The sequence below is a fragment of the Rhinolophus ferrumequinum genome, chromosome 19, assembly GCF_004115265.2.
Source record: "Rhinolophus ferrumequinum isolate MPI-CBG mRhiFer1 chromosome 19, mRhiFer1_v1.p, whole genome shotgun sequence".
NCBI lineage: Eukaryota > Metazoa > Chordata > Mammalia > Chiroptera > Rhinolophidae > Rhinolophus > Rhinolophus ferrumequinum.
Window position 1 is genome coordinate 3,359,969 of NC_046302.1, and position 144,179 is coordinate 3,504,147.

A 144,179-nucleotide genomic window follows, 5' to 3' on the forward strand; every position below is an offset into this window, starting at 1 on the left:
GCTCTATAGGGCTGAGTGAGCATTAAATGAGTTAATACTGGCTAAGCACTTGGAAAAGAGCCTAACCTGGGATAAGCTCTTGGTCGTGCTGTGGATCCTGTTAAGGATTCACCGGCAGCTGCTCTTCTGCCTCAGCCACCCTCACCCAGATTACTGACAGTCTGCAACTGGTCTCTTGGCTTCTACCTTAGCCATCCCTACCCTGTCCTTAGACTCTCCCTATGCTGCTGCAGCCACCCGGGCCTCCTTGATTTCTCAAATCCACCAGGCTAGCTGCCTCAGGACCCTTGCATTGCCCTTTTCCTCTTCCCTTCACCTTCAAACGGCTGTCACCTTCTTGATGAGGCCTGCTCCATGTCTCTAGCCTGGCACTCCTGAGCACCATTGCCCTGCTCCATTTCCTATTTCTCCACAACGTACATCCTTTCTGACCTTCCCTATCATTTACTGTCTGATGTTTTCCATCTTCCCTTGATAGAATACAAGCCCTTGAGGGCATATGTCTTTGCCTATATATTCTCTGTGGGGACCCAAATGCCCAAATGCTATTTAACATGTAGCAGTGACTCTGAATAATGCTGACTGAACTGTGGACTTCATAATCAGCTAGGTGCATCCTGAAAATTCAGATTCCTGGGTCTCCAAATCAGCCTCTTTGGAGGTGGGGCTCCAGACTGTGCTGGTCACCTCCCCTGCCCCCCAGGTTGGATCTGATACAGGCACATATTGGAGAGTCACTGCATGGAAGTGGGAGGCCTGCACCCCAGACCCTGTGCTGGCTGACTGCGACATGCCCCAGTGCCCAGACTACAGACCACACCTCACTCCCGAGACCCTAGTTGCTCAAGCCCCTGAATTGTCCTGACCTCTCAGAAGTGGCAACAGGCCCAATGCTATATGAGAAACATTTGCTTTTGCAAGAAGTGGCCAGAGGCATGGAAAAATGTCCCAGCTAAGACCCGGACCAGATAAAGGCACATTTCCAGGCCATTGAAGAGGTCTTGGCCTTGAGGAAGGAGGATGGCCTGAGGCTGGGTGGGGGAAGCCTAGAGAAGAAGATGCAGGAAGATTCACAGAATTGGGCAGGCCCACAGAATGGGTGGGTGGAGTCTGGCCCCTGGGAAGGCCTCCAGTTGCCCCAAGCAGAGAGGGGGGCCTGCAGGGGTGAAACAGTAACCCTCTCCCCACTCTCTGCAAGAAGAAAGTGGGGGAGGGCAGTGATGGGGCAGGGCCGTGGGTGTGTGTCCAGCACTAGGGGGCAAAGAGGCTAGGAGTTGGTTACCCAACTTTGCCTCTGTGGTTGTCACATCTAATCCAACTTTAAAAACGTAAATACCCTTGACCTAAGTCCCTCTGCCCACTCCGCCCCTCCCAAGCCTGGCCCCTTATTCTAGAGACACGCTGCCCCTGCAAGCAAAGGCAGTCACAGGGGTCCTCGGCACACTTGTGGCAGTAGAAGGAACACTCTTCCGGAGGGCTGGCCTGGGATTAGTATTCTGCACAATGGAACTACCAGGGTCAGGAAATGTCCCCAGGACCCATATGGCTTTCTCAGAAAGATTGTTAAGTGTGTGTATGCGTTAGAATCCATTTTGTGTTCTAAGAACAATATGGTTTGTTTTGCTTAGCATACCCATGGAAATGGCCACAGCGAAGTAGCACTGCTGGAGGCAGAGGCCAGTGGGAGGGACACTGGCTCTTCATTGAACGCCCTTTTGTACTGTTTGGCTTATTTGCTATGTGCACAAATTATACAGAAAATCTGCTACATTGAAAACAAACCCATGTGACCATTACGGGCCTCTGCACGTGCCCAACTCTTGGCCAGGAATGCTCTCCTGTGACTCTTGGCCTGGCTAGATCCTCTCATCCTTCGGGCCTCCCCACTCAAATGCTCTCCTGAAAGATGCCTGTCTTGACATTCCAATCTAACTATCCCTCCTGCTTCTCCCTCTTATTCTCTGACTGATTTTCTTTATCTCCATTACAGGTAAGCTCCTTCCCTGACAGGCATTTATATAAATAAATGTTGGAAGAGGCACTGTGTTGGTCTTGCTCATTGTCCTCTCCTCAGCACCCAGAACAGAGCCTGCCCTTGGTGTCTCCTTGATGCTCTTCCTCTCCCTTTCACCCTGATTCTCACAGTTCCAGAGCCCCAGGGATTGGATAGGTCCTCTCAAGGCTCTGGTCCACTCTCACTTCCTCAAGAGTATACCTTCCAAAAACTAAAAAAAAAAATGAAAAAGAGTACACCTTCCCTGGAAGCCCTCCCTCCCCAGTGCTTCCCCCTTCCTCCAACTCTGTCCCAGTGAGGCATCCCTGTGGATGGTGCTCGTGTGCACAGGTAGTGAAGAGGGCTTTGGGGCCCTGCTAGGTGGCCCTGGACAGACCATTCTCCATCCCCGGACTTCAGTGTCCTTATCAGTAAAATGGGGACAAAAACAGGCAAGGATGTTGCGTTGAGCCAGGGGAAGGGAAAAGCCAGTGAGAGAGGGAGAGTTTGTACAGGTCCCCAGGGAGCTAGACATCGGGGGTGTGATGTGCAGGCCGAGAAGAGAAGCGAGGACCCTGGCCTGCAAATGCAGTGACTTCCCAATTCTCTTGTCTGTAACCCAAGTTAAGGAATCCATGGTCTAGTGCAAGCCCACAAGGAAGGTTTCAGAGAACAGTACTTACCTTATCATCTGTGATGAACTCTGATAGTTTCTTTCCCTTCCTTTCTGATTTTATCCTTTCTTTGATTCTTGTTCTTAACAATGCTGATTGGGACAGCCAGATGGCTCAGTTGGTTAAAGTGTGAGCTCTCAACAACTACAGATTGAAAACAGCGACTGGACTTGGAGCTGAGCTGCGTCCTCCACAACTAGATTGAAGGACAACTACTTGGAGCTGATGGGCCCTGGAGAAACATACTATCCCCCAATATTCCCCAATAAAAATTAATAAAAAAAAACCCACAAACAAAACAATGCTGATTGCACTTTACTAAATGGATTCCAGGACCCATTACTGGATTATAGCTTGCAGTTGGCAATATCGATCAAGAGACTTGGCAAGTGGCTGGCATGAAGCTCATTGTCCAGGCCTGGCCATGCCCCTGCCCCACACCCATTTGCTGAGCAGGTTGGGGTGGTACAGGTAACAAATGTCACGTCTTCCTCCATCCTACTGGGGTGGGGTGGGGAACCCTAAGCTGAGCCCTGCCTCTGTTTTGTGCTTCTGTTTCCAGAATATTTCAGCATAATCCCCCTTAACCCAAATGACACACCTGGGTGGTGACACACCCAGGATGCCCTGAGAAGGATGGATGAGCTAGGAAAATATTCAACTCTGGGTAAAGAGTGCTACCCCAGCCCCCCAAAATTTCCCTAGTCCCAACCACTCCACTCTCCTAGGCCAGCTCTGAAACCCAGTAACAGAAGGGGGCACCTTACACTGCCAGCTTTGTTCCATTGTTCTGATGAGTGGGGGCCTGCATCCTCCCAGCCAGTAGGTATTTTGAATGTCACCCCTGCCCACATGTCTATGCTGGAGCAGGGCTTGGCTCCAGGCCTGGTTGCCTTGGAACCTCATATTTCCACTCCTCCCTACCCTGTGTCTTTCTCTGCCAGTTTTGCATCTTGTTTTTTTCAAAGAGCCACCACAGAGGAAACAAAACATTTTCCTTACCCATGTCCAAACCACTGGTTAGTTCTGAGGTTCTACTGTCCATTTTCTCGGCCACTTACATCTCCGCTCGCCACCTCCTCCTCTGCTGTCTGCTGTGTCCAGGAGGCTGACCTGCAGGGCTGTACCCTTTGTGCCTCACCTGGGTGTCTTGTGGTTTGACCAATAGGAGACCCTAGGAGGTAGGCAATGGGGGTAGGCGTGGAGAGAGTTCGGGCACTTCGCCACTCCCTCGGGTGGGAGTAACTGAGAGCTACACTGACCGTCACCTGCCCCATCCCTGTCTAATTCATCAGTCCGCCCACTGATGCACTGTCTTGTCCTTCTGGGAATCTGGCTTACTGATATGCCCTCTCACAGCCCTTTTTGCATGCAACAGCAGAACAGTCATCTTAAAACAATCAGTGTCTCCGTTGCCAGAAAACTTCAGTGGACTCCCATTGCTCTGAGAATACAAACAAAAATCTTTATTACCATCTACAATAGTGCTCTTTAAATTACCAGTTGCATTCCCTTAGTGGATCAGGAGGTTAATTGAATGGATTGCATTTTTTTCCTTCGTTTTTCCTCCCTTCTTCCAAGGACACTAGAGCAGAGTAGAAGGGGATGGAATAGAGAACATCAGCGCTTTCTGCCAAAGCCCAAGTTAGGGGGCCATGTGGTTCAGGTAGAAGTGATGTTTTACTGTGGCCCGTGGTGCCAAATGCTGGGAATCCATGGCTACCCCTTGGTCATCTCCACAGCTCCTACCTCACCCCCCACATCCACCTGGCTCCTAGCCTTAGCCTCCTGTCAGTGCCTCAAACATGCTGGCTCTTTCCTGCCCCAGGGCTTTTGCATCTTCTGCTCCCTTGGCCTGGATGGCCTCTCCCTCTCCTCTTCCCAAGACTTCTTCTCACTCCAACATCACCTCCTTAGAGAGGCCCTCACTGGTTAGCCCACCTGATGCAGCTTCCCTCCATCTTTCTGTTCTCTCTCATGGGACATTGTTTTATTAGAATCTCCAGGAACACATAAAGAATGGCTAGACGAGGAGTATTAACTATTCCTAGCACTAATTATCATCAGTGGTTATCACGTCTACTCGTTTCCTTGCTTATCCCCACTGGAGTAAAAGCTCCCAGAAGGTAGGCCCTCACTTTTCTTGTTAGTGGCTATATCCCTAGACCAGTACGTGTCACACAGTGAATGCTCAATAAACACCTGCCAAGTGAATAAGTGGGTGAACTCTGCCTGTTTCTGAGAAAGGATTGAGTTCAGGGAAGAATAGTCCCAGGATACTTTGCATACTTGGTGACTCTGGGTAGGGGCTGGGACTGAGGAGTGGGTGCAGATGGGGACGGCTGAGGGCCCTTGCCTGCCCTGGGCCCTGTGTGTGCCCTCCCCACCTTCCCTGTCCCTGTCAGCCCTGACAGTTTGCAGGGTCCAACTCCACCTGACCTGACAGCTGAAGCTCCCTGCTCCAGGCGACAGGTCTGTTCACTAGCAGAAAGCTCGCAGATGTGCACCAGGAGAGCCTCCTCCAACCTCTGCCAACTGTGGGTTGTGTCAGCAGATGCATCCCTCTTTGCAGCTCAGCCCCTCAGCTGAGAAAGCAAGATTGTAATACCTATTGTGAGGACAGAATGAGGCCATGTGCCGTGCAGTTGACCTGTTGAAAGACTGACATACAGTTGACAATGATAATCAACCATTCCAAATCATGGGCAGAGCAGGTGCACACTGGTTGGCCAGTTGGAGAAGAAGCTCCTTGTCCCATGATGGCTTGTCCGTTATGTGGGATGGTAGCAGTGCCCAAAATGCCATCGTCTGGACTCCTTCACATGGTAGCCTCTCCTGAATCATCTTCTGAACAGCAAATCTTTCAGGGAAAGGCTGTGCAATAGGGCTCAGCCTTCAGAACAGGAGAGTTTTTCTCTTCTTGCAGGTTGGGAGCATGTAAAGGGTCAACATAATATAGAGAAAGTGATGAGGGAGGAAGGGCATGAAGGGAAAAACAGACAGCCAGGGCAGGCTGGGCCTTGAATTTAGACATAGACGAGGTCCTCATCTCAGCACATACCCATCAGAATAAATTCCAACTGGAGTGAAGAAGCTAATGATAACACTGAACCCTGACAGTACAGAGGGTGCGTTGTGACTATGCAACAGGGAGAAAAGCTGACTAATCCATGGATGACCCCGAAAGAGGGGAATTTTCTAAACGTGACATCACAGGTATAACCCATAACTGCGTTTGGCTATATAAATATAGATGAATCTTGTAACTCGAAAAACATGGTTGGCCACATATATGATGCCCAGAGATCAATTCTCCTTCCTCTGCAGGAGTTCATACACCTCAGTAAGGAGAAGATCAGCACCCTAATGCCAGGCAGATGACATAAATAGGCACTCTGCAAAAGAAATGCCTGCCAGTAAACTATAAACAAGCATATGAAAAAACATTCAACTTCACTAATAATCCAAAAAATACAAATTAAAACGATGGCACTTCTTTTTTTTAGCCTGTCACACTGGCAAAAACTGACCCCAAAAGGGTCACTTTTATAAAGTCACAGTCCTCAGTGCTGATGAGGACATGAAATGCGGATAGGGATATATCGATGGCAGGGATCTAGGTTAATATAATTTCTGAAGGATGAGTTGGTTACAAACAACAAATCTAAAACAACGCTTGAATCAGAAATCTCACTTTTCAAATTTATCTTTCAGATATAGTAGGATAGGTATATAAAGATGTATGCACTGGGGAGGTGTATTGTAGTTTTTATATGGTAGTGAAAAACTGGGAAAACATAAATGTCCCTCAAGAATGGATTTGCCAAAGTGATGTACCTCACTCTGTGGAATACTAGGCAACTTTTAAAAACGACTGCTATCAATCTATCACCATTGGCACAGGAAGAAATCCACAATATATTGTTCTGTTTAAAAAAGACTCCAGAAGCACCCCATGTCTATCAATGGATGAATGGATAAACAAAATATGGTCTGTCAATGCAATGGAATACGATTCAGCCTTTAAAAGGAAGGAAATTCTGACTCCTGTTGCAACATGGATGAACCTTGAGAACATGATGTAAGTGAAATAAGCCAGTCACAAGAGGACATGTATTGTATGGTTTCACTTATAAGAGGTCCCTAGAGGAGTCAAAGTCATAGAGACAATAGAATGGTCATTTCCAGAGAATGGGGAATTAGTGTTGAAGGGGTACAAAGTTTCCCCTATACCCCTTGAAAAATTTTGGAAGTAAATAGTGGTGATGGTTGCACAACAATGTGAATGTCCTTTACACTACCAAACTTAAAATGGTTAAGATGGTAAATTTTATGTTTTTAACCACATTTTTGTTTAAAAAAGGCACCAAAACAATATATATAATGTTTCCATTTTTGTAATATAGCAAGAAAATGTTAACTACAATGTAATTTTGAATGAGTTTTTTAAATTCTTTTTTTATACTTGTCTGTATTTTCTGATTTTTGTGCAGTGAGAACATTTACTTTTATACTAACAAAGACTATTTCAAAGTAACGTACTAAGTTGCACAATCGAAACAGACATACAACAAAACCATATTAAGTGTACCAATTTAACCACCTTCCAACAGTGTCAATTGGATGAAAAGTGTATCTTGTTTAAATTTGTGTTTCTTTGATCAGTGGTGAGGTTAGGAATTTCTCTGTGCATGCATTGGCCATTTGTACATTCTGTTCATGTTTTTTCCACTTGGGTCGGTGTTTCCCTTACTGCGTTTTGAAGTGATGAGAAATTCCTTCCTGAATCTGGCAAGTGGCTAGTGTCAAGCTGGGGTGGTGGTGCCAGTTTAGTGATCTTGGTGACTTCATGTAAGTCCAAGACTCCTGCACAGACCCCTGCTTATGTGTGAGGCCTGCCCTGCGTGTGCAATCAGCAGTGACTTCCCATCGCCCTGGTTTCTTGTGGTTTGCTCAGAGCCCAGGCATAGCCAGCAACCCCTAACTCCCAGGACAGGCACCCTGGGGAAAGGGGATGGGAAATTCAGGCTCGAGGTGGGCCTGAGGAACATGTGTTAAACTTTGAGGACTTTACCCAGGCAGGAGTGACTCATTAGCTCACCCATCACCACCTGTCCACCCGAGCTAAGGAGGGGCCAGATTTCACTGGGAGGTGATCTTGGTAAGTCTTCATTTCTGAATGTGAATTCAATTCCTTCCAACATACATTGTTGAGCTTTTCGCATCTGTTCTTTTGATTTGGTCCTTTTGATTTGGTTCTCAGGCGTGTCCATCCTGCTATTCAATCTTGGTTGAATTTTCATGAATACTATTAAGTATTAATTTTTCAAGACTTCTTTTTCTCTGAGTGCTCCTTTTCATAGTGGTTAGTTCTTGTTTTATGGATTCACTATCCCCGTGGTGATCACAATAGTGCCTATATCACAGAGAAGTTGTGTGGTTTGGGGAGGTGAAAGTTATAAAGCACCTAAAACAGTGCCTTGCATATAGTAAACACTCATAAGTGTTAGCCTTTACTTAGCTCCATGCCTGGTATATAATAAGCACTTAATATAGTTACCTACTGTATTAGCCAGCAGTTCACAGAGGCTTTTCTGGGGCTGTGTCAATGTCCTGGGGTGCATTGCTTGTCCTAGCCTCATGGCACAGTTGAGGGAGCCGCACATAGCCTGATTTCACCTTTTCTTCCCTAAGGCTGTGCCTCAACTGCCTCAGAAGACCTGTGGTTCAGAATCCTCTACTCAGGTCCCCTTGGAGGCTGTTTTAGCCAAACTTTTGGTGCAGAGAAGAAAACACACTCATGGAGCGTGGGGACTTGCTCTGATCTCTGCAGCCAATTAGAGATGGGACTGGACTCCAGGTGTCTGGGATGCCCAGAATCACTGTCAGAGAGTCACAAACCGGGCCACGCACCTCATGCCCTAATGCTTGTTTTCTCACGGTAACAGTGGCTCCTGCATGGTGGCCTTGAAGGGTGGGGGCACATCCTCCCCTCCCTCTTTCCCACTGCCATGGGCTGGAGCTCAGATGTGGCCATGAGTCATCAAGTGGAAGAGGGCAGTGGACAGCAGTGGAGGAGCCTGGGTTCCTGACATTGGGACACACCATGCCAGCCTGACAGCAGCTTGGACTGGTGGGCGGGCACTCGACAGACACTGCTATTCTGGGTCTCTGAGCCAGCACAGGCATCTTTGTCCTGACTCCCCAAAGTGGGCTGGCATGCTTGGAACCCCAGGCCTGTGCCCACTCGGGTGTTGGTCACTGCTTGGACCTCTAGAACCATGACAGTTGTTCCTTGATCCCCCAGGCTTGGGTGAAGCAGCCTTTTCCAGAGGTGCAGGTATAAGGACAGTAAAGACCAAGTGACAGAAGACACTGGACAAGTGAATACCAGGAGTCGCTGCCTGAGCTGTTGTGGGGACAGAGCCAGGAGAGCAGTTTCCAGGCTCTTGGCTTCACAAGAAAAGGTACTGGCTCGGTTATTGGATGGCCATCAGCTGTAATCAGATGGCCATCTGCTGTGGCTGGGTGGCCATCAGCTGTTATCGGTTAGCCATTAGCCACTAATGTAACTGCTGTGGCTACGCCAGCAGGTTGGTTGGTTGACAGAGAAGCGGATAGTGGATTGCAGCTAGCAAGTGGTTTGGTTGGCAGAGAAGCGGACGGTGGATTGCGGCCAGCAAGTGCAGTTAGCAAGCAGATTACATTGTGGATCATGTTGATCCTACTTCCTGTGTCTCGCCTGGCCGCCAGCGAGACTGGGGTGCAGGAAGACCCCTCGTTAGGGTAGTGGAAGATGTTTGCTTCCTGTGTCTCCAACCCAGCCACCATCGAGAATATAGTGGTGTGGCTCCCCTTATCTATGGCTCTGTTGGTGTTCCTTTTTGGCCTCGCCATGTCCTGCGTTCTTGTGTGGGGAGCGGAAGCTGAGACCCTGCATTACAGCTGTGCTTCAGCCATTTCTTGCCCAGGGAATTGCTTGGTGTCCCTCTGCCCTAACCCTTTCCTTACAAGCTTCCATCTCCACCTTGTTGGGGGCCTCTTCTAGATCCTTCCTCTAACCTCTTCCAGGATCCCACAGGCTTCTCCAGGAAGCAGCAGACACCACCCAAATTTTCACTACCTTGTTATTTTCTTTGTTGGAACCAGGGCACTGCCTTCTGCCAGCTGCGTGATCCTTCCTGAGTAAGTGACCTTTCTATGCCTCTGTTCCCTCATCTATAAAATGGACCCAGTAGGAGCAGTGTTATGAAGATTAAATAGAATCATCTATTTAAAGAGCTTAACAGAGCTCTGGGCACACTTTCCTGCCCTCCTCTTGTCCACTTAACTTTTGCCCAGGGGGCTCCTGCTCTTTCCAACCATTAAGTTCTTTCTGACATAAAGTTGCAGAATGTTCCCATCTTCTTCTACCAACTTGTGGGGCCAGCAGCTGGTTTTGACAAGGATACCCTCTCCCCCGAACTTTCTGTGACAATTGTGGAAATATTGCACTGATCACCTTGTTGGTCTGATCAGAACTGCAGGTAGAATGAGCTCTGCCTTTGTTTCATCCAGCTGTCCTGGCTCCATCCTGACTCTTTAGGGGGAGGTCATTTGTGGGTAACAGGGGGGCAGGTTGATTGGGAAGAGCCGTGAGGTGGAGCAGGAATGTGTGCTGTGTCTGGAGCTGAGCTCAGCAGCCTGGTGATAAGAAGAAAAAAATGACCTCTGGAGTGAGGAGATCTGAGTTCTGGTTCTGCCTTTGCTACTGCATTTGCTGTGTGACCTCAGGTGAGTTGTTTCACTTCTCTGGCCTCAGTTTTCTTTTCTGTAAAATGGGAAGAGTTGAGGAGTACATGGCTATCTTGTGTGTCACCGTGCTGGGCCCGACACACAATGGGTCCTGCCCTCTCCTTCTGTCTCACGTGGCTGTGAGATGCCCAGCATAGGCCTGGAACACGGTGACTCTAACCTTTCTCTGCCCATCTCTTCAGCAACTGGAGCCTGGGTAAGCTGCTTGAGACCCGTCCAATGAGGCAGATAGGGTCTTCCTCCCTCACTTGTGGTGGTGGGCATCAGCAGGAAGTGATGTTTAAGAAGAGCTGGCCAATGTGATTAGCACTGCTGCACTGTGGCATCATTCCCCAATGTGACCCTCACTGAGGGGGCTTGAAGCCCTCTTCTATGTGGTGGGCTGGCTTTCATGTCAGGGCTGGGGCAAATGTCCACCTGATCTCAGCAGACCACCAATTACGCCATTAGAGGACAGGGTTGCATTGCACTACGTTCTTCTTAAACTTCCTACTAGCTCTGACATGCACTATCCAACATGGGGGCCACTAGCCTCCTGTGTTACCTTATTGGACAACAGCGATATGGAACATTTCTTTCATCACAGGAAGTTCTACTGGACAGTTCTTTAGAACTGGGGATTAGCCAACCCCTCACTCCAAAGGCTGAGTGCTGCAGGAATTACTGAGATGACTAAGAAATGACCCAGCCCTCAAAGAACTCATTCATTCATTTATCACACATTAATCAAAGACCTCCTAGGTGCCAGTAGGATATTGTGATAACCAAGATGGACATGTTCCCTGGCTTCAAAGAACTTCCTGTCCTTCAGGTGGACAGTTGTCTGCTGTAACAGAGACTCGGTAATATTGGCTTAAACATGCTACACTTTTGTTTTTCTGTCCTGGAAAGCCCACACTGGTGAGACAGTTCTGCTCTGGGAGGCTGTGTAGGCCTGTATTCCTTCTACCTTGTTGTGTCCACCTCCTCTCCACCATCCCAATAGCATTGTTCAGTCCAGCCAGTAGAAGAAGGAATGTGGGAGGAGAAATGCCCCTTACCTTCACTGGGAACTCAGCACAGACAGCCAGCATTTCTGCACACATTCTACTGGCCAGCTGTAAGGGAAACATAAGCTTCTTTGGAGCAACTCTGTGTTCTGCTAAAACTGGGAATTCTGGGGAGGGGAGAAAAGATATCTGAGGACGGGCGATCTTTGACACAGAGAGACAAGTATGAAGGAAATGAACACACAACACACACACATGAACCTTGAGGAATGCTTTGAAGCAGAGGTACATGGTGTTGGGAGAGCATAAAAAGGAGGCTGGGAAGGCTTCCCTGAGGAAGTGACATTTGCGATGTGATGTAGAGAACAAGTAGGAGTTGATGGGGAAGAATGGGTGAGGGTGTTCTTTTTTCCTTTTTCCCCTTTCTTCCGCCGCCCCCTCCCACTCTGGTTTAAGCCGCTGTTTCTCAGTCTAGTTGTGTAGGACACAGCTCCCTGGCCCAGGCTGGTATTATGAGCCTTGTGCTCCCTTTGGGCTGAGGCAGTCGGTCGCCAGTCGTGAGTCGACTGCTCTCGGCAGCTCTCGGCAGCTCTCCCCGGCTGCCAGCCGCTCAAGCTGGCCAACAGCCACTCATAGCAGCCCAGCTCCAGGGAGAGCTGTTGTTCACAATCTTAGCTGTAGAGGGCGCAGCTCACTGGCCCATGTGGGAATCGAACTGGTGACCTCGGCATTAGGAACACGGCGCTCCAACCATCTGAGCCACTGGGCCGGCCTGGCTGTTCTCAACAAAGACAGCAGGGGTGCAGTGCTCTGTGGTCAGGCCGAGCATCGAACACTCAGGAAACCCCTGGTCTCTGAGAGGACACACAGAAGTCTCCCTGAGACCAATGGCTGATGTCCCTGAGGATGGCCCCAAAGAAGGGGAGCTCCATGGGGCTTAGAGTCAGAGATGTCAGCTCTTTTCCAGTAACTTGTCCAAAGTTCTGTGTGTATTAATTTGTTTAATCCTTGAACAATCTGTGAGGTAGCTGCCTGTGCCAGTTATTGTCTTCAGAGAAGTAGATGGAATGAGACGTGCAAAAAGCTAATGGGGGAACACCCATTGAGGATGAGAGGAGGAAGTGGGATCAGGAACAGGGCTGACACCTGGGAAAGAAGAAGGTGGAAGGAGGGGGGACTAAGAAGAAGAGCCTCAGACTGCAGTGCTGTCTGGAGACATCTTGTCCATGCTTGAGGGGAGCCCCAGAGCCCAGACTGCATGTGGAGGCCCTGGGTCAGCCAGGAGTGGTGGCTCCAGCCCCTGCTGTACTGTCTTTGGCTTGGATCTAGAGGTGAGGTTGCAGAAGGCTGTCAGCCAGCACTGCTCCCCATAGCAGCACCTTAAGAGAGATTGCGTGGAACACCTCTGTGGCTGAGGCATTACAGCTGTTGTCCCATTTTATAGATGGGAAATAGTGGTAAAGAAGGGAAGACATTTCACCTAGTGTTGATCGGCTGAGATGGGAGGACCAGGCCGCCATACACACAGCCCCATGAAGTTGAGAACCAGGATGCTTCGCAGTCTGGAAATTTTGGCAGGTACCAAAGAGACCAGCATTCATGACAGAGATGAAGAAAAGGGAAGCCAAGGGGGCCTCTGTCCCCCAGAGCTGCACCTGTGTGCATAGCCCCGAAACAGGGAATGCGGGAGCTCTTGCCCCAAATTGAGCCCCACTTCTGTCCCTGGGCCTTTGCCACTAGTAAGGGCTCAGGGGACAGGCTCCTGGAACTCAGGTCCTGTTCTGGTTTCTCCTTGACAGCCATGTTCCCGGGGCCCTGGGCTAATGTCCCTGAGCTATGTGTACCCAGGGCCAGAGGCCTGGGGCCTGGGCATTAGCTATTCTCCCTGGAGTAGGGACAAAACTGGCCTCTTGCCTACACATGAACTCCAGGGACTGGCTTGATGGGGAAAGGGTCCAGGACCCCACCTGTGAACCCCACTGCAGTATATTTTTTACCCAGCCTCTAACCACCTCCATGACCTTCTCCTTGTGCCTGTCCATTCCTAGCTCCTCAAGACCATTTCCTGAGCCTATAACAGATGGGATCTCCTTAGCACCCTAGCCCTTTGTTGATCAGAAGAGATGGACATTGGCCAGAGACCCCTGAGGCTTAGCTGGGGGACATAGGAGCTCAGAGTGGGAGGATCTGTTGCTTCCCATCTGAGAAGGGGAAGGAAAAATCAATTACTGCAGGAGGTCACAGGGCTTGATGGCCTCAGGTGGTCCCTTTGTGCCCAGACCACTGGGCCACTGAATGGGGTCCTTGAACTGCTCCCTGGCTGAGGACAGGCTGAGCTCATATGCTGGGGCAGGTGTGAGTTCGAGGAAAGGCTGGAGGTCATGGTGGGGGGCAGCAGGGAGGGTGTAGGCACGGGATGTGAGGCACAGTGAGGCCGAGGTCACTGACTGTGGTGCTGTGGGACAATGCCAGCCCTCCAGGAACTTTCTCAAACACTCACTATCCGTGTATTAGAAGCTTGAGAAGGAGAGAGCAGAAATGATCTCTTTGTTCAGTTGAAAGATATTTATGGAGTGTCCTAGGTTCTGGGGATATAGCAGTGAAGAAAAAATGCAAGTCCATGTTCTTAAGGAGCTTGTCTGCTAGTGGGAGGCATAGGCAATAAACAAATACGTGAAGAATACTAAACAAGGACCACAAAATAAAATAAACCAAGGCCAGAGAACAGAGAGCAGCGGAAGTGCTCTTTTAGATGGGGTGATCCTGGACGGCATTTATGATAAGCTGGCATTTGAGCAGAGCCCATAATAAGTGAGTGAGCAATCCATGCAGATACCTAGGAGCAAAGAAGAAATGATAGACGGAAATTTGCCTGAACTGAAGAAAGACTTGAGTTTTCAGGTTAAAAGGATACATCAAGCATAAAGCAGGAATAAGAAAGAGACAAGAGTCCAGAGTTAGAAGCATCTTGGTAAAATGTGGGAAATCTAAGAAGAGAGAAAAGATCAACACCCTTCAAAAAATGCCAGACACAAACGGTCTTATAGGCAAGGGCATAAAATATTTAAACAACATAGCTTATATACTTTTAAGGCCCCTTTCTATGCATGATGATGTGGAAGTAGGGAAGGAATTATTAGGTTGGTACAAAAGTAATTGAGGTGTTTGCAATTATTTTTAACCTTTTAAACTGCAATTACTTTTGCACCAACCTAATAATTTGGAGGGAAAGTATATTAGAGGTTTTCACCACTGAAGAGAAATTATTTTTTTCTTTGCCATCTCTGTTTTGAAGAGCACCACCTGGCTTCTTTCTCTTCTTCTCGGCAAGGAATTTCAGTAACAGATTCTCCCCACTATATTGGAGAGTTTTTTCCTCCCTGAATATGGCCTGAGTAAATGCTGTTTCTAGCTGCTCAGGTGGACCTTCAGCTACTTAGGCTGCCAGTGTCCCTATTCACTTATTCATTTATTTACTCAACACAAGTTTATGGAGCCACTACTATATTCCAGGCACTGTGCATGAAGGACAGGCCTGATGTGAGACTTGACCTGTCTAGCCTGGAGGTGGGAGATAAGGTTGGTATGGGACTATGCCCCCAAGAAAGTTAAATGTGAGACATTTTCTGAAGGATGTATGGAGATAACTAGGCCAAGGTGGGTGTTGGAGGGTGGGGGAGAATGAATCAGGTAGGAGGCACCCTGTACAAAGCTTGGAAACTAGCTTGGGGGTATTCTGGTCTCTTTTGGGAAAATTGCTCTTCTAATTTCTCCAGTGACCAACTCCTTTACCTGTTTGGGGTAGGTTCCTCAGCCCTATTTAATTTTTCTCAAGCAGATCCTGTTTGTTTTAAGTCTTTCAGAAATTAATTAATTCACTTACTGTAGGCTTGGTGCTGGAGACAGAAGGGACAAATGGACAGAAATCACTGCTTTGGTGGAGTTTACATTCTATTGGAGGAGAAAAAAGGAAATAAAATAAAGCGTAAAATATATAATACACTAGCACAGAATAAGCACCAAGAAGGAAAGTTAAACAGGATATGGGACTAGGAAATATTAGAGAGGGTGTTAACATTTTAGATTGGGTGGATAAGGCAGGAATCCCTAGACGGTAATGTCCTCTGTGAAACAAAAGTCAACTAGGTATTTTGTCACCAAATGGATTAATTCAGGAAAAAGAAGGGATTGCAATTAAGTCCATGCAGACATGTTGAGCCACAGGTACAAAGATGGAGGATGTACTTCATAGAGGGGAAGAAGAAGTTAAGGGGAGGGGCTTACAACCATAGAGCTCTGTTTTAAACATAGAGCTTCTTCCTGGAGGGCTCTCACAATGACATAGGTGTGATAGCTCCTCCCAAAGGCTCTCCTGATTTCTGTCCAGGTTAAGATCTCTGTTATAATTTTATCATTTTCCCCTTTTTGATCAAGATCTTTTTCTGAAAGCTGATCGATAGTCAGGTCTTGCGATTTCAGCAGCCTTTTGTCCCTCGATGTCCAGAGGGAAGGTACATGAATCAAAAACAGCTCATATCCAGGGTTAAGGAGCAATAGGTACAGAACGTAATAACAAGAAGAATACAACACAAAATTTAAAACAACACAATTAACAGTCTAAATGGTGATTCTAAATCAAGAGCTCAAATTTGTAGGTAGTGAAATAAAGGTCATTATTGTTATGGACAGATCAAAGTTCTTGATGTCAGATCCAATAACTGGAAAAGTCTCCCCTTTCATATTAGATTGAGAACTGTAAACAATGATATTTTCCTTCTAGAAGAGAGAGAAATAAAATAAGAAGCAATACCGTGTTTCCCCGAAAACAAGACCTCGCCGGACAATCAGCTCTAATGCATCTTTTGGAACAAAAATTAATATAAGACCTGGTATTATATTACATTACATTATATTGTAATATAAGACCAGGTATTATATTATAATAAAATAAGGCTGGGTCTTATATTAATTTTTGCTCCAAAAGACGCATTAGAGCTGATTGTCCAGATAGGTCTTGTTTACCGGGAAACATGGTAGTAAGGAAAAGAGTTGTACAGGCCTGATCTTGTCTTGGGGGAAAGCTGTCTACTTCAGAGGCCACCTGCTTCAATTTTGTTTTTAAATTAAAGTTTATTGGGGTGAAATGTTAGTAAAGTTACATAGGCTTCAGGTGTACAATTCTGTGATACATCATCTACATGTCACATTGTGTGTTCACCACCCAGAGTCAGTTCTCCTTCCATCACCATATATTTTGATCCCCTTTACCCTCATCTACCACCCCCTCCCCCCCCAACCCTCTGGTAACCACTAAACTATTGTCTGTGTCTACCAGTTTTTGTTTCTTCATTTGTTTGTCTTGTTCTTTTGTTATTTTCAGTTTTAATACCACATATCAGTGAAATCATACAGTTCTCTACTTTTTCTATCTGACTTATTTGGCTTAGCATTATAATCTCAAGATCCATCCATGTTGTCACAAATGGTACTATTTCATCTTTTCTTACTGCTGAATAGTATTCCATTGTGTATCGAACGACATTTTGGTTGTTTTCATGTCTTGGCCACCGTAAATAAAGCTGCAATGAACACTGAAGCACACATGTCTTTATGGATAAATGTTTTCAGATTTTTTTTTTTTTTTGGTTCAATTGATTTTTTTTTTTTTTTCTTTCTTTCTTTTTTATTAATTTATTTTTAATTTATTGGGGTGACAATTGTTAGTAAAATTACATAGATTTCAGGTGTGCAATTCTGTATCACATCATCCATAAATCACACTGTGTGTTCACCACCCAGAGTCAGCTCCCCTTCTATCACCATACATTTGATCCCCTTCACCCTCATCCCCCACCCCCCAACCCCCTTACGCTCTGGTAACCACCAAATTACGTTCCCCAGATTAATTTTCAAACCCCGTGGCCATCCTGTGGTCACCAACTGCCCTCCAATCCCCTCAGCCTCCCCCCCACCCCCCAATGTTTTCAGATTTTTTGGGTACATACCCAGGAGAGGGATTGCTGGGTCATATGGTAATTCTATTTGTAATTTTTTGAGGAACCACCACACTGCATTCTATAGTGGCTGCACCAATCTGCATTCCCACCAACAGTGTATGAGGGTTCCTTTTTCTCCACACTTGTTACTATTTGTCTTTTTGGTGATAGCCATTCTAACTTTATTTGCATTTCTCTGATGATTAGTGATGTTGAGCATTTTTTCATATGTCTATTTGCAATTTGTAGGTCCTCTTTGGAGAAATGTCTCTTCAGATCTTCTGCCCATTTTTCAATTGGTTTGTTTGTTTCCTTATTGTTGAGTTGCATGAGTTCCTTGTATATTTTGGATATTAGCCCCTTATAAAAGGCACTGTTTGAAAAAATATTCTCCCATTCAGTTGGTTGTGTCTTTATTTTGTCGGTGGTTTCTTTTGCTGTGCAGAAGCTTTTAAGTTTGATATAGTCCCATTCATTTACTTTAGCTTTTACTTCCCTTGGCTTTGGAGACAAATTCATAAAATGCTCTTTGAACCCAAGGTCCATAAGTTTAGTACCTATCTTTTCGTCTATGCAGTTTATTGTTTCATGTCTTATGCTTAGGTCTTTGATCCATTTTGAGTTAATTTTGGTACATGGTGACAGATAGCAGTCCAGTATCATTCTTTTGCATGTGGCTTTCGAATTCTCCCAGCACCATTTTTGAAAGAGGCTGTCTTTACTCCATCGTATGTTTTTAGCTTCTTTGTCAAAAATTATCTGTCCATATTTATGTGGTTTTATTTCTCGGTTTTCAATTCTATTCCATTGGTCTATGTGTCTGTTTTTCTGCCAATACCATGCTGTTTTGATTATTGTTGCCCTGTAGTACAAGCTAACGTCAGGGAGTATGATACCTCCAGCATTGTTCTTTTTTGTTAAGATTGCTTTGGCTATTCGGGGTCTTTTGTGGTTCCATACAAATCTGATGATTTTTTGTTCTATTTCTTCAAAAAATGCCATTGGGATTTTGACGGAGATTGCATTAAATCTATATATTGCTTTGGGTGGCCATTTTAATGTGGCCATTCTAACTATGTTGATTCTTCCAATCCATAAACATGGAATGTCTTTCCATTTCTTTGTGTCTTCTTCAAATTCTTTAAAAAATGTCTTATAGTTTTCAGCATATAGGTCTCTCACATCCTTGGTTAAGTTTATTCGTAAGTATTTTATTCTTTTTGTTGCAATTGCAAAAGGAATTGCTTTTTTTCTAAATTTCTTTTTCTGAGATTTCATTGTTAGTGTATAGTATATATGGACTTTTGTACGTTGATTTTGTAGCTGGCAACTTGACTGTATTCGTTTATTGTTTCTAATAGCTTTTGGTGGAGTCTTTAGGGTTTTCTCTATATAGCATCGTGTCATCTGCAAAGAGTGACAATTTAACTTCTTCATTCCCAATTTGGATGCCTTTGATTTCTTTCTCTTGCCTGATTGCTCTGGTGAGGACTTCCAACACTATGTTGAAAAGCAGAGGTGATAGGGGACAGCCCTGTCGTGTTCCTGAACATAGAGCAAAGGGCTTCAGTTTTTCACCGTTAATTATATTAGCTAAGTGTTTGTCATATATGGCCTTTATTATGTTAAGGTATTTTCCTTCTATACCTATTTTATTAAGTGTTTTAATCATAAATGGATGTTGTATCTTGTCAAGCGATTTTTCTGCATCAATTGATATAATCATATGATTTTTGTCCTTTGTTTTGTTTTTGTGACATATCACATTGATGGATTTGCGTATGTTGAACCATCCTTGTGCCCCTGGAATGAACCCTACTTGGTCATGATGAATAATCTTTTTATTGTATTTTTGCATTTGATTTGCTAGAATTTTGTTTAGGATTTTTGCATCATATTCATCAGACATATTGGTCTGTAGTATTATTTTTTGTGTTATCCTCACCAGGTTTTGGTATCAGGGTAATGTTGGCCTCATAAAATATGTTAGGGAGTATTGTCTCTTTTTCAATTTTTTAGGAAGAGTTTGAGTAAGAAAAGTATTCGATCCTCTTTGAAGGTTTGGTAGAATTCACGAGTGAAGCTCTCTGCTTTTGGGAAGGTTTTGGATGACTGATTCAATTTCATTACTGGATATCGATCTATTTAGATTTTTCAATTCTTCATGATTCAGCCCAGGAAGGCTATATGTTTCTAAGAACTTTTCCATTTCTTCTAGGTTATTGAATTTGGTGGCATATAGTCCTTCCTAGTATTCTTGGATGCTCTTTTATATTTCTGTGGCATCTGTGATAACCTCCCCATTTTTATTTTTGATTTTGTTTATTAGTGTCTTTTCTCTTTTTGTGTTAGTGAGTCTAGCCAAGGGTTTGTCAATTTTATTAATCTTTTCAAAGAACCAGCTCTTTGTCACATTAATTTTTTTCTATTGTCTTTTGTTCTCTATTTCATTTAGTTCTGCTCTGATTTTTATTATTTCCTTTCTTCTGCTGACGTTGGGTTTCATTTGTTCTTCTTTTTCTAGTTCTTCATGGTGTAATGTGAGGTTATTTATTTGGGATTTTTCTTGTTTCTTGAGATAGGCCTGAAATAATATATATTTCCCTCTTAAAACTGCTTTCACTGCCTCCGAAAAATTTTGGTAGGATGTATTTTCATTGTCATTTGTTTCTATGTATCTTTTGACCTCTCCTCTTATTTCTTCTTTGACCCCGTCGTTCTTTAAAAGTATGTTGTTTCTTCTCCACACAGTTGTGCTTTTTCCAGTTGATATCCAATTTTTTGCAGTTGATATCCAATTTCAAAGCTTTATGATTAGAGAATATGCTTAGTATGATTTCAGTCTTCTTAAATTTCCTGAGGGTAGTTTTATGTCCCAATATATGGTCTATCTTTGAGAATGTTCCATGTACACTAGAAAAAAAATGTATAGTCTGATGTTCTAGGATGAAGTGCTCTATGAATATCAATTATGTCCATTTCATCTAATGTGTCATTTAGGGCTGATATTTCTTTATTTTTTGTTTGGATGATCTATCCATAGCTGTCAATGATGTATTTAGGTCCCCTAGTATAATTGTGTTTTGGTCAATTTCTCCCTTAGTTCTGTTATAGTTGCTTGGTATATTTTGGTGCTAATTGGGGACATAAATATCGATGACTGTTATGTCTTCTTGTTGTATAGTCCCCTTTATCATTATGAAATGTCCATCTTTTTCTCTTGTTATCCTTTTCACCCTGAAGTCTGTTTCATCTGATATCACTATCAGTATGACTACACCTGATTTTCTCTAGATACAATTTGCTTGGAGTGTCAGTTGCAACCCTTTCACTTTGAGTCTATGTTTGTCCTTGTAGCTGAGATGTGTCTCTTGGAGGCAGCATATGGATGGGTTTAGGTTTTTGGTCCAATCTGCTACTCTGTGCCTTTTTATTGGTGAGTTCTCTCCATTTACATTTAGGGTGATTATTGATATGTTAGGATTTCCTATCATTCTACCTTTGGTTTTCTGATAAGACTGTGTCCATTGTTTCTTTGCCTTTTTATTGCTGTCTATTATTTCAGTGTGGTAGTATTCTATGATTTTTTCCCTCTGTTTCTTCTTTTATTATATTATATATTTCAGTTCTGGATTTTTTTTGAGTGGTTACCATGAAGTTTATGTTAAAAAAAGTTTCATATTTAGAGTATTCCATTTTCTTCATCACACTTACTTTCTCTATTCCCATATTCCAGTTCAGGCCTTTAATCTCCCCCCTTTTGTATGTTTTTTTTTTTTTGTTCCAAATTATCCCTATTTATGCTGGTCGAATAGTCTCCTTCACTATTTCTTGTAGTGCAGGTAGTGTATGTCTGGAAAGGTCTTTATTCCTCCTTCATAGCTAAAGGATATCTTTGCTGGATATATTATTCTTGGATCATAATTTCTCTCTTTCAGTAGTTTGAATATTTGATTCCACTCTCTCCTTGCTTGAAGAATTTCTGCTGTAAACACTGATGATAATCTAATGGACTTTCCTTTGTATGCTACCGTCTTCTTTTCCCTGGCTGCCTTGAGGATTCTTTCTTTGTCGTTAATTTTTGATAGCTTCAATACAATGTGCCTTGGAGAAGGCCTATTGGGGTTGAGGTAATTAGGTGTTCTATTTGCTTCTTGGATTTGAGGATACAGTTCTTTCCACAAGTTTGGGAATTTCTCACTGACTATTTGTTTGAATATACTCTCTGTTCCCTTCTCCCTTTCATCCCCTTCTGGTATGCCCATTATTCTTATATTACTCTTTCTGATGGAGTCAGAAAGTTCTTATAGAGTTCTTTCATTTCTTTTAAGTCTCAAGTCTTCCTTGTCTTCCATCAGTGTCATTGCCAGATTTCTATCTTTGATGTCACTGATTCTTTCCTCCAGCTGGTCAACTCTACTACCTAAGCCTGCTATTTCATTCTTAATTTCTTTTATTGAGTTCTTAATCTCCAGATATTCTATTTGGTTCTTTTTAAAAATTTCATTCTCTTTGGTAAAATGTTCATTTTGCTCTTTGATTGTGTTTTTGAGTTCATTAAACTGCTTGTCTGTGTTTTCTTGCATCTCGTTGAGTTTTTTCAGAACTGTAATCTTGAATTCTCTGTCATTTAAGTGACATATTTCCATGTCTTTAAGTTCATTTTCTGGAGTCTTTTCACTTTCTTCCTGAGCTGTCTTGTTGCCTTGGTTATTCATGGAAATTAATGATTTATTATTTCTCTTCCTAGACACGTACAGGAGTGGGTTCTGCAACAATTTGATAGAGGTCTTTTTGTGTCTTCCAGTAGGTGTTTGTAGAATGTTTTATTTTCTCTCCAATTGCAACCTTTTATTCTCTCTCACATTGTAGAGTTATATTTTCTCTGTATTATTCTGGCTTCTCACACAATGGGGGGATTCCCTGGAAGGCAGGCTTCTCCTCTGTGAACAGTTTGCCTGGGTCATATGGTGCCGCCACCGTTGGGGTTGTGGAGAGCTTCTGAAGTTCCAAAGCTCCTTCTGCACTAGATTCAGTGCCCGTGTGTTTCAGCAGCTCTGTTTACTCCTGCAGGTGTCTGCCCATATAGTTGGGGATAGGGGCAGGGTGGGTTGTGAGAGGTGGCCCAGAGCAATGGCGACGACCACCACCACAGCCAACCCTGCTTCCATGGCTCCCTACCCTTTGCCAGAACTAGTTGGGCTGCGAGTCCATGTCTGCAGACCACAGTTCTCAGAACTGCAAACATTCTGTTCTTTTGATCTGACATTGCTACTGTTCTTCTTCTAGCACTGGGCAGGTGGGGCAGGTCGAGTTCTGGGAGGGTAATGAGGGAGGGACTAGGCTCAACGCCTAAGGCTTCCATTCTCTGCTTGGCAGTGAGGGCTGAGACCACTCTTTTCAGCCCTTTCCCTCAGTCTTTGCTCCGAGGTCTCTGCCATGAGCGTTGGGTTCAGCCATGTTATATGCTGTCCCCTCAGCCCTGTGGGCCATAAGTGGAGCCCTAGCAGTCTGTGTTCTTCTGTCTCCCACAGCTGCGGTAGTTCTGGAATGCAGCGAGCTCGGAGCACTAGCTAGGTCTGCATCCTACACTTGCAGGGCCCCGTTTCCACACTTCTCACTTCCCTCCCCCCCCAACTCCACTCGCATAATATGCCCACCTTTAGTTGATTTCAGTAGTGCACCTCTTAGTCTTGCCTGTCTGCTGTGCAGGGAGTCTTTCCTGGAGTTACAGTTCAATTTGTTGTAAATTCCAGGGGAGATTTCAAGAGGCTCACCTCACACTGCCATTTTTATGACGTCCTCCCCTGCTACAATTTTTGCCAGGTTTGTTTTCATGTCACTAGACTGTGTTCAGTTCCAATGACTGTTTGGTACCTTCTTTAAATGTGATACGCGTATCCAAGAGTCCACTCCCGGAGTTTAACAGCACAGGAATTAGTCAACAGTACCTGATAGGGGCCCTTCCAGAAAGGCTTTGTTTATTTGTTTGTTTTTTGGTGTTCCTTTCACCCAAAAGGGGTGTATCTGAGATTTAGAAGGATCAACAGCTATGCTTTTGGCAAAGTATTTGGAGGGTCTCTATAAATTTTGCTAATTGAATCTTAATAATGTAGTTAGTGTATTCAACTAAACCTGAAAATTGAGGATCATAAGTGCAATGAAAACGTAAAACTGGCCAAACAACACAGACTTGTTAAAGCACCTGACCAGTAAAATGGGTTCTTCCATCACTATGGAGTTTGAGAAGGGTTCCCCAGGAGGGATGATCTTCTCTAACAGGACTTTAGTCACAGAAGAGGCAGTAACCTGTCTACAAGGGAAAGCTTCAGTCTAGTGAGAAAACATACGGATCACAACTAAAACATATTTATATCCATGAGATGGGGGAAACTGTGTGAACTCTATTTGTTAAACCTCAAATGGTACATTAGACAATTTAAAATGTCCATGAACAGTGTGAACAGGCTTCCCTGGGTTGTACTTTGGACAAGTGGGACAAGTCCCACTTGTGGCCTTATTAATATTCCCCAGCAATATTATTTCATGGCCTTATTAATATTCCCCCAGCAATTTTGATTCATGAATGTGATCATTTTGTCAGTGGACCAATGGTTTAATGCATGTACAGTAGATAGTGCAGACACTTTAGAATCTCAGGTACAACTAGGTTGTTCTTGGATCTGAACCAGAGCTTTCTCTTTTTATCAAACCAACAATTATTGGATTTCCAGTCTTGTTTTTCTTTTCCTGAAGACAAAAAACTGGCTTCTCTGGGCAGTTTTTCTAAGTTATCTGTTAGGGAAATATCCCTTTGGACCATGACAGAGGTTTGACCTGCTGCTGGTTCCTTTAATGGCAGCGTTCCTTGCAAAAGTCTCAGCAAGGTGATTTCCCTTAGCTTCCAGAGAGTCAAGTTTAGAATACCCTGGGGTCTAAATAACAGCTAAAGCAGCAGGTAAAAGTATGGCATCCAATAATTCCTGTACATATTGGCCATTTAAAATTTTATTTCCATTGGAAGTAAGGAAGCCATATTGTTTCCATAACATTTGAAAGTCATGAACCACTTCAAAGGCATATCTACTGTCATTATAAGTGTTGGCAGTTTTGCCCTTGGCTAAAATACAAGCCTGGGTGAGAGCATAATTCAGCCTGCTGGGCTAAATTAGCCAAAGGTAAAGATGCTGACTCTATGACTTCAAAAGGGGTTACAACAGCATAACCAGCACAGTGCTTTCCATTTTTATTTTGAAAATATGAACCACTTGAAAACCATGAGAAATCAACTTAACCCAAAGGAGTCTCTAGTTCACTACAAGGGGTCAGGAGGTGATCTGTCAGTGTCAGTCAGGAGAGTCTTTGTTGGTATCAGAGAGAAGAGTAGCTAGATTAAGGTTATCACAATATGAAAGAGTGATGTGCGGAGCAGTTAACAAAAGGACTTCATAGAAAGTCAAGCAACTAACTGAAATCCTGGGTGTAATGAGACGGGAGAATTTCTACTATTGGGGTACAAAAACGGTTAAAGGGGATCCCACAAAAATTTTCTCTGTGGCCTTAACTAAAGGACAACGGCAGTAATGGCTCTAAGACAAGGAAGGTATCTTTGTGCCACATGCTCCAGTTGCTGACTGTAATACCCCAAGGGCCTATGGTGGTCCCCAAGTTTTTGAGTGACTACCCCATGGCATTCCCTTACTTTTCATATATATATATGTATATATATATATACACATACATATATACATATATATATGTGTATATATGTATGTATATATATAGAAAGGGGGGAGGAATGAATCTGATAATTGAGATACCTCCAAACAGGTGGATTTTTAAACTCTCCTTTAAGACTTTAAAAGCTATATCATCCTGTTCTTCCCATAAAATTGGGTCAGGACTGTCATTCTTTAGTAAAACATACATGTATAATATATATTATATATTATGCATTATATATATATAATATATATATATATGTATTTTATATATATATATATAATATATATATGTATTTTATATATATATATATAATATATATATGTATTTTATATATATATAATATATATATGTATTTTATATATATATATATATATATATATATATATATATATATATATAAGACCTGTCTTATAATATAATATTTGTCAGACTTTTGTGAGCAAGTCTGAATTCTCCAGTCAACAGGCTTTGGTAAAGCTACTGTAGTTGCTTGGTGAAGTTCTCGAGAGAGTCCTCTAGCTTCTTTCCAAAAATTAGAGGTTTGTTTTTCTAAATCCTTCATGGGATGTTCCCACTGGGCAATTCCTGCTGTACATCCGAAAGCCCAGCCTGATGGGTCTGAATAACTAGAACAAACTCCTCAGCAAATGTGTGAGGATTCTCAGTTACCTTAGGGAATTCTTTAACTATGGCTTGTAATTCAACTTTTGTCGAGGGAACATAGGAAACCTGAAGTCTATTGGGATCCTCAGAGGACTTAACTTTAAAGGACAGGTACTGATATATTCAGAGGAGAAGGGAGTGAGAGAAAGTTCAGAGGAAGATGGCACCAGAGGTAAAGCAAGGAAGCCAGATAGTGAAAAGCCAGATGGCTTTGGAGGTAGAGCTTGAAACAAAGGAGTTGAGGGGTAAAGGCAAGACAGCACTGGAGGTGGAGATCATGAGGCTTCAGAGGCCATGTTTTCTCTCTTTAAAAGTTCAGTAGCCTCAATCAATTCTAAAACTTTATTTTGAAAAGGGGCAACTTCAGATTCTTGGTACCATTTGGAAGCCTCAAAATACCACTTAATATAGGCATTCCTTCCAACTTTGGCATTTTTAGTGTTAATATTGTCCAATTAGATTTTAAGAAAAGTAAGTTTGGGAATCTCCAAGATTCCCCATGGTAGCCATTGATACTCTGAATTACTTTTGCTCAGATCTGCCCATTTCGTTCAACATGCCTGTGAAGAGTAACCATGCCTTTTAAACATGATTTCAACTGCAGTCCCTGGAGGATGGACAGTCTTGAATACTTAGATAACCGAGATCCCATTTTTTAGAAACTTTTCTCTAGAGTAAGCACTCAAAACAGCGTAAATATCTCAAGCAACCTGCAGGTTAAATACCAGCCAGTCTCACTCGAGAACAGCCTGATCACAGAGGGATCAGGCCAAAGTTAAAAAGCCAGTTCTAGTAGAACAGCCTGATCTCAACAGAGACAAGTCAAAAGCTGATGAGACACAGCCTCCAATGGAGCAGTCTGGTTCCAGACAGAATCACACCAAAGCCTAGCCTCAGTTTCTGTGGAAAAAACCCAGTTCCAAATGGAATCTATCAGAAAGCTAGTGCAGCTCAGTGAAGCAGCCTGGTGTCTCCGGATAGTCAGGCCAAAGTGTCAACCGAGCTCACAAATGAACAAACGAACAAGCAAGGACCTTTATCAACAACAACAACAACAACAAAAACAACAACAAATCCTCTACACAGTTCCTGAATAAAGCCCGAGAAGCTTCAGAATGCAAAATCAGAATCTGGGTTCCAGAAGACCCAGCTTAAGCCCCCAAGCTAGAGAGCAGTGAGCCCAAGTGACTCTGTGGGGTACAAGCTCCTGGTTGCTCACCTGCCTTAAAGCTGTTGGGGTTACTTCTTTGGAAACCCAAATGGGACCTCAAAATGTCAACCATGAAACAAAAGTCGACTAGGTATTCTGTCACCAAAGGATTTATTTAGGAAAAAGAAAGGATTGCAGTCAGGTACACGCAGACATCATGAGCCAAATTCACAAACTGCTTTTAAAAAGATGGAGGTAGCACTTTATAGAGAAGAGGAAGTTAAGGGGAGGGATTTACAATCACAGAGCTTTGTAAACATAAGAGTTCTTCCCATGGGGCTCTCAGGATGACATACGTGTTATAGCTTCTCCCACAGCCCCTCCTGATTTCTGTCCAGGTTAAGGTCTCTGTCATAAATTGTAACAGTAACATTTAAATAAAACATTTAAATATCACCTCTGAAGGAAGTGATAGAGCCATGTGATTTGTGGAGGGAAGAGATTATACAGGGAGCAGGGATGAGTCCAACGGCCTTGAGGTAGGATTTTGCCTGGTATGTTTGAGGAACCACAACGTGGCCAGTGTGGCTGGAATGATGTGAGCAAGGGGGAAAGGAGTAGAGGGTAAGGTCAGAGAAGTAATGGGGTGTCAGATCCTGTAGGGCATTGCAGGCTGTGGTCAGGTGGGAGCCACTGGAATATACTGAGTCAAGAAGGGACATGATCTGACTTAGGCTGTCACAGAAGCGTCTTGGCTTTTCTTCAGGTTTTTCACCCAGTTTTATTGAGATATAATTGACATACATCATTGTATAATTTTAAGGTATACAATATAATGGTTTGACTTATGTATATTGTGAAATGATTACCACAGTAAGTTTAGTTAGCATCCATCATCTCATGTAGATACAATACAAAGCAAAAAAAGCAAAAAAACTTTCCTTGTGATAAAAACTCTTAGGATTTAACAACTCTTCCATCTACCATACAGCAGTTAGCTGTGGTAATCTGTTGAATGTTACTTCCCTGATACTTACATATCTTATAACTGCAAGTTTGTACCTTTTGACCATCTTCTTCCAATCCCCCGGCCCCTCCTCTCCAGCTTCTGGTAGTCACAAATCTGATTTCTTTTTCTATGAGTTTGTTTGTTGGTTCTTTTTATTTTTTAATTCTACATTTAAGTGAAATCATTCAGTATTTACCTTTCTCTGTTCCTCAGTTTCTGACCAGCTATATGCTGAAGATTCCTTGTGTGCCAAAGCTGCTATGAATGTATCTTTGTTTCCAATCTTCTTCTGACATTTTGGTGTGGTTTTCACTCAGGGGATGGGTAACATTGGGCTGGAGTGTGTGAGGAGTGAAGGACTGATGGTAGGCAGGGCAGATGGAGAAGTGCTATGGATGTGCTGGGCTCCCATCTGCACGGAGACAAGACAGTGAGTCACTGAACCCTTCAGACCTCTGTCTCTTCTATAAAAATGGGTGAATTCCACCTGTTCTGCCAGTGCTGGCCAGGGCTGCCATAAGGGTTCAGGCAATGCAGAGTGCCTCATCACCACCCTCATCCTCAACATGAGTCTCTACCTTCCGCCATGCCTGGGTTTGGCTCTTGGTGCTCCCGGGAGCTATATCCCTGCAACTGACTGCACAAGGAGGGCCCCAGGATCCAGGGGGCAAGAGCTGGCATGGACTTAAGAGCCCAGATCCCCAGCATTCCAGAGAGTTCTAGCTATGACCACTCTAGAGACCACTCTAGCAGTCTCCTCAGAGAAGAGCAGGAGAAAGGCCTCCACTTCGGGGGGGAGGGGGGGCGGGGGTGGGGAGCGAAGGATGTAAGTTCCATAGAAGGAGCTCTCTGCCCTCATGTCTCCGGGTTGTCAGGAAGTTGTCCGCCCTTCCTTACCCTTTCTTTTCTCCTTACCAGCTGTGTGACCTGGGGAGGACACTGTGGCCCCTTAGAATCTGTTTCTTCATCTATAAAATGCCTGGCTGAGGATCCAACAGCAGTATGGGTTAAAGGGCATGAGCAGGGTGACTGGCACCCTAGGCTCATACGTAACTCTTGGGCAAGTCACTCTGAGCCTCGCTCTTCCTATCTCTGAGTGGAATGCGAAGAGGTCCCGAGGTTGCTGCAGACTACAGCAGTCTGTGACGGCCTTTGTGGACTGTAAAGTACTGCTTAATCTTCAGAGAAATGCCCCAGGGTCGGGGTGTCATTGATTTGAGGCAGGGTTCAGCAAACCTCCTCAAACCTCCTTGACAGCCCAGGTGGCAAAGCTCCGAGAGCCCACCTTCCCATGGGTAACTGATTGCTCAGCGGAAAGACTGTACCGTATTTCTCCAGCAATACATTTCCCAAGGCAAATCTCCTCCTTTATCTGGCGCTCAACGGCGAGACACAGCGGCCAGGCCAGTACGGACTGCAGCGGAGAGGGGTTGGTTGGCAGACCTGGCCAGGGCTGCCCCACGCCCCCGTGTGTGTACCGCACTTCCGGGCGATCTCAGGGCTTTTCTCGTCTCGAGGCCTGTCTCACCTTTTCACGTGGGGACCGAGCTTTAGACACGGACCCCTGCAGATGCCGCGAGTCCACGGCTATGGGTGGGGAGCTGGGAGGTGGCTGTGGGCCCGGATCCGGAAGACGACTGGCGAGCTCGCGGAGCGGGTGGCTCAGGAACCTGGAGCGCCCGGGCAGCGCAGCGTCCCAGGCAGCTGGGGGCGGGGCGGGGCGCGTGACGCGCGGCGCGGGCCAATGGGGCGCGCGCCCGGGGCCGAGCCTCCTGCGAGCCTTCGCAGCGCTCGTGGTGTCACGTGAGCCGCCCGGAGAGAGCGCAGAGCGAGCCGCGGCCGGCTATAGCTCCGCCGCAGTGACCCGCCGGCCAGCGGGCGAGTGAGCGAGCGCAGGACCCGCGGCTCGGCCCGCGGCCACCGCCGGACCGGGAGCCAGGCCGCTGCCCCCAGCCCAGACCGCTGGGCCTCAGGATCACCGGTGCCTGGCCGCGGGCCGGGCGTGCGCCAAGTTCAGGTGGGAGAGGCGCGGCGAGGCCGCACGACCGCGTGGACGCGGCCCCGGGCGCCCAGTGGGCTGGCCGGGACTCGGGGTGGGGGGCACTGGCCGGCTTCTGGGCATGCGGCCGGGCGCCCGCGCCGCTGTTCTTGGCTCCGCGCGCGTGTCCAGGGAAATGTCGGAAGAGCGGGGCAGGGTTCGGCCAAGCCCTTGGGAGAGTAACCCCCAGTTGCCCACCCGCATTTTCTCGGCGCAGGTCCGGGCCGCCTCCTCGGCTCCTGGCCCCGCGTGTCCCTGTGCGCTTTGCAGGCCTGCCCTTCCATATGGCGGGCACTCGGCGGGGCCTGGCCAGACGAGCGGGTAGGCGGACGCACCCGCCTGCCCAGGCCGGGGAGGCGGGGGACAGAGGGACCTGTGGCGAAGGGGTTACTGTCGGTCAGCAGCCTCGGCCTCCGGGGGAGGGGGCACAGGCCGAGGACAAGGTGACCAGCGGGCAGCAATCCAGTGCTCTGCCGAAGGGTCTGAGCGGGCTCCCCACGCCTTCCTTTCCTAGTCACGTTCCCACATGCGCGCGGGCACCCACGCTGGCTCCACGCGCGAGTACGTCGCGGACACACTCCCGTACAGCCACTCCGGCTGCCGCGCACCACGCCCCGCACACGCACAGTCACAGGACATGAACTCACACCCCTTTGCGCACACCCGTACCGTTCACACGTCTCGTACTCCGACTCCTCACTCAGAGTCTCCTGGCCCGTTCGACTGAACATTGGCAGAATGATGACGGAGGGGTGGCGGCGGCGGGAACAGTGGAGAGACCACCCTACCCTCCCTGGCTGTCGGATACCTTCATTCCTACCCGCTGTGGTGTTCTATATGGAGCCCTTCCCCACTCTGGGGGGGGGGGAGGGGGCACAGAGGAGCTGTTTTCTCGCCCAATCCCTGGAGCGTGACAAAATCACCAAACGCCTGAACCCCTCAAATCACCACCTCCCAAGGACCGGGTGGTTCCTGAGGCTCCTCAGCCTCCCTATAGGTGCGAGGACGCCGGGCTCGGCGACTTTGGGGCTTGCTGGCGGCAGGGATAGCAGAGACTCTTATTTTGAAGGGCGGCCCCCACCCGCCACCCCCGTGATTTGCACGCTGACCCAATGGCAAGCCCTTGGCCGGCGCTGGGCTTGTTATCAATTACATGTTGTTCCTGCAGCCGCTGTGTCCCCGGGAGAATAAACAGCAGGCTGGGCCTGGCCGGGGGGAGGGGGCGGAGTCCAGTCGCCTGCCGGGGCTGGTGCCCAGAACAGTGCGTCCCCTCCCCCTGCATGCAGCCTGGGCCCCTGGCCGTGCCACGTGCTGCTGTGTTTTAGGGGCTGGAGCCGGCTCCCGCCCTGGTGTGCCCTCTCTCTAACGCCAGCGTCCCTTCTAGGCTTTCAGTGCTGTGTCCAGCCCCAGCCGCTCAGCCCTGCATTAAGACCCTGCTGCCTGATCCTGGCAGTTCTACTCCAGGTCTCATTTTGCCCCCTCCTCCCTCTTGACTCCCCACAGCAGTACCTTTCACGCATTCAATCAGCAAATTCTGCCAGGTCTTGTTTTAGACTCTGGGATATAGCAGCGGACTGCACAGTCAGAACAGCTTATATTGTGGTGGGGAGGTAAACAGAACATAAAGTACAGAAACACATAACTAAGATAGTCATCGCACCCCTCCCCCCCCAGCTGCCCAGAAGAATGCGATGTGGGATAATGAAATAGAGGGTGGTCAGGGAGGCCCCCACTGGGAGTGACTTCTGAGCTAAGATCTAAATAAGGTACTCCCAGGTGGAGTGCTGGGGGAAGAGGGATCCACAGCGAGGGAACATCCAGGGTAGTGGCCTGAGGCCCATGAAGCTGGGAGCTTGGTGCACAGTTAGTGTGGAGTGGAGCAGAGGGAGGTGATGTGGGGGAGAGATGAGCAGGGCACAGGTGCTGGGTGCTGGGAGAAAGCTGGGTTACCTTTCCTTGGGAAGGTATTGGAGGTTTCCTTCCACCCCAACCTATTGTACTTATTTTCCCCACTCTTTACTATCTATCGTTACTTCTGTGTGTATTTCAGTTTATATCTCAAAAAGCCCTTTAAAAAGAATGTACCACCACAATACCATCATCACACTTAAAAATATTAACAGTAATTCCTTGATATCATGGAATAGTCAGTTGGTGATCACATTTCAGGGGAGTTTTAAGTGGGCAGGAACATGGCCTGATTTGCCCCCTTACCACCAGTCACGTCCTCTTCCCAGGTTCCTTAGCATTGCAGCAGAGGGGCAGAAAGACGATGTGTTCCTCCATTTGCAGGCTAATCCTAATGACTAGTATTGACCAGTGCCTGTGTGCTTAGCGTGTGTTAGCTCACTGGACTCTTAAAACAACCTGGGAATTGGGCACTGTTGGCAGCATCCTGACCCAACAGACCAAGACAGACACAGAGACATTGTGTCACCTGCTCAAGGTCACTCAGCTGATAAGTTGTAGAGGCAGGAGCAGAGCCTCCTGCTCAGAGGGTGGGCAACAAGGGTGGGGGCGCTGTAGGACTTGGCCCAGCTTCATTGCCCTTTACATTATCTGGCAGTTTCATTCCTCCTCAGCACCTGATTTGAATGGTGTGTATTTTAAAACTCCCAGTTTTAAGTCCTTAGCTGATTATTTAAACTAAAAGCCAAATGTCCTGGCAAAACTGCCCCAGGGGGTGCAGACTTGCCAAGGGCATTCACCTTGCCTTGTTTCCTGGAGCTCTATGAAGCTTCCCAGATGAGTGGAGAACTGAGGTCAAAGGTCCTGGGCCATTGGGGGCATAGAACAGTTGAGAAAACAGATTTGGGGAGATCCAGGACTTGCCCAAGGTCACAGCTGATGATGACCCTGGCCCTGGGAGTTCTCCGCCTGTCGCTGAGCCTCTTGACCATTGGGCAGTGCTGGGTGCCAGACCCAGGAGTGGTCGTGAGGACAGAGCATCGGGATGGGTGCGGGGGTGATGTCAGGCTGCAGAGAATCTCAGCCTTCAGGTGCACAACATTCCCCTCCCCAACCTTAGTAAACACTCAGCCGCCGTCACTGAGCCGGGACAAAGGTCTTCAGAAGTGGCCCCATCACAGCCTGATACTGTTGACTCTCCTTGGACACCGGACCTAGCATGGCCTTCAGAGGACGCAGATTTCCCCTTTCTGTTGAGATTCTCTAAGGCCCTCCTGGGCAACAGCTGCCACACTGGGAACTGGGGACACAGCGGGTACCCTACAGCCCAGTCTGTCCTCATGGAGAGCATGGTCTAGTGGGGAGACGGGAGTCAGCTGGGCCTTCCCAAGGTGCTCCATGGGTGCAGGCCAAGGGGGTATTCTCTACTGCCCCAGTAGGCTAGGCAGTTGTGAAGTCACGTGAGGTAAGAGCTGTGCCAGCTCTCTGGGTTCTGGGTGTACCTCTGCTCCCATGAATTCTCCCCATGGGCAGGGTCTTGTCCGCCCAGTGGTAGAGCCTCAGTAAAGTGTCCCTTTATTAAGGCCTGTCCTGCCTCTTCCCTTTCACAGAGGAAGCAGCTGAGCCCTGAGGGGTCTGAGAGCTGGAGGGTGGGTGAGCTGCCCCTTTCAGATGGGGAAATAAGGTCCTTGAGGGCAGGTGCGATGGGTCTTTAATTTTCTGCTACAAACTAGACTTACCTGATTAAAATACAGATTATCCAGTTAAATTTGAATCTCAGATAAAATAATTTTTAATATAAGCATGTCCCATCCAGTATTTAGGACATATTTACATTAAAAGTTGTTCATTTTTTAAAATATGAAATTCAAATTTAACTGGGCAGCCTGTATTATTATTTGCTCAATCTGGCAACCCTGCCCAAGGCCCAATACCACAGGGGTCAGAAGGCCAACGGCCATTCACCTTCCCCCTCCAGTGACTCAACAGGAATGAAGCTGAGGTCAGGTGTCCTCAGAAATCTAGCAACACCAATGAATTGCATGGGTTCCCCAACCTTGGCTGTTTCGAGGTGCAGAGAATTTACGTACAATTTTCTCATACACATCCACACTCAATCATTCACAGACACATGTGTGTTCTTTACCAGAATTGTTCTGGAAAATGATTGAAAGCAAAAGTGCCCTGGGTTGTGCAATAGGCTTGGAGAGCACTCTTGCAAACAGGTGGTGCAATTTTGGAAAACACTCTTGCAGACAGCGTTCTCCCAAGGGACAGATGGAGGCAGGATCCAGGCATTTGGCAATGGGGTGCTATTGGCAGGTGGTGGAGGGGGGTGCCACAGACCCATGATGTGGCAGGTGAGTGCGCTGTCCTCCTGACTGGCCCTCCCTTGTTTCTTTCTGCAGCTGCCACTGGCACGGCCAGGCCAGCATGGTGGATCACTTGCTTCCAGTGGACGAGAACTTCTCGTCACCTAAGTGCCCAGTTGGTTATCTGGGCAATAGGCTGGTAGGGCGGGCGTACCACATGCTGCCCTCGCCCCTCTCGGAAGACGACAGTGACGCTTCCAGCCTCTGCTCCTGTGCCAGCCCTGACTCGCAAGCTCTCTGCTCCTGCTACAGCGGTGGCCTGGGTACTGAGGGCCAGGACAACATCTTGGACTTCCTGCTGTCCCAGGCTACACTGGGCAGTAGTGGCAGTGGCAGCATCGGGGCCAGTAGTGGCCCTGTGACCTGGGAGGCCTGGCGAAGGGAGCCAGTCCCTGTGAAAGGAGAGCATTTCTGCTTCCCTGAGTTTGCTGTGAGTGACCTGGATGATGTACCAAGGCCCTTCCAGCCCACCCTGGAGGAGATCGAAGAGTTTCTGGAGGAGAACATGGAGCTGGGGGTCAAGGAGGCCCCAGAGAACAACAGCAAGGAATTGGAGGCCTGTGGTCAGCTCTCAGCCGCACCACATAGGAGCCATGTCCATCCTGGGTCTGGTGGGAGAGAGCGCTGTGCTCCCCCACCTGCTGGTGCCAGTGCAGGTGACACCCAGGGCCCAAGTGGGGGGCCTGCACCTGACGGCCCTGTCCCCTTGCTGCTGCAGATCCAGCCTGTGCAGGTGAAGCAAGAATCAGGCACAGAGCCCGCCTCCCCTGGGCAGGCCCCAGAGAGTGTCAAGGTAGCCCAGCTCCTGGTCAACATCCAGGGGCAGACCTTCGCACTCTTGCCCCAGGTGGTGCCCTCCTCGAACTTGAACCTGCCCTCCAAGTTCGTGCGCATTGCCCCTGTGCCTATTGCCGCCAAGCCCATTGGGTCAGGACCCCTGGGACCCGGCCCTGCTGGCCTCCTTATGGGCCAGAAGTTTCCCAAGAACCCAGCAGCTGAACTCATCAAAATGCACAAATGTACTTTCCCTGGCTGCAGCAAGATGTACACCAAAAGCAGCCATCTCAAGGCCCACCTGCGACGGCACACAGGCGAGAAACCCTTTGCTTGCACCTGGCCAGGCTGTGGCTGGAGGTCAGTATGGCGGGTAACAGGCTGGGTGGTGAGTGTGGCCCTCTCATCTCTGCTCCCCTAGGTATGCAGCCAAGGCTGAGGTCTCCACCATTAGATAAGGCTGATAGGGAAGGGGAGAGGGTGGCCAGATTTCCTGGTCCCTCCTGATCACTAAAGCCAAACCACCTGGTCTCCAGATAAGGCTCGCTCGGTCTTGTGCTGAGGGTGAGGGGCTAAAGCAGGGAAGAAGGGCTGTCAAAGTCATACCAAGGCCAGCTGAGAACCGCTGGGCTTGGGCTCTGTGTGCCAGGCCGGGCTGTGACCGTGTGCATTGCTCCCTCTGTGCCTCGTAGCACCCTACATGGTAAATACCACCCTTACTCCCATCTTACTGTGGAGCAAGCTGAAGCTCAGACTGGCTAAGTAACTTGCCCAAGGTCACAGCACTTTGTAAATTAGATTTGAACCCAGGGGGTCATATCAGAACAGAAAACGCTGTTCCCCAACCAGAGGGGCCAGTTTTGCTTACAGACTTCCCTGGGCCTATGGGCTGGGCCTGGCCCTTGCTTCCCCAGGGGACTTGGAGGTGCGTTGGAGAAGCTGCAAAGGCTTTAACCACAAGGGAGGACCTGGCTCGGGGCGGTGACCCAAAGGTAGAAGACTCCTTCCAGGCTCTACTCTGAGTGGCACAATGGGAGAAACCAACTCTCAAAGGGCAGGGCTCTTGCCCAGCCTGAGCGTGGCGCAGCTGGATGGGACCCTTGTGGATTGCTCTCCACTAGAGGCCCACCTTCTGTGGTCAGGGTGTGCCCACCTTTTCCTGAAAAGCAGACAGCTGGCCAGGAGCGCTAATGCTCAGGGATGCCACACCTGGGCTCTTCCTAGTTTAGGATGCCTACCCCACTGGAATCTCTGGACTGCCTGGGAGGGTGACTTGTACTTCCAGCACATTACCGGGCTTTGCTGCTGTGGCTGCTGGTACATGTGTGAGAGATCAACATGGCATGCTCGTCTGTGTGTAGAACCGGATCTTGCAAGTAGCTGTGTGTGTGCACACGTGTATGCATGTTGCTTTCTTTATGTGTGTCTCCGTGTGCTGCATGACCATAAGTGGTTGTACACCTTATCCATGCGTGTGCGTCCTTGTCGGTGTGGCACATGGGCAGTTTGCAGCTTTTGTTTTTTTGACCAGACTCTCATCTGAAAGCTCATGAGAGCTGGTCCCAAGGTGGAAGCTGCCACTCCTGGAGTACTGGCTGACCCAGGATCGGAGTTGTGACTAGAACTATTTGATGTGATGCTGCCAGCCCCTTTCCATGGTGTGCAGAGCTGGCCATAGAAGGGACTTGTTCCAAATAGTGTCTTGGATTATGGAGGCCCTTCCTGACTGAAGGCATCCCCCACCCCTAATACCCAGAAGATGGCCGTCAGCAGACCCGCTGGGCTTCTGTGAAAGCCCACTCTCCAGCCCCACTGCTCTGAGTGTCAGTACTATTGTTGCGTGCCTCTCTGAGCCTGGTGCTGCAGTCTGCCAAGTGGGCCCTGAAGTAACAGGTACACTTGCAGGACAGCTTGTGAGGCCTGATGTGGTGGCAGGTGTACAGTGTTGAGTGGTCAGAGCTTGGGGCAGGGAGCAGCCCAGAGACATGGGGCCTTAGAGGCAGGTGCTCAACTGCAGAAAGGAGGGGCATTGAGACGCCTTGGGTGGGAGGCAGCTGGCAGCAGTATTTGGAAAGCCCAGTCTTGGCCAGCCTCCAGCTTGTTGGTGCCCTAGGGGTGTTTCCCCTGCCCAAGCCTCAGTTTGCTCATCTGTAGAGTGGAGGGCCAGCTCACTACTTCTCTCTACCGGGGTGTCCCCTTCTCATTGGTAGTACTGTCACTTTCATACCATATCATCGTCTGAGAATGGAAGGTGTTCTGCCCAGTTTTCACATTGGTGGTACCCCTTCTCAGAGGCACCCCCAGACTCACAGGGACTCCTCTTGGATGCATTCTCCTCTTCGTGGGGGGCAGGGCTGGGGAGAAGTTGGGCAGCTGGCTTGACAGAGCGCTGGTCCGACTCTCATGATGAGCTCATCTTCCTGGACACTGTCTCCTGGATGCTGCTGACTGTTGCCAAATGTCCCCTCCAGTTGGGATAGGGCTGGGTGGGGCCACAGAGAGGAAGGGTGTGGTCCTTGGTGAAAGCCACCTACTTGGCTCACTCTACAAGTAGGAGGAACCTGCCTTCTTCCAGGCTGTACCAGAGAACAGACGGGACCCTCAGCTCAGAGTACATCTTAGGCAGATCTCAACCCCGACATGGTGGCCTCAGGAGATAGTGAGTTCCCCATAGCAGGAGGTATGTAAAGAAGAGTGTGATTTGTGGAGGGGATTAAGCTCTGTCATTGTCTAAGCTCTGGCCCTGGTCGTCTTACTCAGGACCCACTTGGCAGGGAAAAGCATGGTGAGTGCCTGGCATGGCATGGTCCCTGTGGAGTCAACCCTAGAGCCATACCTGCCTCTAGGCACTCCCAGGGCTTCAAAGGGTACCCCCAGCTTCTCCCAAGGTCCCTCCAGAGTGGGGTCTGGCCTTGGTGGGGTCCCACGTGGCAGAAGCACTGGGTGCCGAAGGTGCCTAACTCTCAGGAGGGCTGTTTCTCTGAGGATTTGAGAGTCCTCAGTTGGCCTTCAGGGATCCTGAACATGAACACAAGATGTGCATGTCCCTGAAATGTGGCCATAGCCCTCAACTGAGGGTCAAGGGTTGAGGGAGCCCTGGCAGCAGCCGGGCAGAAGTAATGAGGATGACGCTTATTGACTACTTGCTCTATGCTAGGCACTATTCTAAGGTTCTCAGAGCTGGAATCCCTTTCATAAATCCCCATACTTGCTTGTTGTATACTTCCTGCCATGGGGAGCTCATTACCTCCTGAGGCTACTCTGGCCTTTATGTGTACTTTGGTACACTTAAATTCCTAGTCAGACCTCTCATGCTGGCCCACAGGCCTGCACAGTCTGTGCTGGCTGACATCCCCTCCACTGGACAGGCACCTACTCAGGCCTTGGCCCTCTCTGTACTCTCTGTGTCCAATGCTCTCCCCTCATTGGCAGCTGTAGTTGGTCTTATGATGGTCCCTGCTTTGTTCTGCACACGTCACAAGCATTAGCTCACTGAGTCCTCACAATAGCCTTGGAACGTGTAGGCCCCAATCTGCATTTCACAGAGGGGGAAACTGAGGCCCAGAAAGCCTGCATGAACAGAGCTAGTGAGTGTGGCTCTGGGTGCATCCCCAGGCAGTGCCTCAGCCCCACCCTGACCTGCCTGGAGATGCCAGCAGCCACAGGCTGGCTTTCCCCTCATCTTCTCTCCATGTGCCTGGTATTGTAATGGCCAGGTGTCCTCTCTCCCCACAAGGCCATCAGCTCTTTCAGGTGTTATGCCATGGGCTAGGGGCAAAGAGCTAACAGCAGCATAACAGTAGCTCCTGATGTGTGCTAGGCCAAATACAGTAACTCGTGTAAAACTGCAAACAAATGCATGAGGTAGGCCTCAGTTCCAATTTTACAGAAGAGGAACTGAGGCACAGAGCAGTTAAGCCTGTTCTCCATGGTCACACAGCTAGTAAGTGGCAGAGCCAGGAGTTCACCTTGGGCTATCTGCCTCCCCCCCCTGCAGACTCAGGACCTCTCTCCAGCCCCCTCTGCAAGCTTCCCGTGCGGGGTGTCCTGCTGAAGTATTTAGAGGACCTGCACCTGCATCTCGTCTTCAGGGTGGCCTCCCTGCACAGTTGCTTGCTTCCCCATGTTGGGAACTCTTCACTCCAAGGCCGCCTCTCTTCTTCCTGCTGTCCCTGGTGAGCAGTTTCTCTTCCTGCCACCAGGCCAGCTCTGGCACTGTGTCCTGTGCCCCCCCCCCCCATGAATCTTTGTGTGATGAATGCTGTCCCTCCCCGCATCTCCCCCACACCCGTTGTCACTTGTACAGATAACCAGCCCCTACTTCCTTCTGCTCTTGATTCTGAACCCAGTGTTCTCTCTTGTGACGTGGTTCTGGCACCCTTGATGGGGCTGAAACCAGACTTTCCCTATTCCGAGCTAATTGTCTGGGAAGTGGCTATTTGCCTTCCTTCCTAGAAGTTTCCTTGCTTCACTCTCAGATATAGGCCTCCTTTGTTCCCTGCAGCAGAACATCCTGTTCCAGAATAGTCAAGCCATTCTGTCTAGAAAGAATCCCCTCCTGCTACAATTAATATCAATGGTAACTTTCAGCAGCCCTCTGTGGCAGGTACTCTTGTTATCCCCAGTGGACAAAGGAAGCCTAGGAAAGGGGAGTTGCAGGCCTGAGGCCACAAAGCCAGGAGGTGGCAGTGACAGGATTCAAGTCCAGTGGTCCCGCTGCTGGCCTGCTCTCTTGGCCCTTGTCACTGCTACTTCTACTCAATATGGCATTCTCTGACCCCATCTCCACAGTCAGCAGTCCCCAAGTGTGGCTGGGCAGTCTGTGCACTGTACAACTCTAGGGGGTGCCATTCCCATTGCAGTCCTTGAGACTTGACTATTTACAATCATGGCTTTTTGGCTGATGGAAGGGATGCCTTCGCACAAAGGTACTGTGTGTGCCAGTGGTGGTGCTGATGTTACAGGCTGCTCAGGAGAGTCACCTGGATCCCTGTGCTTTCCTGTCCTGAACTTCAGCAGCATGAATCAGAGTAATGACCCCCACACTCCAGGACCTCACCAGGGGCCAGGCCCTATGCTAAGCTCCTTGCAGGTAATAAGAGCTCACAATTGTTGGATGAGTGCCATGTACCAAGCACTGCTGTAAACATTTGCTGCCTTGGGTGGCCGGTTGACTCAGTTGGTTAGAGCGCTGTGCTCATAAGGTCGCCGGTTCGATTCCCACATGGGCCAGTGAGCTGCGCCCTCCACAATTAGATAGAAAACAATGACTTGACTTGGAGCTGAGCTGTGCCCTCCAGAACTAGATTGGGGAAAACAACGACTTGACTTGGAGCTGATGGGTCCTGGAAAAACACACTGTTCCCCCAAATTCCCCAAAAACATTAAAAAAAAAAAAGAAAAAAGATAACAGTATATTAAAAAAAAAAAAACTTAAAAAATAAAACAAAAAAAATCATTTGTTGCCTTTACAGTCCTCTGAGGCAAATCTGTGAATTCCCTGTCTCCAGGTGTGGAAACTGAGCCTCAGAGAACATGGAGACTTACCCAAGTCGCTAGTCAGTACATGGCTGAGCTCACTACCTACAGAGCTACTTGGCCCCTCCCCCCCTGTGGTCCCCAGGCCTCTCCAATGGCTGCTCTTTGAAACCATGTGGATGAGGGTGTGAGGCAAGAACCTCCTGAGGGTTCAGTTCCCTGGGATGGACCCCTTGGGCCATAGGGCCCTGAGGCAGCAGGAAGGGGTCTTGCAGGTGGGGACAGTATCTTCTCAGGCCTGGCTCTCCTTTGGTGTCCCCACGATGGGAGGGCTGCTGTGGCCCTTGTGTTACCGCCTTTGGCCTCTGAAAAAAGTTCTGGAAAGTAGACAGAAATCCCAAGGTTTTCATTGGATGAGTGAGAAAACTGAGGCCTAGGATGGTTTTCAGGTTTGCTCAGGACCACATGGGGCTCCTGGTGGGGTAGGGAGCTGAGTAGATCCTACTGTCCCTTGGCTGTGTGACCCTGGCAAGCCCCTTGTCCGTTTTGAGTCCTTGCTGTGGTACTGTCAGTCTGACAGGGCTGATCCTGGCTCCCTAGAAGGTGCAGGTGCCCCCAGTGCCTGGTGTCCAGAAGGCTCTGGCACTGCTGGTGGCATTTTCTGTAGTTTTCTACTGGCCCCTGCCTTGGGCAGGCCCAAATGCTTAGAAGCTGTGTGTCCAACTCCAGCTGGGGGCAGGTGGCCCTGGCCAGGAAACACAGATCCAGGCTCTGACTGCCAGGGCATGTGTGTGTTCACATAGGGACATGTGCATCCCTGTGTGTGATGTATGTGTGTGCATGCATGTGTGCATGAGTGAAGTGGGTACACGTGTACATGTGCAACTGTGTGCATGTATGTGCAGTACACCCATGTTCATGACCTGTACGTATAAGTGGCATGTGTATACGTGTGTGTGTGCATGTGTGTCTGTGTGTGTGAGTGTGGGGATACATGTGGGTGCATGCATGCACTGGGACTTGAGAGGATTGTTTCTGTGATGGCTCTTTATCCTCTTGTGGGTGCTGGCTATGTCTGTTCTTTCATGTGAAGGCACTTACTGGGCACCTACCATGCACCAGGCAGACATGTCTTTCCTCATGGAGTTGATGGTCTAGTGGCACAGACTGACACTCATCAAAAAGTTGAAAACGAATTTAAAATTACAAGAGCAATAGAGGGGCCAGGAAAAATAGGTGCATTGTGCTGTGGGAGCCTAGAATGGGATGCAGTCCTGGAGGGCTTTCCTGAGGAAGTGACATTTGAGCTGGGCTCTAAGGGTCGGGTGGGAGGAAACACGGAGAGGAGGGGAGGGAAGAACATTCTGGATAGTGGGAACAGTATATGCAAATGTCCTGTGGCAAGAGGGACCAAGGACAGGTCAGTGTAGGTGGAGCACAGAGAGGAGAGTACGCGTATGGAGGCAGTGGGGTCTCATTGCCAGGACCATGGTCATGGGGTGGAGAGAGCCTTAAATCCCTGAAATCAGTGAGAGCTGTCTGAGCCCTGTGGTCCAGTGAGTCCTTACCTCCCTTACTAGCATCTGCTCCTTTCCAGTGGCCTCTGGGCTGTGGGAGCCCTTTCTCTTGGGCAGGCTCAGGCCAAGAGAGGGAGGTGGCAGGGGAACCATTTAAACTCTCAGAAGTACCTCCCAGGGGTGTGGTTTTATTTGGGGAAATCGTGGGGGGCCAGCTTTCAGGAATGTAAAGTCCAGGAGTGGGATGGGGCTCAAGTCTGAGACACCTCTCCTGGGCCTCAGTTTCCCCCTCTTGTTGGGCTTCCATAGAAGCCCATGCAGATTTCCATAGAAGCCCCAAGTTCTGATCTAAGTGGGGAAGCATGAGGCACAACTTCAGTCAGGGCCAGGGTGATCCCACTGCACCTGGGGGTGGGTAGGAGGCAGGGGGGGCAGTAAGTCAGGACTCTAGTAGACTTGCGAACCTGTCCCAATACTTACCAGCTGCTCTCAGCTCTCAGGCTCAGATGCATGAGATCGCCCCCGCTGTGCTAGCAAAGCCTTTTATTTGCAATTCTTGCCATCCCAGAGGGGCGACGGGGACACGGGGGAGGAGGACTTGGGGTAGTGGCTTTTGGGCAGTGGATTCAGAAGTACTTTGACAGTTGAAGCACCGCAGGCCGCCCTGCCAAGCCAGTGGAGTGCGGGGGATCTGCGGCAGGCCTGGGGGTGGGGGTACAGGGTGGGTGGGGTAGGGCCGGTCTCACTGATCGCGGTGTCCTGTAGGTTCTCGCGCTCCGACGAGCTGTCTCGGCACCGGCGCTCACACTCGGGCGTGAAGCCCTACCAGTGCCCTGTGTGCGAGAAGAAGTTCGCACGGAGCGACCACCTGTCCAAGCACATCAAGGTGCACCGTTTCCCCCGCAGCAGCCGCTCAGTGCGCGCCGCCAACTGAGCCCCGCCCCCTCCCGCCCCCCGGCCGGATCGCCCTGATATTTTGTAGCAATAATTTATTTGCCTCCTTCAGAGGGACGTGACAATGTTATCAACCAACCTTCCGAAGCCCAGGACATGTGGGAAGAGGGGATCTGGCCTGGGAGGCAGGAACCCAGAGCCCCCCACCTGCTGCCTTTCCTGGGGAGAGACCCAACCCCCGACCTGGAGGCGGGCTGTCGTGCCTTAACGCCTTGGTGCCTTCCAGCGTGCCCATCTCTGCTGCAGCAGGAGGGGGGGCGCCTGGCCCTTCTCCCACTGGGCTCCCCGCCTGGGCCAGGGCCAGGGCCAGCGCCAGCACTAGTTCTTCATTGCCCAGGAAGATGAAATGTGCAGTTTTGAAATGCCAGTTCCCAGAGGAAGCCACACAGGAAAGAAGGAAGTAGGCCGAAAGTCCTGGGCTGCACTGTGGTGTGAGGGTAGCTTTGTCCATGATGCCTCGCCAAGCCTGACTACCAGAAGGTATGGGCCCCGGGTGCTTAGGGGTACAGGACCTGGCCTCCGTGTAGCTGTGGGGTTGGGGTGAAAAGACCCCTTTCTGGGGGGCTGACAGTGCATGTGCTTGAGTTAAAGGTACAAGACAGGCAGACAGATGCAGGCTAGCTCTGGATCATCTGTGCCCAGTGTGGCTCATCCTTTCATCCTGTTTCCGGACAAATCCAGACACTAGCCTCCAGGGCCACCTTTGGGAGGAGAGGGGAGCAGGCTGCAATGCATGTAGAAGAACCAGATAGAGCCCCCAGTCCTGATTTAGAAATGCATTCCTTATTTTGTCTAGAAATTAATATCAAATGAACTAGCTTGTTTTGACAGGTTTATTTCACATCCTATGAATGTATGTAAATAAACTGTACATAAGTACATCTACATAAAATATCTTTTAATAACATATCAGCATTTGTGTAAATTTGAAATTTTAAAAATCTATAAAGTGGTGTATATATGTTACAATTATGTATATTTTCTTTGGTTCTTCATAAGAATATATTTACTTTGCCAATAAAAAGAAAAAATAACTCTAACTTTATGACATTCATGTGCTGTTTTCCTCAGCTCTGCCAGGAAATAGGGGCTATTTTGGGGGCTGAGTCTCAGGGGAACTTGATTTGTACCTGGAAGTATACAAAGGTGCCTTTGGGATCAAACCTCTGGCCAAGCGGTGCAGGGTTCCCAAACAGCCTCACTTCTAGGCCACCTGCTGTATTTTTGCTCATTCCAATTTCCCGGAGGGCCAGGAGCTTCCTCTCGAATTCTCTGCACAACCCCAAATCCAACCCCTATCCCGGTGTTGCCTAAGGGAAGCCCCAGGCCAGGCCCACAGGGGTCACTACTCCTATGATTTACTGTTGGAGACCCTTACTTGACAGTTTGTACTCTTCCTACCCTCTGTGCAATTCATCAGGCATTTGTACATCCACTGTATACTCTGTGTGAGGGTGGGAGGGCAAATCATTTCTCCTCCTTCACTTCCCTAGGAAATGGCATATTACTTCCCACTTGCACAGCTGATGGTGAATGGATTAGGAGTCCTTGACCAGGCTGAGGCAAGACTCAGGGGGCTGGTGTATGGAGTTCAGCCACTGCCTTCACCCTCCCCAGCTGCTCAGAGCTCTGGGGAGACAAAGCCTCCCAAACTACCCCAGAAGCTTGAGGTCTCTTTGAGCACTTGCACAGTTAGGGTTTGGACCCATCCACATATTCTGGGCAGGCTGGGACCTGGGGACAGTGGGGACCAGAGAGCAAGGAGAGGCCATGAGCTATCAAGATGGGCAGGAAGGCCAGACTTTCAGAGGTGGTTCTCTTCCCAGGAGCCTGACACAAGGCAAGTATTTCTCAGTGACGCCCTTCAGAGACTGGCCCTGGTCCTGGGGAAAGGTCTTGGCCTTGTGACCTCTGCCCTTTGCCCCTGACGGGATGTACCTTCTGTGGCCAAACATGCTCCGGGGAAGTGAGGCATTGGTTTCCAGGTGCATCAATATAACCTTTCTTCATCCAAAAACAAGCAATACATCTCAGATAAGAGGGACACTAGAGGTCAGGACAGTCATTTTGGAGAGGCCTTGTGAGCACATGTGTCCATGGTGCAGGGCACTGACCGGGTTGCCACTCCCCTCATTTCAGTGGATGTCCCCACCAGCCCACTTTCTCTGAGCCTGCTGCCCCAGCTGACCCTATGTCCAGGCCAAGGCTAAGCTGGCCTGTGTGTGGTGGGGTGGTCTAGGTCATCAACCTCAGTCTGGCTCCAGACTCCTCACCTGATGAGTCTGCTTGCACCCTTGTCATGTACTTCCCCTGGGTGGGTAGCACAGCAGAGTGATCAGGGCGTGGAAGGAAGGGCCATGAGTGAAGGGGACTGCCTTTTGATCCTTGCTTCCCCCTCTTTGGGTGGGTTTATTAAACCTCTCTGGATTTGAGCTTCTTCACCCTGCAGAATGGGATTGAAAGTCCCCAGGTTGCAGCTTGGTGATGAAGGGTAAGTGAGAGTGCATGTGTGACTTTGAATAGCAGAAAGGACCCTTTCCAGGGTGTGAGCCTGCCTCCAGGCCAGATGGAGAGCCTGAAAGCAGCGCTTCTGGTCTTCTGCTGTAGCCAGTGCTACCACAGCAGGACCCATGGGAGCATTGGGAGTTCTGTTAAGGTGCTTGGCTTGTCTCTTGCTTCTGGGAGCCCCCCATGCCACCACCTTTGCCACCCTTTGTCACTTCAGAAGAGTGTTTGTCTTGGCTTGCCAGCCAAGAAAGCAGGTGATGTGAGCCAATATGTCCACAATTGTTTGTAATAGGGGAGGAGTCTAGAAGGTTGCTGAACAGAAATCTGGCCTTAATCCCTTAATACCTTGCCTTGCACAATACCCCTTCCCAAAAGCACACAGAGGAGAGGGAAGTACCATTTATTGAGCACTGTATTAGGCAGAGTATCTGTTAGGCTGCCATAACAAAGAAACCCCCAAACACTGGCTTACACGAAGTACAAGTTGTTTTTGTACAAGTACAAGTTGTTTTGTACACAGTGTTTTTTATTGTTTTTTTCTATTTAAACAGTCTAAAAGTAAGCAGTTGAGGCTGATATGGTGGCTCCAGCATGGGGCACCTGGGTATTGGTCCAAGATGGCTCACCAGGATACTGGGCCACCTTGTGGAAAGCTGGTGAGGGGCCATGTATTCCTACCCTCCCTGCAAGGGTATGGGCTGGGATTTGCACAGTCCTGTCTACTCATTCCCATTGGCCAGAACTTAGTCACATGGCCTCATCTAGTGCAAGGAAAGCTGGAAAATGTAGTCTTAATCTGGAAAATGTAGTCGTAATCTGGAAGGTTATGGGCACAGCTAAAATTTGGGAGTTGTATTATAGGAGAGAAGAGGGGAGAGTAGGAGTTGAGTTCACTGCAAGAATACCTGGTGCCATGCACACAGCATGCCGTTCACCTCCCAGAACCTGGCAGATCAGCATCTGTGCAGCATACATAATTCATGGTGGAGCCAGGTGGGTTTAGCTCATATGGCTTTATCCACATTCTCAGAATGGGTGTCACTGGCAGGTATGGGACCAATGGGTAGGCTTCTAGGATCCACAGCAGGGTATCATGAAGGGGAACACTGTGGGAACAGAGGTGCTACAACACTTTGGCTGACAAGCCAAGGCTGCAAATGACAGAATCCCAACTCACACAGACAAAAGTAGACAAAATCCCTTATAAAGTCACCAGTGTCTACTCTTCAATAAGGCCCGGAATCTCTACAAAGTACCATGGGGGTTAGTGGTACAAGTGCAGAAAGACCTGGGGTCAGGCCTTTTAAGGAACTGTAACTTTTCTTATGCTCTTTCAGTTCAGAGTATCAAAGGCCTGGGCAGTGGGTATAGGGAGAAACTGCTGGGAATGGGCTTGTTAACCTGCACAACTGTCGATGTGATGAGGGACTTGGAACATCACATAAGGGGACCAAACATGGGGACAAGGTCAGTCCTCTCTGTGACAAACACCACGTCTGAACAGACCTTGCTTTATTTGAAGTTAGGCAAAGATGACCAACACCATGGGGGCTCTTAAAAGACTGCAGATGGAGGCAAAGGGAGCAGCATTCAGAAGACTCAAAGAAACTGCACACCTGAGTGATCCACTGCAAGACCCAGAAAGGCATCTTTGGAAATTTCCTGTTACCTTCGACAGGTCAAAAAATTCCTTGTAGCTCCTGGAAGTCCACAAAGGGGGCCCCAGCTGAAATAGAGCAATAGGACAGGGCACAGAGAGAGAGAGAGAAGGGATGAAGCAATATCACAAGAATTAAAATCTGTCTTGGATTGGGTCATCAAAATGGCGGCGTGACGTGAGCCTCTGTAAAGCTCCCCTGGAATTTACAATTAATCGAACAGCAACAACTCCACAAAGGACTCCCTGCACAGCAGACAGGCAAGACGAAGAGGCCCACTACTGAATTCACCTAAAGGTGGGCGAATCGCGCAAGCAGGGGAGGAGGGAAGGGAGAACTGCAGAGACTGAGCTGCGCGGGTGCAGGACGCAGACCTAGCTCAGTGCTCGGAGCTCGCTGCATCCCAGAACTACCGCAGCTGCGGGAGAGGGAAGAACTCGGACTGCTAGGGCTCTGCTTATGGCCCACAGGGCTGAGGGGGCAGCATATAACACGGCGGAACCCAACACTCACAGCAGAGACCTCGGAGAAAAGACTGAGGGAAGAAGGCTGAAAACGGTGGTTTAAGCCCTCACTGCTGAGCAGAGAATGGAAGCCTTAGGCACTGAGACTAGCCGCCACCTCCCTTTCCCATAGACACAGATTCAGAGCCCAACTAGTTCTGGCAAAGGGGAGGGAGCTGTGGAAGCAGGACCGGCTGTGGTGGTGGTTGCCGCCATGCCTCTGGGCCACCTCTCACAACTCACCCTGCCCCTGGCCCCACCTATCTGGGCGGATACCTGCAGGAGTAAACAGAACTGCTGAAACATACGAGCTCTGAATCTGGTGCAGGAAGAGCTTTGGAACTTCAAAAGCTCTCCGCATACCCACACGGATACTGCGCCCTGTGATCCAGGCGAACTATTAACAGAGGAGAAGGCCATCTCCCAAGGAATCCCCCCATTGTGTGAGGAGCTGGAATAGTGCAGAGAAAACATAGCACTACCGTGTGAGAGAGAAAAAAAAGCTGCAGTCAGAGAGAAAATAAAACATTCTACCAATAAGTACTGGAAAACAAAAGAAAGACCTCTTCCTATCAACCTGTTGCAGAAGCCACTCCTGTAGATGTCTAGGAAGACAAATAATAAATCAGTGATTGCCACGAATAACCAAGGCAACAAGACAGCTCAGAAAGAAAATGAAAAGTCTCCAGAAAAGGAACTTAAAGATACGGAAATATGTGACTTAAATGACAGAGAATTCAAGATTGCAGTTCTGAAAAAACTCAACGAGACGCAAGAAAACACAGAAAGGCAGTTTAATGAACTCAGAAACACAATCAAAGAACAACATTAGCATTTTACGAAAGAGATAAAATCTGTCTTAGAGACAGCAAGGAGGAGAAGGTGGGGCAGGCTTATGAGTGCTGCCATGGAGGACAAGCTCATGAATCTTCCAGAATCTAGCTGGGAAGGAAGGATGAAAATGGGATAGATAGGTTTGGAGGGCAGAAAATATTAAACCAGTAGCTGAATACTGGGGTTTCTGGATCAGACTCCAGAACAAATAACATATACTAATACTATACATAACACATGTAATGTGTATATTAATATGTAACACATACACTATACTAACACATAACATATAACATACTTATATGTAACATATATAACACTAATATGTGACATATATAACATACTAATACATAACATATACAAATATAATTAATACAATGATATATAACTAAATAATATATATAACTGTATACACACATACGTAAGTGGAGGACTGGGCAAATACACTACCTGTGGAGGGCAGGAGAGCATAGCGGGTCTGTCTTGGAGGCAGAAAATTGTAATCGAGCGCATATGAGCATGTTGGTCTCTCTGAACTTCAGGGTCCTTATATAGAACCTCAGGGTCTTTATGTGACTACATTGATTCCCCAGGCTGTGTGAAGATGGAGTAAGTTCACATATTTAAAATAGCAGATCCACTGCATTATGGACAAGAGGCAACAAGTGATGAGGCAGATAGGAGATAAATGCAAAAAACCAAAGAAAGGCCTCCCAGTAGGAACGTATTTGAGATAAAGACTTGGAAGCTCAGACACAGCTCATACCTCATGAGGTCAGGCCTACACAGGAAGGGGCACCTGCGGGGACTTACAAGAAGGAGCCCCTCATGGAGTGAGGTCTGAACCCTCAGACCAAGTAAGCTTCCAACCACCATTGGTCCTTCTGCATCTTGGTTTATCTGCTCTAACTCTGGGAGCCCTGCAGGCACAAGGACACACTGGCATCACCATCCCTGCCTGTTCCCAACATCTGGTTCTGTGAACTGGGCCTCGACTCTGAGTTGAGCTAATATTGAAAAATACGAAAGAGATTTCCAGTCAAGAGGGAAGAGTAGGTAAACACTGTGCTTGCCTCCTCTCATGACCACATCAAAATTACAACTGAACTACAGAGCAACCATCATTGAGAATGGCCTGAAGTGTAGTTGAACAGAAGTCCTATAACTAAGGACATACAGAAGAAGCCACATCGAGAATGGTAGGAGGGGCAGAGATGGGGAATGGGCTGGTCCCACACTTGCATGTGGTGGTTGAAAATAGGGAGAGATGTCTCAGCTGCAGGGGTCCCCCGTGAGGAGCAAGGGGTCCCAGCCCCACCCCAGGCTCCCTATCCCAGGGTTTCAGTGCTGGGAAGGGAAGTCCCCATAATTTCTGGCTGTGAAAACCAGCAGAGAATGTGGCTGAGTGAGACAGCAGACTGCTGGAGTCCCAGGCATTTCTCTTAAAGGGTCTGCACACAGACTTACTCACTGACGTACTCAATCACTCTGAGCTCCAGTGCTGGGGCAGCAGCTTGAAGGGAACTGGGCACATAGGGGGAGGAACTGAATTGTCTGACCACAGGCAAGGGCTGGAGGGGCAGCTTTCTCTCAGATAGAAGTTCTGGCAGAAGTCATTGTTCCTTTGTTGGGCCCTCCCCCCACCCAGTCTCCATTGGCCTGGCTAACACGATTCACCCCACCCTACCCAACTCATGGGCCCACCCCAGCTGCTTCCAGTGGATTTCCCATACAAATGGCCTGTATTGGCTCATGCTACAAACTTTCCTAAAATCTCTCAAAGGTTCACAAACCCCAAACAAGTGGCATCTGGCTTCAGCATGCCCTGTACCTCTTGCTAAGCAGCTCCAAGTCTGGCACTGGCAACAGCCAGACTCAGTTCACAACTTAGCCTCTTGCAGGCACCTCCAAGCCCAGCACAGGTGGCGGCCATCTGTGGATTGATCTGAGGCTCATTTCAGGTGGCCCTGGGCAGGGCATAGACTATAGCTAAATTTGGCCTGTGGTGGGGCCTATCCCAGGAGGCCCAAAGGCTGGCACACCAGAGCACCACCCAGCTGTCTTCACAGATGACACACCCAAGAGGCAGATGGGGCAAGCACCAGAGTCCTGCTAGAGTGAATCCTGTTTTGTAGTGTCAGCCTCTGCACAACAACTCCTCTACTGTAGTCACAGCCAGTCCTCACAATCAATCAGCCTGAGGGTCGATACCTCCCATTGACATGCCTATAGCAGCCAAGGCTCTACTACAACAGCAAGGCACACACAATCATACAAGGGACACTTCTGTCGCACCCAGCTCAGGTGACCAGGGAAACTGCACCACTGGGCCCCACACACCTACTACATAAGGCCACTATACTAAAACCGGGAGACATAGCAGCTCTACCTAATGCATAGAGAGGAACACAGTGAGGCAGCCAAATGAGGAGACAAAGAAACATGTTTCAAGTGAAAGAACAGGACAAAGTTCTAGAAAAAGAATGAAACAAAATTGAGACAAGCAATCTACCAGATATAGAGTTCCAAACATAGGTTATAAGGGTGTTCAATGATCTCAGTGAGAACTTCAACATAACAGTAAGAAACATAAGAATGGAGATAGAAAACATAAAAAAGAACCAGTCAGAAATGAAGGATATATAACTGAAATAAACAATACATTAAAGGGTATGAACAACAGATTAAATGAAGCAGAGGATCAAATCAAGATTTAGAAAATAAGGTAGCAGAAAATACCCAATCAGAGAGGAAAAAGGAAAAAGAATCCAAAAAAATGAGGATAGTTTAAGGGGCCTCTGGGATAACATCAAGTGTAACAACATTCACATCATAGGATTACCAGAAGGAGAAGAGAGAGACCAAGGAATTAAAAACGTGTTTGAAGAAATAATGATGGAAAACTTCCCTGACCTGGTGAAGGAAATAGACATATAAGACCAGGAAGTGCAGAGAGTCCCAAATAAGATGAACCCAAAGAGGCCCACACCGAGACACACCATAATTAGAATACCAAAAGTTAAAGACAAAGAGAGACTCTTAAAAGCAGTAAGAGAAAAGCAGTTTGTTACCTACAAGGGAGCTCCCAGAAGACCGTCAGCTGATTTTTCAATAGAAACTTTGCAGGCCAGAGAGATTGGTACAAAATATTCAAAGTGATGAAAAGCAAGGACTCACAACCAAGAATACTCCACCCCACAAAGCTATCATTTAGAATCGAAGGACAGATAAAGAGCTTCCCAGATAAGAAAAAGCGAAAGGAGTTCATTACCATCAAATCAGTATTACAAGGAATGTTTGAGGGGTTGCTTTAAGATGAAAAAAAAAAGATAAAAATATAAGTAATAAAATGGCAATCACTACATATCTAAAAATAATTACTTTAAATGTAAATAGGTTAAATACTCCAATCAAAAGATAGGGTGTACCAATACGACCCTGAAACAAAGCATCAAACTGCACAGTGGAAGTCAGTCAAGCAAACAACACTCTTAAATATGAAGTCTGCCAATTAAGTTCACGAAATTGCCACTGTGCACTTACATGGGCAGCATTGTACAAACAGCTTGGTAAGGTTTCATAACGTTGGTATCTGTGACTCACAGCTGTGTTCATGTCGACATGTGGCGGTGTCTTGCTGAGTGGCATTCATTCCTGTTGTTGCGTTTTTTTTGTGTGCCGTGGTGAGAATGTCTGAGCTTGAATTAGAGCAATGAACAAACATTACATTTCTTGTTAAACTTCTCAAGAGTGGATGTGCAATCAGGGACATGTTAGTCCAAGTTTATGGGGATAATGCCATGAAGAAAACAGCAGTGTACAAATGGATTAAACCTTTTTCTAAGGGGAGAGAATGCGTCACTGATGAAGAGAGGTCAGCGCAGCCAGTAACTAGGAGAACTGGAGAAAACATTGCAAAAATGCATCAAATTGTGTGTCAAAATCTTCGGCTGACTGTGAGAAGCATAGCAGACTAAGTAAATGTCAATAGAGAAACATTAGGAAAATCTTAACAGAAAAATCTTGGCATGAGAAAGGTGTGTGCAAAAATGGTCCCAAAAGAACTCACCGATGAACAAAAGCAAAGGAGAGTCGAAGTTCACCAAGACCATTTGGAGAGGCAACATGATGTTTTGGGCCATGTTATCACTGGTGATGAAACATGGGTGTACCAATACGACCCTGAAACAAAGCATCAAACTGCACAATGACAGTCAGCCAATTCTCCACAACCAAAAACATTCCGTCAGTCCAAATCAAGAGTCAAAACGATGTTGCTAACTTGTTTTGATATCAAGGGGATTATTATTCATTATGAATTTGTACCAACTGAGCCAGGAGTTTACCAAGTTTACTATTTGGAAGTGCTGAAAAGGTTATGTCAAAAAGTTAGATGAAAACGACCTGAACGTTTTGCCAACAATTCATGGCTCTTGCATCACGACAATGCACAAACTCACACAGCCCTGTCTGTGACAGAGTTTTTAGTCAGTAAACAAATAACTATATTGTAACACTCTCCCTACTTATCTGATCTAGCCCCCAATGACTTCTTTCTTTACCCAAAGATAAAGGAAATATTAAAAGGAAGACATTTTGATGACATCAGGACATCAAGTGTAATACGACAAGAGCTCTGAAAGCCATTCCAGAGAAAGAGTTCCAAAATTGCTTTGAAGGGTGGACTAGGCACTGGCATCAGTGCTTTGCTTCCCAAGGGGAGTACTTCGAAAATGACCATAGTGATATTCAGCAATGAGGTATGTAGCACTTTTCTAGGATGAGTTCGCGAACCTAATTGTCAGACCTTGTATGCTGCCTACCAGAGACTCACTTCAAATTGAAAGACACAAACAGCCTGAAAGTAAAGGGATGGATACAGATATTTCATGAAAATGGAAGCAAAAGATAAAAACTGGGGTAGTAACACTTGCACAAAATAGAGTTTAAATCAAAATCTCTTGAGCTGGCGCTTCATTTTTCTCATCTCTCATTCAGGTGACTCATGTCTCTGCTGTAATCTTTTTATGATTACCTTAAAATAAATAATAAATAAAAGTAAATAAAGTAAAAGTAAACAATGGAAAACAAGAGACAAAGAAGGACCCAATAATTCCAATTTTGGTTATTTATCTGAAGAAACCCAAAATCCTACTTTGAGGGGATGTGTGCATCAATTTGTTCATTACAGCATTGTTTACAATGGCCAAGATGTGGAGGCAGTCTGGGTGTCTATTAATGGATGAATGGATAAAGAGGAGGTGGTACATATATACAATGGAATATTGCTTGGCCATGGAAGGGAATGGGTTCTTGCCACCTGTGGTGGCATGGATGGATGTGGAGGATATTGTGCTGAGTGGAGTATATCAGATAGAGGAAGATGGATGCAATGTGATTTCACTTATATGTGGAATCTAAAGAACAAAACACATGAACAAACAAAAACAGGAACAAACTCAGAGAGAACATTTTGAGGGTTGCCTGATGGGGTGGGGTTGTGGAGATGGTGAAGAAGGATTAAGAAGTACAAATTGGTAATTACAAAATAGTCATGGGGATGTAAAATATAGCATAAGGAATGTAGTCAATAATATTATAACTATGTATGGTGTCAGATGGGCACTAGATTTATCAGGGTGATCACCTTGTAAGTAATATAAATGCCTAATCACTATGTTGTACACCTGAAACTAATATAATATTGTATGTCAACTGTAATTGAAAAATTAAAAAAAATATTTTAAAAAAGAAAAAGAAAAAAACAAGTGCAGTCTCAGGACAAGATGGTGCTGGTACTGGCGAGGAGAGGCATGGCCAAAGCTCTCCTCAAAAGATTACAGCAGAGACGCGAGCCACCTGAATGAGAGATGAGAAGAATGAAGGGCCAACTCAGGGGCAGGGCAGTCAGAACTGGAAATATATCACTATAAGAGTGAAAATACATTTATGTAGGCATGAGTCTAAAGAATGGCAAATGGGTTTAAAAATGTAAATGCAAATGCCAAACATTGTTACCCAAGGAGAAGAAAGGTTTGCCATGTGCAAGTAATAACATAATACCAGTCAGGCTCTAAAACCCCAGGTTGTGCAAATAGACAAGAAGTTGTGCAGAAGCTTGAAGCTCCTCTCCTAGGACCTGCCCCTTTCCCAGAGAAGGCTTTGCCCTTTAAAAGAGCAATTTTGACCAGTCACAGTTTTTGATATCTGATTTTATATTTCCCTCTTCCATGAGAAGTCTCTGTCTTGTGCACAAAATGAAGAAATGAGGCTGGATACCTCATTTCTATGGGGTAAATTGGCAACTGGTTGTACAGCTGTCCCCAGAGGGCTCAGCTGGAAAGAGTCATGAGGCCAAATGTTTCGTCCTACCACAAAGTGGTGGTGGGTGCTCCTCATCCTGCTGCAACCCTGGACAAAAAGTGGACACTCACACTGGCATGGGGCTACTGGCAGGGCAAGTAGGTAGATAACTTCCCCCTCAGAGGATACCCAGGACCCATGAATGCACCATGCAGAGGAGTTCTGGGCCCCTCTATATGTGTCAAGGTTGAGGGAGGACTTGTGGGTGGTGACATGGTGAGTGGTGGGATTCCTTCTCTCCCCCACTCCCAACCGTCCTGAGCTGGTGGACCTTACTAGAAATCTGGGTGCACAACTAGAAATTCATGCCCCTCCCTGGGCTGAGGGCTACTGGCATCCCAGGCTCATATCATTGGACGTGTTTTCCAGGTAGCAAGGATGCCTCTCAGCACCTCACCTCAGCAGGCTCTGTTTTCTCCCATAGCACCTAGTTCTCACACTTGACCTCTCCACTTGTCCTGTGAGCCCAGCCACTCTGGCAAGAACCACCGTGATTCCCCGAAAATAAGACCTAGCCAGACCATCAGCTCTAATGTGTCTTTTGGAGCAAAAATTAATATAAGACCCGGTCTTATTTTACTATAAGACCAGGTATTATATAATATAAGACCGGGTCTTATATGATACAACATAAGACCCGGTCTTATATTAATTTTTGCTCCAAAAGATGCATTAGAGCTGATGGTCCGGCCAGGTCTTATTTTCGGGGAAACAGGGCATCTGTGCCACTTTTACTGAAGGTTTGCGGGGTCCCATAGCCCCAATGGTTTTTGTTGAAATAATAAAATAATATAATTATAATATTTACTAAGTATGGATGGAAAAGGGGCCACAAGTTAAACCTGATAAGCTCAGGAAACTGAAAATAACCACATAGGATGACATGAACAAAAGTATTCCTAACTAAGGTGGGCCATGGTGGGAACTCACATCTTTAGCCTGTAGCTTCCTTGATAAAGGTCAATCTTTACCTTAAGTGAGCCTGCCTATCATCTTTTTGCACCTAGGATAACATGCCCTTAGAATGGCAGTAATCCCTTTTTCTGGACCAGAGCAGGAAATTACAGAATCCCACATTCTTATTCTTGTCCTCTGATTACCATCTTTAGGTGCTGTAAAAAGTGAACTATTAACTACCCTGTACCCGCTTATGTAGAAGTACCTGTCTTTTCCATTTACTTTTATCCAATCCCAGAGATTTCCTTGCTTTGCTTTCTTCCACCCCCTTAATCTACCACCAGTGAATTTCATGTAACCTTCCTCCTTTGATTCTACGTATAAAATAAGCTGCAAACCCCCATTTTGCAGAGCATTTTCTCAATTCTTGGAGATTTTGCTTCCCGGCAATTGTCGTCAGTTTGGCTCAAATAAACTCTTATAAGCTTTCTCTTAGGCTGGATGTTTTTCCACTGACGTTACTTGGTGTAGTCAGCAGGATTCCAAAGAAGCCCACCCAGGGACACTCTGCAGACCCTGATTTGGTGCTAGGTACCAGCAGGGGCTCATTGAGCTCCACCTGCTCCCTGCTTTGCATCAGGTGAACTTGGGTGAGTTTTTCTTAGAATTCCGGACCTCCCCGTTTTAAGGCAGAAGATCCTGACTTTATTTGAGCTGTTTTTTTTTTTAAAAAAAAAATCCTTGAGGTGGCATTAAGTGTTAAGGGTTGAGATAAACCAGGTTAAGGACAAGAGTTAAGATAACTCAGGGACAGGAGAAAAAAATGGGTGGCAGGTTTTAATATCGGCTTTTCAATTGGAATTGTTTACTGTGAGTCTGAAAAAAACTTTGCTGGATTAATGAGAGTCAGAACTTGTTCAACTCTGAAGATAAGGGGCGTTTACTCCCTCCAGCTCAAATTTTGGGTATTCTTAGGTGACTAAAACTATATATGGAGGTGTTTGAGGGTACTCCTCAAAACGTGCAGTGGTCCCATAGGGATTTCCAACACAACTGTAATTAAATGTTTGACTCGTCTGGGGACGCGCACATAAAGGCTGGTTACCTAGCGCTCCGAGTCCTCACGGTTGTACTAGACAGCTGGGGACAGAAACTGAGGCACATAAGAGGGTTGGAGCAACTCTGGAGGTTACAGCCCCTTGGAGCTCAGCCCATAAGCAGCACACTTCAGCCCACTACACAGTATCACTAGGTATTTGTTCAGACTCTGCAGATCTCAAAAGAAAACTAAAAATTAACATGGGAAATCGTGCCTCAAAGGCTGACAAGCTCCCGGCCCCCAGTCCCATTAACACTCCTGCAGATGTACAGCTCCTGGGGAGCCTTTACTTGCAAGTACTTACATACATGGAAAGATTTAACTAGAAGTGATATCAGCTTTAGATGGCCAAAATGGAGCTCTTTTGACATCTAAATGTTTTGTGTGCACCATTAGAAAAAGTCGGCCTAAAAATCAAACTGAATGAAATGGGAGGCTTATCTCAATTGGCAAATAGAAGCCTCTGACATGGTACAGAGAGACGTTCTTCTCTCCAGGAAGCTAGTAAGAAAATTTAGAGACTGTCTCTGAACTAAAGAAGTTTCTGAAGCTGCTCAATGCCAACACTCCACTCTTCCCTCTTCTCCAACTGCCCCACTGTACGCTTTACTTTTTTGTCTGGACTTATTCTCCTTTCCTCTGCCACTCTCTCTTCTCCACCTCTAATGCAGCTTCCTTTAGAGAAAAGCTGGTTCCAGGTGGAGGGGAATAAGCAAGTGTATACAAACAGGACTAAGGAACCCCCTACAGATTCCCCCTAACCTCTCTAGGACCCTGATGAGTTTGCAAAGGAATTTGAATTAACCGTTAGAACATATAATCCTGACTTTTCTGATTTATTCCAATTAACGCACTGGTTTCTGAGAGCAAAGCAACAGAATTATTAAAGGTTTGCTAGGGAAACTCCTGTAGAGGAATCTGCTTTTATTGTAAAAAGTCGTGTCACTTTAAGGGTTGTAGAAAACTAAAATTGGATTTAGAAAAAGAAAATCAACAGAAGCAAGCATAGGACTGCTTCAAGGACTATGAGGGCATTTCCCCTTCTCACTGACACTGGGGCACCTTCATCTGTTAACACCACCCGACTAAGTTGCCCTCTCCTTTGGAGTAAAGCTTCTGTACAAATGGTAGGGACATCTAATCAACCAATGTCTGTTTAAGTCAGAACCTATTTCTCTCCAGCTAGGAAATGTTAAGGGGAGACATCTATTTTTACCACTCAGATCTGCCCCAAGTCACCTGATAGTGTGAGACTTTCTAACCAATAATGCTCATACTGGGTGAAATGTATTTAGAATAAATGAATCAAATTGAGAAAATAATGGTTTTAAAATAAACTACATGAGAGGAAACTCGTCTTGAGACCCACTGAATGTTGCAGGATGTTCCAATACAACTTTAGGCTTTTCCCAGTACGGAAATTGGCGAGATTAAGTCAGCCCCTTTTATTAAAATAACTATTGATAATATTTTGCCTCTACCTAATATTTGCCAATATCCTTTGAGGCCTGAGGCACTAGCTGGAATTAGCTCAGTATACAAGATTACCTTTAAAAGGGGGCTTATAATTCCATGTATGAGCACCTGTAATTCTCCAATCCTTCCAGTAAAGAAACCCAGTGGGAAAGGATGGAGATTTGCACAGGATCTCAGAGCTATAAATAGGTATCATGTGGTCCCAAATCCACATACCGTATTATCAGCTATTCCTGTGTGTATTGCCAATATTTTTCAGTGATAGATTTATGGAGTGCTTTTTCAGCATTCCTGTGGAAAAAACAAACAAACAAACAAAATAAACCGACATTAAAAAGGAAATACTTCTTTGCTTTTCCACCTGGGAAGATCAGAGTTTGCTTGGGCAGTAATGCATGTCCCAGGGGTATACAGAGAGTCCCACCTATTTCTCTCAGATGCTAAAAGCTGATGTGAATGATGTTGAACTTCCCAGAAATTCTACTCTAAGCCAATATGTGGATGATTTACTCTTGTGTTCTAGGACATAATACTGTGTTTCCCCGAAAATAAGACCTAGCCGGACAATCAGCTCTAATGCGTATTTTGGAGCAAAAATTAATATAAGCCCAGTCTTATATAAGACTCGGTCTTATAGTAAAATAAGACCCGGTATTATATTATATTGTATTATATTATATTATATTATATTATATTATATTATATTATATTATATTATATTTATTATGTTATATTATATTATATTATATTATTATATTAAAGACCGGGTCTTATATTAGAGTAAAATAAGACCGGGTCTTATATTAATATTTGTTCCAAAAGACGCATTAGAGCTGATTGTTTGGCTAGGTCTTATTTTGGGGGAAACACAGTAGATTCCTAAGAGGACACAACTTACCTATTACAATAGCTAGTCATAAAAGACATAGGATCTCAAAACACAAGCTTTGATTCTGTTTACACCACATAAAACACCGTGGTTATCTCGTATCTAAAGATAGGCTACTAATTAACCCTGAAAGACTGAGGGGAATAATACCCTTTCCTCTTCCAAGAACACAAACAAAAACAGCTTAAAGGATTCCTGGGTCTGGCTAGATGCTATCTCAATTAGGTTCCAAATTTTTCATTAAGGCCCAGACTCTATATATCTTATTAAAATCAGATCAATCTGATCCAACTCAATGGAACCCTGAAGGGAAACAACCTGAAGAAGCTCTAGACAATTAAACTCAGTAGTTAAAGGGCACTCTCCCTGCAGGCCAGCCATCTCTGCCACAGTCATGTTATGCAAACAAACAGAAGAGATAATTATAGGAACTCCTATCTTTACTCATTCTATTGAATCTCTGCTGAACTCTCATCACATTCAACACTTCTGTCAGTGGACTGGCTTCTTATGAAGCACTCTTGCTTTCTGCACCGAATGTTACTTTAAGTCAATAACAGTCTTAACCCAGCAACTTCATTGCCCTCTTTACAGGATGAAGACATCCACAGTTATGTTTTGCTTACTGAGCACCTTCTTGTTCCTAGGAATGATTTACTGAAAACCCTCATTGATAATGCGGACTCTTATCTGAAAGATGAACGGGGACATTACCAAGTTGGATATGCAATAACTTCCATGGTAAACATAAATTAAAGTTTCTTATTTACCTGAATAATATCTGCCCAACAAGCTGAATTAATTGATCTAACAGAAGCTTGTAAATGAGCCAAAGATCAAATAGGCAATATTTATACTGATACTTGCTATACCTTTGGTGTAGCTCACAACTTCAAAATGTTATAGAAATGTGAGGCTTCTTAATTTCCTCACGCAGCCCACAAGAATGGAAAACAGGTTGCAGAATTTAAAATATATGTCATACAGCAACTTAAACAATTGGCAATTATCAAAATTCCAGGACATTCTAAGGCTACCACCATGGAAGCAAAAGAAAATAATTTAGCTGATTCTGCAGCTAGACCAGCAACAATGAACAGCCAAATTATGCAGACTTGAGAATGTTTCTTCTCCCTATTAAATCAATAAAAGATTCTCTTTTACAGTTCCAATGGACAGCTGCGGTAGAAGAAAAGAAAATATAGCAACAAAAAGGGGGAAACTTTATTTAAATCCAAACAGATATAGCTTAGCATGTACATGAGCTAACGCATTGAGGTCTTGGAAAGATGGATTCATGGAGTAAAGAATATTATTAGAAGCCTCTTACTGTAGCTCATAAGGTGTACAGGAGATGTTCTATCTGTCTAAAATCTAACCCTGGAAAAAGACTCCATGGGTCCCAAGGACATTTCCCACTTCGTTTAGGTCCATTTGAGGTATGGTAATTGGATTTTATCTCAATGCCAACCATCTCAGGATAGAAATATGTGTTCATCATGATTTGTATGTTGTTTTACTGGATTGAGACATTCCCTTGCAGCAGAGCAACAGCCTTAATGGTAAGTAAGTTATTTAAAATATAATAATCCCCAACTGGAGAATTCCCTGTGAGTTGCATAGTGACAGAGGGATTCATTTCACTGGGCCAATAATTCAATCTATTTGTAATATTTGGCCTATTTTACAGCATTTTCATTATGTTTATCACCCCAGTCCTCTGGATTGGAATATACAAATGGTACAATTAAAACTCAACTATGTAAATTTTCAGAAGCTTTTAATCTCCCTTGCCCAAAAGCTCTCTGTGTGAGTGCTTCTCAACCTGAAATATACTCCTTTTGGTGAACACAGGCTTTTTCCTCATTAGTCATTGTTCACCCTATGCAAAGTGATATATGAACCAACCTTACTAAAAGGAGACATTCTACTTTATTATCAAGGACTTATCTTAAAGAAATTAATAAATTAGTAACTGATTCACTTCAATGTGCTTTTGGGAGACAAGGACTTCAAAGACCACGACTCACAACCAGGAAATTTTGTCCATTGAACAAGACATCAATTAAAGACTTTCTAACCTTGTCAGAAGGGACCTATCAGTGGATATCAGAGACTCCTTGAGGATGAGAAGCCACCGACATCAGGATTAGACAGCTATCCCAAGACATCGAGAACACCTACATAATTGATATTGAACTTAAAATAACCATTTGTTTGATTGTCTTTACCTGTCTGCTAATAATATTAGTAATAATGATAGTTATACTTGTTCTTTAGGCTTTTCTCAAACCCTATACTTATATAGCCCAACTGTTAATAATTGCTAAAGTCATATTAGATAACTTTTATATTATCAATAATACTATCTTCATGGTTTTGAAATTTAGAAGGAATGTTATTGTAGAAGGAAGAAAAGGGATCTGTTGTGTTTTTGAGAGAAGTTAAAAGGAAATAGTTTGTCCTATAAGCTGATTATTTCTGAATGAGGAAAAAGAGACAACTGAGAAGAACAAGTGAAGTTGTAGAGGTTAGTGGAAAATAAATATTGAGAAAGAAATTTTATGCATAAATATTAGAACTCAATTATGCTTACCCCCTAACTCAACAAAGACTACTAACTATATTAATTCAGATAGAAGCTGAAGTGGATATATATATATATATATATATATATATATATATATATATATATCCCTCTATAATGGCTGCTGAAGTATACAAAATTTATTTATGAAACCCTTACTGTCCTCCTGGTAGAAATTTTTCGGTAGTAATTGTAATTTACACCATTGTGTTCTTATAGCCTTGGCCCCTATAAAACCTTAAAGTTACAGTTCCCAGTAATACAACTAGCAGAAATCAGATTAATGAATGACACTTGATTGCTGGTGAGTAGACAGGCCGTATTAAATAAAAAAGGTGAATGGTTATGTCTCCAATCTATATGGAATTCTCAGTTCACCCAATCCTGGCCTATCATATCCACCCCAACAAACAACAGTAAATGGTATATGAGATGGAGACGTTTTTGTTGGGAGGGGTTAGAAAATTTTTGTGTCATACTAACTGATTTCTATCGTAATAACACCAGGTTTACAGTAAATGCTATAGGAATATGGTGTAATATTGAAATCATAGGCAAATTAACTTTTCCTAAGGTTAATGAAACCTATGTTAACATTGATACTGAAAATCCAATGTATTGGGAAGTTGAACTTAGTCCTCCCCATGAAGTTATTTCTATGGAAACTAATTGGCCAGAAGAAAAAGGAGAACTTCTATATCATGAAATAATAGAGAGTCTTAATTCATCTGGCCAAACTTATCATAAAGTAGAAATAGCAGTAGACGAGGGAAGAAAACATAGTATTAGCTTACTAAAAAAAATTATGATAATGCATATAAAGCGTTCTTTGGTTGGTTAGGATTTTTGCTTTCCTTAGACTCATACTTGGCTAATAGTGGATCTTTTCTGCTCTTAATCAGTGTTACTGGTTTAATACTATTGCTCTTGGTCCTAGTTTGTAAATGTTATACTCGATACAAAAAGCAACATAAGACAGACAGAGGAAAAAACTTGGATCATAATAGCTCAAAGATTAAAAATGATCCAGAATTAAGATCACAAAGTTTTTGCAACACTGGTGCTAACCTTTTTTAATATCAGAGGTATTATTCATTACAAATTTGTACCAACCGAACAGTTAACCAAGTTTACTATTTGGAAGTGCTGAAAAGGCTGTGTGAAAAAGCTAGACGACCTGAACTTTTCACCAAGAATTCATGGCTCTTATATCACGACAATGCACCAGCTCACACAAGCACTGTCTGTGAGGGAGTTTTTAGCCAGTAAACAAGTAACTGTATTGGAACACCCTCCTTACTCACTTGATCTGGCCCCCAATGACTTCTTTCTTTACTGAAGAGAAAGGCAATACTAAAAGGAAGACATTTTGATGACGGGTAACTTACAGAAAAATAAATGCAATTGACAAATAAGTACACGAGAGGATGTTTGATCTTATAAATATTCAGGAAAATTAAAATAACCATGGATTCTATTTATGCTGGCTAAATTGAAAAAATGTAAAAGATGGATCACATCCAATGTGGGGAAATGGCTGCTGTCATCACTGTTGATAGCAGCACGGTGGTTTTTCGGGGGATAATGTGGAAGAATTTATCAAAATTTAAAATGTGCCTGCTCTTTGACCCTACAAACCCATTATTTATATCAGTTTATATCCATTGCCCATTTTTCTACTGGAATTTTTATCTTTTACTCACTAATTTATGTAGCAATTCTATTCATTCCAGGTATATTTGACTTATTATCTTATACATTTCTCTTCATGCCTAATGCTTGTCTTTCTAACTTTATTTATGTCTATTCTTAAAAAAAGTTTTAAAAGTTGATGTGAAACATATCTGTCATTTCCATCATGTCTTCTGTTTTGTTGTTTCTTATACTTTAATAATCAAGTGTGTATGGTTGGCTCTTTAATCTAGAATGAATTTTGTGTGTACGGTAGGAGGTAAATCTCTATCTTTCCTACTTTGTCATATGAATAACCAGTTGTCCTACTGCCAGGTATGAAAAGTATCTTACATTAAATCCCCATCTATACTTCGGCCCTTTTCTAGAATCTTTATTCTGCTTCATGACTTATTTGCCTTTGTCTGTTCTAATACCACATTTTAAAACTTTGGTCAGCAGAATAACAACCCCCCAAAGATGCCACATCCTAATCTCCAGAACCTGGAAATATGTTCCCGCAAAAAGGACTCTTTGCAGGTGTGATTAAGAATCTTTTAAAAAATATTTTTAATTACAGCGAACATTCCATATTATATTAGTTTCAAATGTACAGTATAGTGGTCAGACATTTATATAATTTATGAAGTGATCCCCCTGATAAGTCTTGCACCCACCTGACACTATATATAGTTATTAAAAAATTATTGGCTATATTCCCTATGCTGTACCTTACATCCCCATGACTATTTTGTAACTACCAATTTATTCTTCTTAAACCCTTTGCCCTTTTCCCCTAACCCCTTAATCCCCCTCCCATCTGGCAACTATCAGTTTGTTCGCTGTAACTATGAATCTGTTTCTGTTTTCTTTGTTTGTTTATTTTGTTCTTTTGATTTCACTTGTATGTGGAATCTACATATAAGTGAACTCGTATGGTATTTGGTTTTCTCGTATTTCACTTAACATAATACCCTTTTGTTGCTTTCTTTTTCTCATGCTCTCTTCTCTTGTTTGTTAATGACTGTCTGTAGTGTTGTATTTGGATTCCTTTCTCTTTATTTCCTGTCTATCTCTTGTAGATTTTTGTTTTGTGATTATCATCTGCTTCATATATACCAAGCTATTTTTATAGCAGTCTATTTTAAGTTGATGGTCACTGAAGTTTGAACGCATTTTAAAATTACAACCATTTTTACTAACCCCTTCCATGTTTATGTTTTTGTCATTATTTTTTAATTCTTGTGTGTGTGTGTGTGTGTGTGTGTGTGTGTGTGTGTGTATCCCTTAATTTACTGGTGTAATTACACATAATCTTTCTACTTTTGTCTTTTAACTTTTATAATAGCTTTAGTATAGGTTGATCCACTGTTTTTACTATGTGTTTGCCTTTGTCAGTGAGAATTATTGTCTTTGTGATACTTTCTTATTCATATTTAAATTATTTTTCTTAAAGAAGTCCCTGTGTATCCCTTGAGATACTGGTTAGGTGGTGATGAACCCCTTTAGCTTTTTCTTATCTGTGAAGCTCTTAATCTGTCCTTAGATGCTAAATGATAGACTTGCTGGGTAGAGTTATCTTGGTTTTAGGTCCTTGCTTTTCATCACTTTGAATATTTTGTGCTAAACCCTTCTGGACTGCAAAGTTTCTGCTGAGAAATTGATAACAGCCTTATGGGAGCTCCCAAACTGCTTCTCTCTTGCTGCTTTTAAGATTCTCTGTCTTCAACCTTGGATATTTTAATTATGATGTGTCTTGGTGTGGGCCTCTTTGGGTTTATCTTGTTGGGACTCTGTACTTCCTGGTCTTGTTTATGGATCTCCTTCTCTAGGTTAGGGAACTTTTCAGTCATTATTTCTTCAAATATGTTTTTAATTCCTTGCTTTCTCTCTCGTTTCCTTCTGGTACCCCTATGATGTGAATGTTGTTATGCTAGATGTTGTCCCAGAGGCCCCTTAAACTATCCTCATATTTTTAAAATTATTTTTTCTTTCTCCTGTTCTGATTAGGTGTTTTCTGCTACCTTATTTTGCAAATCACTAATTCAATCCTCTTCTTCATCTAATCTGCTGTTTATTCCCTCTACTGCATTCTTCATTTCCGACTGGTTCTTTTGTTTTGTTTTGTATCTCCTTTTTTATGTTTCCTACCTCTTTGCTGAGTACTCAAAGAGTTCATCTACTCTTCCCGTAAGTTCATTGTGTATTCTCATAATCAATGTTTTGAACTCAGCATCTGGTACATTGCTGAGTTTTAGTTATTTTTGTTTTAGTTATTTTTCTGGAGTTTTGTCTTGTTCTTTCATTAGGGAGATGTTTCTTTACTTCCTCATTTTAGCTACTTCCCGTGTTTGTTTCTATGTATTAGTAAGTCTGCTACATGTCCCAGTCTTGGCAGAGTGGCCTTATGTAGTAGGTGTCCTGTGGGGCCCAGTGGCAAGTCTGCCTGGTCACCTGAGCTCGGTGCTCCAGGTATGTCCCTTGTGTGGGTTGTGTGTACCCTTCTGTTGTAGTTGAGCCTTGATTGCTGTTGGTATGTCAGTGGGTGAGACTGACCCTCAGACTGACTGGCTGTGAGGACTGGCTATGAGTAGGGTAAACAAACTGTTGTGCAGGGGCTGACCCCACAGAGTAGGATTTGCTTTAGCAGGGCTCTGGTGCCTGCTGAGTCCACCCTCTGGGTATGTCATTTGTGATGCTCATGGGATGGTGCTTTGGCATGATCTGGAGCCAGCCTCCAGGTGTGTTGGTTCTGGGGCCTCAGAGAAGGAGCTTTGGTGCAGGTCAAGTTTAGCTGCTGTCTGTGTTTGGCTAAGGACACCTACAAAGTTATTCGCAGTTGGTAGTTACCTGTGCTGGGCTTGGAGGCATCTGGGAGAGGTTATGCTGTGAACCAAGGCCAGCTGCCACTAGTGACAGGTTTGGGGCTGTTTAGCAAGAGGTACAGCGTAGGCCAAGGCCAGCTACTGCTGGTTTGAGGTTTGGGGGCCTTTGATTTTAGGAAAGTCTACAGCAGGCTGAGGACTGTGGCTTGTGAGGAACAGTGCTAAAAGAGGTTGGGGTTGGTGTGTGAGTTAGGTATGGTGGGATCTCAGGGAATTACCAGGGTGGGGCAACAGTGGTGTCAGCCAGGTTGATGGAGACTCAGATTTGGCGCCTGCCTGCGCCTGCAGGCTAGGAGTTGGGGAGGGCTCAACAAAGGAACAATGGCACTTCTGTCCTAGAGGGAGCTGACCCTCCAGTCTTGCCCTGAAGCTAGACAATTCAGTTCCTTCCCATATGTCTCTGGCACTTTCCAAGCTGCTGTCCCTTCGCTGGAGCTCAGGACAAGTGTTTGTGAGTAAGTGAGTCTGTGCTCCAGCCCTTTAAGAGGGCACCCATGACTATACCGGCCCTCCATCTTACCTGGACAGTGTCCACACTGACTTTCACTGCCAGCTGTTTTGGTGATTCCTCTTCCTGGAACTGGTGTTCTGGGCTGGGTAGTCTGGTATGGGCCTGGAACCCCTTCCTCCTCAGTGGGGACATCCACAACCAAGATATCCCTCCCAATTCTTAATTGCCATATGTGGGGGTGGGATCAGCTCGTTTTACATCTCTGCTCCTCTTTCCAATCTCAATGTGACTTCTTTTTTATATCTTTTATTATAGGAGTTCTGTTCAGCTCGTCTTCAGGTGGTTCTCAAGTGTGGTTGTCCTGTAATTTGTTGTAATTTTGATATGGTTGTGGGAGGAGGCAAGCACAATGTTTACCTACTCTACCATTTTGACTGGAAGTACTTAAGTTAAGAATCTTGACCTAGGGAGATGATCCTAGAATATCTGGTGGGTCTGATGTCATCACAAGGTTCCTTATAAGAGGGTCAGATGGAGGTGTGACAATGGAGGCAGAGATCTGATGGCAAGACTAGAAGATGCTACCCTGTTTGCTGTAAAGATGGAGGAAGGACCATGATCCAAGTACTGCAGATGGCCTCTGAAAGCTGAAAAAGGCAAGGGATTCTGTCCTAGAGCCTCTGGAAGAAGCATCATCCTGCTGACACCATGATTTTAGGACTTCTGGCCTCTAGAACTGCAAAAAGGTGAATTTGTGTTGTTTTAAGCCACCATGTTCATTGTAATTTGTTACAGCAGCAGTAGGAAATTAATCCAGGTACCAACAGAAGAAATTTTTAAAAATGTAAGTCCCAAACCTGATTTGTAGAAGAGATGGAAGAAGGGAAGAAGGGATGGTAACTGAAGCCTGCTCTTTTCTAACAGGGGATCAGACATAGATTACTTCACATTTCAACTATATTTATGGATGGAATCATTGGAAGGATTAAAACCCAGAAGTTTAAAAAGGCAGCCCCTGGATAAGTGCTGGGAGAAGCTGGCAGAGCTGTCACCATACCACATTTGCTTTTTGGTGCACATGGGTTGGTTATCATCTGACCTCCAGAAAATGCACTTTAAAACATGATCTTGCACAAGTGCTCCAGATATGTGCACTGGAGGCCATGGAACAAACAGCAGGCAAACCGGGGCTGCAGCCACCCACAGGGAGAACATCAAGCCTGGGCCTCCAACAGCAGGAAGAAAGTCCAGTGGGGCAGGTGCAGGTATGTATATGGCAAGGCAGAGATATCCAGACAGGCTGACACCCCTCCTCTTTCCCAGGGCGACTGCAGATTGACTTCTGTCTCCACCCAGACCCGAGGGATCAGAGATGGTTCCAGACCCCAGCAACCTGCAGCCCTGGACTACCTGGGTACTCCTTGGATAACATTCTGGAATTATGCATGCATGTTTTATACACCTTCTGTATGCATTCTAGATCTCTGTGTATGCTGGGCTGAGCTCTGGTCAGAGCAGGAGGCCAGGATACCCCTAGATGTGGTTTCTCAAGTGTGTCCCTCTCCTCAAAAATCTCAGTTTCTTCATCTGTCAATTGAGGGCACGGGTTGACAAGGACCCTTGCTGATACAAACTTTAGTTTCTTAGGGAGTCAAATGGAGATTATTCCTCTGTGGACCTCCCCAATGGACATTGAAGGACTTGGTTCTCACCTGGGTGTCTGATGTTCAGAGTTCTGTAAAGACACAGACTGAGGCTTTGCCACAGCTCCCACTCTTTCTGGCTGTCTCATGAGTGGGACAAATCCCTCCCTGAGTTCTAGTTTACTCACTTGCCCAACGGGATACTGATAATACCCCCTGGCCTTCGTTATAGGGCTGAGAGTCAAATGAAGGGATTGCAGTCCTTCCAGTGTACACCAGAGATCTGTGTGAGCAGAAGGGGCCAGGTGCCACCCATCCCCAACCAAGTTCACAGGCTCACCTGTGGAGGGTCTGAAGTCATATCCCAGATTTCATCAGATACTCTCCTCCAAACTCCACTTCCAGCAGAGATGGGAAAGACCAAGGAAAATGGCCCCAAAGGACATCTCTGAATTTCCCCAAGATTGCTTGAGAGAAAGGGTCCAGCACCCACTAGGTGGCTTTGGAGGTCTAGGGAACTTCCCTCTAGGCATCTGCTGTAGGGTTCCAGTGCAATGCTGCACACAAATGTGTGTATGTGCCTATGTGTGTGTAGTACTTGTGTGGCATATGTGCATTGGTGTTCATATGCATGCCTGCATGTGTGTGTGTGTGTGCAGCCAGATGACCTCAAACATGTGTGCACAGGCATACATGCTCATCTATGTGTGGGCACCTAGGGCTGCACTGAGTGTGCCTACAAGGTCTAACAATTAAGTTCATGAACTTGTTGCAACGATGTTGCTAACTTTTTTTTGATATCAGAGGGATTATTCATTATGAATTTGTACCAGCTGGACAAACAGTTAACCAAGTTTACTATTTGGAAGTGCTGAAAAGGCTGCATGAAAAAGTTAGACGACCTGAACTTTTCACCAACAATTCATGGCTCTTGTATCACAACAATGCACCAGCTCACACGGCACTGTCGGTGAGGGAGTTTTGAGCCAGTAAACAAATAACCATATTGGAACACCCTCCCTACTCACCTGTTCTGGCCCCCAATGACTTCTTTCTTTAACCAAAGATAAAGGAAATATGGAAAGGAAGATATTTGGATGACATTCAGGACATCGAGGATAATACAATGACAGCTCTGATGGCCATTACAGAAAAAGAGTTCCAAAATTGCTTTGAAGGGTGAACTAGGCTCTGGCATCGGTGCATAGCTTCCCAAGGGGAGTACTTCGAAGGTGACCTTAGTGACATTCAGCAATGAGGTATGCAGCACTTTTTCTAGTATGAGTTCATGAACTTAATTGTCTGACCTCATGCATACAGATACACGTGAGTGTTCATGGGCTCTCACGTGGGTGCATGTGCATTCATGTTTGTGTCTTTGTGCATGGAAAGCATATGACAGCTTTGCTGCTAATTTCACCTCATGATTACATTTTCTTTGGCTTTCATGATTAAAAAAAAAAAAACAGCACCACCTTTTAAAAACCAGATTTCATGTAAAAACTTACATATTCAGCTTCTTTTGAAAAATGAGAAAGGCAGTTCTTAGCCCTGTTCCTGAAGGGCACCCACCAACTATATAGCCCATAAGCTCTGGCCCGCTGTACTCTGGAGGTGTCGTGTGAACTCCAGCTTGTCAGAATCCTCACGTTCCACTCATTTATGTTACCTCCTTAACCCCTATGGGGATTTGAATCCTTGGATAAAATCCCAACAATTTAGTAGCAAGCTTAATCTTATTCTACAGTGTGCCCATCCCAACCTGGTTAGGTTCCCCACCTCTGCCTCTATTCACTTTTAGCCACTTTGCCCACATCGTCTCTCCATCCCTCTCCATGCTTCTTCTGATGCTGTCTTCCTGGTCTGCTGTGACCTCCTCACCCTCTGTCTCAGGTGAAGTCTGACTCTACCTTCAGTTCCACCTCAGGTGTGCCCCCTGCTCTGAGAAGCACCCCATTTACCCTCTAGTACCATCGCCCCCACCCCCTTACGCTCTGATAACCACTAAACTGTTGTCTGTGTCTATGAGTTTTTGTCTCTTTATTTGTTTGTTTTGTTACTTTGTTGCTTTTAGCTTTATATCCCACATATGAGTGAAGTCATGTGGTTTTCTACTTTTTCTGTCTGACTTATTTCACTTAGCATAATAATCTCAAGATCCATCCATGTTGTTGCAAATGGCAGTATTTCATCTCTTCTTATGGCAGAGTAGTATTCCTTTGTGTATATATACCACATCTTCTTTACCTAATCATCTTTTGAAGGACAGCAAATCTTGTGCACTGTAAATAATGCTGTCATGAACATCGTAGTGCATATACCTTTACAGGTAGTTGTTTTCAGATTTTTTTGGTAGATACCCAGGAGAGGGATTGCTGGGTCACATGGTAATTCTATTTGTAATTTTTTGAGGAACCTCCACACTCCCTTCCATAACGGCTGCACCAGTCTGCATTCCCACCCCAACACTTGTTACTATTTGTCGTGTTGATGATAGCCATTCTGACTGGGGTGAGGTGATATCTCATAGAGGTTTTGATTTTCTTTCCCTAATAGCAAGTAAAGTTGAGCATTTTTTCATATATCTGTCGGTCATTTGTATGTCTACTTGGGAGAAGTGTTTGTTCATGTCCTCTGCCCATTTTTTAATTGGATTTTTTGTCTTTTTGTTGTTGAGTTGTATGAGTTCCTTATATATTTTGCATATTAGCCCCTTATCAGAGGCGTTGTCCCATTTGGTTGGTTGCCTCTTTGTTTTGTCGATGGTTTCTTTTGCTGATCAGAAGCTTTTTAGTTTGCAATAGTTCCATTCATTTATTTTAGCTTTTACTTCCTTTGCTTTTGAGGTCAAATTCATAAAATCCTCTTTGAACCCAAGGTCCATAAGTTTAGTACCTATGTTTTCTTCTATGCAGTTTATTGTTTCAGGTCTTATGTTTAGGTGTTTGATCCATTTTGAGTTAATTTTGGTACATGGTGACAGATAGCAGTCTAGTTTCATTCTTTTGCACGTGGCTTTCCTATTCTCACAGCACCATTTATTGAAGAGGATGTCTTTTCTCCATTGTATGCTTTTGGCTTCTTTGTCAAAATTTATCTGTCCATATTTAATGTGGATTTAATTCTGGGTTTTCAGTTCTATTCCATTGATCTGTATGTCTGTTTTCCTGCAAATACCATGCTGTTTTGATTATTATCACTCTGTAGTACAAGCTGAAGTCAGGGGGTGTGACACCTCCAGCCTTATTCATTTTTCTTAGGATTTCTTTGGCTATTTGAGGTCTTTTTTGATTCCATACAAATCTGATGATTTTTTTGTTCTATTTCTTTAAAAAAATGCCATGGGGATTGCATTAAATCTGTATATTGCTTGGGTAATATGGCCATTTTAACAATGTTGATTCTTCCAATCCATGAACATGGAATGACATGGAATGTTTTTCCATTCCTTTGTGTCTTCCTCACTTTCTTTTAAAAATGTCTTATAGTTTTCAGTGTATAGCCTCTTCACATCCTTTGTTAAGTTTAGTCCTAGGTATTTTATTCTTTTTGTTGCAATTGCAAAAGGAATTGTTTTTGTTTTTTTTTTTTAATTTCTTTTTCTGAAATTTCATTGGTAGTATATAGGAATGCAATGGATTTTGTACATTGATTTTGCAGCCAGCAAATTTACTGTATTTGTTTATTGTATCTAATAACTTTTTGGTGGAGTCAGGGTTTTCTGTATAAAGAATCACGTCATCTGCAAAAAAAAAGTGACAATTTAATTTGTTAATTTCCCTCTTATTACTGCTTTCACTGCATCCCAATAATTTTGATAAGATGTATTTTACTCTCATTTGTTTCTGTGTATCTTTTGATCTCTCCATTTGTTTCTTCTTTGACCCAGCCGTTCTTTAATAGCATGTTGTTTAATCTCCACATATTTGTGGTTTTTCCTGCTTTCTTTTTGCAGTTGATATCCAATTTCAAAGCCTTGTGATCAGAGAATATACGTGGCATGATTTCAGTCTTCTTAAACTTGCTGAGGCTAGTTTTATGTCCCAACATGTGGTCTATCCTTGAGAATGTTCCATGCACAGTAGAAAAGAATGTATAGTCTGATGTTCTAGGATGGAGTGCTCTATAAATGTCAATTATATCCATTTGGTCTAATGTGTCATTTAGGACTGATATTTCCTTACTTATTTTTCTGTTTGGATTATCTACCCATAGCTGTCAATGATGTATTTAGGCCCCCTAGTATAATTGTGTTTTGATCAATTTCTCCCTTTAGTTCTGTTAGAGAGTTGCTTTGTATATTTTGGTGCTCCCTGATTGGAAGCATATATATTGATGTGTGTTATCTCTTCTTGATGTATTGTCCCCTTATCTTTATGAAATTTCCATCTTTGTGTCATGTTATCTTTTTTATCCTGAAGTCTGTTTCATCTGATTTAAGTATGGCTGCAGCTGATTTTCTCTGGATACCATTTTCTTGGAGTATCAATTTCCACCCTTTCACTTTGAGTCTATATTTGTCCTTATAAATGCATCTCTTTGAGGCAGCACATGTTGGGTTTTGTTTTTTGATCCAATCTGCTACTCTGTGCCTTTTTATTGGTGAGTTCAGTCCATTTATATTTAGGGTTATTATTGATATCTGAGGATTTCCTATTCTATTTTTTGTTTTCTGGTGGCTCAGTGTCTCCATTGTTTCTTTGTCATTTTGTTGCTGTCTGTTATTTTAGTGTGGTGTTAGTCTATGATTTTTCCCGTTTCTTCTTTTTGTATGTTATATATCTCTATTCTCCGGATTTTTTTGAGTGGTTACCATTAAGTTTATGTAAAAGAAAATTTCGTACATACCGTAGTCCTTTTTTTCAGCATGCCAATTATCTCCACTCCTTTTTGCAGATTGTTTTCTCCTCTTATGTTTTTGTTGTCACAAGTTGTTCCCACTTATGCTGTGAGTTGATTTCTGAGTTGCATAGCAAATTGTCTTTTTCTTCTCTTTTTCCTTTTTTTAAGTTTTTTTTCTTCTTTACCTTTATGTTATGTTTAAGTGTATAGTGCCATATTTTGCGTAGGGATTGGCATTTCCTGCATCTGTCTGTCTGCTCATAATACTGCTCATTGTTTTGTATTCTTTTGATTTTTTGTTTCAGATTGAATAATCTCCTTCAGTATTTCCTGTAACGCAGGTCATGTGCTAGAAAATTCCCTCAGCTTCTGTATGTCTGGAACATACATACAGAATGTTCCTCCTTCATATCTAAAGGATATCTTTGCTGGATAGATTATTCTTGGCTCATAATTTCTCTCTTCAATAGTTTGAATATTTGATTCCACTCTCTCCTGGCTTGTAGAGTTTCTGCTGAAAACTGATGAGAATTTAATGGACTTTCCTTTGTAGGTTACCGTCTTCTTTTCCCTGGCTGCCTTGAGGATTCTTTCTTTGTCATTAATTTTCGATAGTTTCAATACAATGCGCCTTGGAAAAGGCCTGTTGGGATTAAGGTAATTAAGTGTTCTATTTGCTTCTTCGATTTGAGGATCCAGTTCTTTCCACAAGTTTGGGAAGTTCTCATTGACTATTAGTTTGAATATACTCTCTGTTTCATTCTCCCTTTCTCTCCTTCTCGTATGTCCATTATTCTTATATTGCTCTTTCTGATGGAGTCATAAAGTTCTTGTAGAGTTCTTTCATTTCTTTTAACCCTCAAGTCTCTCTCTTCCATCTGTGTCATTTCCAGATTTCTGTCTTCGATGTCACTGATTCTTTCCTCCATCTGGTCAACTCTACTACCTAAGCTGGCTGTTTCATTCTTCATTTCTTTTCTTGAGTTCTTAATCTCCAGAAATTCTATTTGGTTCTTTCTAAAAATTTCAATCTCTTTGGTAAAATGTTCATGTTGTTCTTTGATTGTGTTTCTGAGTTCATTAAACTGCCTATCTGTTTTCTTGCATCTTGCTGAGTTTTTTCAGAGCTGCAATCTTGAATTCACTGTCATTTAAGGCACATATTTCCTTGTCTTCAAGTTCATTTTCTGGAAAGTTTTTATTTTTTCTTCTGAGCTGCCTTGTTACTTTGGTTATTCATGGCAATTAATGAATTATTATTTCTCTTCCTGGGCATCTACGGGAGTAGGTTCTGCAGCAGGTTGATATGAGGTGGTCTTTCTTTTGCTTTCCAATAAGTGTTGCTGGAATGGTTTATTATCTCTCCTGCTGCAGCCTTTTATTTTCTCTCATGCTGTAGCATTTTATTTTCTTTGGCACTGTTCTGGCTTTTCACATGACAGGGGGCTTCCCTGGAAGGTGGGCTTCTCCTCTGTAAACAGGTACCTGGGTCTCAGAGCACCACCTCCATGGGAGGATGTGGAGAGCAATGGAATTCTGAGCTTCTGAAACCCCAATGCTGCTCCTGCAGTCTGGTGCAGAGCCTTTGTGTTTCAGTGGCTCTGGTTGCCCTAGCAGGGATCCATCTAGAAAGGTGGGGGTGGGATGAGCTGTGAGAGGTGGCTGGTGCATTTGTGGCTTTGAGCAATGGTGACTACCAGCCCGCAACTGTCTTGCCCCTACAGTTCCTTCCCTTTTACTGGAATTAGTTGCACTGTGAGTCTGTGGCTGTGGGACCATCACTCCAGTTCTCAGGGCTGTAGATATTCTGTTCTTTAATCTGATACTGCTACCGATTCTTCTGGAGCTTGCTGGGGGCGTGGTGGTGGGGTGAGCTCTGGGAGGGTGGGGGATGGGGGAGGAAGGCAGCCAGGCTCCATGTTTTTGTTTTCTGTTTTCCGCATGGCAGTGAGGGCTTAAACCACAGTTCTCACCCTTCTGTATTTGGTCTTTCCCCGAGGTCTCTGCCGCGAGCACTGGGTTCAACTCTACTACATTCTGATCCCTCAGGCAAAACTGTGGGCCACAGGGGGTGTACCTGCAGCCTGAATTCTTCCCTCTCCCTGCAGTAGGCTCTGGACTGCAGTGAGCTCTGGAGTGCGTCATGGGGCCCGCATCTCTGCACTTACCCCGTCCCACCTCCCCTGCTCATCTGATTTGTCCACCTTCAGGTGATTCGATGCGTGAATCTCTCAGATGTGCTTGTGTGTTGTGCAGGGAATCCTTTGTTGAATTATAGCTGTTCAATTTCTTGTAACTTCCAGGGAAGATTTAAGGAAGCACTCCTCATGCCATCATTTCTGTGATGTCACTCCCATCCTGTGGCACTTCTGCCTGCACTGCCTGCCAGACCACATGTGCTGCTGTGGCCTCTGAATGCCCACAGGCAGGGAGACACAGGGAGCCACTGGCAGGAAGGGGCTGTGTGAAGATGGCCTCTAGGTCATGCACAATAGTGCCTGCTTCACCATCCAAGGGTTAACTTGAAGAAAAGAGTAAAATGGGGATTCTTGTTAAATTCTTTTTTAATATCTATAATATCTACTTGCTTTATTAACTCCCTTAGTCTTCACAACAGTCTTATGAGATAGGGATGACTATGATTATCCCATTTTATAGATGAGGAAATTGAGGCATAGGGAGGCTAAATGACTTGCCCAGTGTCACCATTTCAGTCATTTATTATTGCATAACAAACGACTCTAAAACTTGGTGGCTTGAAACAACCACCCTTTAATTACCTCTCATGACTGTGCATTGACAGGGCTGGGTGGGTGGACATCCTGCTGTCTCTCTTTGACTTATTGACATCCTGGGCTGCATCCCAAGAGTGAAAATGGCAGCTGCTGGGCCCTCTTCAGGCTTTGGTTGGAATTGGTGCTGTACCATTTACATGCTTCTATTGGTGAAAACCAGTGGGCAGCCCAGAGTCAAGGGTGTAACTACTGGAGGGTGGGGCTCATTGAGGGTCATTTTTAGAAATAAATCACCACAGTCATACAGCTAGTGAGAGATAGCCTCAAGATTCTAACCATTCATCCTGGCTCTGGAGCCCATGCTCAGGGCGTTTTGCTTATGGCTTCACTGCCCCCCTACCGTGAAAACACTGTAGACAGTGGAGGGCAACTTGTGTGATGTGTGGGGAGGGTGTGATTGTTTTCACACATGCCTCCAGGGAACACTCCTGGAGTGGGTCAGATGATGGCCCCCCAAAAGATATGTCCATGACCTAACCCCCAGAACCTGGGAATGTAACCTTACTTGGAAGATGTAATTAACAAGGGTCTTGAGATGAGATCAGCCTGGATTATTCAGGTGGGCCCTAAATCCAATGACAGGTGACCTTTCAAAAACAGAAGAGGAGGAGACACAGAGAAGAGAAGATGGCTACAGATTGGGGTGCTACGGCCCTGAAGAACACCTGGTGCCACGAAAGTCTGGAGGAAGCAGGAAGGACCCTCCCACCTCAATCTCAAACTTCTGCTTCTAGAACTGTGAGAGGATACCTTTCTGTTGTTGTAAGCCACCCAGTTTGGGGTACAGCCCTAGGAAGTGGCTACACCCACATACCCCATCCAGGTCAAAATGAATTGATTTGCTTAGCTTGTGAAGGTCTTAGTCCTCCCAAGTCTTTCCAGTGCCTTCTGTGGAGGCTCCTCTAGTCCTGCTGAGGTGAGACTCAGCTTCTCCTTGACCCCAGGCATTCCTGACTTCATATCTGTAAGTAGGGTGCTGAGGCGAGGCAATGGTATGGGCAGCCTCCTATCTTCACCCCACTTTGCTCCCCTTCTTCCACTTTGTATATTCTGCTGGAGTCTGACTTTTCCTATAAAGGGCAAAACAGCAAATACATTAAAGCTTTACGGGCTTCATCTACATGTGGTCTCTGCCACAATTCTTCTCCTTCCTCTCTTCTTCCCTCCGTCCCTCCTCCTCCTTTCACATCCTTTAAAAATATGAAATCATTCTTAGCCTGCACACAAATAGGTGCTGGCTGGGTTTGGTCCTTGAGTGCAGTTTGCCAATCCCTATTCTAGAATTTAAAAAGTATTTTCCTCTCTTATGTAGTGTTCCTTCCCACTTACCACAGATCTGGAATCAATTGATGGCCTGTCTTCAGGGCTGTCCCATGTTGCCACTCCTGTTTTCCAGATAAGAGTGTTTCCATTTCTGAGATGATGACATCTTCTCCACCTCATAAAATCATGGCTTTTTATTCAGAATTGACATAGCCCAGGGAGGTATGGGCAAAAGAATGTCAAAGGATATCTCACAGAACCCCCTTTCATGAAATGATTTGCAGTCAGACAGGCCCTGTCTCTCAGGGGGTATGGGGCGGCATGGTGGGTGGGGGCTACAGGGAGGGCATGAAGGGGGCAAAAAGGGGGTACCCAGCTCATCTCCAGGCCCCTTCCTAGAGCTTTGCCCCTGGCTCTGGCCCAGATGAAAATCAGTATTTGTTGCTGAGCTGGACCGTGATACAACCAGCTATGAAATAAACGGATCTGGGCCCCGGAAGGTGACTTTAGGAAACCTAAACCTCAGCTCTCAGGTGACTAGGAGTAGGCAATTGGAGCTCAGAGTTGGAAGGAGGCAGGAAGTCTCTGTTGAATGGAAGGAATGCATGTGGTAGCTCTGAGCCTAAGGACACCACAATGCCACAGTGAATGTCACTCTGGATGATATTCTATTCTCCCCATGTGGTCAGTGAAACTTTGTCTAGTACCTGGGGCTGGACTTAGCTGTGTTGGGGAGTTCAGAAGAAGACACTTGTGTGACATTTGTAATGATGGTGGCAGCTCTTTCCACCCTTTGTGCATGGGCCTTAATGATGTGGCTGCCATGCCTCCAATCAAAGGGGGTCCTTATCCCCATCCTTTGAATCAGGCTGTGGTGGGACTGATGTATGATTTCTGAGCCTGGGCCTTAAGAAGCCTTGCAGCTTGTTTCCACCCTCTTAGGAGCCCAAGACCACCTTGAGAGGAAGCCTGGGTAGGCCTCCCTGAGGATGAGAGTCCCTAAGGGTTAGCATCACACATGGGAGTGATGCTGCCTGACACCAGGGGTCAGCAAGCACATCTATAAAGAGTAAGATGGCAAATATTTTAGGCTTTGAGGGCCATATGCAGTTTATATCCAACTGCGTGAAAGCAGCCATGAACAATATGTAAAGAAATGTGCCTGCTGAGAGCCTTAATTGAGATCACAAATACAGAAAGAGAGGGACCCTGCCAATGAAATCAATCTGTGAAAGTGCTAGACTCAGGTTCTTAGACCAGCAGCTCCTGTGAGCTCTGACAGGCACAGGCATCTATAACATGCCTGTCTGATAGTAGATGCTACAACAAGAAACGGGGTAGGAGGGACTGCCTGTGGGGCCCAAACTAGCCAGTGACTGGAGAGCCATCATCCATTCCTCAGGAAGGGCTGGAACATAGCATACGTATAAATCACGGATCCAACGGGGTAGGGGGCGGGGTGGGGGGTGGTTGACCCAACTATTTACTGCTGATAGGGAACTGGTTGGACCAGCTGAGGCCCCACATTTAAGCAAGCTGATAAGAAAGGGAAATGGGGCTTTGCCATTTTCCTGGCTTACTCAAGTCTCCTCAGTAAACAGGAAGGGGGCTCAACAAACACTGAGCTGAGTAGGTAACAGTTCAGGCTTGGGTGCGGGGATTCTATACTTATCTCCACATTCCTACCTTGTCCACTGCCCTTGGACCTGGCTGACCTTCACAGAGGTTAGTGAAAGTCAGGAGAAATAAAGTTCTGAGCCCTGGGAGAGAAAAGCATCAGTGTATAGAAGGTTCTCTCCCTTTGAAGGAAGCTTGGGAGTATGGTTCCAGAGGAGGAGTGGGGATACATGCTGTGGCCTGTAGCATGACCGAGGGCAAGAGAAGGCTGCACTGTTCCAGCTCAGGCCTAGGATTTTTTCCCCTGTTCTGAGTTGGGTTGATGGGAATGGATAGAGAGCTCAGGAAGGGATGGCCGTGATTTTACAAGGTGGGAGATATGCGTGGGAACCGTGGGCTGGCAGAGCTCAGGAGCCCAGATGAAGTGCCTTCAGTGACTTTCCCAGGGTCTAACTTACATCTGCTTATACATGGTGGAGCTTATACATCCCTCCTGGGGGAAGACCCTTGGCTTGGGAAGAGGACGAGGAGGAGAGAGCATGCCAAATGCCCTTTGGCCTGGTCTCAAACTTCTGATATCTGGGGAGGGGCCCATCTCTGCTGTGGGTGAGATTCTGGAGCAGCTACAATGGATGGAAGTGGCAGACATGCATAGCAGGGACCTTGAAGATGTGGGCCAGGTGAGCTGTTGTGAGGCTCATGACACAGTGTGGCACAGGGCCGGGGGAAAACCATCATCCTCTGCCTTAACCCAGGACTCAGCGCTGCCCTGGCACCATGAGGAGGGTGGCCATTAGAGAATGTGGACACATCCAGCAGAAACTGGCCTCCTGTTGTGGGTGGAGGTGGCAGTAGACAGGGGGAGCCTGAGCAAGTGCAGGAGAGCAAGGTGAAAACTGCACGAGGACTTGCCCACAGAAGTGAGTGACTGTGTGGGAGGCTCCTGGCATGGGCTAATTGTGCTCCCACCCCATTCATGTGTGGAAGTCCTAACCCCAGTAACTCAGATATGATTGTATTTGGAGATAGGGCCTTTAGAGAGGCAATTAAGTTAAAATGAAGTCACTAGGGTGGGCCCTAACCCAATAGGACTGGTGTCCTTATAAGAAGAGATTAGGACACAGATAGGTACAGAGGGAGGATATGTGAGGACACAGAGAGAAGAGGGCTGTCTGCAAACCAAGGAGAGAGGTTTCAGAAGGAACCAACAATGATGGCACCTTGATCTCAGACTTCCAGCCTCCAGAACTATGAGAAATAAATGTCTGTTATTTAACTCAGTCTGTGGTATTTGTTATAGAGCCTACACTGACTGATACAATCCTCGTGAGAACTCCTTGCGCTTGGTAGGGCACTAGGGAGGAGCTGTGGTAGCACCTCCCAAGCTCTCAGATGCTGGGGTTACTCTCGTTCAGTAGACAGTGTGAAACAACCCCTAAGTTTGTAGTTAAGGGCAGAGCCTGCAGGCCTGGGGCAGGAGGCTTGTCTGGAACATGGGTCCCAGGACTCACATATGTATATTTTATACTCTGGTTGTAATCGAATATTACATTATTTATTTTGTTGCTCAAATTTTTCCAGTTTTTGCCATTGGGAGCTCCTTCAGTTGGCTCCTGGGTCCCTTTAGTCTGTCCTCATCATTGTAGCTTTGTTTTTGAGTACTTCCTTACTTTCTGGCACCGTAAGAGGCCCCATGGTCGTTCCCATACATTCCCTGCCCCAACTCTGGAATAAGCCATTTCCCCAGGGAGCCCTGTTCCGTCTGTTGGAGAAACCAAGGTAGGGTGTTGTCTGTGCTAGGAGAGTGTCGTTGCTTTTGGACCCTTCCAAATAGCAGAGCAAAGAAATATGTATGTGTCTATTAACCTGGGCATATAGATATATCTATAAGTATTTCTACAGATGTGGCCATCTGTATATTAAGCTAAACATGACCTCATCCTGATGACTCCAACTCTAATCCACTAGACATGGATCATTCTAGCCTTCTCCCCTGGCTTGTCGGTAAACCTGGCTTATGTCAGCAGTTAGAAACCTGGCTCTCACGGCCTGCTATCTATTTACTCAGTTAACTGTATAGTTCCAGGTACATGTACAGGGGCGTTAAACTTGTTCACCCATAGCAAACAATGTCACCAACTGACTACTGTGCTAATGTGCTCTCTTGCCATTATTCTGAGTCTCCACTCATTTCCAAAGTTATTTAGGCCAGAACCATTTCCCTCATTCCCTTCATTGAGGTTCTTATATATTTTTATTATAGATTATTTAATTAATCCATTAATTTCTGATAGCACTCTTTTCTCCCAAGTTTATTCCTTTTTAAAAAATTTTCAATTACAGTTGACATTCAATATTATTTTATATTCGTTTCAGGTGTACAGCATAATGGTTAGACATTTATCTAACTTATTAAGTGATTCCCACCATAAGTCTAGTACCCACCTGGCACCATACAGTTATTACAATATTATTGACTATATTCTCTGTGCTGTACTTTACATCCCTGTAGTCACTACTAATTTTGTAACTACTAATTTGTACTTCTTAATCCCTTTGCCTTTTTCACCCAACCCCCAACACCCATCCCATCTGGCAACTATCAGTTTATTCTCTGTATCTATAAGTCTGTTTCTGTTTTGTTTATTTTGTTCTTTAGAGTCCACATATAAATGAAATCATATGGTATTTGTCTTTCTCTGTCTGACTTATTTCACTTAACATAATACCCTCTAGGTCCATCCATGTTGTTGCAAATGGCAAGATTTCATTCTTCCTATGGCTGAGTAACACTCCATTGTATATGTGTGCCACCTCTTCTTTATCTAAGCGGCTATTGATGGGCACTTAGCAGCTTCCATATCCTGGCTATTGTAAATAAATGCTGCAATGAACATAGGAGTGTATATATCTTTTAGAATTGGTGTTTTGGACTTCTTTGGACAAGTACCCATGGTAGAGTTCTTGGGTCATAAGGTAGTTCTAGTTCTGTTTTTAATTTTTTGAGGAACCTCCAAACTGTTTTCCATAGTGGCTGCACCAATTTGCAATCTCACCAACAGTGTATGAGGGTTCCTTCTTCTCCACATCCTCGCCAACAATTGTTCATTGGTTTATTGATGATAGCCATTCTGACAGGTGTGAGGTGATAACTCATTGTGGTTTTAATTTGCATTTTTCTGATGATTAGTGATGTTGAGCATCTTTTCATTTGTTTGTTGGCTATCTGTTATGTCCTCTTAGGAGAAATGTCTATTCAGCTCTTCTGCCCATTTTTAAATTGGATTATTTGGTTTTTGGTGTTGAGTTGTGTTAGTTCTTCATAAATTTTGGATATTAAACCCTTATTGGATGTATCATTGGTAAATATCTTCTCCCATTCAGTAGGATGCCTTATTGTTTTCTTGATGGTTTCCTTTGCTGTGCAAAACCTTTTTAGTTTGATGTAGTACGATTTGCTTATTTTTTCTTTTGTTTCCCTTGCCTGAGGTAATATATCAGAAAAAAATATTACTAAGAACAATGTCTGAGAGTTTACTGCCTGTATCTTCTTCTAGGAGTTTTATGGTTTCGGGTCTTACAGTTAAGTCTTTAATCCATTTTGAGTTTATTATTGTATGTGGTGTAAGAAGGTGGTCCAGTTTCATTTTTCTTTTGTCAGTATCTGACCAGTTTTCCCAAAGTCATTTATTGAACAGACTGTCTTTACCCCATTGTATATTCTTGTCTCCTTTGTCAGAGATTAATGACCATATAAGTGTGGGTTTATTTCTGGGCTGTCTGTTCTGTGCCATTGATCTATGTGTCCGTTTTTATGCCAATACCATGTTGTTTTGATTACTATAGCATTGTAATATAGTTTGATATCAAGTAGTGTGCTATCTCTAACTTTGTTCTTCTTCTCCCAAGTCTATTCTTCATGCAATATTTCTTACATGCGTCAATGGCACCCACACATCCCAATACCTGGACTGGTGATCTCCTCTTTGATTTTTGCTCCCATACACCTAAACAGGCTGTGAGTCCCACACCCCTTTCATGTCCTCATCTCCCTCCCCTTCCTGTCACCTCTTCCTAGATTTCAACGCCAGCTTCTTGGCCAGCCTTATTTGAATCCAGCCCCCTCCTCCTTAGCACCTAGCCATCTTGAAATGAAGTTAGTGCTCTGATTCGATCTCTGTTTCACCACAGATCTCAGAGGCCTGGCCCTGTCTCCCCACTTGGAACAACTCTGCAAGTCACCAGCACCAGAGGCCCCCACAAGCTGGCTGAGGTCTGTGCCAGGTGCGCATTCCTGCTCAACTTGTCCCTCCACCAATGTTTGTGCAAACAGCTGCATGTTTGTGTTCCCCTAAAATTCATATGTTGAAGCCCTAAGCTCTAGTGTGATGGTGTTAGAAGATGAGCCTTTGGGAGGAGAGAGGCTATAAAGGGGAAGCCTCCACAAAAGGGATTAGTGCCGTTACAAGAAGAGACATGAGAGAGCTGATCTGCTACATGAGTACACAGCAAGAAGGTATCTATTTGCAAACCAGGAGCCAAATCAACTGGCATCTTGATCTCGGATCTTCAGACTCCAGAACTGTGAGAAATGAATGTTGTTTAAGCTGTGCAGTCTGTGGCAGTTTGCTACAGCAGCCTGAGCTAACTAAGACAGTTTGCCTCCTTTCTGCCTTCAATGGGTGTTGATCTCCAGGGCAGCACACGTCCTGCACATCAACATCCATTTCAGAGTTCACTTCTGGGGAGATCACATTATGTGTTAGTGCAGAAAGCCAACCAGCAATTGGCCCAGTTCAGCCAGGCTCGTCCTCTGCTCATGTTGCGGACCTCAACATGCGGCTGTTTATTTCCCCCATTTTTAGTGTGCCAGACTGTCCTCAGGCCAGGGCCACAGAGCAGGGCCACACAGACAGAACTGCTGGGGCCTGGGAGACATGGTGTGTCAGGGTGAGAGGCAGACAGGGAAAACCTGTCAAGTCTACTGTTGGGAATGTCACTGGCATCTGATGTTCAGGTGGCCCCTGCTGGGAAGTGAGTAAAGCTGATGATGAATAAGAGATACTCATAGTGGGGGTGCTGGCCAGTAGGAGATGGAGTCCAGTCTACAGGAACAGGTCTTTCTCAGCTCCAGTTGATAGCTGCCCCATTGTGAGAGCTTCTGATAGTTAAATACATGTTAAAGATCCTGACTTTTATGCAAAACATTCTGGTTTTTAAATGTTGGTTCCATTTCTCAAAAACAACAAAACTACATATAGCTGTGTCTTCTGGCTGTGCTGCTGTAGGTGACCCTGCTCAGCAATGAGGTGATGAGGAAGGATGTGCAGTGACTCAGTTGGTTCCTGGGATGGCTCTTTAAAACATCTACTCTAGAAGCTTGCCTACAACCAACACCATGATTATTTCTCTCACTTCTTCAAAATGGCAGCCACATGTTTGTTTTGACAGACTGTGTCACCTCCTAATACTCAACTTCTTCACCAGTCCCTGGTCAGCCTCCTAAAAGGAATCTCTGTGGGCCCTTTTGGATGTTGGTCTACGTCCAGATCCCATAGCTGGAGACTGGGAAGGGCTAAGGTAGAGACTGGGGAAAAGAAACCTGTGCTTTTGGAAGGAGGGGTGGGGTTAAGTTCCTTGGGAGAAGGGGAGTATGTGGAACAAACCCTCAGTTGAGTGTCTGGCCAGGGCTGGAAGGCTGAATGGGCACCAGTCTTGGATCTGGATTTGGCATTGCTCAGGGGAGCTTGTCTTCCAGGCTTTTGTAATGAAAGTGGAAAATCACCAGAATTACACTTAGGGAGCATTTATTGGGAAAATATCTTGTTAAGAGTACATTGGTGCATAAGGAGACAAATGATTTTGTGCTGGAATAATTCAACTAAATCTAAATAGGTAGCAGAGAAATTGATGTGCATGAAGCAAGGCAGCAAGACAGCTTTAATCCATGAGGAATGGGTGAGAGAAGAGAGGAAAGAAAGGAGGAGCCCATGAGCCAGGGAGATGGTATAAGACTGGGCCAAAGTGAGAGAATGGTGTAGGGAGGGGCTACAGGAGCGAAGGTCTGTGGAGAAATTGTGGAGGGAGGGAACCCAAAGGGTTCTTTATAATCAACCATGCGCACTGATGGTGGTAGCTGTTGTTCCTTGGTGCAAATGTCCTCTCAGTTTTCTTTCACTCCCTGTCTTATTCAGCCCAGATGCTTTAACAAAATACTGTAAACATTGTGGATTATGAACAATGGAAATTTATTTCTCACAGTTCCAGAGGCTGGGAATCCAAAGGTGTCAGCATAGTTGTGTTCTGGAGATGACCTGTTTCCTGACTTGCGCCCTGCTGTCTTCCCACTGTGACCTCACATGGCTAGCTCTCTTGTCTCTTCTTATAAGGGCATTAATCCCATTTATGGGGGCTCCTCCCTCATTATCTATTACTTCCCAAAGGTCCCACCTCGAAATACCATCATATGAGGGATTAGATTTCAACATAGAATTTTTATTTATTTATTTTTGTATCCATGGATCAGAAAAATATTGTTTTTTTTGTTTGTTTGTTTTGTTTTTTTAAATTAAAGTTTATTGGGGTGACAATTGTTAGTAAAGTTACATAAATTTCAGGTGTACAATTCTGTATTACATCATCTATAAATCACATTGTGTGTTCCCCGCTCAGAGTCAGTTCTCCTTCCATCACCATATTTGATTTGATCCCCTTTACCCTCATATCCCACCACCCACCCCCCTTTCCCTCTGGTAACCACTAAACTATTGTCTATGTCTATGAGTTTTTGTTTCTCATTTGCTTGTCTTATTCTTTCGTTGTTTTTGATTTATATACCACCTATCAGTGAAATCATATGGTTCTCTCCTTTTCCTGTCTGACTTATTTCGCTTAGCATTATAATCTCAAGATCCATCCATGTTGTCACAAATGGTCCTATTTCATCTTTTCTTACCACCGAATAGTATTCTGTTGTGTATATATATACCACAACTTCTTTATCCATTCATCTATCAGAGGACATTTTGGTTGTTTCCATGTCTTGGCCACCGCAAATAAAGCTGCAATGAACATTGGAGCACACTTGTCTTTATGGATAAATGTTTTCAGATTTTTTGGGTAAATACCCAGAAAAAGGATTGCTGGGTCATATGGTAATTCTATTCGTAATTTTTTGAGGAACCACCACACTTCCTTTTGTAGCGGTTGCACCAGTCTGCATTCCCACCAAGGGTTCCTTTTTCTCCACAGCCTCTCCAACACTTGTTACTATTTGTTTTATTGATGATAGCCATTCTAACTGGGGTGAGGTGATATCTCATTGTGGTTTTTATTTGCATTTCTCTGATGATTAGTGATGTTGAGCATTTTTTCATATGTCTATTTGCCATTTGTGTGTCCTCTTTGGAGAAATATCTCTTCAGGTCCTCTGCCCATTTTTCAATTGGGTTGTTTGTTTTTTTGTTGTTGAGTTGCATGAGTTCCTTGTATATTTTGGATATTAGCACCTTATAAAAGGCACTGTTTGCAAAAATCTTTTCCCATTCAGTTGGTTGCCTCTTTATTTTGTCGGTCGTTTCTTTTGCTGTGCAGAAGCTTTTAAGTTTGATATAGTCCCATTCATTTATTTTAGCTTTTACTGTCCTTGCCTTTGGAGTCAAATTCATAAAATGCTTTTTGAACCCAAAGTCCATAAGTTTAGTACCTATGTTTTCTTCTAAGCAGCTAATTGTTTCAGGTCTTATGCTTAAGTCTTTGATCCATTCTGAGTTAATTTTGGTACATGGTGACAGATAGCAGCCCAGTTTCATTCTTTTGCACATGGCTTTCCAATTCTCCCAGCACCATTTATTGAAGAGGCTGTCTTTTCTCCCTTGCATGTTTTTTGCTTCTTTGTCAAAAATTATCTGTCCATATTTATGTGGGTTAATTTCTGGGTTCTCAATTCTATTCCATTGGTCTATGTGTCTGTTTTTCTGCCAATACCATGCTGGTTTGATTATTGTTGCCCTGTAGTACCGACTGAAGTCGGGGAGTGTGATACCCAGCATTGTTCTTTTTCCTTAGGATTGCTTTGGCTATTCGGGGTCTTTTGTGATTCCAAACAAATCTGATGATTTTTTGTTCTATTTTTTAAAAAAATACCATTGGGATTTTGATGGGGATTACATTAAATCTGTGTATTGCTTTGGGTAATACTGCCATTTTAACCATGTTGATTCTTCCAATCCATGAGCATGGAATGTCTTTCCATTTCTTTGTGTCTTCTGTAATTTCTTTTAAAAATGTCTTATAGTTTTCAGCGTACAGGTTTTTCACATCCTTGGTTAAGTTTATTCCTAGGTATTTTATTCTTTTTGTTGAAATTGCAAAAGGAATTGCTTTTTTAAAAAAATTTCTTATTCTGAGATTTCATTGTTAGTATATAGGAATGCAATGGACTTTGTACATTGATTTTGTAGCCGGCAACTTGACTATGTTCGTTTATTGTTTCTAATAGCTTTTTGGTGGAGTCTTTAGAGATTTCTCTATATAACATCATGTCATCTGCAAAGAGTGACAATTTACCTTCTTCATTCCCAATTTGGATGCCTTTTATTTCTTTCTCTTACCTGATTGCTCTGGCGAGGACTTCCAACCCTATTAACATAGAATTTTGTAGGGAACAGAAACATTCAGTTTATAACACTCTCAGAGCTTCAGACCACTGGACTTCACGTAGATTGTGTGTGTCTATGTGTGTGTGCACAGGTATACAAGCGTTTTTTAACATATGCATGTGTATGTTTGCAAATGTGCATGTGTATTTGTGTGTGCATGTGTATATGTATATATATGTGTGTGTGTACCTGCACTGTGTACTTGGTGTTTATGTACGTATTCATGTGTATTTGTGTGCACATGCATGCATGTGTATATGTATGCCTCTGTGTGTGTGTGTGTGTGTGTGTGTATGTAAAAGAAAATGACTACTTAATGCCAAAATGAGAGGCCAGGTTGCTGTGAGACTTTAGACACAGGGGAGCTTTCTGAGGACTTTGAACTTCAGCAGAGTATGGAGTGAGGTTCAACCAGTCAACATCTGGGTTATACATTTATTTTTGTGGAGTAAATATTTTGGGGGTTGGGGAAAGCTGCCACAATGTGACTTTTCTCAGTGTGACTCCTAAGCAACATCCATCAGGATTTCTATTCATAGGCTTTCAAGGGCAGTAAGGATTATAGAACTGTGGTTAGTCTTTTGAAAGAAAGTGCAGCAGTGAGAGGTTGGAAAACACCTCTGAGTCTCTTTGAAGCCCAAAATAATCAGCCTCCCAAGGCTTTTGACTCACAAAGTGCAAAACATGAGAAGAAAATTTCTTCTGAAACTGGATGAATACCTGAGACCTCGTGTGCATGAGAGTTTAATGAAAAAGTAGGGCTAGGGCTATATCTTACACAGCAGTTAGCATCTAAGTCAGTCAACGGAGAAATAAAAAAAGTATATATAGTCAAAGTTATCCACAAAAATCTCTTCAGCCATTCATAAAGTACAAATAGCTTTATTTCTCCACGCAGATCTCATCAATAACTCCTTTGCACACTCAAGTTTGAGAATCACAAAGATAGTCTAAGAGACACATTTCCCCCCACTCTTTTTTCTTTTCTTCCTAACCTCCCAGGAAGAAAGTATCTATATTTAGATATCTGGGTTTTCAAATCTTGTCTTTTTAGATGACTGTAATCCCTATCATGTGGGGCAGACAGTGTTGAGTTGCCCAATCCAATAGCCATACCCAAACACTTTCTCTCTTGCTTGCTTCCCATGAACGAAACTAGTAAAGTAGACAGTCACTTTCCCAGCCTTCCTTGCAGTAAGTGTGGCCAGGTAGTGTGGTCCTGAGTCATGAAGTGTGAACGGGGTCTGGGAAGGCCTTTTCTTTCTTGATAAAATAGATAGATGCCATATGAGAATAGTGAGAACAGCTCTTCTCTTTTTTTAATTTAAGTTTATTGGGGTGACAACGGTTAGTAAAGTTACATAGGTTTCAGGTGTACAATTATGTAATACATCATCTATATTTTCCATCATGTGCTCTTTTCCTCCTTTTTTTGTCTTGAATACAGATGTGATGCCTGGATCTGTGATAGCCAACTTGCAACCCTGAGGAGCCAAGCATGAGAACGAAAACTCAACATTCTAAGGAGGGCAAAGCATAATTATGAAAAGAGTTGGGTTCTTGATAGTATTTCTGCATCATGGACCAACTCTGAAATTCATCTGCCCTTATAATTCTTGTGGGTTGTTTTGTATTTGTTAGAAGGCTCAGATGTGAATAAAAAAGAACCCAAATTAAGCATGTTGAACAAAAATAAAACTTTAGTTTTATTAAAATTTAAAAATACATAAAAGAAATGCACTCTCCCTCCCCCCCAAAAAAAATTCCAGAAAATAATAAGTGTTGGTGAGGATGTGGAAGAATTGGAACTCTTGTGCATTGCCAGTGGAATGTAAAATAGTGCAGCTCCTATGGAAAACAGTGTGATGAATTCTCAAAAAATTAAAATAGAATTACCATATGATCCAACAATTGTACTTCATGGTATATATCCAAAAGAAGTGAAACGGAGACTAGCACAGATATTTGTATATCCATGTTCATAACAGCTTTATTCACAATAGCCAAAAGGTGGAAGCAACCCAAGTGTCCATCAATAGATGAACAGATAAACAAAATGTAGTATATACATTTAATGAATATTATTCAGTCTTAAAAAGAAGAACATTTTGACACAAGCTACAGCATGAATAAACCTTGAAGACGTATCCTAAGTGAAATAAGCCAGTCACAAAAGGACAAGTATTATATGATTCCAGTTATATGAAGGTCCTATAGCAGTCAAATCCATAAAGACAGAAAGTAGAATGGTGTTTACCTGGGGTTAGGGGAATGGAGAGTTGTTTAATGGCTACAAAGTTTCAGTTTGGGAAGATAAAAAAGTTCTGGAGATGGACATTGATGATGGTTGCACAACAATATGAATGTATTTAATGCCACAGAATTGTTCAAATAAAAATAGTTAAAATGGTTAAAAAATTTTTGATACATTTATTAAAATAAAAATATGTGTCTGGAAACATAGCTGCACAGATTTCTGGGATCAGGTTCAACATGTGACTTTCTTGTGGTCTAAGATGGCTGTTTCAGCTCCAGCAATCACACTTGGTTCCAGCCAGTAGGACAGAGAAAAAGAGAAGAGATGAGCAGGTCTTCTCCCTGTAGCAAAACTTCCTGGAAGTTGCAAACACTATTTCTATTTACAGTAAATTGGACAGAACATGACCACACCTAGTACCTGGTGGACTGAGAAATGTAATATGTCCAACTTACATTTATGAGTTCTATGTTGAGAAGAGAAAGGAGAAAGGAGATACTACTCGTGAATGACTAACAGAGTCTACCTCATGGGTAAACAGTAAATGATTTAGGCATAATCACATTTTCTGCTATTTGCAGCCACTAGTATTCTTAGCTCATACTCAATGAATGGAAGGGCAGAAATTTCAAAAGCATTTCTCAGACTTTCTTTCCAACAAAAACGGAGTAACAGGCACTTAATTTGCCCTCCTGCATGAATAATTAGAAACGTACACAAAATATGAGAAACAATTGTATTAAAGACACTGGATATGAAGTCGTAAAGCACAGCAATTCCTGAAAAGTGGGTAACAAATGAAGTAAGACTAGCTTATTGCCTTGAGTGAGTTTCCAGGCAGAGACGCTGGGAAGAGGAACTCAGATAGAAGGCTACACAGAAGAGAACCCTGAAGATTGGTAGAAAGTCTCTCCGGTACTCAGCAGTAAAGGGGTCAGTGCCAGCATGTGAGGAAACTAAGGCGGGGGGGAGAACCAAAAGAAAGGATTAAAGGGAACAGTGCCTGGTATTCATAAATATCTGGGATTAGTGCCTATTCCCACAAGCCAGACTGGAAAACCTAATAATTCATGAAGCATTAGATACTGTACTCAGAATCGTCTTGCTTCAATAATTTAAATGATGCTCTGGCTCCACTTAACAAATCTGAAAGACAGTACATGAGATGATCAAACTATTTTCAGGTACATTAATTCAGTAACAGAACAAAGTTTACAAATATTTTTAGAATACAATGACATCCAGCATTAACATGGAAAAATTCAAGATGTCTGGTACCCAAAAAAATCATCAGGCATGCAAAGAAAAAACAAACAAACAAACAAAAAAACCTCTACCCATAACCCTTAATAAAGAAAAATCAGCCAATCGAACCAATCCAGAACTGACACAGATGTGAGAATGATCAGACCAGAGCATTAAAACAATTATACAGTTGACCCTTGAACAACACAGGTTTGAACTGTGTGGATCCACTTACATTCAAATTTCCATACATATGTTGGAGATTTTTTTTTTTGAAATTTGTGACAACTTGAAAAAACTTGCAGATAAACTTCGCAGTGTAAAAATATCAAAGAAGAAAGAGAGAGAGAGAGAGAGAGAGAGAGAGAGAGAGAGAGAGAGAGAAAGAAAGAGGAAGAAAAAGTTAGGTAGGTCATGAATGCATAAAATATATGTAGATATTAATCTATTTTATCATTTGCTACCCTAAATATACACAATTGTCTCTAATTTAGCCTTTAGATCAAGGGCTCATAAGGACACCTAAGGCTCATTACACATGGAACTCTATGGAAAGGGTTGCAACACTATGGAAGAAACCTCGATAGAGAGAACGTAATGAAATTCTGGAAGGATTACACCACTGATGATACCATTGTTGTTATACAAAAAGCTGTGAAAGTCATCAAGTCTGAAACAATAAATTCCTGCTGGAGAAAACTGCATCCAGATGTTGTACATGGCCTCATAGTATTTACAACAGATCCAACCTCTTTCAAATCATGAAAGAGATTGTGGTTATGGAAACAAACAATGGGGAAGGGTTTCAAGATATGGATCTTGGAGAAATTCAAGGGCTAAGAGACATCACACCAGAGAAATTAACAGAAGACAACTTGATGGAGATAAACGCTTTCAAACCAGTGCCAGATGATGAGGAAGAAGATGTGGAAGAAGAAACAGTGCTGGAAAACAAATTGACATTAGACAATTTGACAGAAGGGTTCTGACTATTCAAACTGCTTTTGACTTCTTTAATGACATGGACCCTTTTATGCTACCAGCACTGAAACTGAACCAAATGGTGGAAGAAGGATTGGTACTGTACAGAAACATTTTTACAGAAATGAAAAAGGAAACAAGTCAGACAGAAATTATGATGTATTTCCATAAAGCTACACTGAGTAAATGCCTCTCCTGCCTCCCCTTCCACCTCTTCCCTCTCTGCCACCCTGAGACAGTAAGACCAACCCCTCCTCTTCTTCCTTCCCCCAGCCTATTCAGTGTGAAGATGATGAAGACATTTAAGATGATCCACTTAATGAATAGCAAATAACAATCCCATGCCATACAGTTAATAAACTTATCTGTTGTGTATGTGTGTGAGTGTCTTCATGTAAACATCTAATAATTGTACAGAAAGAACTGTATGAGACATTTTTGTGTCATCATCACTATCATCGCCTAAAGATTCATCATGTAAATCATTGTGTGTAAGACTAGTATGGAAGTGGATAGTCTATCCTTACACAGGCATAAGGCGAATGATATTTCATATAAAGGTAATAAAGTATTTTCTTACTGTTTCATAATCTTGTTTTCAAAGAATTATATTACTGTATATAGTATGTCTTTCTCTCTCTCACTTGAGAGAGAAACTGCATTTCGAGCTATCATCACAGGTAAGTCGTTTTAAACAATGTAGCAATGTTTCCAATACTGTATTTTAAATATGACTATAATGCTGTATGCCCTAGGAATTTCATAATGATTTGTTTACTAGCATATAGGCTAGGCTACCATGAAGCAATCATACCAATTATACTAGCTATTATAAAGCAATCATATTGCTTCTTCTTCATTATCAATGTATACCTGTAAATAAATATAAATTTCTTTTTCACATTATATTTTAATTTATTATGTCTAGTGTTAGTAATACATATAATATCTAGAGTGTTTTGTATCATATAAGACAATATTGATGTAGGTACTGACAAACAGATGATTCATCTTGTAAACAGATGAATTTATGGTATCAATAAATACAGTACAGAAATGTAAATGTATTTTCTCTTGTAATTTTCTTAATAACATTTTCTTTTCTCTAGCTTACTTTATTGTAAGAATACAGTATATAATACATATAACATACAAAATATGTCTTAATTATTTATGTTATTGGTAAGGCTACCAGTCAACAGTAGGCTATTAACAGTTAAGTTTGGGGGGAGTCAAAAGTTATATATGGATATTCAGCAGCATGGGGGCTCAGCACTTCTGACCGCCACATTGTTCAAGGGTCAAATGTATCCTATGTGCTTAAAAGTTGAAGTAGAGACCCAAATCAAACTTTTATGGGTGAAAACTACAATGTCTGAGATGAAAAATACAACTAATGACAGATTATATACATTGCAGAAAAATAGATTAGTGAACTTGAAGACAAAACAATAAAAATCATGTAAAATGAAACACAGAGATAAAAATAAACAAACTAGAAGGATCTCACATAGGGAAAATGGCAGCTGTGCTCCGAAGCTACACAGCTCAGTCTGCCCCCGTATGCTCCGATGCCCCCTGAGTGACTGTCTCTCCGCTGGAGCCCAAGGAATGGCGGCAGCAGGGCGCACTTTCTGAGTTCTCCTCCGGATCTTGTTGCAAACGGGACCTATAACCCATCAAAGAAATTTTCGCTCACCACACAGAATAGTGGGGAGATTCGTGGATTACTTGAAGCTAAGAAATACTTGAAGGTACGCTAATTGGGCGAGCAAGGAAAGGAAAAAGAGGAGCGGCGTGAGAGCGCCCAGCGGGCAGCGGCGGGAGAGCCCAGCCCCCAACAGAGCCTCAGCTGGCGGGGGCGAAAACCGAAAACCGCTGTGCCGGTACGCACGGGATCCCAGGCAGAGCGGAGAGCGCGGGGACCAGGAGGTGGGCTCTTTCCCTGCGTCCCACGGCTGATTTCTCCCGCCGGGAAACCGGCCAGGGCACCCTACTGTGAACAAGGAGCACAGACTCCATACCTGGGCCCCTCCCCCGCCCCGCTCTCCCGGGCACCCACGGAATCCCAGGACGGAACGGAGAGCGCAGAGACCGGGGTGGGCTCTTTCCCTGCGTCCCATGGCTGATTTCTCCCCCCGGGAAGGCGGCGCGCCCTGCGGCAGACGGTGGGCGCAGTCTCCATACCTGGGCCCCCCCCCCGCCCTGCTCTTCCAATCCTACCCCGCCCTTCCAGAGACTGGGACTGGAAACATCGGTGGAGCCCCGCTGTGCCAGGCACGCACGGGAGCCCAAGGCGGAGCGGAGAGCGCAGAGACCGGGGGCGGGCTCTTTCCCTGCGTCCCACGGCTGATTTCTCCAGCCGGGAGGGCCCTAGCGCAGACAAAGAACATAGCCTCCATACCTGGGCCCCTCCCCCGCCCCGCTCTTCCAATCTTACTCCGCCCTTCCAGAGACTTAAACCGGCCCCTGAACCGAGGAGTGGTATCTAAGGCTCAGGCTTTGGGAAGCCTGACGGGCAGCCCTGACCCAGGCAGACTGGGTAGTGTGCGTGATTTTGGCTGCGCTAGGAGAGAAGAGACGCCTCCACCCCCAGCCACCACGTTTTCTGGCCTGCGGGAAGAGGGCGACGCACAGCTGGGCTGGGAGAGTGAAGACCCCTCCATCCCCAGCCCCCACCCTTCCTGGCTTGCCTAGGGTGGGGTGGGTGCAGCTGCAGAGACACACCCGGAGATCAGCAGTGAGGCAGGCACAGCTCTGGGCTTTCAGCAGATCAGAAATCTCCCGCCCACACTCACACACACACACTGAAGAGGTGCCTTAAGACTCAAGAGTATTGGTCACGTATCTGGTGGTGCCACTCTCAGTGTGCATTTGTGCAGGCAAGGGCAGAAACTGCACTGACATTGTAAAAACTATCATCCAGACCCCTCAGGCCCACGCATTTAAGTCTGCAGTCCTAAAGTCTCTCTGGGCACCAGGTGACCGGCTCTGCCTGCGCAATAAGCAGGGGGCTCTTTGGTACAGCAGAGAACAACCTGGACATTGCTTGGTGGGCTTAGGCCGAGACTGTCGCTGCTTTTTGTATTGCTTTGTTTTGTTTTGTTTTGCTTTGTCTTTATATCTTTGATATCTTTGCCTCTGTCGAGTGGGGGTTATCAGGTGGTTTTACATGTGAACGTATTTGATATTTTTCTTTGTTGTTGTTGTTGCTGTTGTGCTTGGTGATTTGCTTTGTTCTGAAACTGCCCTGCCGGGGCCCAGCTTGTGAGGCACGGTCAGCAGATCAGAAATCTCCCGCCAGCACCCATACACACACACTGAAGGAGTGCCCTAGGACTCTGGAGCTCTGGACAAAGGGCTGGTGGAGCTACTCTCGGTGTGCATACGTGCGGACAAGGGCAGAAGCTGCACTGACTTTGTGGAGACTATCATCCAGACCCCTCAGGCCCACGCATTTAAGTCTGCAGTCCCAAAGTCTCTCTGGGCACCAGGTGACCGGCTCTGCCTGCGCAATAAGCAGGGGGCTCTTTGGTACAGCAGAGGACAACCTGGTCATTGCTTGGTGGGCTCAGGCTGAGACGGTCGCTGCTTTTTGTTTTGCTTTGTTTTGCTTTGCTTGGTTTTGTTTTGCTTTGTCTTGTATCTTTGATATCTTTGCCTGTGTCGAGCGGGGGTTATCGGCTGTTTTTGTTTTTTTGTTTTGTTTTATTTTTGCATGTGAATGTACTTGATTTTTTTTTTTTCTTTGCTGTTGTCGTTGCTGCTGTGCTTGGTGATTTGCCTTGTTCTGGGACTTCCCTGCCGGAGCCCAGCTTGGGTGGCACGGGACTCGGCATATCCGGGGGCCAACTCCAGACCAAATCGGAGTGCAGCCGGGTTTGACCTGCAGGTCACACACCTAGAGGGGGTTCTCTGCAGGCTCTGGAGCCCATAGAGGCCAAATCACATTGGGGTGGTCAACCCTCACGCAGCAGAGTGCCCTGCGGGGGGCAGAGCCAAGTCTCACGGCGGGTCAGCCCAGGAGTTGACCCCACCTGCTCACTAGCGGGAAGCAATTAAAGATCTTCTTGAACAGGACAGTGTACACAACACAAGACTCACCTTTGGAGCACACGCAGAGGAGGACGATGTGGTGCGAGTCAAATATAAAGGACACATACTACATAAGATAACCTAGCAAGAACTAAGAACTCTAGGGGATCTACCTAATATATCAAAATAAACACAGTCAGCCAGAATGGGGAAACAAAGATACACGTCCCAAATAAAAGAACAGAAGAAGCCTCCACAACTGGAACCAAATGAAGCAGACGTAACCAACCTCTCAGAGACATAGTTCAGAACACTGGTGATAAGAATGTTTAAGGAGCTTAGAGAAGACATAAAGAAGGATGTAGAAATCATAACAAACGAGCTTAGAGAAAACATAAAGAAGGATGTAGAAATCATAACGAAAAACCAGTTGGAACTAAAGAACACAATTACCGAAATTAAGAACTCACTTGAAGGAATTACCAGCAGGCTAGATGAAGCAGAGGATCGAATCAGCGACTTAGAAGACAAGGTAGCAGAGATCACCCAAACGGAACAACAGAAAGAAAAAAGAATAAAAAACAATGAGGATGGCCTAAGAGACCTCTGGGATAACATCAAGCACAACAACATGTGCATCATAGGAATACCAGAAGGTGAAGAGAGCAAGCAAGGGATTGAGAACATATTTGAAGTAATAATGTCTGAAAACTTCCCCAACCTGATGAAGGAAACCAACATACAAGCCCAGGAAGTGCAGAGAGTTCCAACCAGGATTAACCCAAACAGGTCCACACCAAGACACATTATAGTTAAAATGGCAAAGCTTAAAGACAAAGAGAGAATCCTAAAAGCAGCAAGAGAAAGACGGAGGGTTACATACAAGGGAACTCCCATAAGACTATCAAATGATTTTTCTACAGAAACATTGAAGGCCAGGAGGGAGTGGCAGGAGATACTTAAAGTGATGGAAAAGAAAGGCCTACAACCTAGATTGCTTTATCCAGCAAGGCTATCATTTAAAGTTGATGGAGAGATAAAGAGCTTTCCAGAAAAAAATAAGCTAAAGGAATTTATCACCACCAAGCCAGCATTGCAAGAAATACTAAAAGGACTTCTGTAAATAGAAGAAAGATCAAAACAACCTAACTACAAATTTAAAAATGGCAATATCTATGTACCTATCAATAATCACTTTAAATGTAAATGGATTAAATGCAATCAAGAGACATAGGGTGGCTGACTGGATAAGACAGCAAGACTCTTGTATATGCTGTATACAAGAGACTCACCTCAGAACAAAAGACACACACAGGCTGAAAGTGAAGGGTTGGAGTAAGATATTTCATGCAAATGGAAACGAGAAAAAAGCTGGAGTTGCAATACTTATATCTGACAAAATAGACTTTAAAATGAAGAACATACTAAAAGATAAAGATGGGCACTATATAATAATAAAGGGATCGATCCGACAAGAGGACATAACCCTAGTAAACATCTATGCACCCAACATAGGAGCACCTAAATATATAAAACAGGTACTGACTGACATAAAGGCAGAGATCAACAGTAACACTATTATAGTCGGGGACTTCAACACACCTCTGACCACAAGGGACAGGTCTTAAAGACAGAAAATCAATATGGAAACAACAGCCTTAAATGATACATTGGACCACTTGGATTTAATCGATATTTTCAGAACATTTCACCCCAATGCTGCAAAATACACCTTTTTCTCAAGCGCACATGGAACATTTTCCAAGATAGATCATATGTTAGGCCACAAAACAAGTCTTGATAAATTTAAGAAAATTGAAATCATACCAATTGTCTTCTCTGATCACAATGCTATGAAATTAGAAATGAACTACAGGAAAAAAAACTGGAAGACACACCAATTCATGGAGGCTGAATAACTTATTACTAAATAATGAATGGGTCAAGCAGGAGATCAAGGAAGAAATCAAAAGATATCTCGAGATAAACGAAAATGAAAACATGACGACCCAAAATCTATGGGATGCCGCGAAAGCAGTCCTAAGAGGGATATTCATAGCTTTGCAGGCCTACCTAAAGAAACAAGAAACATCACTAATCAACAGTTTATCTTCACATTTAAGGGATTTGGAAAAAGAACAGCAAAATAAGCCCAAAGGGAACACAAGGAAGGAGATAATAAAGATCAGAGCAGAAATAAATGAAATAGAAACCAGAAAAACAATACAAAAGATCAATGAATCCAAGAGTTGGTTCTTAGAGAAGATAAACAAAATCGACAAACCTTTAGCCAGACTCATTAAAAAAAAGAGAGAGAGGACCCAAATTAATAAAATCAGAAATGAAAGAGGAGAAGTGACAACGGACACTGCAGAAATACAAAGAGTTTTAAGAAGTTACTATGAGCAACTATATGCCAACAAATTTGACAATTTGGAAGAAATGGACAATTTTCTAGAGGCGTACAACCTTCCAAGGCTAACTCAAGAAGAAACAGAAAACCTGAATAGACTGATTACCACCACGGAAATTGAATCAGTAATCAACAGTCTCCCAACAAACAAAAGCCCTGGACCAGATGGCTTTACAGGTGAATTTTACAAAGCGTTCAAAAAAGAATTATCACCAATTCTCCTCAAGCTCTTCCAAAAAATCCAGAAGGAGGGAAGACTCCCAAACACTTTTTACGAAGCCACTATCACCCTGATCCCAAAATCAGACAAAGACACCACAAAAAAAGAAAACTACAGGCCGATATCTTTAATGAACAGAGATGCAAAAATCCTCAACAAAATATTAGCAAACAGAATTCAGCAATACATTAAAAAGGTCATTCACCACGATCAAGTGGGATTCATCCCTGGTATGCAGGGGTGGTTCAACATCCGCAAATCTATTAATGTGATACACCACATTAACAAAATGAAAAATAAAAATCACATGATCATATCAATAGATGCAGAAAAAGCATTTGATAAAATCCAACAGCCATTTATGATAAAAACCCTTAAGAAAGTGGGAATAGAGGGATCTTATCTCAACATAATAAAGGCCATATATGACAAACCCACAGCTAACATCATACTCAATGGGGAAAAGCTAAAACCATTCCCCCTAAGATCAGGAACAAGGCAAGGATGCCCACTATCTCCGCTTCTATTCAACATAGTTCTGGAAGTTCTTGCCACAGCAATCAGACAAGAAAAAGAAATAAAAGGCATCCAGATTGGTAAGGAGGAAGTAAAGTTATCATTGTATGCAGATGATATGATACTATATATAGAGAACCCTAAAGACTCCACCAAGAAGCTATTAGAGCTGATAGATGAATTTAGTAAAGTGGCAGGATACAAAATTAATATTCAGAAATCAGTTGCATTTGTATATACCAATAATAAAACATCAGAAGGAGAAATTAAAAAAAACAATCCCATTTACAATCGCTCCAAAGACTATAAAATACCTGGGAATAAATTTAACCAAAGAAGTAAAAGATCTATACTCAGAAAATTATAACACACTGAAGAAAGGAATGAAGGAAGATATAAATAGATGGAAACACATATCATGTTCATGGATAGGAAGAATTAATATAGTTAAAATGTCCATACTGCCTAAGGCAATATACATATTCAATGCAATTCCTATCAAACTGCCAACGTCGTTTTTCACAGAAATAGAACATATAATCCTAAAATTTATATGGGACCATAAAAGACCCCGAATAGCAAAGGCAATCTTGAGAAATAAGAACAAAGTGGGAGGTATAACAATACCTGACTTCAAATTATACTACAAGGCTACAGTAATCAAAACAGCATGGTACTGGCATAAAAACAGACACATAGATCAATGGAACAGAATAGAGAGTCCAGAAATAAATCCACGCCTATATGGCCATTTAATCTACGACAATGGAAGCAAGAATGTACGATGGAGTAATGACAGTCTATTCAATAAATGGTGCGTGCTGGGAAACCTGGACAGACACATGCAGAAAAATGAAGTTGGACCACCTCCTTACACCATATACAAAAATAAATTCAAAATGGCTTAAAGACTTAAATGTAAGATCTGAAACCATAAAATACCTAGAAGAAAATATAGGAAGAAACTTCTCAGACATTACCCGGAGTAAGATTTTTACTGATATATACCCTCGCTCGAGGGAACTAAGAGAAAAAATAAACATGTGGGATTATATCAAACTAAAAAGTTTTTTCACAGCAAAGGAAACCATCAATAAAACAAGAAGGGATCCTACTGAATGGGAAAAGATATTTGCCAATGATATATCTGATGAGGGATTAATATCACAAATCTATGGAAAACTCACTCAACTCAACTCCAAAAAAACAAACGACCCCATTAAAAAATGGGCAGAGGACTTGAAGAGACATTTTTCTAAAAAGGACATACAGATGGCAAACAGACATATGAAGAAATGCTCAACCTCACTAACCATCAGAGAAATGCAAATAAAAACCACAATGAGATACCACCTCACCCCAGTCAAAATGGCTATCATCAATAAATCAACAAACAACAAGTGCTGGCGCGGATGTGGAGAAAAGGGAACGCTTGTGCACTTTTGGTGGGATTGCAGACTGGTGCAGCCGCTATGGAAAACAGTATGGAGGTATCTCAAAAATCTGAAAATGGAACTACCTTATGATCCAGTAATTCCACTCCTAGGTATCTATCCGGAGAAATCCAAAACTTCAATTCAAAAATCTTTATGCACTCCTATGTTTATTGCAGCACTATACACAATAGCTAAGACATGGAAACAACCAAAATGCCCATCGGTAGATGACTGGATTAAGAAACTGTGGTACATTTATACAATGGAGTATTATGCAGCCATAAAGAAGAAAGAAATCTTACCATTTGCAACAACATGGATGGATCTAGAGAACATTATGTTAAGTGAAATAAGTCAGACAGAGAAAGATAAGTACCATATGATCTCACTTATTTGCGGATTCTAAAGAAAAGAATAAGTGAATGAACTAATCAGAAACAGTTTGGGAGACAATGAGGAAAAACTGAGGGTTGCTAGATGGGCGGGAGGGGTGGGGGGTGGGGGGGAGGGTGAGGGGATTGGAGGGCAGTCGGTGACCACAGGATGGCCACGGGGTTTGAAAATTAATCTGGGGAACGTAATTTGGTGGTTACCAGAGCGTAAGGGGGTTGGGGGGTGGGGGATGAGGGTGAGGGGGATCAAATGTATGGTGATGGAAGGGGAGCTGACTCTGGGTGGTGAACACACAGTGTGATTTATGGATGATGTGATACAGAATTGCACACCTGAAATCTATGTAATTTTACTAACAATTGTCACCCCAATAAATTAAAAATAAATTAAAAAAAAAATTGCTACTAGGTCGGCAGCCTGCTTCAGGTGTGTATATTACCTAGCTTGTTCATGAGGAAATCTAAAAAAAAAAAAAAAAAAAAAAAAAAAAAAAAAAAAGTACTTCTTAAGTTAAAAACAAGACTATGAATGTTACTTATCATGTTCAAACACTGCAAAGGGACTGCATTTCATAAATTATTTTTTCAGAGGATATTAAATATATAAATGTTATCAAAAAAAATAAAAAATAAACAAACTAAATGAGCAGTGAATATATCAGTTAGCTATGAGAAAACTTCAAATGGCCTAATAAATGTGTAATTAAGGTTCCCAAATGGGAGGAAGGCCAGTAAAGAAAAGATAGTTGAAAAAATAATTAATTAAAAATTTCATAAAACTGCACATACAAGAATATCAACAAACCCCAAGCACAAGGTAGACGAAGAACATGACACCAAGGAACAACATAATCAAATTGCTTAAAACCAGTTATAAAAAAAATCTTAAAAGGAGCCAGAGAAAAAAATACATGTTCACACAGAGGAACAAAGATAAGGATAACCATTTTTTTTGTTGTTGGGAATAATGCAGTTGAGAAGACAGTGGAACAACATCTTCCAAACATTGGAGGAAGGGGAGGACTGTCACCCTAGAACTCAATAAAAACAAAATAAAGAAAATTTTAAACATACAAAAGCTGAGAGAATCAATCACCAATGGGACCATACTATTACACAAAGGAACGAACAGCATTGGAAATGGCAACTACATGGGTAAAATATATCAGATGTTTTTCTTATTATTTAAATTTCCTCAAAAGCTAATTGATGCTTTTAACAAAAGCAATAGCAATCATTTGGGGGTTTATAACATAAATATAGGTAAAATGCAGGAGAACAAAAGCATAAAACTTAGCAGGGAAGAAATGAAAGTAAATTATTATGAAATTCTTCCAATATAACTGAAGTGACACGATATCATTTGAAATAAACTAAGATAAGTGATGTGTACTACAAATCCTAAAGCCACCACTAAAAAAACAAAATAAAGAGTTATAGCTAGTAAACCAACAAAAGAGATAAAGTGAAATAATAAAAAATACTGAATTCTAGAAAAATAAACATGAAACAAATAGAAAACAAGTATCAAAGGGAACATATCATATTAATAAATACATTCAATACAAATGGTCCTAAGATGGCAATTAAAAGATGTAGGTTTCCATGTTGGATAACAAAGCAAGAATCAATTATATGCTACCTACAAGAAATCTGTTTCAAAAATATAGTCACAAATAGGTAACAATCAAAAGGATGGGAAAAGATATACCAGGTTAACACAAAACAAAAGAAATATGAAGTAGCTGTATTAATGTAAGACAAAATAGATTTTAGAACAATGAATATTACCGGGAGTAAAAAACATCAATTCATAACAATAGAGTCAGTTCATCAAGAACAAATGATCTTAAACTCTTGTGTACCTATTAACAGAGCCTCAAAATACACGAGGCAGAAACTGATAGAACTTCAAGGAAAAACAGATAAATTCAAAATCAAATCCAACATTTTAATGTCCCAATCTCAATAATTGATAGAACAAGTAGACAAAATCAGCAACAATGTAGAAGACTTAAATAACACTATCAACAAATTTGACCTAATTTACACTTATAAAACATTTAACCCAATAGCAGCAGATACACATTCTTTTGTAGTGCATGTGGAACAAGATAGACCATATACTGGGCCATAAAATAGTCCCAACAAATTTTAAAGGATTGAAGTCACAAAGCATATTTTCTGACCACAATATAATTAAATCAGAAATAAACTGCAAAATACCTGGAAAATCCCCTATTTATCTTTGAGAAGTAAATAACAAATGCACCAAGGAAGAAATTACAAGGGAAATTATAAAATCTTTTGAACTGAGTAAAAATAAAAACATAACATGTTGAAAGTCATGGGACAATAGTAAAGCAGTACATAAAGGTAAATTTACAGCACAAAATGGCTATATTTGAAAAGAAGAATCATCTCAAATCAATGTCCTTAGTTTTCATCTTAAGAAACTAGAAAAAGAAAAGCAAGTTAAACCTAGAGGTATCAGAAGACAGGAAGTAATACATATCAGATTAGAAATAAATGAAACAGAGAATAGAAAATCAATAAGAAGATTAGTGAACCTAAAAGATGATTCCTTAAGATATTACTAAGTGATTTTTCAGGGTTTGCCAGTAAGTACAACCAACAGGAGCTAGATCTCTATCTTTATCATCTCTATCTCTATCTCTGTCTCTATCTCTATCTCTATCTCTATCTCTATCTCTGTCTCTATCTCTATCTCTATCTCTATCTTTCTATCTCTCTATATATTGCTATTTGTCATGTCTACAAAACCCCTCACACTATCACCTACATTGGTGTTTGATTAAATAACTAAGAAGTGTATGTATGCTATAAATGGCTACTATTATCTCTCTTTGTCTTTGCAAGAGAATCTCTCTCTCTTTTTTTTTAAATTTATTGGGGTGACAATTGTTAGTAAAATTACATAGATTTCAGGTGTACAATCCTGTATTACATCACCTATAAATCCCATTGTGTGTTCACCACCCGGAGTCAGTTCTTCTTCCATCACCATATATTTGATCCCCCTTACCCTCATCTCCCACCCCCCCACCCCCTTACCCTCTGATAACCACTAAACTATTGTGTCTATGAGTTTTTGTTTCTCATTTGTTTGTCTTGTTCTTTTGTTGTTTTCAGTTTTATATACCACATATCTGTGAAATCATATGGTTCTCTACTTTTTCTGTCTGACTTATTTCGCTTAGCATTATAATCTCAAGATCCATCCATGTTGTCACAAATGGTCCTATTTCATCTTCTCTCTGTTTTTTCCCCTTACTGCCAAATAGTATTCCATTGTGTATATATACCACAACTTCTTTATCCATTCATCTATCGAAGGGCATTTTGGTTGTTTCCATGTCTTGGCCACCATAAATAAAGCTGCAAAGAACATTGGAGCACACATGTCTTTATTTTTGTTTTGTTTTTCTAATTAAAGTTTATTGGGGTGACAATTGTAAGTAAAATTACATAGATTTCAGGTGTACAATTCTGCATTACATCATTTATAAATCCCATTGTGTGTTCACCACCCAGAGTCAGTTCTCCTTCCATCACCATATATTTGATCCCCCTTACCCTCATCTCCCACCCCCCACCCCCGTTACCCTCTGGTAACCACTAAACTATTGTCTGTGTCTATGAGTTTTTGTTTCTCATTTGTTTGTCTTGTTCTTTTGTTGTTTTTGGTTTATATACCACATATCAATGAAATCATATGGTTCTCTGCTTTTTCTGTCTGACTTATTTCGCTTGGCATTATACTCTCAAGATCTATCCATGTTGTCACAAATGTTCCTATATCATCTTTTCTTACCGCCGAGTAGTATTCCATTGTGTATATATATCACAACTTCTTTAGCCACTCATCTATCAAAGGACATTTTGGTTGTTTCCATGTCTTGGCCACCATAAATAAAGCTGCAATGAACATTGGAGCACTCGTGTCTTTATGGATAAATGTTTTCAGATTTTTTGGGTAGATATCTAGGAGTGGGATTGCTGGGTCATACAGTAATTCTATTTGTAAATTTTTGAGGAACCTCCACACTGCCTTCCATAGCGGCTGCACCAGTCTGCGTTCCCACCAACAGTGTATGAGGGTTCCTTTTTCTCCACAGCCTCTCCAACATTTGTTACTGTTTGTCTTGTTGATGATAGCCATTCTAACTGGGGTGAGGTGATAGCTCATTGTGGTTTTTATTTGCATTTCTCTGATGATTAGTGATGTTGAGCATTTTTTCATATGTCTATTTGCCATTTGTGTGTCCTCTTTGGAGAAATGTCTCTTCAGGTCCTCTGCCCATTTTTCAATTGGGTTGTTTGTTTTTTTGTTGATGAGTTGCATGAGTTTCTTGTATATTTTGGATATTAGCCCCTTATAAAAGGCACTGTTTGTAAAAAATCTTCTCCCATTCAGTTGGTTGCCTCTTTATTTTGTCGATGGTTTCTTTTGCTGTGCAGAAGCTTTTAGGTTTCATATAGTCCCATTCGTTTATTTTAACTTTTACTTCCCTTGCCTTTGGAGTCAAATTCATAAAATGCTCTTTGAACCCAAGGTCCATAAGTTTAGTACCTATATTTTCTTCTATGCAGTTTATTGTTTCAGGTCTTATGTCTAGGTCTTTGATCCGTTTTGAGTTAATTTTAGTACATGGTGACAGATAGCAGTCCAGTTTTATTCTTTTGCATGTGGTTTTCCAATTCTCCCAGCATCATTTAATGCAGAGGCTGTCTTTTCTTCATTGTATGTTTTTGGCTCCTTTGTCAAAAATTACCTGTCCATATTTATGTGGGTTTCTTTAGAGTTTTCAAATCTACTCCTTTGGTTTGTGTGTCTGTTTTTCTGCCAATACCATACTGTTTGATTATTGTTGTCCTGTAGTTCAAGCTGAAGTCAGGAAGTGTGATACCTCCAGCATTGTTCTTTTTTCTTAGGATTCCTTTAGCTATTCAGGGTATTTTGTGGTCCATACAAATCTGATGATTTTTTTGGTTTTATTTCTTTAAAAAATGCCATTGGGATTTTGATGGGGATTGCATTAAATCTGTATATTGCTTTGGGTGATACAGCCATTTTAATTATGTTGATTCTTCCAATCCATGAACATGGAATGTCTTTCCATTTCTTAGTGTCTTCTTCAATTTCTTTTAAAAATGTCTTATAGTTTTCAGTATATAGGTCCTTCACATCCTTGGTTAAGTTTATTCCTGGGTATTTTATTCTTTTTGCTGCAATTGCAAAAGGAATTGTTTTTTGTGCTTCTTTTTCTGAGATTTCATTGTTGGTATATAGGAATGCAATGGACTTTTGTATGTTGATTTTGTGGCTGGCAACTTCACTGCATTCGTTGATTGTTTCTAAGAGCTTTTTGGTGGAGTCTTTAGAGATTTCTATATATAGCATCATGTCATCTGCAAAGAGTGACAATTTAACTTCTTCATTCCCAATATGGATGTCTTTTATTTCTTTCTTTTGCCTGCTTGCTCTGGTTAAGACTTCCAATATTATGTTGAAAAGCAGAGGTGATAGGGGACAACCCTGTCATGTTCTTGAACGTAGAGCAAAAGTTTTCTGTTTTTCACTGTTAATTGTACTAGCTGAGGATTTGTCTTATATGCCCTTTATTACGTTAAGGTATTTTCCTTTTATACCTATTTTATTAAGTGTTTTAATCATAAATGGATGTTGTATCTTGTCAAATGCTTTTTCTGTATCTATTGATATAATCATATGATTTTTGTCTTTTGTTTATGTGGTGTATCACATTGATCAATTTGCATATGTTGAACCATCCTTGTGCCCCTGGGATGAACCCCACTTGGTCGTGATGTATAATCTTTTTAATGCATTGTTGTATTCAACTTGTTGAAATTTTGTTTAGGATTTTTGTATCTGTATTCATCAGAGATATTGGTCTGTAATTTTCTTTCTTTGTGTTATCCTTACCAGGTTTTGGTATCAGAAAATGAGTTAGGGGGTACTGTCTCTTCTTCAATTTTTTGGAAGACTTCGAGTAGGACAGGTATTAGATCCTCTTTGAAGGTTTGGTAGAACTCACTTGGGAAGCCATCTGGTCTAGGACTTTTGCTTTTGGGAAGGTTTCGAATGACTGAACAATTTCCTTACTATTTATCCATCTATTTAGATTTTCCACCTCTTCGTGATTTAGTCTAGAAAGGCTACATGTTCTAAGAACATGTCCATTTATTGAGTTTGGTGGCATATGTTCCTTCGTAGTATTCTTGGATGATCCTTTATATTTCTGTGGCATCAGTGATTACTTCCCCTCTGTCATTTCTGATTTTGTTTATTTGTGTCTTTTCTCTGTTTATCTTAATTAGTTTAGCCAAGGGATATTCAATTTCATTAATCTTTTCAAAGAACCAGCTCTTTGTCACATTAATTTCTTCTATTGTCTTTTTGTTCTCCATTTCATTTAGTTTTGCTCTGATTTTTATTATTTCCTTCCTTCTTCCAACTTTGGGTTTCATTTGCTCTTCTTTTTCTCATTATTTAAGGTGTAACATGAGGTTATTTATCTGGGATTTTTCTTCTCTCCTGAGATAGGCCTCAAAATATAAGGATAAAAATTTCCCTCTTAAAACTGTTTTCACTGCATCCCCAAAATTTTGGTAAGATGCATTTTCATTCTCATTTGTTTCTATGTATCTTTTGATCTCTTATTTCTTCTTTGACCCAGTCGTTCTTTAATAGCATGTTGTTTAATCTCCACATATTTGCGGCTTTTCCAATTTTTTTTGCTTGCTGTTGATATCCAATTTCAAAGCCTTGTGATCAGAGAATATGATTGATATGCTTACAATCTTCTTGAATTTGCTGAGGCTAGTTTTATGGCCTAATATATGGTCTATCCTTGAGAATGTTCCATGTACACTAGAAAAGAATGTATAGTCTGATATTCTAGGATAAAGTGTCCTATAAATGTCAATTATGTCCATTTCATCTAATGTGTCATTTAGGGCTGATATTTCTTTATTTATTTTCTGTTTGGATGATCTACCATAGCTGTCAATGATGTATTTAGGTCCCCTAGTATAATTGTGTTTTGGTCAATTTCTCCCTTTAGTTCTGTCAGTAGTTGCTTGGCATATTTCAGTGATTCCTGATTGGTGGCATAAATATTGATGACGGTTATGTCTTCTTATTGTATAGTCCCCTTTATCATTATGAAATGTCCATGTTTGTCTCTTGTTACCTTTTTTATCCTGAAGCCTGTTTCATCTGATATCAGTATAGCTATACCTGATTTTCTCTGGATACCATTTACTTGGAGTGTCAATTTCCACCCTTTCACTTTGAGTCTATGCTTGTCCTTGTATCTCAGATGTGTCTCTCGGAGGCAGCATATGGTTGGGTTTCATTTTTTGATCCAATCTGCTACTCTGTGCCTTTTTATTGGTAAGTTCAGTCCATTTACATTTAGGGTGATTATCTATATATGAGGATTTCCTATCATTCTGTCTTTGGTTTTCTGGTAATACTGTGTCTCCATTGTTTCTTTGCCTTTTTGTTGCTATCTATTATTTCAGTGTGGTGGTATTCTATGATTTTTCCCTCTGTTTCTTCTTTTATTATGTTATATATTTCAATTCTGGATTTTTTTTTTTTTTTGAGTGGTTACCATTAGGTTTATGTAAAAGAAAGTCTCATATCTAGAGTATTCCATTTTCTTCAGCATGCTTACTTTTTCCATTCCCTTATGCCAGGTCAGACCTTTACTCTCCCCCTTTTATGTTTATGTTGTCACAACTTATCCCCATTTATGCTGGTCGAATAGTCTCCTTCAGTATTTCTTGTTGTGCAGGTCACATGTTAGAAAAATTCCCTCAGATTCTGTATGTCTGGAAAGGTCTTCATGCTTCCTTCATATTTAAAGGATATCTTTGCTGAATAGATTATTCTTGGCTCATAATTTCTCTCTTTCAATAGTATGAATATTTGATTCCACTCCCTCCTGGCTCATAGAGTTTCTACTGAAAACTCTGATGATAATCTAATGGACTTTCCTTTGTAGGTTACCGTCTTCTTTTCCCTGGCTGCCTTGAGGATTCTTTCTTTGTCATTAATTTTTGATAGTTTCAATACAATGTGCCTTGGAGAAGGCCTGTTGGGATTAAGGTAATTCAGTGTTTTACTTGCTTCTTCAATTTGAGGATCCAGTTCTTTCCACAAGTTTGGGAAGTTCTCGTTGACTATTAGTTTGAGTATACTCTCTGTTTCATTCTCCCTTTCTTCTCCTTTTCGTATGTCCATTATTCTTATATTGCTCTTTCTGATGGAGTCACAAATTTCTTGTAGAGTTCTTTCATTTCTTTTAACTCTCAAGTCTCTCTCTTCCATCTGTGTCATTTCCAGATTTCTGTCTTTGATGTCACTGATTCTTTCCTTCATCTGGTCACCTCTACTACCTAAGCTGGCTGTTTCATTCTTCATTCGTTTTTAAATTTTTCATTTCATGGTAAGATGTTCATTTTGTTCTTTGATTTTTTCTGAGTTCATTAAACTGCCTGTCTGTGTTTTTTTGCATCTCATTGAGTTTTTTAAGAACTGCAGTCTTGAATTCTCTGTCATTTAAGTCACATATTCCATGTCTTTAAGTTCATTTTCTGAAGACTTTTTATTTTCTTCTGAGCTGTCTTGTTACCTTGGCTATTCATGCCAATTAATGGGTTGTTATTTCTCGTCCTAGGCATCTCCAGAGTGAGTTTCCAACACATTGATAAAGAGAGAGTTTTCTTTTGTTTTCCAGTACATAGGTGTTCATAGAATGTTTTAGTTTTTCTCTAACTGCAGCCTTTTATTCTCTCTCACAGTGCAGTGTTATATTTTCTCTGGACTATTCCAGCTTCTCACACAGTGGGGGGGATTCCATGGAAGGCAAGCTTCTCCTCTGTCAACAGTTCACCTGGGTCACAGGGCACGGCGTCCATGGGGGGATATGGAAAGCTTCTGAAGTTCCATAGCTCTTCCTGCACCAGATTCAGAACCTGTGTGTTTCATTGGCTCTGTTTACTCTTGCAGGGATTGCCCAGAAAAGTGGAGGAGACAGGGGTCGGGTGGGTTGTGAGAGGTGGCCAGAGCAATGACAGTGACCACTACCACAGCCAGTTCTGCACCCAAGGCTCCCTCTCCTTCACTGGAACTAGTTGGGCTTCGAGTCTGTGGCTGTGGAACATAGTTCTCAGAACACTGCAAATATTCTGCTCTTTTGATCTGACTCTACAACCGTTCCACTTCTAGCACTGGGAGGGTGAGGGTGAGGCGAGCTGTGGAAGGGAAGGAGGGGGTGGCTGGTCTCAGTGCCTAAGCTTTCCATTCTCTGCTTGGCAGTGAGGGCTTAAACTGCCTTTTTCACCCTTCTTCCCTCAGTCTTTGCTCCTAGGTCTCTGCCTTAAACGTGGGATTCAGCTGTGTTTTATGCTGATCCTCAGATGGGACTGTGGGCCAGTCTGAGTTCTTCCCTCTTGCCACTGCAATAATTCTGGAATGCAGTGAGCTTGGAGCTCCCAGCTCTGGTCTGCGTCCTATGCCCCTGCGGCCCCTGTCCTCAAACTTCTTGCTTCCTTCCTCCCCCACTCACCGAATTTGCTCATCTTTAGATGATTTCAATTGCATGCCTCTTAGTCTGCCTGGCTGCTGCACAGAGAGTCCTTTGTGGAATTAAAGTTGTTCAATTTGTTGTAAATTTCAGGGGAGATTTCAAGAGACTCACTTCATGCCATTTTTATGATGTAATCCCCCCATTTATTCTGATAAAAAGTAATCTTAGAAAATTAGGAAAAAAAGGAACTGCCTCAACCTGATAAAATGTGTCTATGAAAAAGCCTACAGCTAGCATCGTATTTAATGGTGAAATGCTAAATGCTTTCTTAAGATCAGCAATAAGACTTTCACCACTTCTATTCAACATTGTACTGGAGGTTCTATTCAGTTCAATAAAGCAAGAATAAGAAACAAAATGTGTCAAGATAGGGAAAAAAAAGTAAAACCATCTTTATTTTCAGATGACATTGTTGCCTATGTGGAAAATCCAATGCAGTCTACAAAAGAGCTGCTAGAATTAATAAGTGCATTTATCAAGATTGCAGTATACAAGATCAATATACAAAAATCAATTTCTCTGTACTAGCAACAGTCAGAAATTGAAATAAAAAAATCAACACCATTTATAGTAGAACAAAAATGTTAAATTTAGGGATAAATCTATGAGACCTGTAGCCTATAAACTACAAAACATATTTAGAGAAATCAAAGGATACTTAAATAGAGAGATATTTTTTCTTCCATAATCGAGATTTTATTGGTTGTTTTGAGGATTAGTACAGAAACATTTCAGTTTGTACACAATTCTTAATGTACATACCCAAAACTGAAAAAGTCATGTAGTTGTGATTCTTTTCTAAACAGTTATTCCAGTGACTTTCCAGCTTAAAATTTGGAGGCTAATTTTTCTTAATAGAATACTAAGTACCAATATCTTCTAATATGTTTTTACATCAAAGTCCCTCTAATTCTCAATTTAATATGATATACACTACATAATCAAATTTTCAATTTTTCACAGCACATTAACAAAGTTACTAGGAAAACTGAACTACCATGACCAAAGATGTTAGAGTGCACAAAATCCTGACAGGGAGAGCCAAGATTAAGGAGTGGTGTTGTGTAGGAAACAATTCTACCAAAAACACGGGAATAAGAATAACTGAAATTGTTTAAGACATATTAAATGCACGACTGACTCCAAATTGCCATTAGTATGCTTTGTATTATAGGATATAAAAACTATCCTCACCTATGGAATGTTAGTCTGGCACCCAAGACAATCAAAGCCTCCTATATTCAGTATCTCACTATTTTATTGTTGTACCAAAAAATAAACAACCAGCAAGTGATTTCACCTCTTTAAGAAAAGCATTTACACTTGTAAAATTGGATGAGGTGGAATTCCCTCCTTCTTAAGAATGTTTCTAGAGCTACTAAAAACCTTGCATTTACAAAATTGCTCTGGATTGTACAAGGGAGACAGGGACCATTGATAAGACAAGATATATGATATTAATCAACTTGACTTCTTTCTCTCCTGCTTTATCAGAGACTAGACTCTCCTTATTTTTAGTTTCTCTGTTTTCTGCAGGTAAATCTTTAGTTTCTTGGTTAGCCACTTTGGCCTGTTTTCCCTTTGCTCCCCTTTTCCCTTTTGTTTGCATTTTTTGCCTGCAGATTTACCCTTTTCTGCTGCCTTTTTGGCTTTGTTTCCACTTTTGCAGGAGCAGGTTTAGCTGACAACCTTGTTGACTGCCTCTTGGGCTCCTCCTTTGATTTCCCCTCTATAGAGTTGACCTTTCTTTTGGGCATTGTGGGGGGGGGGGATGGGTTTGTACCCAGAACCTTTCAGAAGCTGGGCTGCTTGGCAGCTGCTGCTGCTTCCACTGCCTGAGCTACAGATGCCTGCCGGAGAGTGATTCTTTGTTCATTGGCTGGAAGACTAAAACTGTTACGGTGTCATTTGTACCCAAATTGATCTATAGATTCAATGCAATCTCAATCAAATTCCCAGCAGGCTTTTTCATAGAAATTGACTAGTTGGGTCTAATTCATATGGAAACGTAAAAGAACTACAATAGTCAAAACAACTTTAAAAAAGAATGAAGTTGGAGGACTAAAGCTACCTAATTTCAAGAATTATAAGGTATGACAATTAAGTTCGCGAATTCATCCTAGAGAAAGTGCTACCTACCTCACTGCTGAATATCCCTATGGTCATCTTGAAGTACTCCCCTTAGAAAGCTATGCACTGTTGCCAGCACCTAGTCCACACTTCAAATCAATTTTGGAACTCTTTTTCTGGAATAGCCATCAGAGCTGTTGTCATATTATCCTTGATGGCCTGAATGTCATCCAAATGTCTTCCTTTCAATAGTTCCTTTATCTTCGAGTAAAGAAAGAAGTCATTGGTGGCCAGACCAGGTGAGTAGGGTGGGTGTTCCAATACAATTATTTGTTTACTGGCTAAAAACTCCCTCACAGACAGTGCCGTGTGAGCTGGTGCATTGTCAACATGCAAGAGCCATGAATTGGCGAAAAGTTCAGTTCGTCTAACTTTTTCACGCATCCTTTTCAGCATTTCCAAATAGTAAACTCCAGTTGGTACAAATTCATAATGAATAATCCCTCTGATATCAAAAAACATTAGCAACATCATTTTGACTCTTGATTTGGACTGACAGAACTTTTTTGGTGATGGAAAATTGGCTGGCTTCCATCGCGCACTTTGACGCTTTGTTTCAGGGTCGTATTGGTACACCCATGTTTCATCACCAGTGATAACAGCCCAAAACCGAAAGGTCTTGGTAAACTTCGACTCTCCTTTGCTTTTGTTCATTGGTAAGCTCCTTTGGGACCATTTTTTTGCACACACCTTTCTCATGCCAAGATTTTCAGTTAAGATTTTCCTAATTGTTTCTCTACCAATGTTTACTTGGTCTGCTTTGCTTCTCACAGTCAGCCAAAGATTTTGATGCACAATTCGATGAATTTTTGCAATGTTTTTGTCAGTTTTGCTCATCCCGACCTCTCTTCGTCAGTGACACGTTCTCTCCCTTCAGAAAAACAGTTAATCCATTCGTACACTGCCATTTTCTTCATGGCACTATCCCCATAAACTTGGACTGACATATCCTTGATTTAACTTCCTCTCTTGCCAAGTTTAACAAGAAATTTAATGTTCGCTCATTGCTCTAATTCAAGTGCAGACATTCTCGCGACAGTGGACAAAAACATGCAACGACAATAATGAACGCCACTCAGCAAGACACTGCCACACGTCGACACGAACACATCTATGAGACACTAATATACCAAGGTTATGAAACTTTACTGAGCTGTTTGTATAATGCTACCAATATAAGCACACCTTGGCAAGTTCGCGAATTTAATTGGCAGACCTTGTATTTCCATCCCTATACCTTCTTTGGTGAAATATCTGTTCAAATCTTTGTCCATTTTTTTGAGACATTTGTTTTTTTATTTTTGAGTTTTGTGCAGGGTAGCAATTTTGAGGACACCTGTCCAAACCTGCCATATGACTAGTGGGAAGATATTGGAAGCTCTGAGCCTGCATTATGGACACCCGAGTAGTCACCAGAGAAGAGGACAAGCCTATCCCTACTATGGGACAATGAAATGTGCAGAGTAGATGAGAGTCTCGAAAAGGAGCCAGCCAGAGCTTTGGTGCAGTTGGGTCTAATAGTTAGAGAAATGAAAACAAGCAAGAAAAAGGAAGGGTCTGGGGGTCAAATAGGCTCATTTTTCTGTCCACCACAGGTCATTGCTACTGAAAGTGTGGCCACCCTGTTCCAATGTCTCCCTGGCTAGAGTGGAGGGCATAGGGTTCCTGTGTCCCCAGAGCTCTTGTGTCTCATACATACCAGGATACTGAGCTCATCACAGGGTCCTGGTGCCTACCTGCATGGCAGCTGTCTTCTGAGACCCAGTGCTGCCCCAGCAGGCCACCACAACTGGGAGCCCTCAGAACCCCTATTCGTTGGCTCAGGCTGTTGACAGGTGCTTTTATGAAAATAGCTTGGGGAAGAAATATGTAAGCTGTTTTGAAAGAATTTACACGGGCTGTAGATAAAAAGGGTGGGAGAAGGTGAAGTGGGGCTAACTCTGGGATACGTATATAGTCCATAAAGGATGTAGTGTTTGCTCCTTTGTATTGGTGGTAGGCAACTGTCAAGAAAGTTCATGTGTAAACAAGAAGTGGAGGTCCCTAGTAGGTGGGAGTGCCTGACTGTTCCCTTTAGATAATCATGGAAATAGCCACCTGAAAGTTAATTTAAAGTTCCAACATACATTCAGAAATGTAAGCAGTATTTTGTTAGTTTTGCCCTGCAGATGTTAGCTGCTTAACCTCCCTTGTCTCTTCCTTCCACACTCTAGCCTGCTATAATTCAATTTAGGGCATCTCAGAATTTTTTTTTCTTGTCACTATCATGTGATAGAAAGTAATATTTTAAAATAATGGGGTGATAATAAAAAGTGGTGTTAGGTAAACAGGCTTACCATTTGCAAGAGAATTAAAGTTGGATACTTTACATCATGCTTTCCATCAAAATAAATTCCAGGTTGATTAAGTGTGAAAATAAATAAAGACATTAAAATACCATACTAGAAAAAAAGATTAGGTGACTCTTTTAATAAATATAAAACAGTGCTGGCCTTTATAAGCATAACACTATAGTCAGAAACCATAAAAGAAAACATTACTATATTTATCTAATAAAATTTCAGATGTTAAGTTTAGGAATAATCACCACAAAAAAGTGAATAAGCCAATAATCAACCAGAATAACTAAATGCTTATATCACAAAGTTAATATCCTACGTATATGAAGAGGTTTTACAAACCAGTAAGAAAAAAAGATAAACACCCCCTGAAAATAATGGGCAATAATGATAGTCAACTTTCACTATTTGAGGTGTCCACCCCCCTTAATGGTTTAATCTGTATTCTCCTCAGAACAAGGTTTTGAAGTAAGTACTGTGTCTTCCATACTTTAGAGATAAGGAACTGGAAGTTTGGAGAGTATAATCAACCCTCCCACCAAGGTCACCCTAAGGAATGGCAGAAGCAGGTATTAGCCCCAGGCCTGCGAGAGGTAACCCTTGTGCTGCAAGTTCTTATGAAAAGACAAGAGCAGATATCTAAATTGCTAAGAAATATAAAACTTTGATATTTGGTGCAAATTAAGTGTGAATTTATACAAATTTAACATGCATGAAAATAACACTAAGATCTTTAAAGCCCCATCAGGCTGACAACACAAGAGATGTGAATACCTGCCAGTGCTGGTGAAGCTGTAAGGAACAGGCGGCCTCAGTTACTGTTGGTGACTGTGTGAAGCTGACAACTTTTCTGGGTGGAAGGAGAGGTGAGGGGGATAGAGAGTGGGTGCTGATCTGCCCACACAGAATTGGACAACTTTTGACCAAACCAACTCCAGGATTAATTTGCAGAGCAGGACGTGGGCCTTGGGTCAAAAGGCCTGGATTTGGTTCCCAGACTTGCCACTCACTAGATGTGTGACATTGGGCTGCAGAAGCTATAGTTTCCTTGTCTGTAAAGAGGGATAATAATAGAATCTGCCTTTAAAGTTCTAAGAATTAACTGAGATATAGAAAAACCTAAGCTATTGTTGTCTTCTTTTATTGCTTGCCTTTCAAAAACAGTGATTCAACACCTGTAATCAGAACATGTACAAGGTATGTTTATGGATGTGTGTATGCGTATCTATGTGTGTTTGTGTGTGTGTGTGTGTGTAAGTGTGGGTACATGTACATGTGTGTTTGTGGAGGGGGAGAGTCACTGGCAACATTCTTGATTGTAAGTGAGAGGAGTCTCTGAGAGAGAGGTTTCCTCACAAGTGTAGGATATCTTGGAGACGAAAGAAGGAAGCAGGTCCGGCTGTGTGTACTGAAGCACACGCAGAATCCACACGAAGACTGCTGACCACTCAGCAGCAGAGATTACTCATAGACAGAGTGGGGGTGGGGGTCAAAGGCAACAGGAGGTCAGAAAGGCTAAGTTAAAAAGTGACTCGGGCTACCCTTTGTCCTTGCAAGCTTTGCTCTTCCTCCTCTCCTAGGCTCTATCAACATGAGTGTGGCTTAATTATTGATGTTGAAAAGTGAGTTAATTTCCTCCTTACAGATAAGTTCCAATTAATAAATGTAGAAAGAACAAGGCAAAAAGATCATGACTAGAAAACTGCAGTAATAAGTGCCCCAGGCAAGATCTACTGATGAATATTAAAATTAGTGGGTAAAAGTTTAAGTAGAAACAGGATATCTACAGAGTCTCAAAATATCTCCCCTAAAATATTTAGTAATTACAGAGAGGACAATAGTAAGTTTACAGTAGAGAGTCCAGGCCAGCACCACATTAGCCAGGGATCAAGGTTAACATCACAATTCTAAGACACAGTGTCATGAGTATCTTCTGAGAGGATACACCAGAAGGGCACCTCAGATTGTAGAGGTGGTCTTGCTACAGAATTGCCAAAGATGCATAACTTCAGTCCAATCATGGCAAATTATCGGACGGAACCAAATGGAGGGACATTCCTGACTAAGAGAGCAGTACTCTTCTAAAGCATCATGAAAGGCAAGGAAAGGTTGAGGAACAGTCAGAGACTGGAGCAGACTATGGAGTTGAGATAACAAAATGCAATGTGGGATCCCAGAACATAAATCCTGGAACATAAAAGAGACACTCATGGGAAACTGGTAAAATCCAAATAAAGCCTGCAGTCCATGTAATAGTGGCTATGATCATGTGTTAGTTTTGGTAAATGCACCACGATTGTGGGAGATGTTAAGAGGAGGGGAGGCTGCGTGAAGTGTGCATAGGAACTCTCTGCACTGGTTTTTCAACTCTTCTTTAAGTCTAACTTTGTCTCGAAATGAAATGTTTTTTAAAATGTGAGTTTACAATTAGAAATATGAAATGGGTGTAGATGTGAATGACTGTATGTGCTCAGTGGTCCTTGCTTAGTTGTCTTCCCAGATGCCCACCAGAACGTGCTGGGCCTCAACATCAAGGGACAAGCATGGAGTTAATGCAGTCATGAAGTCAGATTTTCTGCATGATCTTTCTGGGGAGCACCAAGGGCTCTGTGTGAGCCTATGGGTGATTGTGGTTCTGAACTGAAGATGGGCATTTGAAGTCTGATGACAAACAGCACATCTAAAATTGGGCCTCTGCCCAAATGTCCAGGTCCTGTGGTCACCAAGTATGGAGCTTACACTGGCAATAGGAATGTCTTACCTGTACAGACATGCCTGGGCCAAGATGGCTTCTTGAATGTAAACTGGCTGCCTTAGTTTGCTTGGGCTGCTCTAACAAAATATCACAGACTGGATGGTTTAACTTAACAGACATTGATTCCTCAGTTCTGGAGGCTGGAAGTCTAAGATCAAGGTAGTGGCAGATTAAGTTCCTGCTGAGAGCCCAGTTCCTGGTTTGTAGACAGCAATCTTTCATTGTGTCCTCACATGGAGGAGAGAAAGTTATTGAGTGTTAATCTCATCTTATAAGGACACTAATCCCACCATGGGGGCCCCACCCTCATGATCTCTTCTAAACCTAATCATCTCCCAAAGGTCCCATCTTCAAATATCATCACATTGCGGGGTAAGCCTTCATCATATGCATTTTGGGACACAATTCAATCCAAAGCACTGGCCAAAACAGATCTCCTTGTTCCCGCCACCCCAAGTCTGCTCCTCCTTTATTCTTCCCAATCTCAGAAAATGGCCCCAAGAAAAGACATCTTGGAGTCCTCTGTTTCCTTCACTGTTCCCTGTCAGCAGTGTCTCCAAAATCCATACCCACCCATCACTTTCTCATCCTCTCCCCACATCTGCCTGTCCTCCATTGTCCATTCTCCACTCAACAGACAATGGAACCTTTTAAACCATCTATCAGTTAGCCCACTCCTTGCTTAGAACCCTTCAATGTTTCCCCACAGCCCTCTCCTCACGAGGGTCCCCAGTGTCCTGCTGACCCCAACTACCCCCTATCCCTCCCTGTCCTTTGTGTGACCACCCCTGGATCCCCCTTCAGAGATGCCTCCCCCATTGCCTGAGCCAAAAGAACCCACTGTTTGCTCAGGCTGTTTCCCTTTTCATCTCATCTTATTTCCTGTGGTCTGTATGCCTGCCTGAAATGGTCTTATTTATTGATTCCTGAATTTACCAACCTTGACCTTGTAGAATGTCTGTTCCATAACAAGATAGGCTGCATGAGTCTGTTCCCTGTTGTCGTCTCCCAATTCTAGAACAGGGCCTGGCATGCAGTAGGTGCTCAGGAAACACCTGTTGAATTAATTAGTCAATTAGCTGTTTCCTGTCTTTGATTCTCTCCTCCTGTGGGGCAGAGGAGGAGTCTGGCAGGGGAGGTGGTCCTCAGCGGGTTTCTGGAGTGAGAAGATTTTAGGAGGAACTTACTGACTCTTTGGCTAATCTACAGGGGACACCTCAGGTGCCTACATCGGTTCATCTGGGAGTCCCCTAGTCTCTGAGCAGCAGAAATCTTCCCACTTGCTAATAAACAGCTGGGTGTGGGAGCAGAGACTCTAGCCCATCACTGCTAGGGAGCCAGGCATGGTGAGCCATCAACAGACTTTGGACTAGGCTTGGCCATGGTCCTAGAAGTCTGAAGAAGGAGAAACTGTCCAAATGGCAGGTGCAAAGCAGGTCTGTGGGAAGAGGGCATGGGCCTGTCTTGGGACAGGACTAGATGTTTCTCTGTGTTTATACCTTCTGGCCATTTCCATGGGCATTTATGCTGTGAAGGGAGTAAATTGGCAGAAGGGAATAAATTGGGAAGGCATAGCTTTCTCCCCAGAGAGAAGGGGAAGGGAATTTATTGAGGGAAGGGGAATTTGTTGAGAGGCTAGTGGGGGACTTGAGGACTGAAGGAAGAAGAGGTCAATCCTTGGAAGTGACAGAGCCGGGCCAACTCCAGGCTCCTGCTGGCTGGCTGGCTGGCTGGCTGCAGCACTTGAAACCTCACCTCTTGGCACTGCCGTAAATCGGAGCTCCAAGCCCCTGTTTGTTCATCTCTAACATTCCTGCAGAGAGCAGCTGATGGCTCTGCCTGGCCAGGGAACTTCATCCCAGAGCAGCCAGCCATGAGCAGGCGGTGTGGTTCTGTATGCAAATATCGCCCCTGGGAAAAAACTATGAGCCTAGAGATGGGAGATGGATGATGGATGCAGAGCTTAGTGGGACATCTGTAGTCAGAGGCAGCCAGCTGGACAGTTGTAGATGCAGGCTTCCTTCCCTCTTTTGTGTAATATTTCTGCTGTGGTTTAAGAACATACAGGATCCTGCATTTGTAGTTTACTTAGATTTTGACAAGTTAAAATAATACTCTTGAATTTATCTCAAGTTCCTGTTTCAGTTCTTTTTGATACTGGCAAACTTCCTTCTGTTCTACCCTTGGTTATTCACTCTGTGTGGTCTCCTTTCCTCTATTTTCTTTCTTTCCCCTTTAAATTCCCTTCTTACTTTGTTCTGGATGTTTCTCAAATGTCTCTTCCTTTTATCTGACCCTCCTTTTGGCCATGTCAGTTCAATGTTTGCAGCTTCTGGGAATTAATTCCATGAATAGGTCTTTTGCAGGTTTCACATTTTTGCCCTCATTGAAAAAAACAAAACAAAACAAAACAAAACAAAAACATGGCCTTGTTTCAAAACCCCCTTTTATTTCCTTGATGATAGATTTCAGCCATCTGCCAAACACTCCTGGTGCTCTGAGTAGGGGAACTACCTGAAGGGGCTGAAGATACTGTTCTTTTCCTGGAGAAAGCTTTGCCAGGGGCCAGAAGCAACATGTCCTTCCATTTACTTAGAACTTTTGAATTGAACTTCCTTTCCTTTGTAGTTAATACTGAGATTGTTGGGGTTACAGGGGGAATATTCCAGATATAGCACTCTGTCATATTCTCTGAAGTCAGTGGTCCCTAACAAGATGAAACTGGAGAAGAAGAAAAGTGAAGTTTTCTTCTTGGTTTAAAAAAACCTCTAGAAGTACAGAATGGGACAACTATGAAAGGGATGTTTAGGCAAGGCCAATTGTATATAACAATTTTGAAGCAGCTCCATTACTACGTTAAAATGTAAAAACAATATATATTTTTAAATTACCAAGCACTATGTGTAAGAGATATCGCTAATGCTTCCAGCACCCCCAGTGCCACTTCTAGGTCCTAGCCTTGGGAGGGCAGGAAGGGCTGCTCTGAATGAACTTGGTGATTTCTTCTCCAAAGTGGCCGGTGAGACATCAAGATAAAATTTAGGCAGCTGTTTCCATAGTCGTTGAATGAAGAAGCACTTCCTAAGCCTGGCAACAATACTAGAACAAATAAAGCAGAAGTTTGATAGATTAAACCACATAAAATGGCAAATGATAAATTATAAAAGGAATTCTTGAAAGTCAATAAAAAATAAGCAAGAAAAAAAGCAACACCCTAATAGATAAATGGGTCAACAATACGTACAGATTTGAAATAATTTTTCTTGCGATAGAATTGACATGTAACATTATATTAATTTCAGGTGTACAACATAATGATTTAATATTTGTATATATTACAAAATGATTAAAAATAATTATAAAAGAATAAGAAGACCCTGATGGTCCAGGGAGGGACAGACAAGACTTCTCAGCTCCAGGGTGGGGGCTGGGATGCAGGTGGTGGTTCCATCCATGCAGGCCCCTGGGACTGGGTTTGTCCTTCTGCATCACAATGTCCATGTGCTTTCCCTTTTGCCTACCCATATCCTCTAGGAAAGATTAGTCTGAGGATATGTCATCGGGAAGCTCACAGCAGCAGAGCATAGAAGAGTGAAGTAGAAAGAAATTCAAATTTCAGTCACACAGGGAATCATAAAGTAAATTACACATCCATAGAAAGGTTTTAATGTGCTATAGACCCAATTTTATTAATCCATAGGAAGATTTTAAGGTGCTATACACTCAATTTTATTAATCTGAGCCTATGTTAAGTGGAAAAAGCAGACTTAGAATATGGCCATAATGAAACAAATGAGAACTAGTGTCTTCTTTTAAATTCATTTTCTTGATTATGAGTGAAGTTAAACACATTTTCATATTTAGTGACCCCATTTACTTGTTCTTCTGTGAATTGCCTGTTTGATCATTACCCATTTCCTAATTACCTTTTTCCTTACTGATTTGTAAGATAAGTTTACGCAACATGGGTATTAACCATTTGCACACTACATCTATAGTAAATAATTTTCTCTCAGCCTGCAATTATTAGTCTTTTAATTTGTTTAAGGCAACATTAACTTAGTTGTTGTGTACTCAAATCTGCCAGTCACTTACTTTCTCTTCCAAGGTTTCCTTTCTTGCTTAGTAAATCCTCCTTCACCACTTGATTTTTAAAATATTTGTGCATATTTGTTTCTAAATCTTTTATAAACTTTTTTTTGTGTTTGTTTAGCACTTTAATACACGTGGGATTTATTCTTGCAATAGTTTTTTGGTGGAATCTTTTGGGTTTTCTATATGTAGTATCATGTCATCTGCAAATAATGACAGTTTTACTTCTTCCTTTCTAATTTAAATGACTTTTTTTTCTTGTTTGATTGCTATGGCTAGTACGTCTAATACTATGTTGAATAAAAGTGGTGAAAGTGGGTATCCTTATATTGTTCCTGACCTTAAGAAAAATGCTTTTAGCTTTTCCCTGTTGAGTATGATGTTAGCTGTGTATTTGTGGCATAAGGTCTTTTCTATGCTGTGGTATGTTTTCTCTATTCCCATTTTGAGAAATAGAGAGTTTTTATCATAAATGGATGCTGGATTTTGTCAAATGCTTTTTCTGCATCTATTGATATGATTTTTATATTTCATTTTATGTGGTGTCTCACATTAATTGATTTGTGGATATTGAACCAAACTTGCATCTTAGGAATAAATCCCACTTGATCATGGTGCATGATCTTTTTAATGTATTGCTGAATTCGATTTGCTAGTATTTTGTCGATGATTTTTGGCATCTATGTTCATCAGTGATGTTGGCCTATAATTTTATTTTTTGGCAATGTCTTTGTCTGGTTTTGGAATGGTGGGGAATGGTGGCCCATTGTAAAAGAGCTTGGGAGCCATTCCTCCTCTTGAATTTTTTGGAATAGTTTGAAAGAATTGGTATTAATTTTTTTTTTTGAATGTTTGGTAAAATTTACCTGTGAAGCCATCTGGCCCAGGACTTTAGTTTGTTAGAGTTTTTTTTTTTATTACTGAATCAATTGCATTAGTAGTAATCAGTCCATTCAGATTTTCTATTTCTTCTTGATTCAGTTTTGGAAGGTTGTATGTTTCTAGAAATTTATCCATTTCTTCCATGTTGTTCAACTTGTTGGCATATATTGTTCATAATATTTTCTCATAATCCTTTGTATTTATGTGGTGTCAGTTGTCACTTCTCTTTCATTTCTGAATCTATTTATTTGGGTGCTCTTTTTTTCTTGATGAGTTTAGTTAAAGTTTTATCAGTTTTGTTTATCTTTTCAAAGAACCAGCTCTTGGTTTCATTGATCTTTTGTATTGTTTTCTCAGTCTCTATTTTGTTTATTTCTTCTCTGATCTTTATTATTTCCTTCCTTGTACTCACTTTGGACTTTCTTTGCTATCTTTTTCCATTTCCCTGAGGTGTAAAGCTAGACTGTTGATTTGAGATTTTTCTTGTTTCTTTAGGTAAGCCTGCATTGCTATGAACTTCCCTCTTAGGACTACTTCACTGTGTCCCATAGACTTTGTTTTCATTTTTATTGGTCTCAAGGTATGTTTTGATTTCTTCTTTGATCTAATTGTTGATCCATTCATTATTTAGTACCATGTTATTAAGCCTCCATATGTGCGTGTTTTTCAGTTTTTTTCTTGTGATGATTTCTAGTTTCATACCATTGTGATCAGAGAAGATACTTGATATGATTTCAATCTAATATTATTGAGACTTGTTTTATGGCCTAGCATGTGGTCTATCTTGGAAAATGTTACATGTGCCCTTGAAAAGAATGTATATTCTGCTGCTTTTGGGTGAAATATTCTAAAAATACCAATTAAATTCATCTGATCTAATGTGCTATTTAAGATCGCTGCTTCCTTATTGATCTTCTGTCTGGTAGATCTGTTCATTGGTGTCAATAGGTGTTAAAGTCCCTTACAATAAATGTATTAATGTCAATCTCTCCCTTTATGTCAGTCAATATTTGCTTTATATATTTAGATGCTCTTATGATGGGTGCATAAATGTTTACAAGGGTTATATACTCTTATTGGATTGATCCCTTTATCATTATTCAATCTCCCTCTTTGACTTTTATTATAGCCTTTGTTTTCAAGTCTATTTTGTTTGATGTAAGTATTGCTATCAAAGCTTTTTTTTTTAATTTTCATTCATATGAAATATTTTTCCATCTCTTTACTTCCAGTCTCTGTGTGTATTTTGATCTGAAGTGGATCTCTTGTAGACAACATATGTATGGGTCTTATTTTCTTATCCATCCAGCTACCAGTCTTTTAATTGGAGCATTTAATCCATTTACATTTAAAGTGATTATTGATGAATACATAGTTATTGACATTTAATTATTCATCTTTATGTTATTCCCTCTTCCCCTTTCTTCTTCCTAAACAACTCCCTTTAAACATTTTTTTTTTTTTTTTTTTTTTTTTTTTAATATTGGTTTGGTGGTGATGACCTCCTTTAGCTTATCCTTGTCTGGGAAGCCCTTGATCTCTCCTACAGTTTTAAATGGAAGCCTTGCTGGGAAGAGTAGTCTTTGCTGTAGGTCCTTGCTTTTCATCAGTTTGAACATTTTGTGCCAATCTCTTCTGGCCTGCAATTTCTATTGAGAAATCAGCTGACAGTCTTAAGGGAGCTCCCTTGTATGTAACTGTTTTTCTCTTGCTTCTTCCAAGATTCTCTCTTTGTCATTAAACTTTGCCATTTTTATTATAATGTGTCTTGGTGTGGGCCTGTTTGGGTTCGTCTTGTTTGGGACTCTGTGCTTCCTGGGCTTGTATATCTATTTCCTTCACCAGGTTAAGAAAGTTTTCTGTCATTATTGCTTGAAATAGGCCTCAATTCCTTGCTCACTCTCTTCTCCTACTAGTACCTCTATGATGCAAATGGTGTTAGGCTTGATGTTTTCCCAGAAGTCTCTTAAACTATTCTCGTTTTTTTTTAATTATTTTTTTCTTTTTGCTGTTTCAATTGGGAGTTTTCTGCTACCTTGTCTTCCAAATCACTGATTTGATCCTTTGCTTTATCTAATCTGCTGGTGATTCCTTCTAGTGCATTCTTCATTTCAGTTATTGTATTCCTCATTCCTAACTGGTTCTTTTTATAGTTTCTATGTCCTTTTTATGCTTACTATCTCTTTGTTGAAATTCTCACTGAGTTAATCTATTCTTCTTTTAAGTTCATTGAGTATCCTTATAATCATTGTTTTGAACTCTCTATCTGGTATGTTGCTTGCATCCATTTTGTTTAGTTCTTTTTCTGGAGTTTTCTCCTGTTCTTTCAATTGGTACATATTTCTTTGTTTCCTCATTTTGGCTGCCTCTCTGTGTTTGTTTCTATGTATTAGATACATCTGCTATGTCTCCCAGTCTTGGCTGGGCGGACTTATGTAGTAGGTGTCCTGTGGTGCCCTGGTCACATGCACCAGGTGCTTTAGGAGTGTCCTTTGTGTGGATTGTGTGTGCACTTTTGTTATAGTTGAGGCTTGATTGCTATTGGTGAGTTCTTGTGCAGGGGGTTACATCTTGAAGCAGGATTTGCCCCAGTGGGCTCTGGTACCTCTTGAGACCAATCTTTTGGTGTGTCAATTGTGGGGCTAATTAGGTGGTGCTCTGCTGTGGTGTGAAGCCAACTTCCAGGTATGTTTGCTCTGTGTTCTCTTGGGAGGGGTTCTATTGTAGCTCCATGTCAGCCATTGCCTGTGACCAGCTGGGGACTACCAGGTTAGAGCTACAAAGTGATCCACTGTTGGTCACTGCCTGTGCTAGACCAGGAGGCATGTAGGAGAAGCCACATTGCGAACTGATGATGGCTGCCACCAGTACACCAGTATCAGGCCTGGGGTAACTCTGTCAAAAGCCCAGTTTGCCCTGAGGCCTGGTGCTGCCTGCAGGCTCTTGTAAGACTCAGCTGCTGATTAAGCCTCTTGCAATACTCGAGTTGGGTGAGGCAGGGTCGCAGGAAGTCACCAGGGTAGGACGAGAGGTGCTCACTAGGTTAGATTCTGGTTTGGTGCCAGTGCTGAGCCTGGAGCTACTCACCAAAAGTCTCAGTGTACATTGAGGTTAGCTGCCACTCACCTGGGGATCTTGGACCCAGGAGAGTTGTCCTAGAAAGAGTGCAGTGCAGGTGCGGCTGGCTGCTCACGAGAAATTGCCTCTGATGTTGCATGAGGTGGGTTGTGCAGGGTCCCAGGGAGTCACTATGGTGGAGTGAGTGGAGCTCATCAGTCCAAGTCAGATTCAGATTTGGCCATGGGTGTGGGGGAGGCCTCAATATAGGAAAGTTGGTGCCCATCTGCTGGCTGCATGGGAGGAGGATTCTACACAGGGAAAATGGCAAGTGTTCCTCTAATCCTTGCCTTGTCTCTCCGCCTGTGTCTCTGATGCCTTCTGAGTCATTGTCCCTCCACCAGAGCCCAGGGTAAGTGCCTGCAAGTGAATGAGTCTTTGCGCAAGCCATGTAGGAGGATGTCTGGGTTTCCTGTACCCTTCCATCCCACCTGAATCGTTGGGATCCCCACTGTGTTTCACAGTCAGTTTTGTAGGGGCACCTCTTTTTTTCTTTAGTTTCAGGTGTATAAAACAACATAATAGTTAGACACTTACACCCTTCACAAAGTGATAACCCCCCCCAATTTACTACCTCTCTGACATCATATATAGCTGTTACAATACCTTTGACTATGTTCCCTATGCTGTAACTTACATCTCGTGAACACACACACACACACACACACACACACACACACACACACACACGGTGCCAAAAATGTATATACATTTTCAGAAAGAAAAAAACTGTATTAAAATTGTAATACTTAATATATAGCTATAACAAAAGATGAATACAAGTCATGTGTATACATTTGTTTGGCACCCCCAGTGTGTGTGTGTGTGTGTGTGTGTGTGTGTGTGTGTGTGTGTGAGTGTGTGTGTATTTGACATTCAAATTCAATGTTATTCTACTTCAGCTTCAGGTGTAGAGTGCAGTGGTCAGGAATCTACACAGTCTATGAAGTGATACCCCTGATAAGTTCCAGTACCCACCTGGCACCCTACATAATCTTTACGACATTATTGATTATATTCCCCATACTGTATTTCATATCCCTGAGATTATACTGTGACTACCAATTTGTACTTTCTTATCCCTTCACTTTCTCCCCAATCCCCACCCCCCTCCCATGAGGCAACCATCAGTTTTTTCTCTATATCTCTGAATCTATTTCTGCTTTGTGTGTTCATTTACTTTTTTTTTTTGCTTTTTTTTTTTAATTTATTATTTTAATTTATTGGGGTGACAATTGTTAATAAAATTACATAGATTTCAGGTGTACAATTCTGTATTACATCATCTATAAATTACATTGTGTGTTCACCACCAAGAGTCAGTTCTCCTTCCATCACCATATATTTGATTCCCCTTACCCTCATCTCCCACCCCACACCCCCCTTACCCTCTGGTAACCACTAAACTATTGTCTGTGTCTATGAGGTTTTTTTGTTTTGTTTCTTAGGTGTTTATCATTTATATCCCTCACAGTGTGGACCCCCCGCCCCCCATCCACTATCTCTGCTATGCTGGCATTTCAGGTGTTACGTTTTTATTTCATAATGCTTAACTGCATTTTAAACACTTCTTTATAATGATTGTATTTTAGAGTTATAATTCTTTTAAAATACATAAAACTTGGAAGGAAAAAAGAATGATTAGTATAATTCTTTACAGTGGTCTATCCAAGGAGAACAGCCCCATTATAATCATTTACTTTTATTCTGTTCTTTAGATTCCACTTATAAGTGAGATCATATGGTATTTGTCTTCCTCAGTCTGATTTATTTTACATAGCATAATATTATCTATGTCCATCCACGTTGTTGTAAATGGCAAGATTTCATTATTTTTTATGGCCAAATAATACTCCATTGTATATTTTTACGACAGTTTCTTTATCCAATCATCTATTGATGGGCACTTCAGTTTTTTCCATATCTTGGCTATTGTGAATAGTACTGCAGTAAACATGGGGGTGCATATATTTTTTTCACATTAGTATTTTGGATTTCTTTTGATAAATACCCAGGAGTGGAATTGATGAGTCATAAGGTAGTTCTATTTTTAATTTTTTGAAGAACCTGCATATTGTTTTCCATATTGGCTGCACCAATTTGCAATCCCACCAACAGTGTAATGTTTTCTTTTCCTCCACATCCTCACCAGCACTTGTGGTTTGTGGATTTATTGATGATAGCCATTCAGAGAGGAGTGAGGTGGTATCTCATTGTGGTTTTTATTAGTATTTCACTAATGATTTGTGATGTTGAGCATCTTTTCATATGTCTGTTGGCCAACTGTATGTCCTCTTTAGAGAAATGTCTCTTCATGTCCTCCACCCATTTTTTAATTGGGTTTTGTTTTTGATGTTGAGTTGTATGAGTTTTTTATAAATTTTGGATAATAACTCCTTATCATATATATCATTGGCAAATATCTTCTCCCATTCAGTAGAAAGTTTTTTGTTATATTGATGGTTTCCTTCACTGTGAAAAAACTTTTTAGTTTGACGTAGTCCCACATGTTTATTTTTTCTTTTGCTTCCCTTGCCCAAGGGGTATATCAGTAAAAATATTATTAAGGATAATGCCTGCAAATTTACTTCCTATGTTTTCTTCTAGGAGTTTTATGGTTTCAGGTCTTACAGTTAAGTCTTTAATCCATTTTGAGTTTATTATTGTATATGGTGTAAGAAGGTGGTCCGGTTTCATTTTTTTTTTTTTTTTGCATGTATCTGTCCAGTTTCCCCGGCACAATTTATTACATAGACTGTCTTTACCGCAATGTAAATTCTTGCTTCCATTGTCATAGACTAAATAACCATGGATTTATTTTTGGGCTCTCTATTCTGTTCCATTGATCTGTGTGTCTATCTTTATGCTATAAAAATCTATGTGTCTATTTTTATGGTTACTATAGCCTTGTAGTATGATTAGATGTCAGGTAGAGTGATACCTCCCCCTTAGTTCTTATTCCTCAAGATTTCTGTGGCTATTCAGGGTCTTTTAGGTTCCATACAAATTTTAGGATTATTTGTTCTATTCTGTGATAAATGTCATTGATAATTTGATAGGGATTGTTTTGAATCTATACATTGCCTTAGATAGCATGGACATTTGAACTGTATTTTCTTTCTATCCATGAGCATGGTATATATTTCCATTTATTAGTGTCTTTTTTAATTATTCTCTTCAATGTCTGATAATTTTTTGAGGTCTTTTACTTCCTTGGTTAAATATATTACTAAGTATTTTATTGTTTTTGAAGCAATTGTAAATGTGATTATTTTCTTAATGTTTCCTTATGATAGTTTCTTATTGGTGTATAAAAAATGCAACTGATTCCTGAATATTAATTTTGTATCTTACTACTTTACTAAATTCATTTATCAGTTCTAATAGATTTTTGGTGGAATCTTTGGGGTTCTCTATATATAGTATCATGTTTTCTGCAAATAATGACAATTTTACTTCCTCCTTTCCAATCTGGATGCCTTTTATTTCTTTTTCTTGTCTGATTGCTGTGGCTAAAGCTTCCAATATTATGTTGAATAAAAGTGGTGAAAGTGGGCACCCTTTTCTTGTTTTTGATCTCAAGGGGAATGCTTTTAGCTTTTCCTCATTGAGTATGATATTACTGTGGGTTTATCATACATGGCCTTTATTACGTTGAGATATGTTCCCTCTATTCCCACTTTGCTAAGAGTTTTTATCAAAAATGGATACTGGATTGTCAAATGCTTTTTTGCATCTATTTGTATGACCATGTGATTTTTATTTTTCATTTTGTTTATATGGTGTATCACATTAATTGAACCAACCTTGCATAGCAGGAGTAAATCCCACTTGATTGTGGTGTATGATCTTTTTAAAGTGTTGCTGAATTTGGTTTGCTAATATTTTGTTGATGATTTTTGCATCTATGTTCGTTAAAGATATAGGCCTATAATTTTCTTTTTTTGTAACGTCTTTGTTTGATTTAAGGATCTGGGTAATAGTGGTCAATTAAAATGAGCTTGGGAGCCTTCCTTCCTTTTGGATTTTTGGAATAGTTTGAAGAGAATAGGTGATAACTCTTTTTGAATGTTTGGTAAAATTTACCTGTGAAGAAGCTATCTGGTCCAGGATTTTGTTTGTTGGGAGCTTGTTGATTACTGATTCACTTTTGTTGGTAGTAATCCATCTGTTCATATTTTTTGTTTCTTCTTGATTCTGGCTTAGGAGATTGTATGCTTGTACGAATTTATCCATTTCTTCCAGATTGTCCAATTTTTTTTTTTTTTTTTGCGTATAGTTGCTCATTGTAATTTCTTAATATTTTTAATCTGTATTTCTGTGATGTCTACTGTCACTTCTCTTTTATTTCTGATTTTGTTTATTTGGATCTTCTCTCTCTTTTTGTTGATGAGTCTGGTTAAAGGTTTGTCAATTTTGTTTATCTTTTCAAAAGAACCAGCACTTAGTTTCATTGATGTTTTGTAGTGGGTTTTTTTTTTTTTTTTTTTTTTGGTCTCCATTTTGTGTATTTCTGCTCTGACCTTTATTATTTCCTTCCTTGTACTTACTTTGAACTTATCTTGCTGTTCTTTTTTGGGTTTCCTTAGGTGTAAAAATATACTGTTGATTTGAGATTTTTGTTTCTTTAGGTAGGTCTGCACTGCTATGCATTTCCCTCTTAGGACTGCTTTCACTGCATCCCATAGATTTTGGGTCGTTGTGTTTTCATTTTCATTTATCTCCAGATGTTTTTTGATTTCTTCCTTGATCTCATTGTTGACCCATTCATTATTTAATAGCATGTTATTCAGTCTCCATGTGTTTGTGCATTTTTCAGGTTTTTTCTTGTAATTGATTTCTAGTTTCATAGCACTATGGTCAGAGAAGATGCTTAATATGATTTTAATCTTCTTAAATTTATTAAGACTGGCTCACATGACTGAGATTTCACATGATTTAGGTGCTCACATGAGCAATCGCTTACATGAGCAGAAGTAGTTCTACTCATCTACCATCTTGCTATAGCTGTTTGAGGGAAGAAAGAGGAAAATTGTCTGGTATCGTTAGAGCTACATTGAAATTGCATTGAGCCAAGCTTGCCACCAAGAGCCTAACAATCATCATGATGTTGAGCACGGAAGGCAGGAAGGGATTCTTGGTGAAGGTCAGGGGCCTACCCTGGTCCTGCTCAGCCAAGGACGTGATGCACTTCTTCTCTGATTGCAAAATCCAAAATGGTAGATCAGGTATTCATTTCATCTACACCAGAGGAGGCAGACCAAGTGGTGAAGCATTTGTTGAACTTGAATCAGAAGATGAAGTGAATGAAATTGGCTTTGAAGAAGGACAGAGAAACCATGGGACACAGATATGTTGAAATATTCAAGTCCAACACTGTTGAAATGGATTGGATGTTGAAGCATACAGGTCCAAAAAGTCCTGATTAGCGTTTCCAGGTGGGAATTCCTGCCCATTCTCAGAATTTTTTCACTTTCCCATTCCTGAATCTTGAGATATAAACTGTTTTCTGTTCTCCACTATGAATCATTTCCACAAAGTGATGGCCGTTACTACCAACCACCTTGGTTCAAGGAGCTTATTTTCCTGATTTCCCGACCAAATTTTCTTGAGATTCAGGAATGAAAAAGGAAAAAAAAATTCCCGAGAACAGGTGGGAATTCCCACCTGGAAATCCTAGCGATAAATAGGAAAAATGTCTAAGAGATACACAGTGAGTAGTGCACTTATTTTCCATTGTGGGTATTACTGGTTTCAAGGAGCCGATTTTCCCGATTTCCGGACCAACTTTTCTCAGGATTCGGGAATGGGAAAGTGAAAAAAATTCCTGAGAACTGGCAGGAATTCCAGCCTGGAAACCTTAATCCTGATACTGCCAATGATGGCTTCATACAGCTTAAAGAACCCCCATTTGGCTGTAGCAAGGAGGAGATTGTTCAGTTTTTTTCAGGGTTGGAAATTGTGCCAAATGGGATGACATTGCCAGTGGACTTTCAGGGGCAGAGCACAGGGGAAGGCTTTGGTGCAGTTTGCTTCACAGGAGATAGTGGAAAAGGCCTTAAAGAAACACAGGAAAAGAATAGGGCACAGGTACATTGAAATCTTTAAGAGTATCTGAGCTGAAGTCCAAACCCACTATGACCCGCCTTAAAAACTCATGGCTATGCAGTAGCCAGGTCCTTATGATAGGCCAGGGGCTAGAAGAGGGTATAACAACATTGGCAGAGGATCTGAGTTTGAAAGGATAAGTCAGGGTGAACGGTATGGAGGCTATGATGACTATGGTGGCTATAATGTTGGATATGGCTTTGGGTCTGATAGATTTGGAAGAGACCTCATTTACTATTTTTCAGGAATGTCTGATCATATATATGGAGACGGTGTGTCCAGTTTCCAGAGCACCACAGGGCACTGTGTATACATGAGGGGATTACTTTACAGAGACATTGAGAATGATATTTACAATTTTTTCTCACCTCTTAACCCCATGAGAGTACACATTGAAATTGGGCCAGATGGCAGAATTACTGGTAAGGAAGATGTAGAATGTGCTGCTCATGAAGATGCTGTGGAAGCTATGGCAAAAGACAAAGCCAACATGCAACATAGATATGTGGAGCTCTTCCTGAATTCTACTGTAGGAACAAGTGGGGAGACTTATGATCACAGCTATGTAATTCTTTATGAATTCTACAGCAGGGGCAAGTGGTGGTGCTTATGGTAGCCAAATGATGGAAGGGATGGGCTTATCCCACCAGTCTAGTTATGGAGGTCCTGCTATCCAGCAGCTGAGTGGTGGTTACAGAAACGGTTATGGTGGTCAGAGCAGTAAGAGTGGATATGATCAAGTTCTGCAGGAAAACTCCGGTGACTATCAGTCAAACCTTGCATAGGTAGGAAAGGAGCACTAAACAGCTACTACACAAAATCTGTGCATTTGTGGGAGTTGAATAGAATGGGAGGGATGTCTAGCACGTCCAGTATGATTGGTAAAATGGTAAAATACTGATTCTGATCACTCTTGCTCAGCTTTCCTTCTTTCTTTCCTTCTTTCTTTCTTTCCTTCCTTCCTTCCTTCCTTCCTTCCTTCCTTCCTTCCTTCCTTCCTTCCTTCCTTCCTTCCTTCCTTCTTTCTTTCTTTCTTTCTTCTTTGCTTCCTTCCTTCCTTCTTTCCTTCCTTCCTTCCTTCCTTCCTTCCTTCCTTCCTTCCTTCCTTCCTTCCTTCCTTCCTTCCTTCCTTCTTTCTTTCTTTCTTTCCTTCTTGCATTCTTGCTTTCTTCCTCTTTTTTTTTTTTTTTCAAGAAAGCAAAGATTAAGCATAACACTTTGCATCACAGGCTTACTGTGTTTACTGTCAAATGGAAGTAAGATCGTTTTCAGACTTCAGGCTCAGTAATGTTGAAAACTGACATTCATCTAGGATGTAATAACAGTTCAGTATTCACCATAACTGTTAAAACAATTTTCAGCTTTCCTCAAGTTAGTTTTGTTGTAGGAGTATACCTAAGCAGTAAGTGTATTTAGGTTAAAGCAGTTACACTTATGTTAAATGTTGCTCTCATACCACAATACATTGAAAACTTTGGATGCATGTTGAGAAACATACTTTTCTGTGAAATTCAAATATAGGATCTCTGTCTATGACTCAAATTTGGCATGCTTTTAATTCTAGCTTTTTGGTTTACTATCCAGTAAGGCACATAAGCGTACACTTTTAGTTTCTCTCTTTTTTTTAAGATCTAGGTCTGGGACAATTTTGAGATGTAATACCAATACTTCAGGACTTTGGTGATGTCATTTGTATGAAATTCTGGAGCTTTGATTTAAATCTTTCCTTGTATTGTGATTTCCATTAGATGTATTGTACTAAGTGAAACTTGTTAAATAAATCTTCCTTTTTAAAAACTAGGGAAAAAAATTTATTGAGACTTGTTTGGTGGCCGAGCATGTGGTCTATCTTGGAAAATGTTCCATGTGCACTTGAAAAAAAAATATGTTCCGCTGCTTTGGGGTGAAATGCTCTAAAAATATCTGTTAAATCCATCTGGTCTAATGTGTCATTTAAGGCCACTGTTTCCTTATTGATTTTTTTTGCCTGAAGGATCTGTCCATTGGTGTCAGTGGGGTTGTTGAAGTTCCCTACTATGATTTTGTTACTAGTGATCTCTGTCATTGTGTCAGTCTATTTGTTTTATATATTTAGGTGTTCCTATGTTAGGTGCATAGATATTTACTAGGGTTATGGCCTCTTGTTGGATTGATCCTGTTATTATTTTGTAATTCCCTTCTTTGTCTTTTATTATAGCCTTCATTTTAAAGTCTATTTTGTTTGATATAAGTATTGCTACCCCAAATCTTTTCTCCTTTTCATTTGCATGAAATATCTTATTCCATCCTTTATTTTCATTCTGTGTGTGTGTGTTTTGATTTGAGTTGGGTCTTTTGTATACAGCATATGCATAGCCTTTGTTTTCTTATCCACTCAGCTACCCTGCTGTATTTCCCTGAAAATAAGACTGGGTCTTATATTAATTTGTGCTCCAAAAGACACATTAGGACTAATTTTCAAGGGATGTCTATTTTTTCATGTTACAACAATCTACATTTATTCATTTATTCGTGTACAAAAATCTACATTTATTCAAATACAGTCTTGTCATCTTCTTCTGGAACACGGTCATAACTCTCCAAACCATGAATTCTGGCTTGAATTTCTTGCTACTCCATTTCGGTAGAACCGTTGGCCCCAATCTCTCATGTCCAGCAATAAAGCTGTCTTTAAATGAGCACTTCTTATCCATGTAGCCTGCTCATAGTACATTGGCAACACAGCTGTCAGTGATTTTTATCCCATGAATTCTTCACCCAAGTCATGACCTCTTGCAGGCCTCTTCACAAAGTTTCCATGCTGATTTGTCTCCATTCTATTTTCACTGTAGTCATTGATTTCCATGCACAAATGGTCCTTGAGTGGCTTGTTTATTACAATATCAAGAGTCTGGAGATAGACAGTCATTCTTGTGGGAATCATTATTTGATCTATTCTTCTTTCTGCAAGGAAGTTCTTCATGCCTTTAGCACAGTGAGTGCTATCTGAATCTCAGACTAGCAGACCTCTTTGGCCACCTTGCAGAACAAGTGGCAGCATTAAATTGACCCACTTCTTTATAACTGCTTGTGTGCACCAGGCTTTTTCAGTTTCAAGAACATAAATGCCTGAAACATGTTCAACCTTATCTTTCTTGCCCTTACTAATGATTAGAGGTGGGCTTTCTTTCCATCCAGACTAATTGCCAAAATACAGGTAACACGTGCACTTTCGTAATCAGTGGAGGGAATGTAGATTGACGAGGCACCCCTCTGATCAATTGTCGTTTGAGATCCTTGGCCCATACACACTGCAACTTCATCCATAGCAATCATGTTGGAGAGTTGGCATTTAGAAAAGTCGATGCCATCAACAAAGGACTTGAATGCAAGTGCACATTTAACAACTACAGCATCTTCCAGCTTGAACAGTGTTGTCAATCTTAGAGACAGTTCATATCGCTGAAGGAAGCCATCCAGCCAGTGTTGTGATGCTTTGAATTCTTCTGGGGATATTTCTAACGATGGTGCCATTTCAAGGGCAAATACTTGAATATCCGCCCTACACAGAACCAAAGTCTTTGTCAGCAATCCATTCACAGATGATGTCTTCCAGCTTGGGAAGTAATGGTTGCCGACCTGATCCACATTTGCGCTTCTGAGCATTTCCCTCGTCCACCTGTTGACTGAGGTTATCGTGCTCTGCTCACCACTTTCGGACTTCCTACTTCTTCTCTTTGCAGAAAGCAGTAAGATTCGTGTCTCGGGAGTTCTCCATGGTTCCTTTCTTGTACTCAACGGAATAGCTCTTTCTTTTTGTACTCATCTTGTCTGGGGGTCAAAATATTATTCCCTTTAAATAAACCATTAAATGAAGTGTTAATTGAAGACTTATGAGACAGGAGTGACAACAAAAATTATGACAGTTAAGAATGATGGTCCACACAAAAGAGATGAAAAATTGCAGGTACCAAAACTCAGAAAACGTTTTTTTTTATTTCACACGAGTGCATTAAGTACGTCTGTTACAACACACGATGTATTGAATTATGAAGATTCATATTAGACACAACCATGTCTGTTCGTTATCAAGTGCGCACGTTATTCGTGCGTTTTGTCTGTACTCCAATTGTTCATTCAGCAATAAGTCTTGAGTTCCTCTGTTTACATAGGAATTTACCTCTTTTCCAAAGGCACCTGCTTGGTTATTTACAAATACTTAATTATAATTTATAATGTCATTTATTTTAAGTATTAATGTCAATAATATTATTTATTTATATTAAATTGTATATTAATATTATTATTTTATGATTCAATACGTCCGTCATGTATTGCAATGGACATACTAAATGTGTCCATCTGGCTGATGATCTTAATTCGGGCTTATTTTTGGGGTAGGACTTATGAGCTTCCTGAAAAATCATGCTAGGGCTTATTTTCCAGTTAGGTCCTATTTTTGGGGAAATACAGTATGTCTTTTTATTGGAGCGTTTAATCCATTTACATTTAAAGTGATTATTGATAAGTACATTGTTATTGCCATTTTATTATTTGCATTTTTGGTCTTTCTTAGTGTGTTTTCTCCTTTCTTCTGCTTAACATTTTAACATTCCCTGTAACACTGGTTTGGTGGTAATGAATTCCTATAGCTTTTTATTTTCTAGGAAGCTTTTTATCTCTTCTTCAATTTTTAATGATAGCCTTGCTGGATATAGCAGTCTTGGTTGTAAGCCCTTGTTTTTCATCACTTTGAATATTTCCTGCCACTCTCTCTGGCCTGCAAAGTTTCTATTGAGAAATCAGCTGATAATCTCATGGGAGCTCCCTTGTAAGTAACTCACTGTCTTTCTCTTCTTGCTTTTAGGATTCTCACTTTGTCTTTAACATTTGCCATTTTAACTATGACTAGGGCCTGTTTGGGTTCATCTTGTTTAGAACTCTGCACTTCATGTACTTGTATGTCTATTCCTTTTCCCAGGTTAGGGAAGTTTTTGGTCATTATTTCTTCAAATCAGTTCTCAATCACTTGCTCCCTCTCTTCTCCTTCTCGTATTTCTAGGATGGGAATGTTGTTGTGCTTGATGTGGTCCTACAGATCTCTTAAGCTGTGTTCATTATTTTTTATTCTTTATTCTTTTTGTTTTGATTGGGTGTATTCTGCCACTTTGTCTTCTAAGTCTCTGCTTCATCTCATATGCTGTTGATTCCTTTTAGTGTATTCTTCATTTCAATTATTGTATTCTTTGTTTCTGACTGGTTCTTCTTCATGTTTTCTATGTCCTTCTTTATGCTTGCTACCTTTTTGTTGAAATTCTCACTAAGTTCCTTAGGCATTCTTATAATCAGTGTTTTAAACTCTGTCTCTGGTAGTTCGTTGCCTGTAGCATCCAGTGCAACACGGGCAGTGAGAGAACGAGAATGGGCAGCGAAAGGTTAAGAAAGAAACAGAAGTCAAGAGATTTATGCACTAGGGGCCAAGGGTCTCACAGCCTCAAAGGACTGAGAGCCCCAAATCGGGCCACCTTTTGGCTTTTACTGATGTACACAAAAGGAAGTAACATTGTTTTCTCTATGGTCTGTGAATTTAATACATTATATTAGGAAACTGATTCAAACAAGTTATCCTTGCCTGCAAGCAACAAAACCGTAAGACTCAGGATGTATGTACCTCCCCAAGGAACAAAACGTTTATGCTGAAACTTACTGATATGAGTAGATGGAGAACTGATGTTATCACATCATTGAATCTCTTCCCAAGCAGGTTGGGGGAAGGAATATAGCCACAGAGGCAGAAGCTCTCCTTAGCCAGAGGAAGATGGGGGTCTATGCCCACATCTATCAACCCCGTGAGTTCTCCAGATGGCCCCTATGTGACTGTGCCCGGCTTAGGTTTTTCCTTCCTTGAGGAATCTTACCTGTCATAGACTAACCAGCCATCCTTTGGGGCCAAACAGGGAGACATAAGGTGTAAGCACAAAGGTGAAGCAAAGTCCCTGAAAGGATCAGTCTCACAGACTCTCCTTTCTTTAGGGGTAGGTATGAGGGGACAGACAGGTAGGCTCCTACATGACAATAACTGTCTCCGTTTCATTTAGTGCCATCTCTGGAGGTTTCTCTTGTTCTTTTATTTGGGACATATTTCTTTGTTTCCTCATTCTGGCTGCTTCTCTGAGTTTTCTTAGATGTATTAAGTAGATATCCAGTGTCTCTCAGTCTTTGCTGGGTGGCCTTATCTAGTATGTGTCCTATGTAGTGTAACTGCACAGTCTCCCTAATCTCCTGTGTGTGTGTTTCAGGAGTGTCCCTTTTGTTGTGTATATTCTCCTGTTGTAGTTGAGACTTCATTGCTTTTGGTGAGTCAGTAGGTGGGATTGACTCCCAGGTGAGCAACTGTGAGGATTGGCTATGACCACAGTATATGAGCTGCTTTGTGGGGGCTGACCCCTTAGAGGAGATTTGCCCCCATGGGCTCTTGTGCCTGTTGAGACCTCTCTTTGGGTGTGTTGCTTATGGGGCTAACCAGGTAATACTCTGGTGTGGCCTTTTCTGGTGTCTCTTGAGTGGGACTTTCATGCAGGGCAATTTCAGCCGTGCCTGTTACCAGCCTGTGGCTACCTGGTAGTTGCCTTGAAGCTATATGTGTTTGGCTACGGCCTGTGCTCAACCTGGAGGCATGTGGGGATGGCCTCGCTGTAAACTGAGGCCTGATGCCACCAATAGTGGGCTTGAGGCAGGTTAGCAAAAAACCCGGGTCCCCCTAAGCCTATTGCTACCCACCAGCTACCCATAAGGCCCAGCTGTTGAAAGAGGCTCCTTAGATGTTTGTGCTGGCTGGTTGACCTGGTGTTGACAGTGCTTTCAGCGATGCAACACTAGCTGGCTGAGAGTGCCCATGATGATGCAGCACTAGCTACATGGCATGGAGTTCAAGTGAGATACGAGACATGACTGGTGGTTTGTACAATGTTAATGCAGATTCAGTTCTTATGCCAGTAACTGGCCTGTGACCACCCTGCAAGCATGCAGAGAACATTGTTGCCAGGAACCGCTTCAGGCTCACAGATTCCCAAGAGCTGCTTGGGGCTCCTCTTCCTGACACTGGTACTCTGAAAAGCCTGGTGTGGCTCCCCAGTGGCATGGGGGACCTCCACAGCCAAAATATCCCTCCTGATTATCAGCTGCCATAGCAGATGTGGGAGTTGTTCCAACTCCACCCCTCCTACCAGTCTCAATGTGGTTTCTTCCTTATATCTTTAGTTATAAAACATCTGTTCAGCTAGAGTTCAGATAGTTCTCCATGTTGATTGTTCTATAATTTAGTTGTAATTTTAATGTGCTCACTGGAGGAGACAAGCACAGTGTTTTATCTACTCTCCCACCTGGGATCCTCCCTCCAAGGGCCTATAAATTGACTTTTTAATATCTTAGTTTAATCAACTCACTTTTAACTATTCAAATATCCCTTTAACTTTCATTTTAAGCAATTGTACCTGTGAAAGCATGGATTTAACATAGCTTTGTTTCTATATACATTAAAATAAAAAATAACTATTGAAGTGTGATATGCTTATCCATTTGCCACCTCAAATCATCTTTTCCCACCATTGATGGTTCCTATTGTCCAGATACTGGTAGAGAGATGTCAGGGACCACAGGCCTTTGTGCTTGCCCTTGCTTTGGCTCAATCTCTCAAATAACTCAGAGGAAGGAATTTCAGCTTTGAGTCATCATTCTCCTTTTGTGGAATTAAGAAGCTGATTCAGTGCTGCAATTATTAGGGCAATAAAACTCATTCTTTTGTGGCCAGGGATCTGTGTGTTCTTTTTAAGCAGTTTTCCATGTACTGGCCCCCTTGGTGATGGAGTCTTCAGTGGGAAATCCAGGTTCCAGAGCAGGCTGGAATTTTCTTTGGCTCTGGACCAAGGAGTGTCTTTATTTTTGTAGTTCCTGGGAGTCCATATGAGAGGGCTTGGGAGGAACTGAGCCAGATGGAGGGTGAGGCATAGAAGAAAGCATACACAAGAGCTTTCTGGTTGGTGAGATTAGACCTGTTCCACTAGATCAAGAAAACCTGGCAGCTGAGTGGTAGCCCAAGAAGGGTGGGGCTTCTTCAGGGCATTCCCTCCTGGACCCCTGAGGAGCTGGGGACTCCAGCATCAATGCCTGCCAGCAAGAATTCACAGGGGCTCATTGAGAACCAGCCTCAAGATAAAGAAGTCAGTGAGTTGGGTGCTCATCAAACCCTCTCCCTCGCACTAAGAAGAGAAATGAGAGACCTGAAAGGGAGAGCGACTAGTTAGAAGCACATAGCCAGCAAGAGGCTGAGACTCTCATGGTCCTCAGGCTCTGGGCTTAGAACCAAGGACTTGGGCCAAAGTCTCCTGCTACCAGACCTGACCTACTCCAGGACTCCCAGAGTGACAGTGGTCACTGTTATGACCAGACAAGGAAGACTAATACGATTGGAGATGTGCTATAGGTGTCATGCAAAGTAGACCAGAAAGAAAAACTTTAAATGTGGGAAAATACATTTAAGTATGGAATGTACTTAATATACTTAAACATCTTATAAAGCAAAGAATCATTTTGTAAGAAAATGTGAGTTGGCCAAAGTGACTCAAGATATAAAATAGCACAGGAGAAGAAATCTCACTTAGATATAAATCTCAAATAAAAGATAAGCAGAACAAATATAGCAGAATATGAAAAGAATTCATGACAAAAACAAGGGGTTTATCCAAGAAAGGTAGCTATGTATCATCATTACAGAACCCATTAATACAATTAATTGGATTATTAGGCAAAACGAGAAATTATCACCTCAAAAGATGCCCAAGAAGTACTTCATACAATTTAATACCATATTTAGTATAAAAACTTTTGCTGATTAGGAATTTAAAAAATCTTTAATTAAACAAAGAGAATTTTATCAGAATACAGCAGAAATCACTATACTTTCATGGAAACAATCAAGTGGGGCCATAAATGCCTTTGAAAATCTGATAGAAAATTTGGACATTATCCCCACAAAAATAAACATATGGGCATACATTCAACATTTTGTACAGATTTTCAATGGGCTAATGGGCTGCTAGAAGTACATGTGTGTACCTTTTAGATAACTATGACCCTGGCTAAAGGTCCCCAAATTATAGGGTGGTTGAGCCAGAGTAACACACATGAATTATATATAAAGTTTTGGATTCAAATCCAGAGTTGAAAGGAAGAAATACCATCTCTATGTGCAGATTACATGATTTTGTACATAGAAAATGCTAAGGAATTCACTAAAAAACTATTAGAATACACAAGTTCAGCGAAGTACAGAATACAATATACATACATAAAAATTTATTGTATTTCTTCATACTTGGAATGAAAAATCTGAAAGTGAAATGATGAAAACAATTCCATTTATAATAGATCAAAAAGAATAGAATACTTGGGCGAAAAATTAACAAAAGCAGTGCAAAACTTATACTCTGAAGACTACAAATTTCCACTGAAGGAAATTGAAAATCTAAATAAATAGGAAGACAGCTCATGTTCATAGATTGGAAGACTTAATATAGTTAAGATGGAAATACTCCCTCACATTAGTCTACAGATTTAACTCAGTCTCTGGATTCTTTGTAGAAATTGACAAGCTGACCCTAAAATTAATGTGGAAACTCAAGTGACTCAGAAGAGGCAAAACAATCTTGAAAAAGAAGAATAAAGTTAGAGGACTCACACTTCCTGACTTAAAAACTTCTACAAATCTACAGTAAGCAGGATAGTGTGGTACTGGCATAAGGACAGACATATAGATCAATGGAATAGAATCAAGTGTCCAGAAATAAACCCATGGATCTGTGGTTACCTCTGTTTTAACAAGAATGCCAAGTCCATTCAATGGGGAAAAAATAATATCTTCAACAAATTGTGCTGTGATAGCTGGATCACCTTATGCAAAAGAATGAAGTTAAACCCTTACATCATGCCATAGTAACTAACTAAAAATGGATCTAAGACCTAAATGGAAATGCCAAAACTATAAAATCCGTAGAAGAAAACATAGGAGTAAATCTTCATGACATTGGATTTGGCAATGAATTTTCAGTTATAATACCAAAAGCATAAGGAACAAAAGAAAAAAGAGATACACTGGACTTCATCAAAATTAAAAAAAAATTGTGCTTCAAAGAACACTCTCAAGAGAGTGAAAAGACACCCACAGAATGGGACAAAATATTTGCAAATCCTATAATAAAGTAATAGTATCTAGAATATATAAAAAATACTTACAACTCAATAACAAAGAGACAAATCACAATTTAAAAATGTTCAAAGGATTTGAATAAACATTTCTCCAGAGAAGGTGTACAAATGGCCCAAAAGCTTATGAAAAGATGTTCAACATCATTAGTCACCAGGGAAATGCAAATCAAGACCAGGATGAGATACCACTTCACACTAGAATAGCTCTAATCAAAGTGTCAGATAAGGGCCACCTGGTGGCTCAGGTGGCTCAGGTGGTTGGAGCAACTGTGCTCCTAACGCTGAGGTCGCTAGTTTGATTCCTCACACAGGCCAGTGAGCTGCACCCTCTATAGCTAAGATTGTGAACAACAGCTCTCCCTGGAGCTGGGCTGCCGTGAGTGGCAGGCAGTGGTCACAGTGGTGACCGACTGCCTCAGCTGGGGGTGGGCGGAGCACAAGGCTAATAAATACCAGCATGGGCCAGGGAGCAGTGTCCTACACAACTAGACTGAGAAACAATGGCTTGAGGGGTGGGGAGTGGTGAGGTGGAAGAAAGGGAGAAAAAATATTTTTTAAAAAAGTCAGATAATACCAAGTGTTAGCAAAGTTGTGGAAAAATTAGTGAAAATGCTAAATGGGGCAGCCACTTTGAAAACAGTCAGTTTAACAAAAAGTTAAGTCAAAAGGTTAAATATAGACCTACCATTTGCTTCAGCAATTCCATTTCCAAGTGAGTTGAAATATGCCCACATAAAAACTTCTACACGGATAGCAGCATTCTTCATAATAGCCAAATGGTAAAAACAACTGAAATGCCCACTGAATGATGGATGGGTAAACAAAAGTGGAATGGAATAATATTTGACCACAAAAAAGAATGAAGTACTGATATATACTATGATATGACTGAACCTTGAAAATATTATGCTAAGTAAAAGAAGCTAATCACAAAAGACCACATATTATATTATTTCATTTGTATGAAATGTCCAGAATTGGTAAATATATAGAGACAAAAAGTAAATTAGTTATTGTCTAGGGCTGTGGGGGGTTGGATAATAGATGGGGAAATGTAGGTAATAGCTAAAGGGGACAGGGTTTCTTATTGAGGAGATGAAAATGTTCTGAAATTGAATGTGGTAATACTTGCACAACTTTGTGAATATATTAAAAACCACTGAATAATACTTTAAATTAGTGAACTGTATGGTTCAATAAAATAACAATAAAAGTCAACTAAAGACTTCAACAAGCAGTAATTTCCCTGATTCCTGGAAAAGGAGACAACATTTTAAAGAGAGAAATTTCTTTTAAATCAATTTATAAATTCATTTCAATCACATTCAAAATTCTAATGGAATTTATTTGGAATTTTGTAAGTTGATTCTAAATTTCGTCAGAAGGAATAAATATTTGAGAATGCATGGAGGTTTTTGAAATAAAAAGAGAGCAATAGGAGTTATTAGTTTTATCAGATGTAATAATATACTATAAAGGAACAGGGATTAAAAGAACCCTGCAAGATGCAGGAAAGGGCAAATAGAAAAATGGAAGAGAACACAGAAACAAGAACCATCCTTGTAATTCCTGGACATTTAGTAGATAATAAAAGTGGCATTCCAAATCAGTGAAATGGATTATTTAGTTAATAATGTTGGACTCAGTGACCCAAATCTTAAAAGTTGAATTTCTTCTGAAAGAATTAATATTAAGATGTG

The 144,179-nt window shown here is 42.6% G+C and overlaps 1 protein-coding gene and 2 pseudogenes across 11 annotated transcripts; 2 read left to right on the forward strand and 1 right to left on the reverse strand.

Moving 5' to 3' along the window:
- The first annotated feature begins 29,816 nt into the window (after positions 1–29,816).
- On the forward strand, positions 29,817–89,424 carry KLF15 (KLF transcription factor 15). Of its 11 annotated transcripts, none has more exons than XM_033135705.1 (7): positions 29,817–30,010; positions 34,348–35,445; positions 59,909–60,002; positions 63,979–64,059; positions 68,179–68,269; positions 83,207–83,299; positions 89,123–89,424. In XM_033135705.1, exons 2-7 carry the CDS (start codon positions 34,373–34,375, stop codon positions 89,161–89,163), a joined length of 1,473 nt encoding a protein of 490 aa, XP_032991596.1. In that variant the 5' UTR covers positions 29,817–30,010; positions 34,348–34,372; the 3' UTR covers positions 89,164–89,424. The 11 variants fall into 11 exon arrangements, with proteins under 11 accessions (XP_032991596.1, XP_032991595.1, XP_032991597.1 ...); XM_033135704.1 differs by having other exon boundaries at positions 83,207–83,288; XM_033135706.1 differs by lacking the exon at positions 83,207–83,299 and having other exon boundaries at positions 29,819–30,010; positions 89,123–89,423.
- A 22,783-nt stretch (positions 89,425–112,207) lies between these two features.
- Positions 112,208–112,571, reverse strand: LOC117038668 (non-histone chromosomal protein HMG-14-like; annotated as a pseudogene).
- Positions 112,572–131,233: 18,662 nt separating this feature from the next.
- LOC117011853 (heterogeneous nuclear ribonucleoprotein H2-like) lies at positions 131,234–133,022 on the forward strand (annotated as a pseudogene).
- The last annotated feature ends 11,157 nt before the right edge of the window (positions 133,023–144,179 follow it).

Bases quoted from the DNA above. Each gene is read 5' to 3' on its own strand.
- KLF15 (XM_033135704.1), top strand. From the start codon at position 34,373: ATGGTGGATCACTTGCTTCCAGTGGACGAGAACTTCTCGTCACCTAAG. The intron at 35,446-59,908 runs GTCAGTATGGCG...TCTTGTTCCTAG, and splicing joins TGGCCAGGCTGTGGCTGGAG to GAATGATTTACTGAAAACCC. The intron at 83,289-89,122 runs GTCTGTGCCAGG...TCTTGAATACAG, and splicing joins GCCCCCACAAGCTGGCTGAG to ATGTGATGCCTGGATCTGTG.